The following is a 144,179-nucleotide window of genomic DNA, read 5'->3' as shown; positions in this document are numbered from 1 at the left end:
GATATCAGGAAATGAAGGCTGAAATTCTATGGACACATTCATAGACTCCCCTCTTCAAGGCTAACTCACAAAATTTTGACTTAAACTGCCAAACTGAAGAACATTCCACGGGTAGAACAAGTCAAATATGACCTGGAAATGTCACAGATAGGAACATCGGACATACTAGACATGAAAGTTTACCATCAGAAATAAATACATGGATAGTAAAGCCAGACCCTAAAAGATCAGGGGCCACGTGGTCAGAAGAAAGGAAGAAAGCACATAGCGAAAGAATGACAGCTCTATGGACTATTAGAAAAGTGAATCATAAATTTAATGCATGATCCAACAGCGTACATAAGCACATAATAATAATATATGTATACATGTAGTGAAATGATTTCTCTTACAACATACTTTTATACTTTATTTTTGCCGTTTCATATGCTTAGCTGAGATCTACAAGTTACACACTAAATCTGAGCTCTCTCTTTAGTATACTAGCTGAGCCTTTAGCCATTTTTAACAAATACACTTTACTACGTGATGTACATGCAGATTTTCAAAAAAATAAACTGAGTTAGTCAGCTGTAGTACAGCTGCATTTTTGTTCTGACTATTTACTGCAATGATAATTTCCATACGTTTAAAATACTAATGTCTTCTTTAAATTTCACACTTTTAGGATATATCATAGCCATTGACTGTCTCTTATAAATTTGAGATGGAAGATATTTTTGTGAAACTCGAACTAATTCTTTATAATGGAAGACCGTTGGTATTATTCATATTTGAAATTTTGAAAGCTTTGATGTAGGGACATTTTCAAATGGTGGAGGAACAGTTCTTGAAAGTCACATGTAAAGTGAAATATGAATTTGTACTTTTTATAATGATATTTGTGTTACCGGTATGAAAATTCTGTAATAATCATTCTTCAGTATGTTTGTGTAGAAATGAACGAATATCTGTGTGATCGTTTTATGCTATTTCGTAGAAGATTCTCTGTGCATGACTGAAAGAAAGGAGTACCAGGTTGTTTCCCCATTTTTTGGGTTTTACTCAATTTTGGAGAAAGTGTGATATAGAAATGTAGAGACAAGATATTGGTACAGCTATTACGTAACAAATGTTACATTTACTTGTCTCTCTGGACCAAAGATCATAGGTGACACATCTCCAACAAAGGTTCGCTAGTAGTCGGACTGTAGTCAGTTCATGGTAATACATACCAGCTGCGGTGTAGCCCCAGTGACATGAATACTATCATGGAGTATTTGCTTAAAATAATATTGTGACACCTAAATTAGAATATTTTTAGAGCGACAACCAAAACGGATTTAGAAAGCAAGGACTACCTCAAGCAACAATATGAGACGAGAGAGAGAGAGAGAGAGAGAGGGTGTGTGTGTGTGTGTGTGTGTGTGCATGTGTGTCTGTATGTTTTAAGTAGATAAGTATGTTGTCAGATCAATGTAGTGAGCATTTCCATGGACTGAAGATATAATTCCAATAACCACATTCATCATAGTATGTCTTGTGAGAAAGATACATTGTATAGAATAAGTCTGAGTCTGATTAACACATTGGCACATAGAAACATGGTCAGGAACATTATTATAGTGATACATGTACTACAAGAGTAAGTGTGTCTGTCTATAGAGAATCAGTGTGGAGTCTGAAGACAGTGAACCATAGATCGAGCAAAAGAATAGTAAAAGAGAATTATTGAATGACTGTACATCTTATAAACTTATCTAAGCAATTTTCAACAACGAACATTAAAGCAGAGATTATAAATACGCGAAAAGCATTTATAAAAATCTTTAAAAACCTATAATGAACATTTAATAATAAAATATACATCATCTGTAACCATTTTTTAAAAAGGGATTAATAATATACTTAATAGCACTCTGACTAATATAAACATACATACAAAACTGCAGTTTAGTAACTTATCCAAATGGTAATAATTTTCCACAATAACAATAGTTTGAGTGCCATAAAATCTGCTCTATATAAATGAAACTGTAGGTACTCTTTAGGGTGTTAGTTGATGTTTTGGAAAAAATACACTTAGTAAGTGCTAGTTAACAGATATTTTTCAACACTTAAAACTTTTTTTTTACTTCTCTACCAGGTGTCAAGCGTTTTGGTCCAATTGAATCACGTGATAGTGGGTCCACAAAATGGCAATAATGCATGAATTTCTGTTACTCTCCCTCAAAGATCCCTAGTATCTGTTGTATCAGGATAAAAGCAGCTTTGGCCTTAGCAATCATGTCTTCATCTGTTTCTTCAGAGGATTTCATACACCAATGTCTTGACATAACCCCAGAGAAAAAATGCAGAGGTTAGAGACTGAACAATCATGTTGGCCATGCGACAGGAACCCCCCCCCCCCCCCCCCCTTCGCAATGCAAAAATGCCTGTATATATTTTTCTGGTGTTCACAGACATTAATATAAAAGAGGGCTGATGCACTGTTGTGTTGAAACAACAGCCTTTCAATGCCAACAAGAACTGTGATAGTACATCTCGCAAAACATCAGGTAACGTGGACCAGTCAAAATAAGGTGCCATTCAGTGATACTAGACAATGCATGGCCATAAGCTGAAAGAGAACTGTTACTTGTGGCCACTGATGTTGGTGGCATGGGGATTGTCCTCACTCCAGAAATGGCTGTTGTGGGTGTTGAAAACACCATCATGGTTAAATTAGGCCTCATTCTTGAACAATATAAACTATATGAAGTTCAGCACTACAGCATCGTGGTGGATAATCCATTGACAGAAGTGAATATGGGGCTCAAAATCCATTGGTCATAGCACCTGCATACATTCTTTGTGACAGGGATGTGATACCTTTCCCAACAGTACTCTCCACACTGTAATCTTCGAAATGTATGTTTGACAGGCAAGTTGACAGATAGTTATTACATGGTGATTTGCCACATGATTCAACACCATCTCCTCAATATTTGGTGTTCGGATATATCTTTTGTGGGAACCTCAGCCAGCACTCAGTGGCTTGAATGGCACCATCTACCATAAGTTGGTATCTACAGTAAACATCTTCCAATTAGAATGATGTCTGTTTGGAAAGTATTCTCTGTACATACACACTGCTCTATGAACACCATATCCTGCCACACTGTAAGTTAAATGCATGTCTGCCCACTCTTGTGATGATTAACGTTACTAACTTGACATGTCATGCATTGTACACAATAACACATCCCACCATGGATACACCATGAGCTGTCTGGTGCAATAGATGACTGGCACGAGGGATAGTGGTGTGTGTGTGTGGCACAGGACAATGTGCCAAAGCAATGCATCTAGTCGTCACATGACTTGTGCTACGACCTAAGTTGTATACAGAATATATATCTGTTTGGTGGTCAGGAGTGTACACTGTTTATCATTTGCTGCCTGTTCTGGTCTACAACAGACACTTAGCATCTTTGGGAGAGCGCAGCTGAACTGTATGCCACATTCCGACACATACACTGAGGCTGGTGGTCATTGCTTCCAACAATTAAAATGAGCTACATTGCTGTTACAGGGTGTATGCTGTGTATGTCCACAACACAATAAATATGCATTTCCAACCACTGATTTCCTGTTTTAATATAATCGGTTGTGGATCCAGTATCACATGTTTCAATTTGACCCAAAATGTGGGACACACCCAGTGTAGGACAGGATAGCATTTTGAAACATTTGTATCATGCACATCAATTATAGAGTTACTATACATAATAAAAAATTAGCAAGGTACTTTAAGAGCTGTGCAATAGATTAAAGTACACAAATAAACCAAATATTCATTGCATATTACTGCATGGTTCCAAATGACTAACTTCAAGTAATGAGTTTGTATTCAATGCACTCAGTGGTGCCCGTAAAAGTCTTGTAGCATACGAAATCCATTCTACAAATCCTTACGTAAAATTACACATGTTTATGTGTGCACTTTCTACAGCACACACTTTCCTGTGGATATTAGGAAAATATTGTAGAATAAGCGAAGCTCTGCAACTGCCTGTATTGCAACTAACTCAGTGTCAAAAGATCTGCAAACCTCAGTTGTAGTTGTACTTGTATTTGTTTGGTTCTCCTCATTTAGACTGTCTGCGTTCTCTGTATCATATATGAGAACGTTTTCTAGGTCAATGATATGTGCCCTATCTCCCACATGTGCCCCATCTCCCACATGAAGTACAGCACAACTCTTTGAGTTTTTAAATGGCATGCAAACAAATATCACATTTGTTGCATTTGTGTAGTCACCTGTCTACAACAACTGATGTATGTGTCTTGACATCTCCAGATAGAAGGCAAAACATTCAACGAAATAGTATAGTCCTCCTCACCAGAATGTATGGTTACCAGCATGAGTAACTTAATTCCGTTAACATGACATGTTCACAGTTTTGCACTATTGTAGTTTCCCGCAGGATTGGTCAGTTCAGTAAACACACCAAGGGATTTCCCAAAATATGTTTTTGTGCTCTCTTACCAATTCGTTTGACTACACAACAAAGAGATGGTAACAAGGAGTAAAATAATGAACACCATCATATTAGTGTAGGCTCTGGCCAGTATTTATTACAGCTTTCTTGTTGAGGTTACGAAACAAGAACAGAGGATTTCCCACAGATATCACAATTCAGAAGCCTCTCTTTTGAATGTATTAAGTATTGCTGAGTAGTGAATTTCCAACGAATATCAGGTATATCACATTTGACTGGCCTTTCGTCTGTATCTATTATTATCGATGTCTTGAGGTGACGATGACTGGTAAACATAAAGGATTTTCTTTACTGTACGTTTTCATGTAAATATTAGTTTTTAACTTTTACCGCAGGTTGTGGTTTTCCTGATGTGATTTGTTTTACAGTTTGTCATCTGCAACCATATACAACTTAGTGTAGAGACAATTATTGAAGCAAAAATTACGATTTGGAGACTGTTATGGTTATACCTGAAATTAATTCTGTGTGGGAGGTTGTCACACACACACACACACACACACACACACACACACACACACACACAGCCATTTTTCACATTTATTTATCAATTAATTTAGTGGTCAGACGACCCAGTGGACAGCCTGTCAAGAACTGAATACAGATCAAGCATGAGAATAGGAAGGAGGTCTACTGGTCGCTCAAATAATACATACTGACGAAAGAGTAGACAAATATGATAGATCTGACATTCGTGGGAAATTCGCTACTCGGCCTTATACCATCCGAGTAATACATTAAGAAGAGTGGCTCCTCAATTGTGATATCTATGGGAAATCCTCTGCTCTTGTTTCGTAACGTCAAGAAGAACGCGTTAATAAATGCTGGCCACAGCCTACACTAATGTGATGGTATTCATTATTTTACCCATTGTTACCATTTGTTTGTTGTGCAGTCAAACGAATTGGTAAGAGAGCACAGAAAAATATTTTGGTAAATCCCTTGGTCAGTTTACTGAACTGACCAATCCTGCGGGAAACTACAATAGTGCAAAACTGTGAACATGTCATGTTTACGGAATTAAGCTACTCATGCTGGTAACCATACATTCTGGCGAGGAGAACTATACTATTTCGTTGAATGTTTTGCCTTCTATCTGGAGATGTCAAGACACATACATCAGTTGTTGTAGACAGGTGACTACACAAATGCAACAAATGTGATATTTGTTTGCATGCCATTTAAAAATCCAAAGAGTTGTGCTGTACTTCATGTGGGAGATGGGGCACATGTGGGAGATAGGGCACATATCATTGACCTAGAAAACGTTCTCATATATGATACAGAGAACGCAGACAGTCTAAATGAGGAGAACCAAACAAATACAAGTACAACTACAACTGAGGTTTGCAGATCTTTTGACACTGAGTTAGTTGCAATACAGGCAGTTGCAGAGCTTCGCTTATTCTACAATATTTTCCTAATATCCACAGGAAAGTGTGTGCTGTAGAAAGTGCACACATAAACATGTGTACTTTTACGTATGGATTTGTAGAATGGATTTCGTATGCTACATGACTTTTACGGGCACCACTGAGCGTATTGAATACAAACACATTACTGAAGTTAGTCCTTTGGAACCATGCAGTAATATGTAATGAATATTTGGTTTATTTGTGTACTTTAATCTATTGCACAGCTCTTAAAATACCTTGCTAATTTTTTATTATGTATAGTAACTCTATAATTGATGTGCATGGTACAAATGTTTCAAAATACTACCCTGTTCTACACTGGGTGTGTCCCACATTTTGGGTCAAATTGAAACATGTGATACTGGATGAACAACCGATTACATTGAAACCGGAAATCAGTGGTTGGAAATGCATATTTAATGTGTTGTTGACATGCACAGCATACACCCTGTAACAACATGGAGCTCATTGTAATTGCTGGAAGCAAATCGTCGTTAAGCAGTGTATGGTATGTATGTCCATAACACAATAAATGTGCACTTCTGACCATTGGTTCCTTGTCTTAATATAATCAGTTGTGGACCCACTATCATATGTTTCAATTTGACCATAAAGCTTGACACCCTGTAGAGAAGTAAAAAAAAAAAAAAAGATTTTTGGTGTTGAGAAATATCTGTTAACTAGCACTTACTAAGTGTATTTTTTCCAAAACATCAACTAACACCCTAAAGAGTACTTACAGTTTCATTTACAAAGTGGTATTAATTATATTATTAATCTCTTTTTAAAAAATGTTTACAGATGATGTATATTTTATTATTAAATGTTATAGGTTTTTAAAGATTTTAATAAATGCTTTTCACATATTTATAATCTCTGCTTTAATGTTCGTTGTTGAAAATTGCTTAGATAACTTTATAAGATGTACAGTCATTCAATAATTCTCTTTTCTATTCTTTTGCTCGATCTATGGTTCACTGTCTTTTGACTCAGAACCAGTTCTCTATAGACAGTCACACTTACTCTTGTAGTACATGTATCACTATAATAATGTTCCTGACCATGTTTCTATGTGCCAATGTATTTATCAGACTCAGACTTATTGGAATTATATCTTCAGTCCATGGAAATGCTCACTACATTGATCTGACAACATACTTATCTACTTAAAACAAACAGACGCACACACACACACTCACCCTCTCTCCCCCCCCCCTCTCTCTCTCTCTCTCTCTCTCTCGTCTCATATTGTCGCTTGAGGTAGTCCTTGCTTTCTAAATTCGTTTTGGTTGTCGCTCTAAAAATATTCTACTTCAGGTCTCACAATATTATTTTAAGCAAATACTTCATGATGGTATTCATGTCACTGGGGCTACACCACAGCTGGTCTGTATTAACACCATGAACTGACTACAGTCCGACTACTAGCGAACCTTTGTTGGAGATGTGTCACCTATGATCTTTGGTCCAGAGAGACAAGTAAATGTATTATTTGTTACGTAGTAACTGTACCAATGTCTTGCCTCTACATTTCTCCATTACACTTTCTCAAAAATTGTGTAAATCCCATAAAAATGAGGAAACAACCTGGTGCTCCTTTCTTTCAGTCACGCACAGAGAATCTTCTACAAAATAACATAAAACGGTCACACAGATATACATTCATTTGTACACAAAAAAACTGAAGAATGGTTATTACAGTAATTTCATAACACTTAATATCATTACAAAAATTTGAAATTCAAATTTCACTTTACATGTGACATTTCAAGAGCTGTTCCTCCACCATTTGAAAATGTCCCTATATCAAAAACTTTCAAAATCACAAATATGAATAATACCAAAAGTCTTCAATTATAAAGATTTAGTTGGAGTTTCCAAAAGTATCTTCCATCTCAAAATTATCAGGGACAGTCAATATATATAATAAATCCAAAAAGTGTGAAATTTAAAGAAGATATTAGTATTTTAAATATATGGAAATTATCGTTGCAGTAAGTAGTTGAAACAAAAATGCAGCTATACTAAAGCTGATCAACACTGTTAATTTTTTTGAAAATCTGCATGTACATCATGTAATAACGTGTATTTGTAAAAATGGCTAATGATTCAGCCAGTATACTTAAGAGAGAGCTCACATTTAGTGTTCAACTTGTACATCTCAGCTAAGCATATGAAACAAAAAAAATAAAGTATAAAAGTATGTTGTAAGAGAAATCACTTTGCTATGTGTATACATATACTTCTTATGGATTCTAAATAAAAAAATTAAATGCACAGGAATGTAATGTGACTTGCATTCACTCATTTACAAAGAGCAATGTACATTAAACGAATGTTTTCACAATGCTTCGATAAGGTGGAGTGTCTGCTATAAATGGTGTCTACATAAGCTCATCTGGCTCACCACCCATTTTCTATACTCAGTTAATCAGATGGGGTGGTCATTGCCCAGTGGTCCCCAAAATCCTCTCTGAAGCTCCTCACTCGACACACACCCCTTTTGGCTGCTCTGCACACTCATATTATATAGTTAACTTTTGTGCTATCAAGCCTGTGCATCTCAACCTGCTTGCTCTGTTGCCTTGCTCATAACGTGGAAAAAAATATCATGCTGTTCATGTTGTAAGTACACGTGATTTATTTATGGTATTTTGTGTACTATTCCTGTGAGCAACTTCGAAGTATGAACTGCTAAGTGGATTGTGCAATAGCTCTCACATTTATATGCCTTCTCGTCTTCAGGGTAGTATGGATGACAGTATTTCGAAAGTACAGAGATATGTCTACAGTCACACAAAGTCTATGTACTAACTGGAATAATCATTTGAGTATCAATTATCTCAATGATTTTAGAACTTCAAAAGGTTATCTATCAGCTTTGTGTACTTTGCAAGTTTTCTGAAGTACTTTCTAACTGGCTCAGTTTTAGACTCCCTACATTTTCCAAGACACAAATTAACACAAATATCTTCTGACATTATGTCAGTCGACAGTTAAATGCCCCCTTCCCTCCCATATGGAGGTCTTTGGTGTACTCTTTCCACCTATCTGCTCTATCTTAAACAAATTTAATGGAAAAATTCCTTATACGCTCTTAATGTTGACAACCTTCCCTTTAATTTCACTTAAATTTTCTGTGTGCTGAAACCATCCTTCTGATAACCTTTTCCTCTTCAGTTTCTTTAGATATTCCTGCAGCCTATTACTTGTTAGGTTCACTACAGTTTCTAGTTATTTAATTCATAAGTGACTTAAATTACTGTATTCCTTTGTTTTCCTAAAAATTTTCATATTTCCATCAGTCATTGAAGTATTTCTTCTGTTATCCAAGGTTTCTTTGCAGTTATCTCCAATGTCTCTATGTTTGTCAGTTTTCATTTGTGATAGATCCTTCTAGGAATGTTGATTCCCCTTCAACTAAACTGCTTGCTGTGTTATTGATTATTGCAGTATTTATAGCATTAGAGCTCTTCATCAACTGCACATTATCATTACACAGGGCCTCCATGTCCTACTTCTTTCCACATTAATTTTCCTATGCTTTGCCATTAGTAAATTGTACACCTGAGCTTACAGCTGTTCCTAGATATGCCTTATAATCAGATATCTAATTTTAGTCTTTTCTGTTCATTATGAAGTCCAGCTGGTGTATTCATGTGTCTACAGGCCAGTTCCACTTATACCTTCTCCTCTTGTGATTCTGTATTTGCTGTTACTAGCTGAAATTGATTGCTATGTTCAAGGAGTCTTTCTCCTATGCCATTCCTGCTACCATACATGTATCTCCAGTATCTGCCTTTCCTATAGTGTTCCATTCCCCATGATTATGAGATTTTCTTTTCCCCTCACAAACTGAGTTACTCACTCAGTGTCATCATACATTCTCTTTTCATCCTCTGTGGTGTTGGCATGTGTACATTAACTACCATTGTTGGCACTAGTTTGCTGCTGTTCCTCATGAGAATAATCCTGTCTTAATATTGCTCACACTTTTCCCTACTCTCCTATTCATAGCAGCTTCAATCCTGTTACAGTATTGATATCACCTTTTGTTCATCTTGCTAGTAAACTTTATCTTCTTACTACTTCACTTTATTATGCAGCAGCCTCCCCCAAGATCATTATGAACTGTCTGATACCACCTTTTTTTATATGCATCTGTGTATTTATCATACAATTCAGTGCTTCTTAGGGCCATTTCTTTTTATTTTTATAGTTATTGTTCAGTTCATTTTGCCCAAAAGCCTATTTTTCTTTGTAAATACATATAGAATATTCTGGAATGATGTACATTCTAGTGACTGTTAATAGATTGTTGTCATTAACAAAAATATGTACATATGCCACATTAAATATCAGATCATGAAATTGAGGTAATAAATGTTTAGCAAGAAATATTAACTGACTGTGGAAATGTTAGCAGAAATAACTAATGCCTCTACTTATCATAATTGCATTTTGTAAATTCGCTAACCTCATTATGATTCAAATGAAAATAACAATCATTGCCCAGTGATGTAATTTCATTTATTATTCATTTTTATGTAATTCATTGTAATTAATGTCACTTGTAAATTACACAGATATTTACCTCCCGTTAGTTACACCACCCAAATTTACGGAATTCCGGTATTTGAGAAAACATGTGTATTTAATTTATGTAATCTGATGAAGTACTATGAGTATACTTTGAACAAATGTTAGCAATACAATCCATAGAGTCACTAATTACGAAATTAAAGTAAAATCAAAATAATTGTTGAAATCAGACTGTGAATTAATGTTCACACATAAAACCAAGATCATGATAAAAATATTACGTTATTTGACATTATATTTTATTATCTGTACAAATGTAACAGCAATTAGTGTAGATGAAATTTTTTATAATTGTAAGTTACTTTTTGTAATAAATTAACAATGGTAGAGATTGATAAAATTGTGTAAAAAGCAATGCAGCGAGGCTGTGCAGGAGGCAGTCAGTCATGTTTTGTTTTCTTCAGGAGTCAGTGCAGTTCAGTTTGGTTTAGGTCAGTTTCATCAGTTGTTTTGAACTTATGTCAGTTCTGTCGATCAGCTGATGTCAATAAATAATTTGTCAAGCTTGAAATTTTCACGATGTTCTCATTATTCGCAGCATCCCCAACATCGATGAACCACAGGCCAATGCAAGTTAAGCAGAAATGTTTAAAGATTGTTACAACTTCTCTCACTCTTATTGTGTCTCCAATGAGCCTTTGTATTTCCCTTTCCCAACGTCATAACTAATCCACCCTACTGAGGCTTCCATCATTCCATACTCTGACTAGTAGAAGAGTACCCTTTTGTAAGTTTTTAATCTATTTTTCATGGTCACCTCCCCCTTGAAAGTAACTTCAGGCCAATTAATCTAATGTTCATGACATGACACTTTATAACTCTATGCATATGGAAGTTCTTCAATACAATGTACTGATTTCTATGGCAAGCATCACAGTTTTGGAAAAGGATACTCATTACGCAACCAATTACTATATTTTTGACAGGTGTTAGATTGTGCATCATTAGTGTGATATACTTTACAAAATAACTGACATGATACCTCATGTGGAACATGAGGATAAATGTTGGGATCCAAATGAGATTTACCTAGTAGATGAAATAGAGACAGTTTAATGATAGTGCTGGTAAACATAATGGAAAGGAATATTGGGCAAGTAGCCCTACCAGAATGGGAAATATTATGGGAGAGAAAGGCAAAATCATGATTATGTATTACTTCTGTACATTACTCTTTGTGTCAGTACATTAGTTAAATAATGTTTGTGTCATTTTTAAATGAAATGTTGTTATTGTTACTTTTTAAGTTGCACTCTAAAGTTGCTCATGGGATAGCATACCAGTCACAGTTATTAATAAACAAACTTTGTCAGTCCAGTACACAAGAATGTCAGATAACTGAATGTCTCACCTAGAAGAAAACTAACTGTTAGGCACAGATGTTATGCCTAACACCATGGTCTATTACCCAAAAGATGTATCAGCAATAAAATAAAGGCAGGCCATAAAAGCCTGAACTGTATAGAAATAGGAGGGTGAATATTGCCACTACTGCTTTTACTAACATCCTTTTAGAAAGCACTAACAGTTACATTGCTTTGTTATCTTGATTAACACTACCTCATGGCCAATGGCAGCCAGAGCAGAGCCTCACATTTGATGCAGTGTGCTCATTGCAGGCAACACTGCCTGACCCAAACAGACTAGTATGGGCTAGACCTGATCATGTTAACCAAAAGAAATTGGAAATCATATACAAATGAACTATTTTACCTCAACCTCATTTACATGTCCTTTACAGTCCACAATTTTGAAAAAAAATTAGGGATGCCTGCAGATACTACTCATCTAATTGTAACCTATTAAGTCCCTGCAGTATGAGGATAACCTGCTGGTGGTTAGATACCTCATAATGAGAATTACGAAAAAAGTAATTGTAAAAAACAAATAAACCATAAACAGAAAGAAATGGAATGACCATGTATCTGTCCTTACACAGATGAACATTATGAGGTGTTGTTACCTTCCTTACTTAAATTCCACAAGTTCTGATGAGTATTGGAAAGAACAGATAGCATTATTTAGATTTGAAAGATTAGGAGGAAAAAAAGAAAGACCAGGACTCAATGTCCTCTCAAGAAAGAGGTGGAGCATGACCTTGAACATGAAATAACATGAAATGAATGTTTTATATTACATTTATGATGTTTTCCTTGTTTTAAAACTGACTGCTTGTTGACAAGAAGCTTTGTAATGTAGTAAATTCACTGTGATGCTGTTGTCAGTAAGTCAAACTGTTTAAAGTGCTGTCTTCGAGACACTCTAAAGTCAGTGTCTCACATTATCCTTGTTACACAGTTTTTCCCAATGATCAATTACCTCAGAATGTGGTGCTATAAGCCAGTCATGAATGAACATGGGAAAAGTAAGTCAACTTATCATACATTTTGAGCTAAAAATTGTGGTGGAGCACTGGGATGTTTACAAGGATTTGTAATATTTGACTTCCACTTCTGAGTCTCATCTATATAAACACCTATGAATTTAGGACATTCTGTTTAATTTAGTCATTTACCTTCATATGGTCAGACCTTACATAGTGCCAAATTGTACGTGTTGTGTTCTATATAATGTCAGTGGCAGTAATTGCAGAGAAACAGTCATTAATGTTCTTGTGTTGAAGTTACTCCATTGTGCTTGATTTTAATACTTTTATTCCTAGCAAAGAGCAGTACTTCCACTTGTTGCATACATGGTGGTAAATCATATATATGCAAAGGGAAGAAGAGCAAATCCAATTTTGATCCCTGTGTTAAACCTGCAATGATTCTTCCCATTCTGTTTCAGTGCGTACACTTCCTTAGTTTCTTAATATAACACCATGCATCCTTTCAGTTACACAGGATGAAATGAAATATGCATGTGGCTGGCCACCTGATGCAAGTCTTTTCAACACCACTTCAGTGACTTGCCTTGTCTATGATGATGAGGGCAAAAAGAAAGGAAAATTCTCTCTCTGTCTTTGAATGCACTAAGGACATACTGCAAATGTATCTAAGGTGAGCAGTGATCTTTGCTGCAGTGTATAGCAGGGTTATGTAAAAGGCATGGAGTGAGGAAGAGCAGGGATAGCAGGGTAGTCATTGGGTAAGATGTTAGTGCTGCTTGTGGGAGCACAAAGGAATGTGGTGGGAATCAGAATACAGGCTGCTAGGTACAGGAAGCTGTTCTGTAATAAGGAGGTGGGGGAGGGGGACAAAGGGGAGAGGAGAGGGAAAGCACCATGCAGCTGTGCTGGCAGGATAGAAACTGTGTATAGCAAGAGTGGGAGCAGGGAGAGTGATAGGCAGTTGGAGGACAGAGACTGGCAAAGGCTGAGGCTAGGAGGTTTATATGAATGGAAGATATAATGCAAGAAGAGTTCCCTCCTGTACAATTCATAAAAGTTGGTACTGGTGGAAAGAATACAGATGGCACAGACTGTGAAGCAATTTGTGAAGATGAGCACATCAGTTTGGGGTAGCATGCTCAGCATTTGGGTGGTCTGACTGACTCTTGGTCAGAGTTTGCTGTCACTTGTTTGTGTGGATAAACAGATTGTTAAGCATGCAGATATGGAATGTCACAAAGTGGTTGTATTCTAGTTGCCTTCCACAGGTGTTCCCACCTTTAATGGGGCAGGAGATAATTATGATAGGACTGGCATAGGTGGAAATTGTAGGGTGTATGGGACAGGTCTTGCATCTACATCTACTGTAGGGATATGAGTCATGGTGCAAGGGGTTTGGAGCAGGGTTGCCATAGGGATGGGTGGATGGTAGAATACTACTGCTGGAAGGGGAGGGGAGATAGTAAGGAGGATTTTTCTCGTTTCAGGGAGTAACAAGAGGTAACTGAAACTTCACTCCTTGGTGGTACCTAGTCATGAGATGGGTGCTCCTTTGTGTACAGACAGTGGGCATGTAGGAGATGGTAGGTGATTGGGGAGACAAAGCACAGCAGATCTGTTCCTTGACAAGGTAAGGATGATAATTTTACACCATGAAAGCCTCAGTGAGATCCTTGGCATATTCAGGTATGGACTGCTTGTCACTACAGAAGTGACTACCATGGGTTGCTAGACTGGAAAAGATTTCTTGATGCGGGCTGTATGGTGTGTGGCAACTGTCATAGTGGAGGTATTGTTAGTGCTTGATAGGTTGGTTGGTTGATTTGTGGGAAGGGACCAAACAGTGATGTCATTGGTCCCATTGGATGAGGGAAGGAAATCAGCCGTGCCTTTTCAAAGGAACCATCCTGGCATCTGCCTGAAGTGATTTAGGGAAATCACAGAAAACCTATATCAGGGTGGCCAGACATGGGTTTGACCCATCACCCTCCTGACTGTGAGTCCAGTGTGCTAACCACTGCACCACATTGTACAGTTATTTGGTAGTTTTGAAGAGGTCACCATGTACACATCTTTCAGTGGAAGCCAATAAACGATGAAGGTTTCTTGTTGGTCTCAGAGGACCAGGTTAAGAGAATGGGAGAGAAGGTGTTGTGGTTCTGCAGAAATATAGATAGGATGTCATCAGCCATGGTCTTGATCATGAAGATGTCATCGATGAATCTGAACAATGACTTTGGGTGTCTGGGAGGTTAGGAAGGATTCCTCTTGACAATCCATGAATACGCTGGCATCAGGTGGTGCCATGTGTGTGCTCACTGCTGTACTGTGAGTTTATTTGATGGTGATTCCTTCATTGTAACAGTAATTGTGAATGTGGACACAGTTATTCATTGTAAGCAGAAAGGAGGTTGTAGCTTTGGAGTCAGTCAGGCACTGGGAAAGGAAGTGATGAATAGTGGCAAGGTCACAGAGATTACATAAGTTTGTGAAGAGGAACTGTCATTGACAGGGAAGAGCAAGGTGCCACGTGCTGAAGGAACGGAAACTGTGGAAATAAGATAGAAGAAACTGGCATTGAAATCGTTGGGGAAGGATGAGGAGTTAGTTGTGCTACCAGCCAACAAAGGGAATGCCACAATTATCCTAAATGCTACCGATTATCATAAGAAAGTGGCCCTGTTATTGTAAGATACCACATACTGGATTATTAAACGGGATCCCACAGCAGCACTTAGCAGGAAGACAGAGGAGCTACTGAAGAACTCTGGCCTCCCAGAAGAACTAGTCAAGAATCTACAACCAAGAGCAACAAGGCCACCCAGGTTATACAGTCTACCCAAGGTACATAAGGATGAGGTCCTGTTGAGATCTATTGTTAGTCCTATTGGGTCTCCTACATATCAGCTGGCATAATACTTAACCAAATTATTAGAACCTATAGTTGGCCAATGTAGCCATCATATTAATAACTCAAAAATGTTTGTTGACATCATAAAGCAGATGAGGATAGGTCCGAATGACATCATGAACAGCCTAGATGTGGTCTCTTTGTTTACAAACGTAGCAGTGGAAGATACGTTAAAACTGTTGGCTGCTCAATTCTCTCCTGAAATACTGAAGTTATTTCGACGCACTTTGATGACCACCTATTTTTTGTATGGTGCAAAATATTATGAAATGACTGATGGAACAGCCATGGGTTTGCCACTGTCACCAGTCATAGCTAACTTTTTCATGGAGGATTTCGAAAAATGAGCGTTGAACAGTGTTCCCTTATGTCCATCCTGCTTCTTCAGGTATGTTGATGATCATTTTTAATCTGGCCACATAGCAATGAGGCACTGCAGCAGTTTGTTGATCATTTCAATGGTATACACCAGAAAATAAGATTTTCAGTGGAGGTGGAGAAGGATGGGAAGTTACCCTTCCTAGAAGTGCTGGTAGAGCGAAAAGCAGATGGATGTCTTGGATGTTCTGTGTACAGAAAACCGATGCATACAGATTTATATCTAAATGCACATAGTTTTCACCACCCAGCTCAGAAGAGAGCTATGCTGAATACCTTGGTACACAGAGAAAGGACTATTTTGGACAAGGATCATCTCGGCTCCAACATTAACCATCTGACGACGTTATTCAGATAAAATGGATATTGTGATTATGATATCAGATCTACTCTGGCGAAGAAACCTAGGAAAGACACTGTTCAAACAGATCAATAGGACCAACACATCGCATGGCTACCATTCTGTGATGCAATGACCAGCAAGATCGGTGGGGTCCTGAGCTGGCAGGGAATCAGACCAGTCTTCCGGCCACCCAGGAAGATTAAGGAAATGTTGTGACCTGTGAAAGATAATCTCGGCCTGAGAGTATTGGGAATTTACAGCATTCCTTGCGAGTGTGGGAAAAATTATGTGGGCCAGTCTATAAGAACTGTTGCTGATTGCTGTGTGGAACATCAGCGTCATCTGAAATACAGGTATCTAGAAAAATCAGCGGTGGCTGAGCACAGTTTGTTAAATAAACATAAGATTCTATTTGATGAAGCAAGAATACTTGATCATGCTTCAAACCATTGGGACTCTTCCATAAGGGAAGTAGTTGAAATTAGACTATGTGAAAATAATTTCAACAGAGACTCCGGATATGCACTCAGCAATGCATGGAAGTGAGTAGTTGATAAAGAAAGAGTGCAGAAGAAGACTTCTTACATTCCTCACAGTTCTCCACCTGTTGCGATGGATGGCACTGCAAGAAACGCTGGATAAAGCCCGCAAACAAAATCTATGGACATAGAGGCTGCCACCTCTGTACGCACCATTTTCACTGTGATGTCATCCAACCAATGAGAAGCCATCCACTGCTCATAAAAGCGGAAGCATCACCGGTCCATGACAGTCAGTTTTACCCCTCACGAAGACGATGGAGATAGTCATCAAAACCTTGGGATTTTATCCAAATTTGACGTGGCAAGTAAACCGAAAACTTTTTATGCAAGGACTCCTTCGTGAAAGACTTCATAGTCATAAGATAGAAGTGGTGGTTGGGGTCTTTTATATATAAGAGTAGGCTACAAATAGATATTGACTCACAGGGCAGAAGGCAGATGGACATAGGTGAGAAGTTCTAGGACGGACATAGAGAACTGAGGAGAGATGGAGAAACTGCTGGATTTCTGTAATGGAGTGCTGTAGCAGAGCTTGTAGATGGACATATCTGACAGTTGGCAGAATCTCTGCCAAGTAATCCCTTGCAGGTCATATCAGCAGTGATGGAAATGTATTCAGCAGGTGGGATAATAAGGTGATGACCTGTTTCTAGGTATTGGATTGCAGTTCTTTCTGCAGATGTGAAGTTGGTTTCCATGATGATGGGCGTGGGGAAATATGGTGTGCATGGTTTGTGGCTATGAAATTCTGGAATGTTAACAGAGGAGTATTTGGAGCTGTGTGAAGAGGATCACAGTTAGATGGAGGAGTACACTGAGTAATATAGAGTTTAGTATTGGTTTTGGATAAAGTTTGATTGGTAGGGTTAGTTCCAAAAAAAGTTTCCACTGTAAGGACTGGGAGAAGGAGAGAAAGTCTTCAACAAGCAGAGCATGACTGATGTTGGGAGGTTAGGAAAGGTAAGCCCTTTGGAAAGGCTTAATTGTTTTATGGCATTGAGGCTTTTTCAAAGCAGATGCTGTGCTACTGGTGTCTTTGGGCTCTGGGTACTGTAGTCTGGCTGGTAGGGACTTATTGAGGGTATGGTAAATGTAGTATATCTGCAAGCATAGCTTGTTTTCTATAGTGGAATGTGGCAGAGGTTTGACTGAGGCTCTTGCAGTGGCAGTGGATAATGGTAGTCCAAGGTGGGAGTATGGGGTGAATAAACTGAAAAATGCCATATCAAAAAAGGTCCATATTCTACCCCTGCTCCACAACCCTTGCCTGATGGTTCACATACCTGCAGTAGACCTAATAGAAAGCCCTGTCCCATAAATCCTCCCACTGCCATGTACACAAGTCCTGTCACAGCCATCTTCTATCCCATCAAAGGCAAGGCTAGTGGTGAAAGCAACCACGTGATATCCCAACTTACCTACGACCACTGTGCTGCATTCTATGTGGATGTGAACACTAACAGGATGTTGTCCTAATGAGTGACCAGCAGCCAAGAGACAGGTAGACCACTTAGTTGTTGAGCATGCTGTCCAGTATGATGTGTTTGACTTCAACACCTGATACAAAGCCTGTGCCATCTGAATTCTTCCCACCTATACCAGCTTTTGTGAAATGCACATGTGGTATCTCTCCCTGCAAAATATGGTTTGTTCCTGTTAGGCCCTGGCATCAGTCTTCACTTTGTCCCTACCCACCATCTGCCTACCACCTTCACTGCTTCCATCCCAAACCTACAAACACCTTCTGATCTGTCAACACACCTGCACAGTCCTTTCCCCTTCTCTCCCACATGCACCCTACCCTCCCCCAGCATATACCTCTTGATGCTACTCCTAACAGCCCATTATCTTGTCGCAGCCACGTTCCTACACACTCCCACAAGCAGCTGCTATCCCTCCTTCCTATCCACCTGATACCTTTTCTATACCCCCAACTCACCCCAGCAAAGATCTCTGACAACCTCAGATACAACCGCAGTCCGGTCTTAATGCCCATAAATGACTAGAATGTGTGTGTGTTTTATTTGTTCTACATCTGATGAAGGGTTTAGTCTGATAGCTAATAATATATAGCAATCTTTCTCCATAGGCCTGTCTACCAATCAGTACTTATGCAGTTCATTAACGTTGTCCTTTTCTGTAACACTAACCCACCATTTGCCTTTAAGAATCAGTTAGATTCATGTTCCATGGATCACTGGCATGATAAATTGTAATGATATGGAATGAGTTATTGTATATTCACAGCATAATTATATTGTAAATAAGCAAACATGTTGACAATTTACTTTTTTTTTTTGTAGTAATTCTTACACATCACCTTTCCCACATTATAATCACAGAAGTTCTTCTATGGAATAGGGGTTGTAAAGGGGAAAGATTTTTGAAGTTATTTTAAAATTTACTTCGCTGACTGTGGAGCATTGTGCACCCCTTTTTGTGCGAAATACAACCTTAATGTGGAGTAACAAATGTCACTTGTTGTGATTCTTCTCTTGAAATTTTTGTCCTTGTACTTTCAACTAAATTTAAGATGTGATTATTAAATGTATTTGCTGCCTGTGTCTCATCATTTATAGCCCTTTCATTCATTTCAGTAGTGATGTTATCCTGTTCAGTGACTGGTTCTCCTGTCTCTCATTTCTCTACATTCTATATATAACTTAAGTCCATTGTCAGAATTACTGCTTTCTGACATTATATGAATGTTCCTTGATTTACTTAAGTTTTGTCAGTAATTTTGAGTAGTTTATGCAGTGAGCAACTATTGCACCATCTTATTTGTTCTAACCAACAAACACATATCCTTTTTTCTTTCACAACACACCTTAATCCCTCTAGTGATTCATCATTTTTTACATGGCTGTTTAATGTCCTATCCAATAAGCATAACTGAGAAACTGTTTTCATATAATGATATGAAATTATTGTGGAATAGTTTAAATTTGATGTTAGGATTTGGTTCATTATAAAGGTAATCCCATTTCATTTGTTGTAAAGGAATCTTAAAAACACTGGTCCAGTGTCATGAATTATTCTAACTAATTTCTAATTGATTTGATTTGATATGATTTATTTCGTGTTCCATAGGTCCAACTGTGTTGGATACACAAGGACATGGAACGAGTCAGCTTTTTACAAATACAATCTGATAATCTTATAGCATATACAGAAATTTGAGTACATAATTATATAAAAATATACCTAAAAACAAAGATGATATGACTTCCCAAATGAAAGTGCTGGCAGGTCGACAGACACACAAACAAACACAAACATACACACAAAATTCAAGCTTTTGCAACAAACTGTTGCCTCATCAGGAAAGAGGGAAGGAGAGGGAAAGACGAAAGGATGTGGGTTTTAAGGGAGAGGGTAAGGAGTCATTCCAGTCCCGGGAGCGGAAAGACTTACCTTAGGGGGAAAAAAGGACGGGTATACACTCGCACACACACACATATCCATCCACACATATACAGACACAAGCAGACATATTCTGTATGTGTCTGTATGTGCTTGTGTCTGTATATGTGTGGATGGATATGTGTGTGTGTGTGTGCGAGTGTATACCCGTCCTTTTTTCCCCCTAAGGTAAGTCTTTCCGCTCCCGGGACTGGAATGACTCCTTACCCTCTCCCTTAAAACCCACATCCTTTCGTCTTTCCCTCTCCTTCCCTCTTTCCTAATGTGGCAACAGTTTGTTGCGAAAGCTTGAATTTTGTGTGTATGTTTGTGTTCATTTGTGTGTCTGTCGACCTGCCAGCACTTTCATTTGGTAAGTCACATCATCTTTGTTTTTAGGTATATTTTTCCTTCGTGGAATGTTTCCTTCTATTATAACCATATAATTATATAAAAATTTATACAGTAAATTCTTTGGGCAGCAATAGAGAAAAAGAAAATACATATTTTCTTAGAATCATTAAAACACTACAGAAAACAGATACGGAGCACACACAGATGCAGAGCTCAAGTTAAATAACATTCATAGCGGTGTTATATCAACTTGTGCTATATAATACTAAAATTTTACAATTTATTTATTTAAAAATTCATCAGGACTGTAAAAAGCTTTTTCTAACAGAAATATTTTTAGTACTTTCTTAAACTTAATCTTGTTATGAATCTCTGTCTTTATTTCGGATGGAAGAGCATTGAAGAGTTTTGTTCCAGTGTAGTGGACACCCTTTTGCACCAAACTCAAATTTCTATGTTCACTGTGTATGTCATTCTTCCTCCGTGTGTTATGCTCATGATAATTACTGTTTGGTTGAAATATATCTATATTTTTACAAACAAAACACATGAGAGAAAAAATATATTGGCATGTAGTTGTGTATATTTTAAGATTACGAAAACTATTTCTACAAGAGTCTCTTGGGGGCAATCCACTTATAATTCTTAAAGCTCGCTTCTGTGCAATGAACACTTTCCTTGCTAATGGCTGGTTGCCCCAAAAAATAATTCCGTACTCAATGAGACAATGAAAATAGCCATAATATGCCACTTTTGCAGTGTTAGGTTCAACACATGTAGTGACAAGCCGTAAAGCATAGGTAGCAGAGCTAAGCCTCTTACAGAGATCAATAATATGTGAAGACCAGTTCATTTTCTTGTCAATGTGCACTCCAAGAAATTTTGTTGTTTCCATTCTAACTATTGGTTGATTACCACATGTCACACTTATCTCTCTCTCTTTTTCTGTTTTTGTACAGAATTGAATAAAGCTGGTCTTACTGGAATTTCATGAGAGACCATTCACCTTGAACCAATTAACCATATCTGAGAGTATGTGATTAGTGAGTTCCTCAAGAGTGTTGTCTGTTCTACTGCTCATAAAAATTGTGGTATCATCAGCAAATAATGTAAATTTACACGGCAGGCTTGTGCATGATGGTAGATCATTTATAAAAATCAGGAATAATAGTGGCCCAAGAATTGAGCCCTGGGGCACTCCACATGTAATGGAACTCCATTCAGAATCTGAGGAAGTGTCACATACTCCACCCGAGCTATTCAACACAACTTTTTGTTTTCTGTCTTGGAGGTACGACTGTAGCCAATTGCCTGCAACACCACTTATTCCTACTAATTTTGCTTTTTGCAAGAGAATCTGGCGATCAACACAGTCAAACACTTTGGATAAATCACAGACGACACCAAGTGCTAGCATTTTTTCATTAAGAGTTTCTAGGACTTCATTTGCAAGTGTGTAGACTGCATCTTCTGTTGAACGACCCTTTTGAAAGCCAAACTGGCTCTTAGTGAGAACTTCGTTCTTCATGAGATGATCAGTAATTCTTACATGTATTAGCTTTTCTAGAATTTTGGAGAAAGCTGTCAGCAAAGAGATAGGTCGATAGTTAGTTAGTTCAGATTTATCACACTTTTTGTACAGGGGCTTCACAATGGCATACTTGAGTCTACTGGGAACAACACCTTTCTGAAGGGAAGCATTGAAAATATGACAGAGAATGTCCCTTATCCACACACAAGAATATTTCAATAAATTACTAGATATATTATCAACCCCTGCAGAATTCGTACTTTTTAGAGACATGATGATTTTTTGAATTTCTTCTACAGTGACAGGATTAAAGTGCCTTTCTGAAATTGTGTTTGAATATACGTCTTGACAAAGAGTTACAGCTTCATCAACATCGGGCTTGCAACCAATCTGTTGAGCTACTGATAGGAAGTGTTTACTAAAAATCTCAGCCACCGTTTTGTGGTTATCTACTAGGATGCCTTCATATCTGATATTATATATATCTTCTTTACTTGTTGTATCTCTTCCTGTTTCTTTTTTTACAATGCTCCAAATTGCTTTTATTTTATTATTAGAATTATCTATTTTCTTCTCATAATAAAGGGCTTTTGATTTCTGTATTAGTTTCTTCAAAATTTTACAGTATATTCTATAGTGTTCCCATTTTTCTACATCTTTACAGAATCTTATTGCAGCATAAGTTTCCCTTTTGGTTTTACATGACTGTTTTATACCTTTTGTAATCCAAGGCTTGCTTACAGAATTGGAAGCCCTGTTTCTGACCCATTTCTTGGGAAATATTTCTTCAAAAACAGCACAGAATTCATTTATAAAACAGTTAAATTTAGTATCAACATCATCATGGCTATATACTAAAGACCAATCCATTTGCTGCAACCTGCGGTTGAAAGTTCCTTTCGCTTTTTCATTAATTACTCTTATGAATTTCCATCGAGGAAATTCTTTTTTGAACAGATTAACGTCATAAATAGTGAGAATTTGTCCATCATGATCTGAAAGCCCACTTATAACCTGCCTGACAATATAATTCTGATGTCTATTTACATCTAAAAAAATGTTGTCAATCATAGTTTGGCACTCGGATGTAATTCTTGTTGGGAAGTTTATTACTGATGTTAGATTGTGTAAGGTCATCACAATCTCAAAGTCTATTTTATTCTTATTTTCTGTCAAAAAGTTTATATTGAAATCACCTAACACTACAATATCCTTCGCTTTTGAAAGTAACCATGACAGTAGGAGTTCCATTGAATGCAGAAAAGTTTTTGTCACCTGAAGGAGCCCTGTAGACAGCCAACACTATTATTGGGTAGAATTTAGTTGTTATTTCTGTGGCACATGCCTCAAATTGTTGTTCCACACAATATTTCTTAATATCTATAGCTTTGTATGCTACACTATCCTTAACATAAATTGCTACTCCACCTTTATCTTTACTTTCCCTACAGTAGTATGTTACTAAAGTATAACTTACTATAGATGGCAAGGCACATTTATCAGTAACATGGTGCTCAGTTAGGCACAAAATCTGGGCATTATTTATACTGTCCTTTTCACTAATGTTAATAAGGAGTTGATCTGTTTTGTTTAAGAGGCCCCTTATGTTTTGATGAAAAAAAGAGATGCCTTCCTCTTGCTTTTTCATTCTATTAGTGCTGTTACCTGACTGACAACCCATTGGAGTCTGCCTTGAGACAAGAGAGAGGAGACACCTGACACTACCTATTGTTGACCCTTCTTTTTCTTCAGGCCCACACATAAAAAATCATTGAGATGAGAAGGAGGCTCAGCATTTCTTCTGTCCAACAGCCTTCTATTTGTTGTTGTTGATGGTGGTGCTGTTTCTGGCACTTCAAATGTTGGTGCTACCACTACTGCTGTGTTTCCTTGTGAACTTGGAGTCTTCTCGTTTTTGTTATTTTCGTCTAAAATAATACTTGGCTGATGAGGAACAGTAGTTCTTTTGTTGTTGAAATCGATGTCCACTGTTCTTTCTGTTAAAATTTGGTCTTTTTTTACATGTTTTGCTGCTGCTGATGAAGTTTCTAATGAATTTTTTTGAAGAGTTTTCGTTATGGAGTCAGGCGATGGCAATGCAATTATCATTTTGGTTTTTAATTTATTTTGATGGTTTTTTATTACCCTGGTTATCAGGCTTGTCAGATATTCTTTCCCCAAGCCATTCAGGTGAAGTCCGTGTTGCGTGTGGAATCTACGTCCAATACTGCTTATATCAACGCATTTCACATTTTTAAAATGTCTGCAGATTTTTGCAAACTGACTGTTGGCACTTTCTATTTCCCTGTTAACACATGACCATCTTACAAGATCATAGCGATGTGGAATATTGACAAGTATTACGTTAGTGTGAGTGAGGTTCCTCAGACACTGTTTAAGATCGCGCGTTGCACTCGCTGTTTCATTTTTGTAGACATCGCTTGCGCCTCCCATAAGTACAACGAAGTATTTATCATGCAGATTTTTTGCCTCTGCGGATTCGGTCATTTTTTTAAGTTCGCTAAGTGGGGCTCCCTGTTTCACTATACCACACGAAAATGTTTTAGTTGTTTCTTTTAGTTTAGTCAGAAGTCCACGACCATGGCTGTCTGCAAACACAAACAGTTTCCTGTTATTGGAGTTCACAATTTGCGAATCGTTTTGTATTGATTTACTACACACTTCGACACAATTTTTGGTCGGCACATTTATATTGACCTCCTTCACAGTTGTTTGCGTCAGTAAATTTTCTTCTCTTACCTTATTCCCCAAAGTGCCTTTTTGCTTTTCCCAACGTTCATGTGAACTGTAAGTTGCATTTTCACTATCGGCGATCGAAAGTATTTGAAATGTGTTTTCGTGCACAAAGCTTGCGTAACTTTCGCAGGTTTTCTGAATTTGCACTTTGTACTTGCTGTTCTTGCACTTTACATTAGACCACTTTTCCGTAACGGACGAACTATCTCGCACAAGTTTTAGCGTGTTCAGTTCACTATTTTCTTGTTGTATTTTCGAAATGTCCATTTTCAAACTGCCAATTATGAACTGTAAGCTCGTTATGCATTCATTCAGTTTCTTGATTTCGTCTTTACAATTTTCACACAATTTCTTTTTTACGGCAAAATTTAAGTTTTTCTGGGACACTTGCTTAACTTTTACTGTAGCTGCCATCTTAGTAGCAACAATGAGGAGTATCAATACTTATTTATCCTAACTAACTGTGTATCATGACCATAGAGAGCATTTGGTACTGGTTAAACAGTTATTTTCTTGTTCTGAGCTTAAAAAAAAAAAAAAAAAAAAAAAAAAAAAAAAAAAAAAAAAAAAAAAAAACGAGCATGGTCCTACTGTCCCTAACTGATCATGTTCGAAAGATAATTACTGAGATCAAACTGAAGGATCCAAATAAGGTTGTCATATCAGTTTTACTATCAGAATCCTTAAGGAAATCTACACTGAAGTCACCACTGACTATTAATTGCTTGCTGCTGCCTGACAGATAGCATAACACTGAATTAAGATTCCATATAAACTGTTCAAAATTTCCCAGTGAAGGTCTGTATAAAGGCACAATTCTTCAGTATTGATTCACAACCATAAATGTATATGTGTTGATCACAAAAAATCAGCTTATCTTGCCTGGCTGTTTTTGAGCTTGTATTCTGTCTTAATATGCGTAACAAGTCCTCCTATTCCCATATCAGTGCTGAATTTCTGAAGATGATATAGTGTAATATTTTATATGTAACTTATCTAACCCTGCGATTATGTGGTGCTCAGATAGGCACAGAATGTCTATCTTTTCAGAGCTTTCTAACTTTTCCAACAGACTAGAAGCTCTTCTAACTCATTACTCATTCCTATAATATTTTGTTGAAATTAGCTAATGCTACCTTTGTGTGCATTCTTAAGCATTTTGTGGGGCTCTTATATTATTTTGACTTCTATCAAAACAGGATTCCTGATTTCTCATTCTAACCTAACCTCTTTCTGAAACTTTTAAGCATAGGTTTTATGTAATGATGGTATCTCCATGCACTTTCTGCAAGAAGCTCAACCAAGCTATCTTTCCCTCTGCTATACAGCTAACTTCTCAGTTTTTTTTTTTATTGTGCACTTGTTGATATTGTCAGATAGATCAATGGTTTTTTTACACAAAATAAATATAAAATTAAAGCAATTTTTTGTTATGGGTGCTCCACCAAATTAAATTTAGTTTCTATTGCCATATAAAAGATCATGTATCACCATGTTGAAATTTATATAAAAATGCAGTGATCATCCTAGCATATCACCTGCTCAACCATGTTCACAAAGCTCACAACATTATTAACTCCAGGCTCATGCTGGTAATGCAGGACCTCCACAAACTCACACTTCTGTATGTAGTTGCTAGTCCTATTTCATCCAGGTAACCCCTGATGCTGTAATTTCTGGCTTTAGCCAGGCTGTTCCCTCTCCACCAACTATAATAAACTGATTTTTGTAAATCTCCTTGCACAAATTCCCTATGTTGTTTGTCTCCTGGCTAAGTCTAGCAGTTGGCATCAAAATGCTTGTGACCTGGTACTCTGTTTCCAATTTGTTCTGTACCATCTTACCTAGCAGTAAGACTTTCTTCTTCCTATTCTCTTTTGATACTGGCCTACAATTAGTTTCTTTGCAAGAAGTCTGCTGCACCCTGCTGTGACCTGCAGCTGTATGAGGCTCTTTCATGCCTACTTCAGGTAATAAATCAAACTTACTGGATACTGAAAGCTCAAATGTAGATGAAGTTGCAGAGCTGTTCACCTTCCACTCACTGCTTGTTACCTTTAGCCAGTTGCTACAATTTGTTGCCCCTTCAAACATCCTAGTTCTAATTTCATGTATTCTAATCCAGCCTGAAGGATACAAATCTTTATCTCATGTTCAGTGAATCCCTGCAATACCGTCAATTGACTTATTCACAGTACAATGTAACTTTTAGTGTAAGTTTAATTTATGTATTCCCTATTTGAACAAACTTTCTGGGTATATGAACTTAATACTGAATGGACATGTTCTACTTAAATTACTGGTAATGAAAACAGAACAATTAAATGGGATTTTCTACTTTATTGTAAGTTTACTGGACCAAAAAATAAACAAAACTATAACTACAACTCAACAAATGTTAATAATCCATTGTTTTCACTCAGTGTTCAGTCATAACATCAGTGATTTTCTGTCACTTTGTGCATTTAAGTGTAATCTCTTTAAGTGTTATTCAGGTGAAGGTAGTGACCATATGCTGTGTTTGTAATATTGTATTTTTGTTACATTTTGTCATACACCTTTGTAAGTAGACATGCACAAACTTACACACAACAGTTGCACAAGTCATATTCAGAAGTGAATCTCAGCCTAGACAACCCAAATTCAGAAAACATAACCAGAACAACATCTGTTATTGAAAATGAAAGACTGGATTATTTACTTGAAATTCAGAAAGAAAAACATAAATCTCAGCAATTAGTCAACCACATTTATTAAAACTCTTGTAGTCTGAATTATGTGCAACTATGAAGAAAGTAGAAGCTAATTTCAAATCTGAAATCACCACTTGTAACTGAAAGCTAGAGGCAAACTCAGTGAGAAACTAATTGGTAACATTAACTTGTAAATCACTGCCTTCAATAGATCATTTAAGACCTCTATCAATGAAATGATAGACAGCTACAGGGGACAAATATCAGTAAAAAAATTGAAGTTCATGCGATATTATTACAAGAGCACTCAGAGCAACTTAAATACCTAGCCAAGAGATGTACAGCAGCTATTACACACATTGCTGATAAATTATGAGTGTATACGGCATCTGTCAACTAATCTACTCAGGAACAAGTTGTCATGATGAGGTGTGATTTAAGGAAATCATCAAGACCTAAGCCTGAACGTCCTGACAGGGTCAGAAACCCACTAATTCTGAGTGAGTCCTATGTCTCTATCACTACATTTTTATATAATTGTCAACATAGTGATACATGATCTTTTATATGGCAATAGAAACCAAATTTGATTTTGTGCAGCATCAAATAACAAAAAAAAAAGTTTCAAATTTATGTGTATTTTGTGTAATACCTCATCAATAATCCTGACAATATCAAAAACTGCACAATAAAAAAAACTGGCAAAACAATCATTACTGATATGAGTCATCCTTAATATGCTATATGTGCACACATGAAAAAAATTATATATCAAAGAGAGAGAAACCTAGATTTTGTGCAAAACTTAAAACTGATATGAAACCTATCTATATGTTATTATGTTACAATATATTGACAAGAGTAATCAATTTCTGAAAAGGCAATTGGATAGGTAAAAAATCGACTCACCAAGTGGTGGCAGGAGAGCACATACACAGAGTTAAGGAAATCTGAACGCTGCTGAGGCCAGTGGCTCCTTCTTCTGGAAGACGGGATGAAGGGGAGGCAAGACAGATGAAGATAAAGGACTGGTGAGGTTTAGGAAATTGGAAGAGTTTGGAAAACTCTGGATCAGGGGAGTCTTGCCAGATAGGATGAGGAGAAAAGACTGATTGTTGGGGACTGCATCAGATGAGATTTGAAAATGTGAGAGCTTACAGGTGGAAGATAGGGTGATAAGCAAGACAGAGGAAATGCCATGCTGGATATAATAAGAGTGGGAAGTTAAGTGCATTATATGTGATAAAGGGGGTGGGGGTGGTGGGAACTCAGGTCAGAAAATAAAATATATGGAAAACTAAAAGGTAGTGAAGAAAGGAATATTTACTATGAAGAAATGTTGATAGCAAAGAAGCCAATGTAAATTAATGACAGGTGGGTGATGAGATACAAGGATGTACTGTAATGTCAGTTCCCAAATACAGAGTTGTGAGAAGCTAGTGTCTGGCAGAAGAATCCAGCTGGCACATGTGGTGAAACAGGCACTGAGGTGACAACTGTCATGTTGTAGAGCATGCTCTGCAATTGTATATTGTGCGTTGCCCATGCACACCCTCTATCTATGTCCAATCATATTGTATAATGTTGGTTACAGTCACACAAACAGTATTTTTATAATCGCTGGTATATGACGTTGTTTCACAGGTTGCTCTGCCTCTGATAATGTGTTTTGCCATTTACAGGGCTAGCATAGATGGTGGTTGGAGGGTGCATAGGGCAAATCTTGCAGTGGAGACAGTCATAGGGGTAAGGGCCATATGGTATGGAAATGGGTGACGAAGGAGCCATAGGGTCTGATTTGGATATTGCTGAAATTGGGGGCAGGGGGTGGATGGCAAGGGAAAGCTATTCTAGGTGTGATGGGCAAAATGTTATGTAGAATGGACTTGATTTCAGGGCATGATTTTCCAGTTACATTATATTTTACACAAGAAGTGAACTAACCTTGCATGGAACTTCACATAATACACCCCACCGGAGCATAACAGTGTACATGGAGGACATTGTTAAGGGGCTCTGGAACGCCCTATACTTGGAATGTTAAAATAATGCTTATAAATTACATCTTTCCTCACAAAGTATTTGAGGTAGGAAGTTGAACTTTTTACAGGTTATTTATTGGAATATGGGCTACAACTTAACACAGGGATTTTACAAAATTTTAGTTCAGTTATTAAAGGTGATTTTTTTTTCAATTGTAATGAAAATTCACAACTTTTTTTGCAATTTTTTATTTATATATTCAAAAATATACAGTTTTTTGGAAAAAGGCTGTGTTAAATTATGCAGAAGGTACTGTGTAACATTTACTGAAAGTTTGAAACAAATATTTTTGGAAGATCCTTAGAAAACATGTAATTAGTATGAGAAAATAAAAGTTTTGGTAATCGAGCGACAAAGATTGGATTAACTTTTTAGTGCATTCCAGGTCCATAGGATGGATTATCTTCATCCTCTGCAAACTCCTCCTCCAGCTTCCTCTTGTTCCTCCTCCTGTTTACTCTTGCTTGTATTTCTAGACTCTTTACAGCCCTGTCTGCAGCCCAAAGGCATTCCTTGTCTAAAGCAAGCATTGCTCGTACCATGTTAGAACCTATCTTCATTCCCATATTTCTAAATACCTTGCACCTTACAATGTTGCCATCATTGAAAGTCGCAAGGGCATCATAACTTTACTTTTACTCATTATTATACTTCAACAAAACAGAGCCTCAAGAAACAGAATTAATTACGAATATTTTCGAGATAACGACAGAGTAAATAAACATGAAACAATCGACAATCACACCAGCGATATATATTGAACCATCACAGGTTAGCTATAACACATATTTTATCTCACATCACTAAAATGTACCTGATGAACACGGACGTTAATAATAACACCATTTGACAGCAGTTTAACAGCGCCACAGTGGGTCACGCCCATGTAGAACACATTTAAAAAAAAATTTAAAAATAGTTGTAGTCTTCGGAATTGAATAAATTATATATCTATTAAAAGGTAATAGTCTGCAGATTCAGAAAACGCAAAAAAGTAAAAATTGAACTTTTCATGATTTTGAGCATTTCCGGAGCCCCTTAATAGTTATTGCATAATGATTCCAAATGGCATGTTTCTAGACGTCTTCTAGGCACAGTGTATACCAAAACAAGAACCTGTGTGAGATAATAATCAATAGTGTTTAAGGCATGTACCAAAAACCTAAAAGGAGTACCAATAATTTAACACCAATACTGCAGCCAAGTGTTTCAGAATTTCTTTTTTTCTGATGAGCTGTAACAGTCTACTGAAAAGAGTGGATGTTGACTTTGAGGTCATCCATATTTTTAGAAAAAACAGAAGTGACTAAACTCAGTTGTATACTGTTTTTCTGATAGTAATCCAACTGACAAAATCTATGGCTAAAATTATTTGTTTGTGAAGTTTATTTATAGGCATTGTTTCAAAATGTAATTACAAAAGACATCATAACTTGGCCATGCAATACGTAAAATCACAAGTGAAGCACATACAATGAATTAATTAACCATTGCAAAAACATATGCATACAATAACTAGTTCCTCTATGCCACAGCACATTGATTTATTTACAATTTTGTTTCTTGTCCTCATGACAGCAACTTCGTGATTAGATTAACTAACATTCTAAATCTTAACTATTCTTATTATAAATAAAAGTATCATAAGAATGTCAATGTAACTTCATCAGAGATTAGAGGCAAGGATATACATCCAGTACTCTAAAAATTGCCTTTTCTCCAAAACTATCATTTAAATTCATCTCTTTGAGAACTACAATTCTTGCAACAGAAATTGCTATAGTTACATTTGAATAAGCAACATTAATGACAATATTTCTGTAAGTAACACATTATGAAGAAACACTGTGTTGCTTAGTGATGACTTTCTTGTGATTCATATTGATGCAAACAGTTTAAGGTGAACAGTTTAGTTGAACAATCCTTTACTTGTGTAGTAGTTTCACTATTACCACACATTTGTTAACACATTTCTTTTGTGTGTGTCGTGCACAGAGTAAGTTGCAGTAGTTCAGATTGCTTAACAGTAGTATATGAAGATGACAAGAAAAAACACAAATATGATACTCTGAAATGCTATTGTAAAGTGTCATACATATTGTTAACAAGTGATAAATGTTAAGGCACATGAAATAATTCTGCAGGCTTATTGCATCGATATTCAGAATTTGTTATTTTGGTTATTTCCTATTTATTTTCACAGCTATGAAACTCTGAGTGCCCTATTTGATTATTCAGTAGAATATTTCTATTCATATAAAATAATCAATTCATAACAAAAGGCTTCATAATTATGTATGAAGTGCTTTCATTTTTTAATCTGTTTAAAATTTCTCCATATTTTGATTAGTACATTCATCTGCTCAGGCTAAGAGTATACTACTGCTGCTGCTATGTATACTCCCTAGGTATGCAACTGCACATCGCTGGCCTATAAGGTTTATCTAGTGCTTTGGAAAGGGACAGACTGTCTTGTGTAGATGTAGGAATATGATGATAACATATGTTTACACCTCAGAGAATAAAATAGATGGAGCCTGTAATAAGTCATTGACTGGAATGTATACAACATATAACTAAGGACAATGGAAGTAACTGCAACTCAGAGACAAAGATGTTGCCATGGAAGAGGCAGGCCAAATCAACCCGTTAGAAGACTTATGACAAAAGGTATACTGAGCAGAAGCAAGATATCATTCTATTACTAACCATGCAAATGTGGTAATCTTTGAAACACTGAGTGAAAATTCACTGCTGATATCTCCAGAAAACTGAATGTTTCTTATACTATAATGTTGGAGTAGATTTCTTGAACATCTCAAAATTTATGATATTACAATGCCTTCTGATACATCTTCCATTATACAGCAGATGGTTATCCATATTTGCAACTGTGAATGCATTTCATGTATGTCAACATTTTGTGCTTTATATACCACTTTAATTGTGAATGCACTGTTACACAAATAATTTACTAATCAGTTTACAGTTTCATTAATTAATACATATTTTCAGAGAAAATGTATAAATTAAATTACATACACTTTTCAAGAAGCCAGTCATATACTTTTGGGGGACTCGAAATGTGGCCAAATGTTCAAAAGTAATGCAACTATTAACAGCTTTTAATAATACTCTATGCCAATAATGAGAAGCACAATACAGGATAATGAACACTGAAAATATTTATAAGCATTCACTCACTGTATCTTCAAAGCCAAGACATGCCATGGGGCAAATAAAGGAATCTTTGTTACTATAGACATAAATTTATTTCACTTACATCAGTATACATTTTACTTAAATTGTACTGAAACAGTTAAACAAAAATACTTGTTCATTTTATGCTCAAACTTTATGAAATAATAAATAATTACAGATCTCCCTTATCAACAACAACAACAACAGAAAAACAACTATTTATAGCAACCTGCCTTGACAATTTGGCTCACCACATTTACAAATGATCTTTCTGTCTGGAACACTGTCCACATCATAACCATAGTTCCATGTTAGCTCTGTATTGGCTGGCACAAATGAATTGGTGAAGAAAGCCACCCATGGTAGTCGGAGATCATGTGTATCCACAAAGACATTCTGGGTAAACATGTTTGGATTACATGAATGCTGCAACATGGATAATACACAGAGCCTTGTTGATAATGATTCACTTATAAAAAACTTCAAAATTAATATTAATAGCATGATTATTACATTCAGCAAGAAGATAATGAACATCGGAAGCAGATACACATACAAATAATGGTGGTAGATTATCTTATGTTTTCATGGCAACACACTTACTAGCCCTTAGTGGCTTACTTAATACCTTTGTCTATGCAAACAGAAATACAGAACAAGATTGCTCTTCACTAAACTTCCATGCCAAACACAAACCCTGTAACATGCAATTTCATTTTACACATTCCTGTCAATTTTTACTTATTACTTATTTTTCTGAGGATACCCATCCTGCCATTACCTTTAATATTCAGTGTTAATATGTCAGAATAAATACACACAGTAAGAATAAAACTTAGACAATGTATCATTGGCATCTCATAAAGCAGGTTAGTGTGATTTACAGTCTTGTTTATAAAACTGTAACAGTAATTACCGTTATGTGTTCTCTCACTTTTAGGCTAAAATCAATACAAAAGTTATAACAGTTGTTTGTTACATGTCATCAAATTATACACATGGCGATGCATCATTCAACTTTCTGAGATCCGCAATTAGTGGTTGTAACTGATGAGAAGAACAGTTGGCTACTTACATTGATAAATTGACTACTTACATTGATAAATCGAGCTAAATTCCCACAGGTTTTAGCATCCAGGATATATCTTCCATTTCGGCCAAACAGAACTCTTGTAGATGGTGCCACAATTCTATACCTCTTGCCAGTTAACTTCCGAGAAATTGTGATTTGTTCTCTGTGTTTTGCTAATGAAGAACATATTATGTTGTGATATTATAACAAAAAAAGTAAGCTATGTCTTTCAACTAATTAAATTCTAAAAATATCAACAATTAACATTATTAACATTTTCTGCAGTATTCAAGCATGAACGAGCTGTAGATCAAGTGTGTTCTACATACAAAGATAATTTCTTAGAGACTGTTCACTTTTTAAATATTGGTGGACATTTTATGAGAACTAACCATGAAGCGAAATCCTTAGTAAGTACAGTTTTTATATATTACACTTGCATTGAAGGGGAGGCAAAAAACTGATTATGATTATACAGTTCATAGAAATAAATGAGGAGTTATATAGTATTTGCAGAAAACAATTTTGTTACATACTGCAGTAATCAACAGTCTGAGAACAGCATCATCATGAACAGTATAGAAAAATACCACATGGAAGATTAAAATATGTCTGGTAAGGTAAACCAAGTAATAAAATAATCTTTTAAGGAGAAACAACAGAAAAAACAAAACATGCAAAAAATATAACCCCCTCAGGAAGCAGTAATTGTTACATTGCACAAATTAATAGACAGCCTATAGAATTCATTTATCAAAACATCAAGTACAGGAGTGGAAGGGTGGATGGGTCAGGAATGGATTCATATAGATGCTATTCAAATATACTGGGTGATTATAATGAAACTTTCCCTACTTAACACATTGTAACAGAAACTAATTACTGTACAAGGACCAAACTTAGTAGCATTAATGTCAAGGACATGGGAAAGAGAGATAATGCAGAACCAATTCAATTGAAACACTTTTATGTGCTGCTGTGGTACATCATACCATTACATAACGGTACCATCATTGCACAAAAGGGACTCAATATGGCACCCATCAGTGTCCAGAAGAGTCTGAAAGTGCAGGATTGCATTCTGCACAGCAGAACAATGCATGTCCATAGGTATGATGGCTATGTCTCTTGATATGCTGTGCTACAGATCTGCACATGTGTGAATGTTAGCCTGGTAAAGCCTGTCTTTCAGGTAGACCCACAAACAGAAATCACAGAGAGTAAGATCAGGTGATCGTGCCGTCCAAGCATTTGGAAATGATCAGCTGATAATTTGATCATTTCCATACATGTTCCAGAGAAAAAGGTGAACTTCTTGAGTAATGTGTGGTGGGGCCCCCATCTTACATGAAAACTATCGAGTTCGATGTGTATCTCTCCTGTAGGGTGGGTATGACATTCTGGTGAAGCATATGGCTGTAATGCTGACCAGTCACACTGCACATCTCTGATCCTTGAGTGTCAACTTATTCAAAAAAGAATGGGCCAATGATGAATGTAGCTGTGAAGCCACATCATATGGTGACACAGTCTCCATACAGAGAAACTTAATGTACAGTGAATTCTTGTGAGAAAGTGGAGAGTGAAGTCAACATGTCTTTGTACATCCTGTGGTGCAAACTGCTGTATGACACAGATATTGTACAGATACCATTTGAGAATGGTTCAAAGCACCTTCTGAACAGTGGACCACAGGATGTTCAGCTGTCGTGACACAGCACGTGCACTACCTGACAATCATGAATTCTGTGCAGTGTTGTCTGCCATAGCAACAGCGACTTCATCAACCACCTGTGGTGCAACCGGTCATTGTGCTCTTCCTGGAGCAACACCCAGTTCTCCAGTTGATTGAAACTATTTCATCACGCTCTGCACAGCAGGTAGAGAAAGGGGACTCTTCTGTATCCTTTCAGCTGGAGATGTTCTTGAAGTGCAGCAGAAGCATTACTGTTCGTTCGATAGTAGAGCTTCACTAACAACACCCTGCTCCTTTTGTGCAAGCTCATATTGACACATCAAGAAGTGCACTGTGACTGGTCAGGTGTGTGAGACTATGAATCACGATGATTGATCATGGCACATGGTGGCCATAGTTGGAACTGGACAGTGGGACTGTAACACACGGAAATCATGCACCCCATACTCCAATCATTAATGCTAACTAGTTTGGTACTTGTACAGTAATTAGTTTCTGTGTTATAATGTGTAAAACAGGAATGAATATATTTGCTTGGAGTTTAGCATTGCAAAGAAGTGAAGTGTGAATAGCAGACAACTCAGACCAAAACAGAAAAGATGATTTTGAAACATAGTGCTACAGAATACTGTTGAAGATTAGATGGGAAGACTGACTAACAAATGAAGTGTTACTGAATCAAATTTAGTAAAAAGAAATTTATGGCAAAAGCTGACTAAAAGAAATGATTCATTTGGCAGTACATTGTGAGGCATCAAGGAATTGTAAATTTGGTGACGGTGTGTGTGTGTGTGTGTGTGTGTGTGTGTGTGGGTGGGTGTGTGAGCAGAGTTTAAAATTATTATCAAGTATACACACTGTTGAGAGCTCTATGTAAGGTTTCCATGTATATTTATTTGCTGATTATTTTTCTAACTGCAGGTAACTTTTTAATGTGTTTGATTTTCAAGCTTAATATATTTTCTGCAATGAAACTCAGTTAATAGCGAAGGCACTGGAGGAAGTGAAAATGGTGAAAAATGAGCTTTAGATGGTGCTCTAGTACCGGTCTCTGCCATGGTACACACAATACAACAATAATACACCAGACAATGCATGATGAAGCTCTAGGGCATAGCACTACATTAGAGTGATAATGAAAGTTCTTGTGTGAATATGAACAATCGAAGTTACCTATATAATGCTAGTCAGCCATGGACAGAAATGTTCATGATTTATACAATGTGGTGACAACAAATATGAGAACTAGACTATTATGTGGGAATACATGAGGTTGCCCTACAGCAGCTGCAAGTAATGTGGAAATGACTGTTTTATAGGTGATCAACAACAATTAAACTTAATGACAATGTTGTGACCAATAATTCACAAGTTTCACACACTTTTAGCAATGACTTTTTAAATGAAGCACCAAATATAGGATTAAATGGTTCAGTTGAAGAAACAAGAGAACATACTAAAAGTCATTCCACAAAATTTTAAACTACTAGAAGTAGTAAAAACACCCTTCACTGAAATTAATAGAGTTATCAAAACTATAAAACATGAAGATCATGTGAGGTTTATGGAATTTCAAAAAGAATTCTGAAAAGTTGTTGCAACTCAGTCCTTTCTGTACCTCAGGCATAGGTGATCTATAGAACTGATATAATTAAATTTTTCTCAAGACATTTGAGACTCATCCTAGTCTACAATAATGATGGAAGATGAAGAAATCAATTAAAATTTGTGCCGTGGCCAGGACTTGAATCTGGACCTCTTTGCTTACTAGGCAAGAATGCTAGCCATTACAACACCACATCTTCAGCTTATTTACTCAGCTTGTGTAACTATAGTAGATAAAAGATGAGGCTCAAATGACTTAAGGAAAATTTCATTATATCATATCTATAGATCACCTATGCCTAAGGTACAGGCAGGATTTTCCCATTACTCAATGCTGGGGTGATATTCAAATCTAAGAAGGGAAAATAAGCTGGATATGTGAATTGAAGTCTGTATTATGGAGGGCACTGGGCTAGTGTAATACATGCAGGAATTTTAGCTATAGTGTTGTGATGGTATAATTGCTAACATTCCTGCCTAGTAAGCAAGGAGACCTGGGTTCAAGTCCTGGCCATGGCAAAATTTTAATTCATTTCTTAAGCTTCCATCATTATCATATGCAAAGACAAGACTCAAATGTCTCAAAAATAATTTAATTATATCAGATGAATAAATATATTTTCACATACGTGCAGAGAACCAATGCATACTAAATATCAATTGGGCCAAATGCTATGGGCCTTATAAGCTATTCACAAGCATGGGTAGGAGGTTTATGTGCATAGACCATGGAGGTCTGTAGTTTCAAAGGAAGTAATTGCCTGTATGTTGATTGTTGTATTGTTGGTATTCATATTAGTTTGTTGATTTGTGGTATTTACTAGCTAATTGTAACTCCATTAAAAGTAACTGTGATGGGGGCTACAAGCTCCATGAGATCCTAGATATTCTGGTCCTTTCATTTGTGAGCAAAAGAGATTGAAAATTGCATGAAAGCCATACTTGACATAGAATAAGCTGCCAGTTTGTGGAAAATCTGCAAAGATTCATTTTTTGTGAAATATAAATGCGGCTGTATCTCTTTCTGAAAAACAATAATACTGATTACAGTAGCTATGATAAAACAAAAAATAGTAACTACACAAATAATATGCCAGAAATGTTAATATCTGATGGTACAGTTTTGTTTTAAATCATATTCAAATGCTGATTCCCGTGAAAAAAACTATCAGCACACACAAAGAATTCACTGCTTGATGAGTTGTTCTAGAAAACCATAAGCACCCAGAAAAATTACATCATGGAGTTGATGCATACTGTTAATGTGAAGAGAAGATGATGTAACAGTTATGACAATGCAGCTGCTAGTCACAGACTAACAAAAATAACCTGCAATGTTCCTGAATGTCGTCAATTTAATGAGCTTCCTACAAGCCAATCAGAAAGAAAGCAAAGCGAATGAAACCATAGCAAGGAAGAAGAAAATGGGAAATACACAGTATATAGTAGAGAGAGGGAGATCTGCTGTTAGTGAGTTTACTTGCACTGATCAGCAAATTGCCAAAGACTACAAACAACCCACTCCAAGAGCTATCAGCCATTAAACTAAAGTTGAGTCAGCGTAAATTGATCCCTGGCAGTTTCAGTGGGCTGGACATGGCAGCTTTGTGCACCTAACTAAACCAACACTGTAATGCAATTTTGTACCTGTCTCTATGGCAGTGCCACACAGTTGTCACAGCTTTATAGATTACTCTTCCTTTTGTCAGCAGCCACTTGTGCTTTGCTGCTGAAAGATGGCAACAGCACTGTGAGCTGTCAGAGATCTTCGCCATCTTAACTTTAGGTCAAGCATGAGTAAGCTATTTGATTGTTTCTAGTGCTAAATTATACTTCAAATCACAATGAGTTCCGAAGCTAAAGGAAATCTGGAACTGCATCTATGCAAACATGAATGAAGAACAGAAGTGATGCTTCCCAGTAACTAGGTAGTGATGTATGCTGTATCTCTATTGACTTAGAGCAAGTTCCATATGTGCCTACTCTAACACACAGTGAGAAGTTTCACAGAAGACAGATTTCTTGCCTCCACTTCTATAGTAACATAACTGATATCAGGCACTCACAAATGTATATATGGGATGAGTCTGTCACTGAAAGAGGAGGCAATGAAAGAGTCTCTTGCCTTTTATCTGTATTGAATGTTGGAGTCACTACAAGGAAGCAATTGAGTATCTGGAGTGTTGAGTGGATGGGTCAGAATAGTAAGTAGAATGCTAGTAATTATTCTAGTGTATGTTGTGTATCATGAGCTGTTTTAATCTGTTCAACATTATTTCTTTTTATCACAGGTCACAGTTGTCTCTTAAGTGACCAAGACTTAGGTGTTATAAAGAAACATGAGAGATTACAAAGACATACCTGATGGCTTACATCCACAGAACTTCCCAAGCCTTTTCAAGGAGTTAAAATGGAAGCCCATAATTACTCTAACATTAAAGTGGTAGCTGATGAACTGCTTTACTTGAAGCACACTCAGACCACTAAACTTGTGGCAATAAGGGTAGAAGCTGAAAAACCTGTAGTATCATGTATCAAGAAAACATTCAGTGGACTTGAGCCATGGTCAAAGTGAACATTATGAGATGTACAAAGACTATTCATGACACCATGGGCAGAGAGATCAAGGGAGGTATTGATGTCATCTTCAGGATAACACAAGGAAAATAGACTTACTGGCTTTGTAGATTATCTGCCAAGCAAAAACAACTTGAGTTTTATGGAAAACTTTATACTTAATTTGGTGTATTGATTTTTGGTCTACAATTTCATCTTCAGGATAACACAAGGAAAATAGACTTACTGGCTTTGTAGATTATCTGCCAAGCAAAAACAACTTGAGTTTTATGGAAAACTTTATACTTAATTTGGTGTATTGATTTTTGGTCTACAATTTCATAAGACAGATATGTTTGTAACAAAATATAAAGTGTGTGTTATAACTGAAGATTTTATATTATTTTAAACAACATAGTTGCAAGAGATAATCTATGACACTTAATCCTTTCAACGTAATTACTTTTAATATTGTCATAAAGGAAATTGCTCACTGGTTTTCATGACTATTGATGTTAATTTCCTTTGAATAGCCACACATTTATTTGTTTATTTATTTGTTTTTTTGTTGTTGTCCATGTGACAAACAGTTTTCATGTACTGTCATGGATTTTAGTTCACATATACAAAGGTTTAGTTAACATATGTAAGGGCACACATTTATATAAATAGTGAAGGTGAGAAAATATTATTTTTTGCTGCAAAAAACAAACTAATGCTACATACACTGTTTTACAAAGAGACATTACAACTTAAAATATAAATGTATACATTGATATACTGTGTTGAAGATCAGACATTATCATTTTTGTGTCACAAAAGCAAACTAACACTATGTACACTGATTTACGAAAGAATGTTACAACTTGAAATCTTCTTCTGAATTACAGCTTTTCTCTATTAATAAATGATTAAGTCTGTTGTAAAAGATGGTTCCTATTCTATGTGGGCTAGAGTCTGAAGCATTTGTTTTTTATTTACAATTCTCTGAAAGCTTTTCCTTCCCAGTGTATTGTACCTATGTACATTACTGTTTGTTACATTATATTCTGGATTTTGTTTCATAAACATTATTGCCTGCAGGATGTACATACAGTAGATGTTTAGTATTTTATATTTTCTAAAGATTTCCCTACAAAGGTCATTCCTGTTTACCTTAGCTACCACTCTTACTGTCCTTTTTTTTCTTTTTTTTTCCATCCCATATCTCAATACCATACTGAAGATGTGGATGTATCACTCCAAAGTATATTTGTCACACGCTATCATGGTCCAGGAAGGCTGTGACCCTTTTCAGTAGGTACACATTTCTACTGATCTTCTTACAAATGTGCTCTCTATGTTCTTCCATGACATGGGTTCATCAACAACTATACCCAAAATTTGTGTGTGTTTGTGTAGCTAAGCATCAATGGAGGTATAATAGAGTAATATTTATGTTCTGGTTATAGCTAAGCATAAATTGTATTGTCATGGTCTTCTCTTTAGTTATGAGTAGCTTATCTGCAAGAAGATAATCACATTTGATTTCATTGCAGTTTGTAGTAGTTTGCATATTACGGCTCTGGCTGACCGATGCTATGTCATTAGCACAGCTTATGACCTTGCAGTTTCGCAGTTCAATTAAATTATTAACGTACACAGGAAACAGAATGTACTTCCTTGGGCACACCACATTGAAGTCTCTCATGCACTGATTTGATTGCTACTAACTGCTCATTCCTTTTATATGTTACCTTGACACACTGTTTCCTGTCTTTCAGAGAGGAGGTAAGTGGTTATAAGGTTACCCCTCTCATCCCATATGCTTCTAATTTATGCAATAGACTTCTATGATTCACAGTATCAAAGGCTTTACTCAAATCCAGGAAGGACCTGTTACCTTGTCTCCTTTATGTAGCTTGTTTAGTATTTGGCTGCCAAGCTGGGGAAGAATGCCAATGTGCACTCTGTATGCATACCAGGTGGAGTCATTCCAGACATGGAGAAAGGGTCCTTATAGATGCCATGAAGAGCACAGGGTGCAGCCAACTGCAGGTGGTGCCTTACGCCAGTACCAATAATGTGTATCACTTTGGATTGGAAGAGATTCTCTGTGGCTTCTAGTGGCTAACAGAAGTGGTAAGTGCTGCCAGTCTTGCTTGCTAGATGGATGCAGAGTCGATCATTTGCAGCATAGTCAACAGGACTGATTGCAAGTGGAGGGTCTGAATAAGAGGTTCAGACAGTTCTGTGACCATGTAGGCTGCAGTTGCTCAACTTGTGCCATAGGGTGGTTGCATTTTGGGTTCCACTGAGTAAGTCAGGAGTCCACTACACATAGAAAGTAGCTACACAGGTAGCAGGGGCTGTGTGGCATCGACTGGGTGGCTTTTTAAGTTAGAGGATGTTGGCAAAACACAAAAATGTCTTCAGTCACAAAGGGTGCAGGTCAACCATAGGAAGAATGTAGATAGGAACCATCAGTGTAACAACTGTAAATTGTCATAGCTGGGTTGGAAAAGTACCAGAGCTCCAAGTGCTAATAAAAAATGTAAATGTCATGTGATCAGGATCTCCTGTCAGGTAGACCATCCACCGGGTGTAAGTCTTTCAATTTGACGCCATTTCGGTGACTTGCACATCAATGATGAAGATTAGGACAACACAACACCCAGTCCCTGGGTGGAGCAAATCACCGACCAAGCTGGGAATTGAACCCAGGCTCTTAGGATTGACAATCTGTCACACTGACCACTCGTACTGGGGGCAGACCAAGTGCTAATAGAAAGCACTGTTGCTCAAATTGTTAAAGGCACTGAAAGCTCGCTAAAGCTGAAGATAAGCTCAGCCAAAGTTTTTGCAAAAAACCTAATGGTGTTCCAAAAGGATAGTTTGAACACAGTTGGTGGTGGTGCATTTGTTGCTATTAGAAGTACTGTATCTTATTGCAAAATGGAAGCAGATAGTTCCTGTGAGTTAGTATAGGCAGATGTCATTCCTGGCAACCGGAATAGAATAATAATTGGATCCTTCTACCAACCTTCCAACTCAGATGATACAATTGCTGAAAGGTTCAAAGAAAACTTGAATTTCATATGTGTACCTGACTCATACAGTTTATAGTGTAAACCCCCCCCCCCCCCCCAAATTCTCCAAAAATAAATGAAAAATTTATTTATTTACATATACCAAATAAATTAACAAATGATGGAGCTGATCCCCCTAGGCACAAAAAAATGGTTTCAGAATAATGTTGCACAAGCATGCCAAATTCAAACAAACCCAAAATTTCCAAGACTGGCAATCTCTTACAGAAGCTCAAAATTTAGTGTAGACATCAATGTGAGATGCTTATAATTCTTTCCATAATGAAACTTTATCTAGAAACCTGGCAGAAAACCCGAAGAGACCCTGGTGGTATGTAAAGTATACTAGTGACAAGACACAGTCAGTGCCCTCTCTGCACAATAGCAATGGAGATACTACTCACATCAGTGCTGCAAAAGGAGAGTTATTAAACGCAGCCTTTGAAAATTTCTTCACCAAAGAAGACAATGTAAATATTCCAGAATTCGAATCAAGAAACCGCTGCCAACCTGAGTAACTTAGAAGTAATTATTGTTGGAGTATTGAGGCAGTTTAAGTTGGTTAATAAAAGCAAGTCTTCTGGTTCACACTGTATACCAATTAGGTTCCTTTCAGAGTATGCTGATGCATTAGCTCCATACTTAACAATCATATACAACCACTTGCTCGACGAAAGATTTGTACCATAGACTAGAAAGTTGCACAGGTCACACCAATAATCAAGAAAAGTAGCAGGAGTAATCTACTATTACAGGTTCCTATCATATGCAGCAGGATTCTGGAACATATTTTGTGTTTGAACATTATGAATTAGCTTGAAGAGAATGGTTTATTGACATACAGTCAACACAGATTTAGTAAAAACATAGTTCTTGTGAAACACAAGTAGCTCTTTACACACATGAACTGTTGAATGCTATTGATAAGGAATTTCAGACTGATTCTATATTCCTAGATTTCCAAAAGGCTTTTTACACTGTATCACACATGTGGTTTGGAATGAAATTGTGTGCTTATGGAATATCATCTCAGTTATGTGACTGGATTAGTGATTTCCTGTCAGAGAGGTCACAGTTAATAGTAATTGATAGAAAGTCATCAAGTAAAACAGAAGTGATATCAAGTGTTCCCCAAGGTAGTGTTATGGGATCTGTGTCATCCCTTATACATAAAAATGATTTTAGGAGACAATCTGAGCAGCCAGCATATGTTGTTTGCAGATAATGCTGTTGTTCATTGACTAGTAATGTCATCATAAGACTGAACAAATTGCAAAAGATTTAGAAAAGGTATCTGAATGGTATGAAAATTGGCAATTGACCCTAAACAATGAAAAGTGTGACGCCATCCACATGAGTGTTAAAAGGAATCAATTAAACATTGGTTACAAGATAAATCAATCTAATCTAAAGACCATAAATTCAAATAAATACCTAGGAAATACAATTACAAACAATTTAAATTGGAAAGAACCCACAGAAAATGTTGTGGGGAAGGCAAACCACAGACTGCATTTTATTGGAAAAACACTTAGAAAACATAACAAATCCATTAAGAGACTGCCTACACTATGCTTGTTCTTCCTCTTTTGGAGTGTTGATCCATGGTCTGGGAACCTTACCAGATAGGATTAACAGAGTACATTGAGAAAGTTGAAAGAAGAGCAACATGTTTTGTATTATTGAGAAATAGGGAAGAGAGTGTCACACGCATGATAAAGGATTTGGAACAGACACAATTAAGACAAAGGCATTTTTCATTGCAGTGGAATCTTTTCACAAAATTTCAATCATCAACTATCTCCTCTGAATGCAAAAATATTTTGTTGACATTGATCTACATAGGGAGAAATGATCATCATAATAAAAGGAAACATATAGGTGTTCATTTTTCTGCAGGCTGTTAGAGAATGGAATAACAGAGAATTATTGTGAAGGTGGTTTGATGAACCCTATGCCAGGCACTTATAGATGTAGATGTATAAAAATTTCTACTGATATTACAGTAGATCTTCCTTTCATAAAACCATGTTTTATATTGTTAAATATATTATGTTTGATGAAATGTGCCTCAAATTGATTTAAAATATTACTTTCTCTAGTAATTTCCCCAAGCTCTGAAGTTAATGATATTGCTCTATAATTTTTCATGTCAGTTTCTATTCCCTTCTTATACACCAGTAGGATTTCAGTGATTTTCCAAAAATCAGGGAATTCTCCATGGCAGAGGGAGATATTTATTAGATGTTTCAGAGGCTTCACTAATCCTCATCTGCATTCCTATAGCAGCTCCCAACCACAAGACATTTTAGCTTGAAGTTTTGAAATGACTCTTAGGACATCCCTCTCAGTAATTCTATGGATGAAAAAATGTATAGTGTGTCATTTACAAATAACACGCATAAAATGACTAACCAAACAGTTTTTCTGGAATAGCAAGATTTCTCATTTTTGATACCTAGCACTTTTGCTAATTTAAAGCTTCAAACATATTTTGAGAAAAAAATTGTGGGGCATTATTTACTGAATGGGGCTCATAAATAAGATGAGAGTTTGACAACTATATTTTGTACAGTAAGTGATCTCAGAGATCCATGTTTGATATTGCATCATGGCATTTTTGTGCAACCTAACTACATTATGGCACCACAGAAATACATATCAAACATGGTACATGAATATAAGACTGTTTAAAGTGCCTGCTTTAGTACTGGAGGACAGAAGGTTTTGCTATGATTCAGAATGTGTCAGTATTGGAGCTGCAGAGAAGTGGGATGGCCAAGTGAATACATTGCATTGATTTATATCATAGCCACTCACCAACTTACTTGCATATTGGAGAGCAATCAGTGTTAAAATAAGATGGATTTGTGTAGAATATAACGTACAGCATGATCCAATGGTCATGGAGAAAGTTCAAGGTGAGAGGGCACATTAAACAGCATTATGGGGACCTTATCTCATAAGATGCTGCATACTGTGACCTTAAATGGTTGCTTTTTAAACTCAGCAAATTCCCACAGACTCTCTCTCTCATGTAGAGGCATTGGATAGCTTGGAAAATGTGATGTCTTGTCTACTATGTGTGGATAAACAATCAGTGGTGATGTGTGCTCTGGTGTATGAATTTAAATTTATGTAACTGTTAACATGGCTAAAGTTAAAACTTTACTATTGTTGTGGAAAAAGACTAATATGGCCATACCATTTTCACAGACTGGAGCACCAACATGGTACATTATACATATTTCCAAGGAGCTCCAAGATACAGAAGACTCTACAGATATGGTTTCCAGCAATGGAATATCACTTCTGAGAGTCCAATCTGACATGATTGTGCCTTCCACACAAGGTTTACCTGGTGACCAAGTAACTACAATTTGCTGATTTGTGCATCTAGAACTGCCATCTTGTTTCCTGAACAGACTTGTAAACAATTAAATATGAATGGGAGAAACTAGATCAGTCTGTTTCAATGCTGCTCCATGTGCACAGGGCCCACAAGCATCTGTTAGCTTGCCCTTACACAGTCGGAGATACTATAGGCTACCCCTTATGTATTACTAGCACAATGCATTCTGTGCACATGTGAGTCACTTGGCCATCCCTGCATGAGAGTACTCAGCCAGGGCAGTGTCATCATACAGGTGTACGTCCATACGTCTGTCCATAATTGGGTACTCAAGCTGAAAGACCCTGGATTAGGTTGTAACACAATCATTTTACACCTAGAGGATGCTTGTTCAACAACTGGAGGCTTTAACATAATCCATGCTGGCTGACATGATCTACAGTACAGGGAACTATTGTATAAACTGTATTGGCATTAGGGATATGATGTGACGCACTTACATTCTTTGTGTCACTGACAGAGGGACATCACGCATGTTTAGTATTATCTATGGCCCACAGCCAATTTTTCAATATGCTTGTCAAGTTTCAAAATGTTGCCAGTTGTCTTTTAACACAAGCATTACAGTCAGGCCTCACTGTTTGCAGGTTTTTAAGATCTCTGAACTTATGGGCACAAGTGTACTATGGTTGAGCTATGGAACATCTGCTCTCATAGGGTCAAAGGGCATGGTATGAGGAAAGTACCTTGTGCACACATAAAATATCAGTAACAAAGTTCTTGTGGCAAACATCAGCACCTCACTGGTCCCATGGTTAGCCTGCCAGTGTAAACAGTACTTCTCTTGTGTAGGAATTATACAATGGAGGAACTAGTACAGAAATGAATTAACTAAGTCATGACAAAAATAAGAGCTTTTTGTTATAGTTGACACCCTTCTCTCAGGAGAGCCACTATTTTTAAAAGGAGTATTTTTATGAGTTCTATCCTAGTCATACTCTATACACTGTAATGACTATTTTGCTGGAACATATTATGAAAACTACTAATTCTTTGCATTTTTCAAAAAGTTTGCCTTTGAAAACAAATATTCTCTCTTATTCTTCTCCTTTGTTTGTGACTCATCATGTTAAAAAATAATTTTGGCAATCATTTACCTCCAATTAAAATGATGGTTCTTTTTTTAATTTTACTAATATATTTATTTTTACTCTTAAATATTGTATGACCTGTATTGACTATTCCCACTATAGGTTGAAACAATCTCTGAAACTTTTTCTTGCCTGAATCAGTATTTAGTACTTAATCTTTCAATTTTTTAACTGCTTTACCACTCTTCTCTTTGCATAGAGTGTACTTGTTATAAAGCACTGAATGATGTGAAAAAATAATATCTTTTTTCATAACTTTTCTTGTTAGGATTTTAGAGATGTGCTTTCCAGATTCAATACTTTAATTTACTGCATTATGTGCTTTTAGCTTAGGTGCTTATTATATAGTATCTGCAGAATTACTTACAGTTCTTCCTTTTGCCATAGTCCTCCTCTAATTCACTTTCATATGGATTCTCCTCATAGTTTTCCTTTACTTCTTCTGCATCTTCTATGTAATTCAAGTCTGCTTGATATTCATCGCCAGCTTCTTTTGCCAACTAGACAAACACAGCTTTTGTAAAAAGTATACTGCAGTAACTGTACACTAAACTATGAGAACATTCTCTTTCATTGTGGCAAAAAAACTAAAATCCCAAAGACAACACATTAGATCACTGTCACCGTAGTAGCCGGCCGGTGTGGCCATGTGGTTCTAGGCGCTTCAGTCTGGAACCGCGTGACTGCTACAGTCGCAGGTTCGAATCCTGCCTCGGGCATGGATGTGTGTGATGTCCTTAGGTTAGTTAGGTTTAAGTGGTTCTAAGTTCTAGGGGACTGATGACCACAGATGTTAAGTCCCATAGCGCTCAGAGCCATTTGAACCATTTGTCACCATAGTAGAAATGGGTACAGGGCCTATTGTAACAAGAAATGAGCGCAATCTGAAAAGTTTTCAGCTTGACAGTGAGAGATGGTCAAATTTTTTTCTAACATAGTACCTTTTCAGGTTAATCCATTTTGTCCAAAGTATGTGCACATGTGTGATGAGCATACTTTAAGGTCTATGAAATACTCACCTATGGCAGAAATAACTCTTCACTTGGGACTATATTTTTCCCGGGCACAAATTTCTGTACATGTGTGACTAAGTTGATGTTAGAGGGTGTCAGATTTGGTAAACAGGATGTATGTTGCAATAACTTGAACTTCAAATACTTTCATAATTGCAGAGTATTACACTACAGCCATATGAACAAAATATATTGAACATAAATGTTTTAAAAAGTAGCACAAATAAAACTACCCCTGAAAAAAATTGATGTTTGACATCTAGCATTGTGTTACAAGTACAAACACAAGGAAAGCAAAAGCTCACAGGAATCAATGCCATCTCTCTGTTGAGTGAACAACGAATGGTAAATGCTATGCTTAGAAGATAAACTAAAGGTAGGTGTAGGTCTGGATCATGATAACCATTTCATCATCAACTATGGCCAGAAAATGGTTCACTGAAGTGCCAAAACTGGTAGCTACACAAATAAATAACATCATAAGAACTGCTATAGGCGTTTCATTTTCTAACAATCCAGTCTTTGATGGTTCATATATATATGCCTGGTAGGTGCTCATATGAAATATCATGCATGATAACAGAGAATGACTGGCTGCCATCCAAAAACACACAGAGTATTTAGTGTGGCAGAAAAAGTTTCAAGATTCACAGCATGGTTTTTAATAGCTTGAAGATCACAAAGCTGTTGGCAATCATTGTGAAATTTGTGCTCTTTATGGGTCAAATGTGATGAGCAAACCTCTCGTGTGTCACTGTTGCCATTTGCTTTAGAGTGGTAGGGTAAATGTTCATGATGATAGAAAAAGTGCCTTTGCTTCTATAGTCAACAACAAACAGATACAGAAAATTGACAAAGAGTCTTGTGTTCTGACATTTCATGGTATCTTAACTCTCTGAAGATTTGTCTGTTTTAAATAAAATAACACTAGTCTAAGTTCAGTGTTGTTTGTGTTCCAAAACTTTGATCTGAAGATCACAAAATTCAAGAGATGAGGATAACCTGTGCAGTACATAAGTGTGCCTGGTGATGCACCATGACTTTCTATGCTAATGTAGAGATGAAACAGCAGTCAGTGGTGTGGAGTCATATACCACATCACCAAAAAATTAAAAAACAAAAAAAACAAGAAACATGCCAAATTCAGCCAGACCAATTAAGATTGTAATTATTAGGTTGTGAAAGAAGTCTTGTTTGTGTGTTTTATGGAATGTGGGAAACAATAAACTATAATGTACACTGTGATGCAGAAAACTGAGGAGAGTCATTCAAAACAAGTGTCACAGTTCTTTCATGACTGGTGTCATGTTTTATACAGAAATGGTCACAACATACTGCCCAGCAAACAACAGAATTAGCACGTCATTACTAGTACAACTTTTCGTACATCTGACTTACAACCTTGAAATGGCTCCAAATGCTTTTCACTCCTCTAAACACAAGAATAAGTGATTTGGCTCCCAGTGCTATCACTCTAGTTAAGAAACTCAACAAGGGCTCTTAGCAACCTCAAGTGGCAGTATTTTATAAAGAGGGAATTTTCCATCTAGTTAAAATGTAGGATACATGCTTAAACCTGAAAAGTGATTCTGTAGAGAAGTGATACTATTTTCTAGTTTTAAGATTTTGCTAATAAATTTGCCTTAAGTATTCAAGTACTACTTTTTACTGTCTAAAGTCCACTACTTTTCAAATAGTCTTTGATTAAATTCCACAAGGCAAACTGTTAAGAATATCCAGGTATCACAACAGAAGATAACAATGTACAATATTCCTTTGAATAACTGACAAATAAAGATCTGTGAGCTACCAAAGATTTAAAGTTTGTAAGTATCTCAACCAAGTAGGTGTTTTAAATTCTGCAAGGACATTTGGCTAAGAGGGAGCTTTGGCTACTGGGTCTATAGCCTATAAAATTTCAGGAGTTACTTCATTGAGGCAAACAGAATACTGCTACATTATTCTGTTTAGTTCCCACTTTCCACCATAAAAAAGGCCCTTTTCACTGCTTCCCCTGTTTCTTTCTTTCTATCTATCTATCTTTCTTTCTTTAACTGTTTTTAACACAATTGTGTCTTCAGACTTTTCCAACCTTTTTTTCCACATACACACATACTCACATGACTTACTTATACATGCTCACTGTAGTGAACGCAAACTACCAACAGTTTAGTTTTAAATGTAACCAATCTGATAGCCACACAAATTGGCATGTCACTTCTGTGATTCAGAGAGGTGTGCCAGCCCTGCACGGAATCCACCCAGTAGATTAACAAGGGGCTGGAGTGACAGCCATCCTGGATATGGAGTTTAGGCAGTTTCCCACATCTGATTAGGTGGCTTGTACTACATTCTTACATAATTTTCAAACATTTAAAAACTTTCTCAAACTTTCACATGGGATAACATTGGAAACAGACATACAGGGTGCACTAATTCCCTCTCAATTCATCTGGGAGAGGAGGCGTTAGCAGGAAAGGCATCTGACAGGATAGTCAGTCTGTGTTTACAAGGACATGAACATGAAAATACAATGTACAGGCTGGTTTACTCCTCATACTTAGCTCATTTTCTTTCTTTTTTGTGAAAACAGCTTCAAGTGGGATGCAAAGTGGCATATTGTTGCTATATAAAAAGTATTTACTCTAGACTGAAGTGTGATACAATTCTTCTTCCAGCAAAACAGTTTTGACATATTGGTTGCATTTCATATGCAGTAACATAACGTACACAAAATGTAAAGTATATAGTGACCACACTTTTCACTGGAAACTGTCCAAATTACACGTGGTAGGCCTTTTTAATTTCAAACATTTGTAACACACACACACACACACACACACTCTCTCTCTGTCTCTGTCTCTCTCTCTCTCTCTCTCTCTCTCTCTCTCTCTCTCTGTCTGTCTCTCTCTCTCTCTCTATTTCTACTCAGTCCACAATATGCTTTAGATTAGAGTTGAAAGTGATACCTATCCATACTTGAAAGCAAATTACTTACAGTGTCTCCCACTTTTTCTGGAAGTACAAGCCCAGCATATAAACAGATGAAACTGCCTTTTGGTGTGTCATGAAGAGTCCGTATTCCCCATCCATGGTCAGGAGTCATGAAAACCTGAATCTTACACTTCATGGGAAGTTGAACTAGCCTGTTAAGGCAAGTTGATGAGCACTTACATCTGAAAATGATAATAACAATAATATTAATGATAAAATAATGAACAATAAGATATTGTTACTGAAAGAACTGAATATCCAATGACTAGAAGATGGGGACTGAGGAGACAGTTTAGAACAAAGTGGAAAGAGGCACTTGCTAGTTTCAGTGGTTCTTGTTATCTAACTCTGCTTAATGCTTTCTTATGCAATAAAATGTTATTTAAACATAGTTAGCAGGAGAGAGACATTAAGAGTTAAATGTTTTGGTAAAGATAAAGCTTACTTTCAATGGTGCCTGTCTGCAATTTGATGTGTCTTCTTTACTGTAAGTAGCAATCTGTGTTTTCCTACATTGTTGAATTCCTACCTGAACTTTCCATTGTTTAAAGCTTACTTCTTTTAGTTATAAAACATTCCGAATTTCTCTCAGTTCTTACATATAGCATCCTTTTCAGGGTAACAAACGCACAAAATAGGAACACAATTTTCAAACTACAGGGAATAATAACCAGAAATAATTGTCAAGGTCATTGTAAAGATCTTTTAAAAACATGGGGGCATTTAACTGCACCATGTGAATATATTTACCAGTCAATTGTACACAATGGTAATTACTGCTCAAACACCTCTATCCATTTACCAAGAAAGAATAAATATGTAACTCAAGACACCATTTTCTTCCAAGGAATAAATCTGTACAATAAATTATCAAAGAAGATCAAAGAAATTACTAAAACAGACTTATTTTAAAAGGCAGTTAAAAGTACCTGTTAAATTACTTAGTTAACACTTTCACATGGGCTTGATAAAAATGTAATGCAAACAGTTAATAATAATGAGAATAAATAATCAAACATTCCACATAACACTTTCCTCCTATATTTCTTCTTTCTTCTTTTCTTTTCTGGAAAAACTTACTCCCAAAGCTATGCCATGAATAATACTAACACATTATCCTCTCTCTGAGCTCAATATGTCACTCATTATAGAGGGATACTAATTCAGTTTTTTTAGCTAGCAAATGAGGAATTGGAATGCACAAAATGGTCAGCTGATAGTGTTTGTAGTATTATGAGACAACGTGTGTCTGTAGTTAGCACGAATGAGAAATAAATGGAAAATGTTTATGGACAGTATTGCATTAGCCTTCTTCATTATTAAGTAACTTATTTGCAGACCAGTACTGTATGCTAGGTATAAACCAAATGAGGTAATACTGTTTTAAACAGAGTGGTCTTATATTCAAGAGGGTAGAGGTCATCATCCAACCATCCTGATTTAGATCTTCCATTGTTTTCCCAAATTATTTAAGCAAATGATGGAGATGGTTCCTACCATAAGGCCATGGTGAAATACCTATTCCATCCCTGTCATACTACACCTGATAAGTCTGTAAAAGTCTGCAAATAAGAATTTCTTTATTTGTGTTCTTCTTAAATTATAATACCAAGACATCTGCAATAGTCTTGTAAAAGGGATGTACAGATGTCTACTACTACCACCACCACCACCACCACCACCACCACCACCACCGCCAGACTTTCATATTACCTGGTAATGCCAAATGAATACTAAATGAATCAATTAGGCTGTTTACACAATAACAGGTATTACAGATGCGATATGGGTGGTTGTGATAATGGTGATGAATGGACGTATACTCATGTGTTATGAATATATCTGTGTTCAAGCAAAATAATGATATCTTCACACTTTTATGAAACTTTTGATTACCTAAAATACTTAAAATACCACTTGAAAGTAAGTTCCTTGAAGCCTACAATAAAAATCATCAGTCAAACAGATGGGACACCATCAGCAGAAATAAAGGTAACACAGAAATAGATATCAAGTATTATTGCAATTTTCCATAATCATATACTTATATCATTTATCAATGTTGTTTCTTTTGTACACAATATGTCACATATTACGTAAGCAAAATTAATGGCTGAGATACCATTTTCAAGATTTTGTTCACCACTAATGAACAAAAATACGCAAATAGTTTAAAGTTATTGTTATCATTGTAAAAAACTTTACTTTGAAAACATTTTTATAAATATATACAAGGTGCCATTTATTGAAAATCTATTTAATTAGCACGCACAACAGCTGTTGCAGTTGTTTAGATTCCTTACCAAGTGTGTTTATCACACTATTTCAGTCATACATGCCATATATTGACAAAATAATTTTACTATAGTACATAACAGCAGTTGGAGCTGTTTATTTCCTTAATCAAACACTGTGTACTGCAAGAATGAACTGAATCACATCATCTCAGATAAGTACTATTTACTTTAGTAATTTAATTTATTTTACTTTTAATTCATCATTATAGCATTTGCAACACAAAATTATACTTCTCATAACAAAACAGCAAGGCAACTTATGAGAAGCTAAACAAAGAACAGAAGGCATCAGGCAACGAAGTAAGAAATAACATTCTCAATTGCTACTTCATTGACAGAGCAGGAGGTTCTGGTAAAACATTTATTTACAGAACTTTGTGTTAGACAACGGAAAATCCAAGATGGAATCTCTGTATCACATTGTAAGAGGTGAAAATGAGATTGTTTTAACTGTTGCATGGGCAGGTACTGCTATCAGTATGCAACTAGAGGGACACATACCTTCAGTTTTCAGGTTACCTGTTCCCATCTTGAACACATCAGTTTCATACATCTGCACTAACAGCAAGGATGCACAACTTCTCTGTGATTCTGATCTCATCATTTGGGACAAAGCCTCAGGGGTTCCCAAAGACATGCTAAGTGTTGCTGATCAACTTTCAAGGGACATTGTGAATATTATTGTCCCTTATGGATGCAAAATAATTCTGTATTATGGAGATTTCTGTCAAATATTACCCATTACTAGACATGCATACAGAGAACCATAGTTGAAACTACAGTTAATCAATCACTCTTATGGCCTCATGTCAAAATTCACAAGTCGACACAAAATATGAGGGCAAATGTTGGACCTATTTTCACTGAGTGGTTACTTAAATTTGATAATGGTGATTTAGAAAATCAAACAGATTACTTCAATGAAGTAATCAGAATTCATAAGCAATCAGTTTTTGAACATTGTCATATATTTTACTTCACCTATACAATGGTTTAGTTAACATACATAAGTGTGCGTGTATGAATTGTGAAGGTGAGAAATTATTGTTTTTTGTTGCAAAAACAAACTTATGCTACATACTCTGGTTCACAAAGGGATATTAAAACTTAATATCTGCTAGTGAATAACAGCTTTCCTCTATTAATAAATGCTTAACTTTATTCTTTAAAGCCTTTAAAGTAGTTCTCTTGAGGTCAAATGGAAGTCTGTTATAAAAGATGGTTCCTATTTTATATGTATTATGGTCTGCTGCCTTTGTTTTTTATTTGGAATTCTCTGAAAGTTTTCCCTTCCCAGTGTATTGTACCTATGTACATTACTGCTTGTTACATCATATTCTGGATTTTGTTTTACAAATATTATTGCCTGCACGATGTACATAGAGTAGATGGTTAGTACAGTATATTTTCTCAAGATTTCTCTACAATGCTCACCTCTGTTTACCATAGCTACCACTCTTACTGTCTTTTGTTTGTAGTCTGAAGAGCCTGTCTGTATAGACAACTGGTGCTCCATCCCATATCTAAATAGCATACTGAAGATGTGGATGTATCACTCCGAAGTATATTTGTCTCATGCTATATTGGTCCAGGAAGGCTGAGGCCCGTTCAGTAGATACACATTTGTACTGATTTTCTTACAAATGTGCTCTCTGTGTTCTTTCCATGACAGGTGTTCATCAACAACTATATGCAAAAAATTGTGTTTGTTTGTGTAGCTAAGGAACAATGCAGGTCTAAACTATTTATGTTCTGATTACAGTTAAGCACAAATTGCATTGTCACTGTCTTCTCTTTAGTTATGAGTAACTCATCTGCAGTAAGACAACTGGACAGAATATTACAATTGATTTCATTATGGTTCATAGTAGTTTATCATGGTCACAGCTGACAAATGATACATCATCAGCATAGCTTAGAACCTTGCAGTTTTGGGGTTTAATTACATAGATAATGTACACAGGAAACAGAAAAGCCCTGAATACTCTTCCTTGGGGCACAAGACATTGCACTGAAGTATATTGTGGGTTGATTTGGTCGTTACCAACTGTTCATTCCTTTCATAAGTTAGTGTGACACACCGTTTCCTGTCTTTCAAATAGGAGGTTAGTAGTTATAAGGCTACCCCTCATAACTCATATGCTTCTAATTTATGCAATAAAGTTGTATGGTTATCAGTAACAAATCATTCACTTATTTCCAGGAAGGGCCTGTTACCTCCATCTCCTTCATCTAGTTTGTTTAATATTTGATGCATAAAAATTGCTACTGCTGAAACACAGTAGATCTTCCTTTCCTAAAACCATATTGTAGATTGTTAAATAGATTGTGTTTGATGAAATATGCCTGAAGTTGATTTAATATTACTTTCTCTAATAATTTTCCATGCTCTGAAGTTACTGAGATTGGCCTATATTTCTTCATGTTAGTTTTTACTCCCTTTTTATACACTGGTAGGATTTCAGTGATTTTCAAAAGATCACAGAATTCTTCATGACAGAGAGAGATACTTATTAGATGTGTCAGAGAATTCACTAATTCTCCTCTAGATTCCTGTAGCAGCTCAGGTGAAATATTATTCCAACTAAAAGACATTTTTATTACCACCACCATTCAATCCTACAGAAATCAATGAAGAAAATGTTTTGCAGTTGTATCTAACAGCGATTATATATCCACAAAATGTTGACTGTACAATAGTTCATAAAGGATATATCATTTCCAATTTGCTAGCTGGAGAGGCAAAGGCCTACCTCAGTTATGATTCTGTCCAAGTTGAAGAAATAAACAACATTCAGTTGCATGCAATACAATTCTTGAACTCTATAGATCCATTCAGTTTACCACCTCATCTAATGTCTTTACAAAAAAATGATATTAGAATGTTAATTAGAAATATTGATGCTAATCAGGGATTAATTAATTATGCAGGATTAGGTAACTTCTTAGGTGAGTATGTCATCACTGCTAAATTCATTGACTCCAATAAAACTGTGATCATGTCATGCATTAGCTTCACACTTTCTGATCCAACCATGTGCTTCCAAATATTTATTCATTTATTTATTTAGCATCCCATAGATCACACATGTGATAGGATTTGTCATTTGATTACATGTAACACATAACAACACATACGCATAATAAATGGACAAACATATACAAACAGCAAAACAAATTACATACATAAGTAGTGTACAAGAACTTATTACACAAAAACAAAAGTACGTGCTCATGATAAACAATTATAGATCATGAACTACGCCTTATACACAAGACGTATTACAGATATTTAACAGATTTTTCATAAGTACCATAATTACGAAGTTGGAAATGTAATTAAATTAGTTTGAATTTTTTTTAAAAAAAGTACAGGTTTCAATCCACAGTCTGAGACAGGTAGTCATTTACACTGTAGTAGCATTTTTTCATCAAGTATTTTTTTACTTCATGCTTGAAATTGTTTTTGCCTTTCAATTCTTTAATTTGAGGTGGAAGTGCATTTAAAAGCTTTACTCCTAAGTGGCTAACATGTTTCTGACTTCTAGTTTTTGCTACATAGGGAATGTGGAAGTCTTTATATTGCCTTGTATTGTGATCATGGTAGCTTGAGTTGGTTTGGAGATCACAGTTATTTTTACTGATCACTTCAAGGCATTTAAAAATATATATCGAAGGTATCGTCAGTTTCTTTAGTTACATTTCCCAATGATATTTGCCTTCAGGAGTGACCATTAATGAAGTACAAGGTCAGATGCTTCAAACAGCAGGATTGTATTTATCAGAACATGTTTCTTCACCTAGACAGTTATATGTGGTTTATTAATGAATCCACACATTCAGTAACATTTATGTTTGTGCTAAAGACACATTCAGCCAAAAAGGATAACATGATCATATTATAATTGCTAGTTTTCAAAGAAGTTTCCTAAAATAAACAAGTTTTGAACAATAAAATTAATGCGGCAAAGACTATACAGATTTTTTTTACAAGAGACAAACAATTGTTACTACTATTCAGAATATAATACTTTTAACAATAAATACTTGCATTCACTTATTTCTCAATTACTATACTATCTATCAGTGACTCATCACAATAATAGTGTGAACTATTCACATGGGTCAACTAATATCCCACATCCAATTTGTAGTATTTCTGGTGGCAATTGTTGTAACTTTACCTTCAACATTTTAATGAGACAGTTGGTACCCATAGCAGCTGCTCATATCTGCCACAGCTTTTACACCAGATAAACCACCTTACAGTATGTGACTGCATGTGTATTATACTTTCTTGTCATTCCTGCCCCCACCCCCCCTTCCTCCTCACCAGCCCCACCTTAACCCATCCTACTTTGTTTGTTTAATTTTACCACTTTAACAGGGCAGAGTGCAACAACACTTAATACTTGGACTTTCAGGTCAACTGATAATTTTTCTGTAACTAAAATATTAGACAGAAACACTGCTAAGAAATAAATTGCAATACTTTTCACGTACAAATTGTAGTATATCCTGGACGATGATTTTGAAAATGGATTACCATTAATGAGCTGTAATATTTGACACAGAACTAAAACTTTAAATTATAAATTAATCATTTTGTCATTTCAATAACGTAAAATAATACTTATGATTATTGTGTGTCTATTAAGAAAAAGTGACAGTGAGCACACAAATGCAGTCTTTGTAGAACCATACATTATTAGTTCAGTCTTTGCCATGTTCAGTTTTGATTTTTTAAGTCCTTACAATGTTTGTGAAGATGGTGTAATTTTGGTTTTTATCAATATATTGGACATCAAACTGGATGCCTTGCATACACGAATTTGTAGTTAGAGTTATACCTTCATGTTCCGATATGCAGAAAACATTCTCAGCTATGAAAGTTACATCTATGGCAGAGTATGAACAATGAGTTACCTCACAACATAAATGGACTAAACTAAAAGTTAAGTTAAATTCAAGTAAATCCAAAACTTATGTTGACTATTACTTTAAAAAGCTGCTAATTCCTTGTGTCAACTACAAATTGGCATATTTTGGTTAATTTGAGGCTATAAATTGTTATAACATGATGGTTGTTCAGTGAGATATATGGGAGAAAGTAGTATGTTTAACACTTTTTGAAACTTCAATTTTCAGAATTTTACGAGAAGACTCTGTGATGTAAAATGTCTCTATCCAGGTATGTGTGTCAGGAGTTGTCAAGTATCTCTGCAATACTTTAGCATTGGATAAATAAATTCTTGATGAAAATGTGTAGATCTTCATCAAATTTTTTCTAGTAACACTATCTGATAAGGGTCTGAGATTTATGAGCAATAATCATGTATCAACTGGGCAAGGACTTACCGTATTTACTCGAATCTAAGCCGCACTCGAATCTAACCTGCACCTGAAAAATGAGACTCGAAATCAAGGAAAAAAAAAAATTTCCCGAATCTAAGCCGCACCTGAAATTTGAGACTCGAAATTCAAGGGGAGAGAAAAGTTTTAGGCCACACCTCCAAATCGAAACAAAGTTGGTCCATTGTAATATGAGACACAATTTAGGTCGAATGAATGACAATACAGCTACAGTAGTTTGGTTCGAGTCGTAAGCTTAGCAGTTAAGCTTTACCACGTAGCCATTGCTATGCGTCAGGCGCTCCGTCCGTATTTATACGGGTACCCTTCCTTTTTCACGTGCTTCGTCTGGTTTGAATCGATTGCCTATTTTGCTTTGATCTGATAAGTGCCGTTTTCTTTGTTATAGGTGTTTGCATCACTCTTAAGCTGAAAATGCATTACTGCACTGTGTCATGCATTGTTTGTCGCATTCTGATAGTGCGTGTTTACGGCCTGTCGCGGCTCGCGGCATGGCTTGCTTTTGTGCGCGCTACCGCCGCGTACAATTAAAACAAAAAAAGAGAGGAATCATCTCATTAGTGAAACAATGGCAAGAGACTGCTATTTGTTGTTACTTACACTGCTGCTTTCTTTGATAATGATCAACAAGAACCAAATAATAGGCTGCGTATGATAGAACATGGTCTGAACGAGAGTTAGGCGAAAATTTTTCTCCGTTTGAAAATCTTTGCGGCCACTTCTTTATTACATCAAATTCTGCACAGAAATTACAGTCATCTTACATTTAAAAATCTAGTAACTTGCTGTGCTTCATTTCAGACTGTATCATTATTAGGCATAAGAATAATATGAATATAAACATGACACGATACGTATATTCTTCCGCGTTTGCTGTTGTCTCACTCTAGTTTCGTAGTTTATTAGGCAGACAGGATTTAAATGAGATAGCAGCAAACACGAAAGAATACATGGCAAAATGTTTATATTCGTATTATTCTTATGGTGAAGAGAATACTGTATGTGATTCAAATTTCATCAGGTTCCTATTAGCAACCATCTCTTCTCACAGATAGGAAAAAATTCAGAATGTGGAGTTGGCCATATTGACAAACATCCCAAAGTCTTGCCAGTCAGATTTTCGTAGTACACTGAAATTGTGCTACATTCGAAGATGAACAATACGGAATTTGTATTTACTTCGTTGGATAATGTATGAAAATGCAGTGGTCGAAACTCGCGGCAGAGAAAAAAAACTCATCTTCCACTTTTTTTTTAATTTATTTACTGACGCAGAGGTTTTGGCGCCAGTATTTATCTTTGTGCCTACAAAGCATGCCTGTGTCGCGCTACATATATTCGACGGCAGAAGTTAGTTGTGGCGGCACGTACCAACATTTTTCATAACTTCCGCTTGCTTTGTACTCGATTCTAAGCCGCAGGTGGTTTTTTGGATTACGAAAACCGGAAAAAAAGTGCGGCTTAGATTCGAGTAAATACGGTAGTAAGCAATCACACCACAGATGAATTATAGTCTCTTACAATTCTTTCAGTCACTTTAGTGTCTACCAATTAAATAAGTTTTGTGAGATCTTTAAACTATAAATCACTATGGGAGCATACTCACTAGATATTTAATAGTTGTGATTCACCACTAATAGTGAAACAAATTATGTTTGGGATCATATGTCACTCCCTATAACCAGTACATTATTGTTGAACATTTGTTTGCCTTTTACAACAGTATTTATTTATTTTTTAATTTTTTATTTATTTATTTATCCATCCATAGACAATAAATATTGTATGGATGTTGTCCAAAAGTACACGTAAATTTATGGGAAACAATTTATGGAAAATGAACATCCAACTTTTACATTAAATAGTCCAAAGATAACATATACAAAATAGTTCAAAAAAATGTTCAATGAATAATACTTGGTCATACAAGACACAGTAATACAACAGTCTGTTTGCTGTAAGGCTTTACTTTCATCTTCCATAAACTAGATTTTATCACACTCAACAGCTGTCCATCAGATATACAAAATTAACAGAAACTTTAGGGGATGAAAGACAGTATTTTCAGTTTTGCCTTAATACAAACATTATCACAATTAGTTATTGGCCTAAATAGTCATTTACCGAGTGAAATCATTCTTCAAGTAGAAATTCTTTAAATCCTATTTAAATCTGTTTTAATCTTTTAACTTTCTGGTGTTAGCTGGCAGTATGTTGTAGAGTTTTGTACCAATGGGGCTCACACACCTGTGTGTGTGTGGTTTTTTTAAATTTGTTTGCTGAGTATGGAGTGCTGTGCTATTTCGGGTATTGTAGTTATGCAAGTTAGCATTTGTCTGAAAATCTGCAAGGTTGGCCCTAACATATGAAACGCATTTGTATATATGTATAAGGAATGTATTGTTAGAACTTTAACTTGTTGAATACGGGTTTGCATTGTCTCTGTGGATGACTGTGTGTTGTTATTTGGATAGTCATCCTTTGTAACAGAAAGATTTGTTTTAGACGGCAAGTGGTGGAACCCCAAAATATTATTCCGTATGCTGCAAGAGACTGAAAATAGCCAAAATATGCCATCCTGGCACCCTCTGCAGTAGAAACATTTGTAATAATTCTAAGATCAAAACAGGCCGAGTTAAGTTTCTGCACAAATTTCATTATATGGTCATTAAAATTGAGGTTTTCATCTACATCAATCCTCAGAAATTTCGTTTATACCATTCTCTCAATGGCCTTGTCAACCAACAACAGATCAAGATTTACATTTTGACATATTTTCTCAAACTGCATATAATTTGCTTTATTTGTATTTAATGTCAATCGGATTGCATTGACCCAAGTGTGGGCATTCTCTACGACTTAATCAGTAGTTATTTGCAGCAATTACTTTGGTGCACCTGTTATCACACTAGTGTCATCTGTGAATAGTATGGCCTTTGCTGCTCCATCTGAGGTGCAAATTTCATTTATGTAGACAAGGAACAATAAGGTAGCTAGAATACTGCCTTGTGGCACTCCTATTTCCACTTTTTTCGGATCTGATATTAAATTTATTTTGTGGTTGGTGGAGTCCTACAATCTATGTTCAGTTTTGTAGGTATGATTCAAACCACTTTTTCCCTGTCCCATGAATACCTAATGCTTCCAGTTTTTTTCTAAAAGAATGCCACGATTTACAGTGTCAAATGCTTTGGAGAGATCTAAATTTAATCCTACTACACAATTGTCTTTTTCTAGATTTTTGACTACCGTATTTACTCGAATCTAAGCCGCACTCGAATCTAAGCCGCACCTGAAAAATGAGACTCAAAATAAAGGAAAAAAAAATTCCCAAATCTAAGCCGCACCTGAAATTTGAGACTCGAAATTCAAGGGGGGAGAGAAGTTTTAGGCCGCACCTCCAAATCGAAACGAAGTTGGTCCATTGTAATATGAGACACAATTTAGGTCGAATGAATGACGATACAGCTACAGTAGTTTGGTTCGAGTCGAAAGCTTAGCATTTAAGCTTTACCAGGTAGCCATTGCTATGCGTCAGGCGCTCCGTCCGTATTTATACGGATACCCTTCCTTTTTCACGTGCTTCGTCTGGTTTGAATCGATTGCTTATTTTGCTTTGATCTGATAAGTGCTGTTTTCTATGTTATAGGTGTTTAAGTCAGTCACTCAAAGCTGAAAATGCATTACTATACTGTGTCATGCATTGTTGTCACATTCTGATAGTGCGTGTTTACGGCCTGTTGCTGCTCGCGGCATGGCTTGCTTTTTGTGCGCGCTACCGCCGCCTATAATTTAAAAAAGAGAGGAATCGTCTCATTAGCGAAACAATGGCAAGAGACTGCTATTTGTTGTTACTTACACTGCCGCTTTCTTTGATAATGATCAACAAGAACCAAATAATAGACTGCGTATGATAGAACATGTTCTGAACGAGAGTTTGGCGAAAATTTTTCTCCGTTTGAAAATCTTGGTGGCCGCTTCTTTAGTACATCAAATTCTGCACAGAAATTAGTCATCTTAGATTTAAAAATCTAGTCAGTTGCCGTGCTTCATTTCTGACTGTATCACTATTAGGCATAAGAGTAATACGAATATAAACATGACACGATACGTATATTCTTCCGCGTTTGCTGTTGTCTCACTCTAGTTTCATAGTTTATTTGGCAGACAGGATGTAAATGAGATAGAAGCAAACACGAAAGAATACATGGCAAAATGTTTATATTCATATTATTCTTATGGTGAAGAGAATACTGTATGTGATTCACATTTCATCAGGTTCCTATTAGCAACCATCTCTTCTCACAGGTAGGAAAAAATTCGGAACGTAGAGTTGGCCATATTGACAAAAATCCCAGTATTACGAGTCGGATTTTCGTAGTACATTGAAATTCAAAGATGAACAATACGGAATTTGTATTTACTTCGTTGGATTATGTATGAAAAAGCAGTGGTCGAAACTCTGGCGGAGAAAAAAAGCTCGTCATCCAATTTTATTTTATTTACTGACGCAGAGGTTTTGGCGCCAGTATTTGTCTTTGTGCCTACAAAGCATGCCTGTGTAGCGCTACATATATTCGACGGCAGAAGTTAGTTGTGGCGGCACCTATCAACATTTTTCAGAACTTCCGCTTGCTTTGCACTCGATTCTAAGCCGCAGGCGGTTTTTTGGATTACAAAAACCGGAAAAAAAGTGCGGCTTAGATTCGAGTAAATACGGTATTTGTTCAGTGTAGCACATTAGTGCTGTCTCTGTATTTTTACCACCCTGAAAGCCATACTGATTTCTATTTAGTAACTTACAGTAATTTAGATATTTGCTGAAACTGTCCATCATTAATTTTTCTATTGTTTTGGAAAATGCTGGAAGGTGGGATACAGGCCAATAGTTTCCTACCTTATGCTTGTTCCTGATTTTGAAGAATGGCTTCGCTTTTGACATTTTCATCCTTTCCAGAACCACTCCTTCACTAAATGATAAGTTGGCTAAGTATGCCAAGGGCCTTGCAATTTGTGCAGCTGTCACTGTTATGACATAAGCCAGCACGTCATCCACTCCTGCTAATATTTTAGGTTTTAGGCTTTTTATTACTTTGAACACTTCATGTTCGTCTGCTGGATCTATCCTGATGCTACAAGCAGCTTTTGGAAATTCAGGTTTTTCTTGGTTTGTAAATTTTGAGATTAATGACATCGTTGCATTTATGAAATAATTGTTGATGTAATGTGGCAAATTTTGTTTTTTAATATTGACATTTTCTGTGTTTTTGAGATTGATATCCTGGTCTTCGCATCTCTTTCCTGTTTCAGTCTTCACAACAGCCCATATGGCTTTTGATTTGTTGTCAGACTGTCTTATTAAGTTGTGATTACTCAAAAATTTTGCCTTGGAAATTACTTTTTGATATACCCTCTTGTAATTCTTAACATATTCTATGAACTGTGGAATCAAATATGTCTTTAATTTTGAATTAATCTCTTTACAGTTCCACAAGAAGTTTTGATGCCAGCTGCGATGCAAGAACTTGGCTTTGTATTGTGGTGTGATTCTTGTCAGCTTCTTTGGAAAGCACATTTCGAAATATCCCATGAAAACTGAAGAAAAAGTGTTATATGTATCATTCGTATTTGTTAGGGACAGTACTTCGGCCCAGGACTATCTAGTTAGGGTATTTGTTAATTCTATACAGTTTTCAGTGGAAAATTTTCTTTTATACTTGAAGTACACTTACTTTTCTTGCAGTGGCATTGAAGGAATTTTGAGGAAAGAGCATTATGGTCTGATAATGCCAAATCAGCATTTGTTACTTCTAGTTCTGTAGATCGTAAATTTGAAAATGTATTGTCTATGAGACTTTTTGTATTATACATTATTCTTGTGGGTTCGTGTATGTGCAGAAACAGATTGAAACTACATAATAGATTTAGGAATTGATTTTTTAACTTACTTTCATTTATAAGATTTATGCTGAAATCCCCACAGACAAGTATAATGGCTCTTTCAGTAAAAAGAATGTTAAGCAATGTTTCTAATTGATTGATGAATATGTCTGTATCCCCAGTAGATGGTCAGTATATTGCTATGACTACAACTTTTCCCTGTATTTCATACAACTGTACAGCTGCTGCTTCAAAATGATTTTCCACTCTCAATTATTCAGCTTCACACTTTCTTTTGTACCTGATACTTGATTTAGTAAGGATACATACACCTCTGTTTTTGGCATTTTATCTACAATACTGACTTGCCAACTTATATGGATAAATATTAATGCTACTTAGTTCAAAACTTCTGCACCAATGCTCCATGGTGCACATGCAATCAATGTTTGCACAATTCATTGCTACCTCAAGTACTAGTGATTTATTTCTCAGGCACTGACTATTTAGGCTTAAAATCTGCAGGTGACTAGGATGAGAACTGGTTACAGTTTTATTTACATTCTGTGCTGTCATATTCATTCCTGTATCCTGGTGAGATACCAAAAATCCTCGAGGACAGGTTTCCTGCACCTCTCAAGTCGTACTGTGGAGAGTTGTTTGTTGCTATTGGTGCTGCTGATAATGTACCGAATACTGCCATTTCAGTTGTTCTACATCTACATCTATATGGTTACTCTGCAATTCACACTTAAGTGCCTGGCAGAGGGTTCATCGAACCATTTTCATACTACTTCTCTATCATTCCACTCTCGAATGGCACGTGGGGAAAAAGGAACACACAAATCTTTCCGTTTGAGCTGTGGTTTCTCTAATTTTATTGCGATGATCATTTCTCCCTACATAGGTAGGTGTCAACAAAATATTTATGCACTCAGAAGAGGAAGTTGGTGATTGAAATTTCGTAAATAGATCTCGCCGCAAAGAAAACCACCTTTGTTTCAGTGACTGCCATCCCAACTCACGTATCATATCAGTGGCACTCTCACCCCTATTGCGTGATAACACAGAACGAACTGCCCTCCTTTGCACTTTTTCTATGTCCTCTGTCTATCCTACCTAGTAAGGATCCCATACTGTGCAGCAATGTTCCAGCAGAGGACGGACAAGTGTGATGTAGTCTCTCTCTTTAGTGGGTTTGTTGCATCTTCTAAATGTTCTGTCAGCAAAGTTGTTTCACCTTCTTCACAATATTATCTGTGTGTCTTTCCAAATTAAGTTGCTTGTAATGGTAATTCCTAGGTATTTAGTCAAATTGACAGCCCTAAGATTTGTGTGATTTATCGTAAACCCAAATTTATTGGATTTCTTTTAGTAGCCATGTGGATGACCTCGTACTTTTCTTTGTTTAGTGCTAGTTGCCACTTTTTGCACAATACAGAAATTCTCTCTAGAGAATTGTTGTTGATGATGGTGATGCTGTTTCTGACACTTCAAATGCTGGTTCTGCCACTACTGGTGTGCCTTCTTGTGAACTTGGAGTCTTCCCGTTTTTGTCTAAAAAAATATTTGGATGGTCAGGAACTGTAGTTCTCTTGTTCAAATTGCTGTCCACTGTACTTTCTGTTAACACTATATCTTTTTTAGATGCTTTGCTTGTGCTGATGATTGTTCTGATGCTTTTAACTCTTTTTGAAGTGCTTTTGTTATAGAGTCTGGCAATGGTGATGCAATTATCATTTTGGTTTTGAATTTAATTTGATGGTTTTTTATTTCCTTGGTTATCAGGTTTGCCAGATTTGCTTTCCCCAAGCCATTGAGGTGAATTCCATGTTTTGTGTGGAATCTATGTCCAATATTGCTTATATAAACACATTTCAAGTTTTTAAAATGTCTGTAAATTTTTGCAAACTGATTGTTGGCACTTTTTTATTTCTGTATTAATACATGACCAACTTACAAGATCATAGCGATGTGGAATACTGACATAACTAATGTGTATGAGTGAGGATTCTCAGACAGTGTTTAAGATCACGTATAGCACTTGCTGTTTCAGTTTTGTATCTCTACTTTCCTCATATACAATGTAGATCACAAACAAATTTATGGAGTTTCCAGTGTTGTCCACCAAGCTCTTTACAAGACCACAATTTGAAGAATAGAACTCTTGTAACATTTATCCTTTTCTTCAGACTTCCTCCTCTTACCACATGAAATAAAATTTGCATTTTCCTCCTAATAATAAGGCTATGGCACAAACAGATTTCAAGAAGCAATATTCAAAGCTGTAATCTACCTTGTGGAACAATTTTGGAAAAATGTCACTACCTAAAAGGGAAAATAAGAACACAATCTTTCATTGCTAGGGACGGAGACACACACACACACACACACACACACACACACACACACACACCAGTCTGCAGTGGTTGAAGATGTTTGACTTTTCTGCTTGGAACAGCCCTGCAGAGCTTAACAAAGAACTGTGGATGTCAATTGAACTCCTAATGAGTGATTACTTATCACTACAAGTGTCAATTGAGCATCTGTTCAATCCTATAGAGGAGGAATTATAGGGCAATCTTCAAATGATCAATTTTTGAAGACAGAAGTAATATTTTTCCTCCCCTTTGTCACCCTCCATTTTGGTGCCATTATGATCAATGAACCACTGTTACCCAATAACCTTTTCTTGTTGTCATTGTTTAGCTTTTAAATATTTCACGAGGCACTCTATGTTGTAATTGTAATTTTTGTACATAGATGGTGAACGGCAGCTGATAATTCCCATTCATAACAACATTGTACACCAAATATCTGACTAAAGCATTTAGTTCAATATTATCTGGTATTTGCAATGAATCCATAACATACTGAGCACCAGAAATGCATGTCTGATACTAGCAGCGCAAGCAATTAGTAGCCAATTTCTTTTTGCACTCTCTAAGTAAAAAATGCTGCATCCACCTTAAGAGTCTCTGACACACTTCTTTACGTTAACTACAACAAAATGATATTGGTCTGTTTGCCTTGATTTACAGCTCTTCATCTGCAGTGCAACAATAACCAACAGCAGAGCATTCATATCTCAGACAAGATGCATCCACTAACATATCAAATGGTCAGCTCACCCTCTAAGGGAGGTGAATTTAATGTCACATTCCCTCCAGTTCCTGACCACTAACCTGGATAAGCCAGGGTGCAATTTCCATTTTAAGATAGATGGAGGTCTCTGGTATCCACATATCAAATGTCTCATTACAAACATGAACATTCTGCTACATCTCAAGTCCTACAGACTGTTTTCATACAGGTTAGGTTAGGTTAGGTTAGTGTGTTTTAATGTCCTGTTGACAACGAGGTCATTAGGGAAGGATGGGGAAGGAAATCGGCCATGCCCTTTCAAAGGAACCAAACCAGCATTTGCCTGAAATAATTTAGGGAAATCATGGAAAACCTAAATCAGGATGGCTGGAGACAGGATTGAACCGTCATCCTCCCGAATGTGAGTCCAGTGTGCTAACCACTGCGCCACCTCACTCGGTTCTTCATACAGGCAATGAGAAACACTTGACCTTTTACTTCAAAATATTTTATTAGTCTTTAATGGCTGAAAAATACCACAATTACAGGATACATCTACTAATTTGTATTTATTCCATAAACATGAACAGAAGTCTAATTAATTAAATAGCTCATACAACAATGTCTAGACAACAGAAAATAACTGTAAATTACATTATATATGTGACAGTAAATTACAGCAAAATACAGCATAATGAGCTCTCGTATTTAGCTGGGTGTAAGAAGAAAACCTCCAGAGACACTCACAAGAAATCACTTTTGTCTTACAATATTAATGGTTGCTACATGCTGCCAAGGTATGTCTGTTCATTTTCAGAAACTATAATCTTACACAGTGGTATATTATTCTCAGTTTAAGCTATCAAACACAGTTTATTGCCAGTGTTCAAAAACTTGTGTATTATTGTACATCATTCAGCATTAGTTGAATTTATGAGCTGAGTTGCATATCCTTCTAATTTTCAAATGCAAAATCATTATTGTAATGGTGCCATTCTTTTTTAATGGTACCACTGGGAAAAGTACTGGGCTGCTTATTGATTTTAGAAGTTCTGAAGTGTGCATGAAAACCACAGGAAAATTTATTTTATATCTGTTTATTAACTGTCATGATGAAGTGTTATTGGGACATTGATTTCAGTGTTCTAGTTGAGGTAAACTAGTCCTGCTATAGTCACTAATCCGGTTACTATGCAGTGTCGTAGCCTGGTATGAACTAAACCCATTCTGCTAGTGACTGACAGATGTCACACTGAGTGAGTGAGTGCGTGAGGCCCTCCAGTCAGCAGCAGAGGCCTAAATACTTGCAGGCGAGACAGCACTGGCAGTGTGTTGCTTGTGGATGCGTCTTTGGCCTCTCTTGCAACAGGCACACTTGATCCAGTGTCTACTAATTGATCTTCACACTTCACTTTGCCAACCGGTGTGCTGGTGACAGCTTTTGCCAGCACATACATCATGATACATTATCACAGAAAACATCTTAAATTTTCTAGATTATGACCATGACAATACTTTTCTATACTGTGCTGTAGTCTGTGATGCAAAACAGCTATTTTTAACTGTAAGTTGATAACTGTATAATTTTCAACCATATAAAATAATACTTTTAATTATTGTCAGGCTATTTAAGATGTATTGGTAGAGACAGTCCAGTAGTAGTTAACCATTGTCAAGTATATTTGAGGTTTTAAGTCTGCAGAAATTTTGTGAAGACTGGTATAATTTTACACTTTACTAACATCAAAGTGAAGGCTTTTGCATGCATCAGTTTTGTAGTTAGAGCATTTTTTTGAGATAAAAATGCTCTCTGCTAACACAATTACATCAGCAGTGAAGTAAATATGATGAGTTACAACCCACAAACTTTGGACAGAAGTGGAAGTTAAGTTAAATTCAAGTAAACATAAAACCTACATTGACTACTATTCTTAAAAAGCTGCTAAATCCTTATGTCAAAAACACATTGGCATAGTTCTGTAAATTAGAAAATACAACTCAGGATGGTTATATATGATGGAGTATGTTGGCTCCTACTGAAAATGGACTCTTCACTCTAAGAGGTCTTCTTAAGTTTAGTCACAAAGGACAAAGGATAACTACTTAAAAAAAAAATTCAATTCCACAGTATTGCGGTGCAGTGATTAGGTTGTGTGCAATTATTACATCAGTATGAACAAACAAGCACCAGTATTAAACAGTGGCATAGGAAATGAATTACAGTATAATACAAGCTTTAGTTGGTCAAATAAAAGTTGGAAGATAATGCCTAAGTGTTAAAAATTAGGGGAGAATTCATGCTCTGAACACTCAATTCAGAAAACAACAGGAATAAGGCAAGAAGAAATAAAAAATAGGAAGTTAGACAATGAAATAAAGAAACAGTCAAGAGTTTAAAAAAATGAACTAAGTAACGAGATGCACTGTACAATACATGTCTTCAACAGTAAACTACGTAACAGAACTGAACTTTTCAACAAAGAATTAAAAGGTGTACACTTATATAATGGTACTCACAATGCAGAGATAAAAGAGGATCTTAACAAACTTAAAGTCATCTATGAACTAGAGCAAATTATTTAATTGGATATATAGAAAAATCTACTCATCAAGTGGTGGAAGAACACACACATAATAGACAATTGTAACTGGCAATCTTTCAGAGCCAGTGGCTACTTCTTCAGACAGAAGAGTTGAAGGGGAAGGAAGAAGGGTGAAGGAAAAGGACTGGAGAGGTCTAGGAAAAGGGGTAAATTTCTAAAAGTCACCCAGAACTGTGGGCCAGGGGAGACTTCCCATACTGGATGAGAAGGAAAGACTGATTGTTGGGGACTGTCTCAGATGAGATTTGCAGATCTGAGAGCTTAATGGTGGAAAAAAGGGCAATATGCAGACAGAGATTATTGCTTAAACATCAAGCATGATTTAATAAGAGTGAAAAACTATGTGCACTGTACGTAACAGTGGTGGGAGGGGGGTGGTAAAAAATAGACAGTAAAGAACTAGAGCAGAAACATTTCTATTACTCTGTTGATGTAGTATAGACTAAAATTGTAGAAGTATGATTAAATCTCATAAATAAAGCTGATAAAACTGCAAAAAAGCGCTCACAATATTATGAGGCAGGAAAGTCAATTCTTGAAATTAGAAATAGCTTCTATGAAACAGAATCTCAAAGACAAACTTGAAACTTTCAAATGTACAGCAAATAATCAAATTTATGTCATTAATACCACGTTTTTGGAAGTACAAACTACAACTACAAATGTAGATGCACACAAAATTAAGGTGCATCACATTGGTAGAAAATTGTTGAATTACAAGACAATTTTGCTTTAAAAAGTTTTACAGTGGGTATGTGGACCAATGTACCTACTAAAAATGTTCCTGGAGACAATAATTTTGTTTCTGTTATGACTTACAGGATTAAAATAAAAATTGTCAAGAAGTTTTTGGATGGGGAAGGAATATTGTGGGCAAACCAAAACTATAATTCAGCCATGTCCTATAGTGAAATTGAAACAAGTTTTCTGAACCAATTCTGGTCACAGACCAGGCTACAGTTAAAAGAAATATGAATTAAAAACGATTTCAGTCATCTTTTTGTGTTTTATTAAGTACATGATGCATTTCAGACCCTGTCAGTCCATCATCAGGTGTAAATTTGCACATAATATCTGTGTTTGATTTACAAAATTCATAACCTAACATCAAACCTTTTCGTGACAGGAACATGCTTTTCACCTCATTCAAGAGAAAAAAATAAAGCATGTATTATGGTGTCACCGCCAGACACCACACTTGCTAGGTGGTAGCCTTTAAATTGGCTGCAGTTCGTTGGTATACGTCGGACTCGCGTGTCGCCACTATCAGTGATTGTAGACTGAGCGCCGCCACACGGCAGGTCTAGAGAGACTTCCTAGCACTCGCCCCAGTTGTATAACCGACTTTGCTAGCGATGGTTCACTGACAAAATACGCTCTCATTTGCAGAGAGGTTAGTTAGCATAGCCTTCAGTTACGTCATTTGCTACGACCTAGCAAGGCGCCATTACCAGTTACTATTGATACTGAATAATGTACCGTCAAGAGTGACGTTCACCATTAATGGATTAAAGTTAAGTATTCCACCAGCTACGTCCGTTTTTCTAAATTCTAATTTCCTTGTCCTGTTCCAGACCTCACGCCAGCCTGCGTGAGCTAAAACGCATGCCTTTCAGCTTCCTCTAGTAACACGGTGTTGGCTCTCCTGCCAACCCACAACATTGGCAATGAGGCAATACCACGTTCTTAACTATACTGCCTTGATTTACATGTGTAATGGCTTCACCACCATCTCCAGATGTACTGTCCGAATTTTATCGCTTACAGAATCAGCAGACGCTGTGGTAGATTCATTCAGTAATTTTCCTTTTGTTGTCCGGATGTCTTCCACGACGTCATCTGCCACCATCCAAGCTTATCTGCTATCTTTTGCATTGAAGGTCTTCCACAGACTATTGTTTCCGACAATGACCCACAATTCATGTCCGCAGAATTTCAATCATTCTGCAAGGCCAATGGTATTCAACATCTGATGTCCGCGCCATTTTCGCCACAGTCAACTGGTGCCGCTGAACAATTGGTCAGGACTTTCAAGTCACAGATGTTGAAGTTGAAAGAGTCGCATTCTCGGGAGGACGCAGGGTGCGGGTGGCACAGTCTCGCCTATAGTTAGGCAACCCACCTCGTCGCATACGTCAACATGGGGTCCTCCCCACGGCGGGTGGAAGATTTATGCCACAATCGTCTGCCGATTTGCGGGAGAGGAATTTGGTGACACCACCAGACACCACACTTGTTAGGTGGTAGCCTTTAAATCGGCTGTGGTCCATTAGTACACGTCGGACCCGCGTGTCGCCACTTTCAGTGATTGCAGACCGAGCGCTGCCACACGGCAGGTCTAGAGAGACTTCCTAGCACTCGCCCAGTTGGACAACCGAGTTTGTTAGCGATGGTTCACTGACAAATATGCTCTCATTTGCTGAGACGATAGCTAGTATAGCCTTCAGTTATGTCATTTGCTACGACCTAGCAAGGCGCCATTACCAGTTACTATTGATACTGAATAATGTACTGTCAAGAGTGACGTTCACCATTAATGGATTAAAGTTAAGTATTCCAACAGCTACGTCCGTTTTTCTAAATTCTAATTCCCTTGTCCTGTTCCAGACCTTACGCCAGCCTGCGTGAGCTAAAACGTGTGCCTTTCGGCTTCCTCTAGTAACACGGTGTTGGTTCTCCTGCCAACCCACAACATGTATTAAGTCAAATTACACCTGATGATGGACCCACAGGGTCTGAAATGCATTGTGTACTTAATATAACATGAAAAGTTGTGACTTAAGGCGTTTTTAATTCATACCTCCAGTGTACTGAATACAGTCACATTTGAAACTGTGAAATATGGGTAAAATTAATTTAAAAGAGAATTTTTAAATAAAGCAAACCATCCAGAGGGAAGTGTGAGCATGATGGAGTTTAGTGAAAAACGCCTTGAAAGACATTCATTTATACAGACCTTTTGATTTTTGATGAATAAACACAAATAGGTGCACTTCGTTGGAGATAATCAGGGTATGTGCACTCAGGTGGTTTTTGGGACTGATGAATCTACTGAAGGATTTATTTGTTTAATTTCATATGCTGATGATTGGTTGTATTTTTTAGATTCATTTGTTCTGTGTACAATCTTCAGTTCCAGTGTATTGCCTGTGCAGAAGCTACTTTTTCACATTATTACTATGAAATATGTCACATATTTATTGAGAAACATCTTTCATATATCACAGCATAAAATTTTTTATGCTTCTTTCTTTCCAGTTCTATTAATGTTATTTACTCATTTTCTTTTGCGCATTTGGCCCTAATTTTCTTTCCGTATATTTTACTGATTATTAGGAATGTAGCTGTTATTTGTATACAGATAAATTAGACAGCATGTCAGAGAGGAGTGAGAACCACAAATATTTTCCAGGGTGGCTATGGCATTATCAGTATGAGGGATGGAGCCAACATTATAATTGAGGAAACTGTGGGAGACAGAAACAGAAATGGTACTGGAGACTTAAAATAAAAACAGACCATGGAAAGGAAATCACAGGCCACATAATGACAGAAGACAAGGTCACATGGGGAACATTCAGGGAAACTGAGGGTCATTCCTGTTGGTTTGGGGGACAAATATTAATCAACACCAAGCTAATAACTACAGAAAAAGATTTATGGGAAAAGGAATGCAGGGTCATATATAAAGAATATATAAAGAATAACAGTGGAGGATACCAGGTGAATAAACTTTATTTTGATATGGAATTTTGGGAAGCAGTGAACATTAACGTGTGTAATGATAGAAAAACTAGTTATATTTGCAGTAATGAGGTAGAACTGGATGCCTAAGTATTCATGAATTTCATGGTCAGTCAGATAATGAAGCACTGGAGGGAGAAGAGGTAGCTGATAGTAATTCTGATGAGCTTGGAATAAATACTTTGATCAACAATGCGTGAGTAGAAGTCATGGGTAATGGTTCTGATGCTAATGATCATGATTTTAATAACAATGTATTAGGGATGAAGAAATTATTTCAGCTAGTTGTAATAGGATTATAGGATTAATGAATAAATTGAAAATGATGATGACGATGATGATGATGTGGTCTAGAGTTTGATAAATAATTAGATGGTATGATTTATGTTACTATTAAAGAGAAAACACTGGAATATTGTTGTTATAACTTCAAGTTGAACAAATATATTTCAAGGAAGACGCAATACATGAAAGTCGCAGATCAAGTAAACAGAGTAAGATGCGTGTACACTTTAACAGTCAAATCATAACTGAGTCCAAGTCTAGCAGCTGCTGGCTAGCTGGCTGGCCGCTTAGGTGGCGCTGCTGCTGCATGGCTTTTCCCCCCTTTGAATTTTTTGCACATGTCTCGATGGAGGTGGCCTGTAGATTGCTAAGATCCTTGGGTGTTGTTTGACTGGCCGTAAAGTCTCGAGGAGGAGGCTTCCCGTATGGACGGAAGTGTCCCCGATGATAACGAGTCGAGATGACAGGAGACGTGGGGGTCGAATCTGCTGGGGCCCCATGCACCAATCTGCCCATTGCAGCAAGTCCGGTTGTTATAACAGGAGACATGGGCGATGTGTCTGCGTCCGTAGGAGAAGGAGGTGAGTAGAGTTGCTCCAACAGATGGTGGTCATCTGGTTCCTGCATGGGCACGTCTCCTGGTGGCGTCAGTTCTTGTGCTGGCACGGATATGATGGTGAGAGGACTGCGTTGTGAGTAATGAGAGATTCCAGTATCCTGAGTCAGGTAGAGCCGAAGGTGGTGTAGTGGCATTCGGAACAGGAGTTGCCAGCACACGAGGCCAAAGCTGGTCCGAATGATGCACTGCAACACCCGTGTCCATCTGGATTCCATACAGGCATTGGCCACGGTGTTGTAAGATGCGGCCAGGACTCCATTTTGGCCGCCTGACATATCCCTGTACCCATACAAGGTCGTCGGTGGTGAACCGGCAAAGTGAAGGCTCCCGCGGCCATGACGTGGAAGGCCGCAGAAGATGAAGTAGCGTGCAGGACTGTCGGTCATGTAAGAGCTCAGCCGGGCTGTGGTCGCCCATGGGGGTGAAACGGTAAGAAGCCAGAAATTGGAGAAGCACATGATCAGCACAAGAAGTCAGGAGTTTCCTCATCTGAGCCTTAAATGTGTGGACCAGTCGCTCAGCCTCACCGTTTGACTGTGGATGGGATGGAGGGGCCATGACATGCATGACGCCATGACGGGCACAAAAATCCGCAAAATTGGAAGAGGCAAAATGCGGACCACTATCAGTAACAAGAGTAGAGGGAAGGCCTTCCAAAGAGAAAATGCGAGCTAGAGCATTGGTGGTTGCTGCGGTGGTAGGCGACGTGCAACGGACAATGAAAGGAAAGTTAGAGTAGGTGTCAATAACGAGAAGTCAATAAGTAACTAAAAAAGGTCCCGTGAAGTCAGCATGAATACGCTCCCAGGGCTTCTCATGCGAAGGCCACGGTGACAAAGATGACTTCAGGGTGGTGGCCTGTGACGCACAAGGGCCACAAGCAGCGACCACGTGTGCGATTTCAGAGTCGATACCGAGCCAGTACACATGACAGCGCACCAGAGATTTTGTGCGAGAGACACCCCAGTGCCCTTGGTGAAGGAGGAGCAAGACCGAAGCACGCAAAGATGCAGGTACCACAACATGCAGCAAAGCATTTTAGGTGGAAAGGAGGATAAAACCATCCCTAGCTGTGAGGCGGTAACGCAAAGCGTAGTAGTTCCGCAACGGATCAGAGGTCTTAGCGGATGGACGATCTGGCCAACCCTTTTGAATACAGCGTAAAACCCGGGACAGGGTAGGGTCAGAACCCGTAGCAGCCGCCAGCTGGTCCCCGGTGACGGGGAACCCGTCCACAACCCGCTGCTTGGCAACATCCAGGTGGAAACACAAAAGTTCGTCCCTATTGAATGCCAGATCAGGACCCATGGGAAAGCGAGATAGTGCATCAGCATTCACATGTTGAGCCATCAGCCCGAAATGAATCTCATAATTGAAATGAGACAAGTAAAGAGCCCAACGCTGGAGGCGGTGTGCAGCCTTGTCGGGAAGAGACGTTGATGGATGAAACAAGGGAACAAGCGGTTTGTGATCAGTAACAAGATGAAATTTGGATCCATAGAGGAAAACACCATACTTATGAATAGCATATATAATGGCCAAAGCTTCTTTTTCAGTGTGAGAATACTTTTGTTGGGCGTCCGTGAGCGTTTTGGAGGCATAAGCAATGGGTTGTTCAGAACCGTCAGAAAAATGGTGCACAAGGACTGCACCAACCCCACATTGAGAGGTGTCCATGTTAAGAACAAGATGTTGGCCAGGTCGATAAATAGCCAGGCACGGGGCCTGTTTCAGCATAGTCTTCAATTTCTGGAAAGCCGCATCACACGACGCGGACCAGTGAAAAGGCATGTTTTTATGCAACAAGTGATGCAACGGCTGAGCCACCGAAGCAGCAGATGGTAAACACTTGTGATAGTGTGCTATTTTCCCCAAGAAGGCCTGCAGTTCCTTAACAGATGTAGGGTGAGGTAGGGCATCGATAGCAGTGACAGTTTGCTGAAGCGGACGAATACCATCCCGAGAGAGTTGAAACCCCAAGTACGTGATAGATGCCTGCAAAAATTTTGATTCCTGATGATTACACTTAAGACCGGCAGCCTGTAAGACATGAAAAAGTGTGCGGAGATTTTGAAGGTGTTTGTCAGTGGTGGAGCCAGTGACAACAATTTCATCCTGGTAATTTATACACCCAGGGACAGTGAGCAATAATTGTTCCAAGAATCGTTGAAAGAGAGCAGGGGCGCTGGCAACCCCGAATGGCAATCATTGATATTGATAGAGGCTGAAAGGCGTGTTAAGGACCAGAAACTGCCGGGAAGCAGCATCAAGAGGAAGTTGATGATAAGCTTCTGACACGTCAAGTTTAGAAAAATACTGGCCTCCTGCAAGTTTAGTGAACAATTCTTCAGATCGAGGCATAGGATAAGTGTCGATAAGGCATTGAGCATTTAAAGTGGCTTTGAAATTGCCACAGAGACGAATATCGCCATTTGGCTTAGCAACGACAATGACAGGAGAGGACCACTCAATGGAAGTGACAGGAAGCAAGACCCCTGAAGAAGTGAGACGATCCAGCTCCCGTTTGACCTGATCGCGAAGGGCCACAGGAATGGGCCGAGCCCTAAAAAACTTAGGGCGAGCAGTGGGTTTGAGCATGATATGAGCTTCAAAGTCGTTTGCATCCAATTGAGCATAAGGAATAGCTTCAGAGATGATATTGAAAGAGTCATCTATGGAGAACCCAAAAATGCGAAAGGCATCGAAACCAAAAAGATTCTCCACGTTACTATGGTTGACCACAAATATGGGAACAGTGCGAACGACAGATTTGTAAGATACCTCAGCATCAAATTGTCCCAAGAGAGAAATCTGTTTATTGCAAGCTCGTAATTGCCTAGTGACAGGTGACAGGATTGGAGAACCCAATTGAAGATACGTCTGAAAACTGATGATAGTGGCAGCAAAACCAGTATCCACCTGCATGCAAACATCTCGACCAAGTATTTGGACAGTGAGGAATAACTTCCCTGAAAGGGAAGAAGTACAATTGACAGACAACACAGAATCAGAATCAGCGTCATGTTCATGAACATCATTTATGCAGTCGTATTTGCAAACGGATGACACATGACCCTTTTTTTTTGCATTTGTGACACACGGCCCAACGTTGGGGACAATCCTCCCGTGAATGTTTCGTAAAACACCGCGGACATGAAGGAAGTTGCCGGGGGTTTTGCTACAGTTTCTTAGAGGGTTGTTTACGGTTAGGCCGAGGCTGCGCTTGGCAACGTACTGCGGTCACGTCGGCTGGCGGGGACACGCCACACGCGTCGTCAACATTGCACAGAGGTTGTATTTCCCCGATGTCGCCCCATGCCTCTAATTGTGCTCCAGCGGCGCGAGAAATTTCAGAAGACTGAGCAATGGATAGGACTTCATCGAGAGTTGGATTTTCCAACTGAAGGGCATGTTGCCTAACTTCTTTATAAGGCACCGATCAGATAATAGCATCATGTACCATGGAATCGGCGTAGGATTCTTTGTGAACTTTTTATTCAAATTGACAACTTGGAAGGTAACTTTTTAATTGACACTAACAGTCCTATTCGTGGGATTTCTGAGAGACTGAGAGACAAAATGAAGCATGGGCAAACTTTGTGGACATGACTGTGGTAGGGGTTGGAAGAAGGGCGGGGGAGGGAAGGCTATCGGAAGACATAGTAAGGTTGTAAAGAAATGTGTTATTTTCATTTAATGTTGGTAATGTAGAAGTAACACAGAGGTGTCTAGTAATATCAAAAAAAAAAAAAAAAAAAAAAAAAAAAGTAAGAATGCTACTTTGGGGACGGGTTGGATTGTGATTTTCATTGACAAATAAAGAATTAATTTTGACTTGCCCAAAAAGTTGAATTTCTTCTCAAACAAAATTCATTATATTTCATTGTGTAGAGAGTAATAATCAAATTATGGGGGAAGGATACCTATGCAAATGATTCTGTTGGAAGCAGTGTCCATCTTCATTAAATTATGAGTCACATGAATTTCAGCTGCATGTTTGGAACTGCAGTCCCAAAATTTATTGGTATACTCAAGACTTTTGTTTACTGGTAATTAATTTTATGTCATTTTCAATTCAGTATTCTGTTACTGCAGACTTTTTAGGCCACACTAAGCGGATGTGGCACATATAGACACTGATCATCAACTGTGTCAATTGTTTGTTCAATATAAGTTTTTCAAAATTCATATGGAACTGAGTGTATCCTCACTTTTTTGAGAGCTAGGTTGTCATTCACTGTCACCATTAAAACTTGTATTTTGGCTCACAGGTGGAAAACTGGCATTATGTAGTGTTTTCACAATTGATTATTTTTGTGATACACTGCCAGCAAACAGTATGAAAGTGGTCTTCTTACCTTCTCCTTCTGGGTTTTCATCTTCCATGTCATTCTATGGCTTGTGTGTTTCAAATATATCTGAATCTGCCAGATGGTGTATCCATTCATTCACATGGAAGACACATTCCAGGTGGCACAAATCTCTGGTAAACTTTGTTCATCTGTTATGGAGTATGTCCTGTGTACTAGCGTGCTGAAGACATTCTTTATCTGCAAGGGATGGTGGCAGTTGGAGGCATGGAGGTATAAATCTGTATTCATTGGTTTACAGTACACACTGTGTGCAAACAAACTGTAGGGCCTACACTGAATTAGAGTTGAGAAAATGATACTTGTCGTCCTTTTCTGTTTCCACGGTAAACTATATACTTTCATCAATGGAAATCTGATGTTCTGTGAAATTCTGTAGCTTGGCAGGTTCAAGTGGCCAAATGACGAAAGTGTCATCATATCTAAGTATTTCTTTCAGATATGGTTTTCAGATTGTACCAATTGTTCCAGGACTTCTCTTATTTCTAATTTATGTAAATGACATCAACATTGCAATCAATGGTACTCTTATAATCATGTCCATTGGTGATGAAAATGTTGCTGTAACTGATACAAATCAAGAATTGCCAACATCTGAAACTAGAGTTTTGGAATGTTTACAAAATTGGTTTTAAAGGAACAAGCTGATCTTAAATATTTCAAAAAATAATTATATCCACTACAGAAAAACAAAGTCACAAAATGACCTGTAATTCAGAATAGAAAATAAAGAAGTTACGGGAGTAGCTGTCAGAAAATTTATAGGTGTCCATAGAGATTAAAATGTAAGTTAAAACCCCACATCCACTACCTCACTAACAAGTTCTGCTTGTTTTGCACTATGTGTACTTAGTGATGTGACTAGTAAACAATGTAACAGAATTGTCCACTTTGCTTACATTCACACTGCTATTATCTATGGCCTCAATTTCCATGGTCATAATAAAACAAATATAAAAACCATCTTTACACCACAAACATGATCTATTAGAATAATTACTGACAGTTTAAGCCTAACACCATCCAAGCAATTACTAAAACCAGCTAAATATTCTACCTTTACTATTCCTCTACATACAAAAATGTAGTTAATATGAAAAGGCACACTGACAATTTTGAAAACAACTCAGATCTGCAGTCACATAATACAAGAATGTGCAATGACATCCATGTAAAATGAGTAAATGGGGCTGTAGTGTAGGGGGAAAAAACCACATTCATGGTACTAAATTGTACAATGAACTTCCAACACAGATAAAAGAAATTACAAAATTTTTACATTTTTAAGGAATCAATATTCAAATTTCTAATGACAAACTGCTATTATAGTGGATGTACTATATGCCATGTCAATGTCAACAGCATTTTCAGTCAAATGTTTCCTATGATCCAAATTAGAATTTTGAACAGAAGTGTTACAACTATTATGCATTTTTATGTAAATCTAAACTAAGTATTCTGTGTGAAATATCTTTTCAATTCATTTATATAATTAATCAAACCTGTATGTGCAATTTTGAATGTGAGTTTGTGTATGGTTTGATGCATCCTTGTATTTGTAGGATCCTGCACATCCTTAAACATACATACGTACGTGTGTGTGTGTGTGTGTGTGTGTGTGTGTGTGTGTGTGTGTGTGTGTGTGTGTGTGTGTTGTTTGGGGGAAGAGATCAAACAGCAAGGTCATCGGTCTCATTAGATTAAGGAAGGATGGGGAAGGAAGTCAGCTGTGCCCTTTCAAAGGAACCATCCCGGAATTTGCCTGGAGTGATTTAGGGAAACAACTGCTAACCACTGTGCCACCTTGCACAGTCCTGTGTGTGTGTGTGTTTATGTTTGTATACTATGTTTTTTCTGATGAAATTCGTGCAATGTAAATTGTCTTTGGATGAATAAGCTGCTGCTACTACTACTACTACTACTACTACTACTACTACTAATGTACTGAAAGAAAGAAATTGGTGATGCTTGAGCAGTTCCCAGTGCTCTGTCCTCTAAATATTCCATGGCCAGATTTGTTGCAGCTGGTGAGAGAGGGCTACTCATGGCTATGACACCAGTTACTGGGCCCTCATGTTGTCAAGTGTACATGTCACATACAAAACTTGGGTGACTTCATCTGTCAGCTGACAGAGTTAAAAGGGCAGAAGTCTAAAATTATGGTCAGCTTCAATGTTGTCTTGCTTTTCAGTCATGTTCCTTTGGAAGACTCCATAAAACTAATCGGCCGGAAGTTCACTCTGAGTTGAAACCTTCTAGACATGATCTGACATTGACTTATTTTGTTTCCAATGGACTGATAGTGTAGCCATGGGCATGCCTCTCTTGCCAGTTTTAGAAATTTTGTTCGTGGAATTCTTTGAGGATATAGCACCAAAACCTGCTGAGCTAAAACCCTTTTTTCTTTTCTTTTTTGTAGTATGTTGACAACAATTGTCACTTAGCAATATGGATCCAAACAACTACAAAATTTCTTAGAATATCTGAATTCCAGCCATGAAAACATCCAGTTTACAATGGACGTAGAAAGAGATGACAAACTTCATTTTCTCAATGTTCTAGTTGAGCATAGGCCCAAAAGCTCATTTTCCCACAGTGTACATCATAAGCCGATGCATACACAAGCATATCTCCATGCTTCCAGCTGCCACCATCCCTTGCAGAAGAACAGCATTCTCAACACACTAATATACAAGGCATGTTCCATCTCAAATGAACAAAGTTTGAGGGTTGAGCTGTGGTACTTAGAATTTCTCTTCCACTAGAATCGGTGCAATAACCAACAGATTCAGATAGATCTGCAATGAAAAGTTCCAAGAATGGCATGAAAGATGAAAACACTGCTTTCGGATTGTTTGCTGGCTACGTGTCATCAAAAATTAGTAGACTACTGTGAAAACACTGCATTGACCAAGTTCTATAGGAATGCAAAAAAACTTATATAGGACAAACAATCCACACAACTGAAGATCAATATGTAAAAAATGAGTGCCCACCTGCTTACTGCAGCCCTAAAAGTCTGCAATAGCATTTAAAATGGACATAAAATGAATTATCAGCAAATGAAAGTCCTGGCTACCAGCGATAAATTTTAGGACTACATTGTCAAAAAGGCAATTGAAATTCATATGTCATATATTTAAACCACAATGACACTGGCTTCCAACTGAGTAAGGCATTGAAGCCAATAGTAAGCTCCGTAGAAGCAAAACAAGACATCCAGATGTAAGCTGTTACAGAGAAAGCAGGTGAAAGGCAACTGAAACTCTTCCCCCTACCATCACAGCCTCACACACACCCACCACTAAGCATGCTGCAGGGCCCGTGAGGTTTTAACTCTGGAAGGGCAGGTGTAAATACTGCAAGCCGACAGCAAACACTTCATACCATCAGCACCATCTAATGATGGCTGAATGGTTGTCCACAAACTTTTAATGACTGGATCTGGGAGTACAGTTGGGAATGATGGGAGCAAGTTTATTTTTACTTATCCTATTGTAACAAAGTGCACATGGCATACAAACTTAATTACAGTTATTTAAAACATAAATTCTCTGGTTGCACAGGTCCTCTTTTGCTTCATTTTGACTCACATTACAACATATTATACATCTAAAATCATGCTTAGTAATAAAAATATAAAAAATCATTCCACAGTACAGAAAACCAATGTTGGATCAACTCATTTATTTCATTTTACATGGATAATCTGATAGCTTTCTTTCAGGATGAGGTCCACATGAGCATAATTAATCTGTGATAGTGTGGTGCCCAAGATTTGCTTATGTGACTTGAAAATAGCTTTAGGGCTACTTGCACAGACAGGAAAGAAGACATCCATAAGTGAGGTGCCCAGTCAATAAATCTTGGAAAACAAAATATGGAAACAAAAAGTAATAAATAATAAAATGTTGACATAACTCCACCAAAGCAGGTCCCAAGCCCGGTTGAGAAAGAATGAGGGGGAGGAGTAACATCTCGTTAAAAAACCTTGGTTCACATGGCCCGGGTGATAGTACATCGTGAGGGCCCCTTGCCAGGGATATGGTGAAGACCTCAATGGCAGCAAAGACGGAGAAGATGGACTTTTATACAGTGGAAGTGGCGGAAGAGGCAGCCTCTCGTCCGAGGCCAAAATGGACAGAGGGCACAACGGTTCCACATGTTAGTGGCAGCACCCCGACAGCATCTGTTCCAGACGTTAGTGGCAGCTGAATAAGTAATATTCCAGGCTAACAACATGGTCTTACTTTTGGAATTCAGGGATGACTTTGGATTCCCTACTCTTTACAATTTACAGCTTCAAGTCCCAAAATGGAAAGTTCGCACAATGGATGCTCTACCCCAGGTGGTAACTCTGATGAGGAATCCACCATTACATCATGTAATGCAATGGGACCTAGGATTCTGGGGAGTCCCCCCAACATTTGCGGTGAAGAAGAGATGGACTATACTGAAAAGCCTTCCAAGTTCCAGTTCTAGAAGAAGTACTACTTTGGAACATTAAATGTAAATTCTCTTCTGAATATTTGGGAAACAAAAGGAATTAGTATTATTTCTGTAGAAGAACAATATACAAGTTATGTCAGTCCAGGAAACATGATTCTTAGATGAGAATGTACAACATTATAGAACTTATAAAGAGAAACCAGCAGTGAGAATAATGGAAAACATGCTCATGTTTGGAACAGCAATTTTTGTAAAAAAAAAAAAAAAAAAAAAAAAAAAAAAAAAAAAAAAAAAATCATAGACAGTGTAACAGAATTTAGATCGAATTCAGAAAGAATATCCATGTTAACAATAAAGTGCAAGAATAAAAGTTAAACCCTCATAAACTGCCATGCACCTATAAATGCTGACAACAGCAGAAGTCTGCAGAAAGTAAATCAATTCTGGGATCTTTTAGAATCTGAAATTTCTATCATACCTAAAAAGAATGTTAAAACACTTCTTGGTGACTTCAATGCACAAACTGGGAGGGAAAAGAAATTTAAGACTATTGTAGGTGAATATCCAGCACACTCAAGAACAAACAGAAATGGTGAAAGATTGATTAATATGTGTAAAATGTTCCAGTTAAAACTCACGTCCACACATTTCTGCAAACTACCAAGAAAAGCCAAAACTCGGAGACATCCAAATCCAAACCTATCAGAAATTTCAAATGGATCACGTAGCTATATCGAAAAGTTATATCACAAAAATTATGAATGTTAAAATAGTCAGAAATGGGGAATTCAATTCATAGCATTATCGCTCTGAGATTAAAATAAAATTCCTCCCATCTAAAACAAAAAAAGGCGACCAAGAAAGTGACCAGATACAACACCACTAGAGCTAATATTACAAAATAAAACACAGAAAAATTTAGATATGAAATTGAGACAAGTAAAGAAGGTGATTGGCATGAACTCCAGATGCAAATAACTGAAGCAGAAGAGAAAACTTTAGGATTGGCCAAGAATAAAAAGAAGACATGGTGGAATGACGAGTGTGAAGAAGCAGTAACACAAAGAGCTCAAAAATTGAGAAAATGGAAATGTTCGAAAAAAGAGGAAGACCTCAAACAATTCAGACAACAGAGAAAAGAAACATCAAAAATAAACCGGAAAATCAAAAGAAACTTTGAGATTTCTCAGCTTATTGAAATAGAAGAAAATTTCACCAAAAATAATACTAGAAATTTTTACCAAACTTTTAAACACATACTTGAAGGATATCAGGCACCAAGCGTTAGTTTCAAAGATGAAAATGGGATGAAAAAACAAAAAAATGATGAAGTTTTAGGAAAAATGTTTTGAAAAGCTGTTAAACTGTGCAGTTACAACAGATAAATTAGAATTTCCAGTGACACCTCAAAATCTAGAGGAAGATTTCCCACCTAGAGAGTTAGAAATTCATGAAGCCATAAAAAATAAAAAATAAATAAAAATAAAAAAGGCAGTGAAGACCACATTACAGCAAAATTATTGAAGTGGTCACAACCAAAAATCATAATGGATCTACAGCTGCTTTTTGAGAACATTTTGAAAAATAAAAAGATTCCAGTTGAATGGAAAAAAAGAGTTATTCTACTCGCTACATAAAAAGGGAGACAAGCAAAATGTCAATAATTACATAGGTGTGTCACTTCTGCCAGTGGCATACAAAATATTATCAAAAATTCTCCTGAACAGAGTGGTAGATACTTTAGACAAACAACTGGGAGAATATCAGGGTGGTTTTTGAAAGGGAAGAGCCTGTAGCAAATTTTTTACTTAAAGTCAACAATTTGCCATAGAATGTTAACCAGCAACCAAATAATAGTATCATTTATTGATTTCAAGAAAGCATTTGATTGTATAGACAGAGAGAAAATAGATAAGGTCATTAGAAAATTTGGTCTTAAATCAAAATTAGCAAATATAATTTGTGAAACACTAACAGGGTCAATATCTAAAGTCAAATTTATGAGAAAAGTATCTCAGCTATTTGAAATAAAAACTGGTGTTAGACAAGGTGATGGTTTATCACCTTTACTGTTCAATTGTGTTCTAGAAAAAATTGTAAGGATAAGGAATTCACAGCTAAAAAATCACAACACTGAACCAATAACTTTGGAAGTAAAACAAATGGAATTAAGATAAACTGCTTGGCTTTTGCAGATGATTTTGCTATACTTTCAGAAAACCTGACAGAAGCAGTTATTCAAATAAACCATCTGGAAAAAATAGCAAACACAACTGGTCTCAGCTGAAAAAACAAAATTCATGACAAATATAATGTGACAAAATTCATAGAAACACAAATAGGTAAATAGAGCAAGTAAATACATTTAAATATCTTGGAGAAACTATACAACAGACTGGGCTAGAAAAATCTGCAGTAGATTTAAGAATTAACAAAATGGAAAGAGCATGTGGTCTGACCAAAAATATTTACAACAAGAAATGTATATCTAGAAAAACAAAACTAAAACACTACACCACAGTAGTGTGACCAGAATGTTTATATGGAACTGAATGCCTAACAATGATCTATAAGATGGACAAACTAGAGGTATTGGAAAGAAGGATTATTAGAAAAATAATGGGTGCAATAAAAACTGCAGATGGTTGGAAAATAAGAAGTAATGAGAAGATCTACAAAAATATAGAGAAAATATCTGAACTAATGGCCAAAAGAAGATTAACCTTTTTCGGACAACTCTACCAAATGAATGGAAACAGACTAACAAAACAAATACTCCTATATTTCTGGAAGAAGAAATCGACAATAGAATGGATTACAGAAGTAAAGAAATAACTAGAAAGAAACAACATCAAAGAATCAAAAATAGCAGAAAGAAACCATTTTAAAAATAAAATACTAAATTCGGAAGGCTTTAAAAGCAGAAGAAATAAAAAATCAAGAACAATGTGGACAGAAGAAAGGAAAAACCTTCATGTGGAGAAAATGAGGGAATACTGGAAAAATAGTAAACAACACCAAAGGAAGAAGAGGAACTGAAGTTGTCAACGTGATCCTAGTTGGTCAATATGACTGTAAAAAAAAATATTTTTGACAAGTTGCAACATATGATAATCTCAAGAACACAAGAATATCTTCAGTTTTATTGGTAAATTGGATCAAAATTTACCATTACTCACTATGACCACAGCTTTCAGCATATAACTCTGAATAGATTTCTGGAATGCGTAACCTTGCGAACATTACAGAAAAATTACACCATTTTCATATATACACCATAAAAGGAAACAAGCCCTTGCATCACTACACTAGATGAAGTATACATTTACTGATTAATTTCTTATGAAGTATAAGTTCAGTTCATTAATACACATTCCAACTAAATTACTGGTGCATACGTTTCTACAGTGCCCATTTTATTTATTTGAAGAATCTTCACAAAAACACAGTAGAATTTCAGGGAAAAAATTAAAAAAAAAATTGAATTTGTAGGTCACAGATGATCTCCCCCCCCCCCCCCCCCCCCCCCCCCCCACACACACACACACATAGACTGATTACTGGGTAGTTATAGGAGACACTGTTAAGTATGGAAGCTAATATTCTTACCGTGAATTACATTCATAGATGCCTGTTATGAGTGGCTCATAGAGACGCTTGTAGTTGTAACCCTCTTGGCTGAACAGCGTATTTTCTGGGTTATATTTAGCTCCTTCCATTGTAAGCTGCCAGCAAGTACATTTTTTCTTGTCCTACAAAACAAAAGAGTTGTGAAACAATAATTATTAATGTACAGGAATGAATTTATTTACTAAAGAACAATATTTACAACAATTTATGAAATGGCAGTGTTATCACATAACAGTCTTGCACACTCCCTCACATACAGGTGGTGTAGTCATAACAGACCAGAGCACAACAACATATGGCAGAAAGTTTAAGGCTGTTGAGAATAATAACTCATAACAAACTGACCTTGTTATATTTAATTTAAACGTTTTTGTGAAATGTAAAATTACAAGGGGACAGAATGGCTACCCAGTACTTATCTCAGATGATGAATTTTTGAGTGCTGCCAATTACTTCACTTTTGGAACTGTTAATTTCTTCCTCATTGTGAAAAGAGGGACACATTGAGAAGATTCTGAGGGAGGGCCACATCATTAGGACCCTAAGTTGAGATGGTTTCACCTGTTGTGTGAACAATGAGAGAGCAAAATGAATGGTGGAGGTCAAAGAAAGCACTATGTCAGCTTCGGTCTGGAGACGACAGGGTATGACATAAATATGGATTAAAAGAGAGGAAATGCATAGAATTAAGAACCAGGATGCTAAAGTAAAAGTATACAGGAAAAACTAGGGGGGGGGGGGGGGGGGTAATTAAGAAGGTGAAACAGCAATATACTAAATAATGAAATTAACCAATTGGATAGAAATCATAGGGGTTAGTGTTAATGGAGGTTGAGTCAACACAGACAAGGCAGATAATATTCCTTTTGATTTTCTAAAATCTCTGTGGGAAATTGCATCCAGATGACTGAAGTTAGCGTCCATGATCTGTGACACAGGACACACACCACTGGACTTTAGGAAGAGCATCATTCATACAATCCTGAAGATATCAACAAATGGTTAACACAAGAGCTATTGCAGTGTCAGCTTGACAGCTCACCTATCCAACTTGCCAATGAGATATACGGAAGAAGGGAAAGGAAAATTGAGCATCTGCTAGATGAAGATCAGTTTGGCTTTATGAAAGATGAAAACAACAGAGAAGTACTCCTGTCGTAAAGCTCCAATATGGAAGCAACTGCTGGAAAAATTGAGACACTTTCACAGGATTTGTTAACCAAACAAACCATTTGATAAAGTAAGGGAATGAAGTGTTCAGATCAAAATGGGTGTAATGTAGGGATGCAGTCTGTCTTCTCTGTTCAATCTGTGTACTGGTGCAGCAATGAAGGAAAATAAAGGAAGGTTCAGAAGTGGAATTAAGTCAACTCTTATTACTCTTGCTATGGCAATTTTTCCCCTTCTCAAGGGACACCACCTTAGCATAGCACTGTCCGTGCAGGCAAGGAGGTTTGTGCTCTTAATCCGGAGGGCTATGCCGGCGGTAGCGGCAGGGTCACCCATGCCAGACAGGCCAAAGGGGAGGAGCCAGACGAAGTGTGTCCCACAATGACCACCATGCCTGTTGCCTGTCCTATCCTACCCTAAGCCTATCCTTTTTCCTTGTCATTTTCAATTTGCTACAACACAGGGCAGGGAGGGCTCTAGAGGCATGGTGAAGCCAGTCTCCCTAAGGGAGTAAACCCGATACAAATCCAGGTCCTCCAGGTTGGGGGTTGATCATGGGGCTAACAACACCATATCAGAAAAAAAAATCTCATTGTTCAGCAACCAATTCATAGAGAGAACCGGACTGTCCCAAACTTATGACAACCAAGGCATGTCAAACAGCAACTATTCTGGTATATCAGAACATGGAATGTAAGAAGTATCTTTCAGGCGGGAGCCAGTAGGAAACTCGAGGAAGAATTATTGAGGTACCAAATTGATGTTGCAGCATTGCAGGAAATAATATGGAACCAAATAGAGGTGGTCGATCTCCAGCATTATACCTTGATCAATAGCAGGGAAGAAGAAAATAGATTGGGAACAGGTTTTATGGTAAAGAAGTCCGTCAGTCACGTCACGGTAAAATATGAAATAATAAATCAGCAATTATGTCAATTGAGGCTGAAGCTAAATTCTCCAACTTGTCACTGATTAGTGTGCATGCACCAATGGAAGATGCAGCTGAAGAAGAGAAAGAAGAATTTTCTGAGAAATTGGAGCAAGTATATGATAACCTGACAAAGTGTGACGTCAAAATTATACTGGGGGACTGTAATGCTAAAGTAGGTAAAGGAATCAAATAACAATGGTTGGAAACTGATTGAATTTGCTTTTAGCAAAGGACTAGTGATTAAAAGCATGTTTCCACACAAAGACATTCATAAGGGGACTTGGATATCACCAGATGGGTTGACGAGAAATCAAATAGATCATATACTGTTAAATGGACAGCATGCATCTATTTTACATGTGATTAGCCGCCGAGGAGCGGATATTGACTCAGACCATATTTTGGTACAAATTGAAATCTTAGAAAGCATTGCAGTTAAAGCCAGAAGGAGAAATGTAAGGTCTACAATGTGGATATGCTCAAAGATCAGAAGAAGAAGGACGAGTATAGGAACAAAGAGCAAGAGAAATTGAAAAGATCAGCAGGATGGAGTGAAAGGATACTATGGGAGGAAACAAAGATAGCTTTAAATACAACAGCTGAAGAGGTACTTGGAGAAAGAGGAAAACAGAATAGAAACACATGGTTTGATGAGGAGATGTCAAAGGTGCTAGATGATAGAAATCAAGCTCAACAAAAAATTTTACAGAGACCTACACAAAATGATATGGCTTTGTTTAAAGAGAAGAGAAGGGTACCTAAGAATTTAGCGCAGATTAAAAAGAGACTACAGGAAAGACAAAAGATGGATGAAATACAGATGAACTTTGAAAATAAGCAGGGGAGGAAAATCTTTTATGGGGTGGAACAAATAAAGAGAGGATATCAACCAAGGGTGGACATGCTGAAAGATGAGACAGGCAGTTTGATAGATGGAAAGGGAAAAATAATGGAAACATGGGCACAGCATTTTGAAGTGTTACTGTCAAACACACACATCATAAATAAAGAAAGAAATGGAGGGGCTAGAGAAGAAACTGAAGAAGAACAAGAGGTGGATGGAGGAGATGATGCAGTGGACACAGAACCTACATTAATAGAAGAGCTGAGTAATTATAAAGCAACTTGGGAATAATAAACTTCCTGGACATGACCTGCTAATGGCAGAAATGATAAAACACGGATCTGAAATATTAGTATGGAGGACACACAAAATAATTACAATGGCCTGGGAAACAGAGAAAATGCCAGGGGACTGGACATTAGCAACCATCTGCCCTACACATAAGAAAGGATCACGCATGCAGTGTAAGAACTATCGGGAACATCTCTGCTTAGTATTGTCTATAAAATCCATTCTACGGCTAGAACAAAGATAGTAAGTAGAAGAGCAGGAAAGATTCTAGGCGAGTACCAGGTAGGTTTTAGAGCCGGGAGATCTACGGCTGACCATATCTTTACAGTACATGTGATGCTGGAGAAGACTTACGAATACAATGTAAGATTAGAACATCTCTTTATAGACTTTAAACAGGTCTATGACAGAGTTAAAAGATCAGCACTGTGGGAAACAATGAAGACATTCAAATTTCCTATGAAGCTAATAAAATTAACTAAGATGACCCTGGAAAACAGCAAAAGCTAGGTTAAAGTTCAGGGATGTCTGTCAAAATCATTCCCAACAGAAGAAGGACTAAGACAGGGAGACCCACTATCACCATTCCTATTCAAGCTGGTATTAGAAAATGCAGTAAGATCAATAACCACAAATGCAGTAGGCAATATTTACAGTAGACTTCTGTAAATCTTAGCCTATGCAGATGATGAGTAATAAGTGCGAGAAGTACGGGAGCCTCACATCAGCCTTCAAAGAGTTTGAAGCCACTGCCAAGAACCTTGGTTTAGAAATTAGTGAGGTGAAATCTGAGTTTATGATAACTGAGAGAGATAGAAGAAACACAGATGTTCTACAGCTAGAAGGGTACAACTTTGAAAGAGTAGATAGCTTTATTTACCTTGGCTCAGTAATAACACAGAAAACAAAGTGGAGGCAGATATAACAAATCGAATTAAGGCTGCCGACAGATCACATAAAGCACTATATACCATGCTCAAAAGTAAGAACCTAAGTAGGAAACTAAAGCTGACACTGTAAAAAACAGTGATGAAATCAGTTTTTATTTATGGTAGCGAGGCACGGGTACTGACGGAGGTTTTAGAGAAGAAACTAAATATATTGGAGAGGAAAGTGCTTAGAAAGATTTTTGGTCCTGTAAAAGAAGGTGAGATATGGAGAATTAAGACTAATGAAGAAGTAAGGGTTCTGTACAAAGAACCTGATTTGGTAATCTCAGTCAAAATGTGAAGGCTAAGATGGTTAGGACGTGTCCAGCATACGACAGAAGAAAGGCTCCCAAAGAAGATGATGATGGGACATCCTGGTGGTAGAAGAGGGAGAGGACAGCTGTGTGTGAGATGGTTGGAACATGTGAAAGCTGACCCGAGAGCAGTGGGAGTGAGGAGGTGGCACAGGCTTGCTGAAGGCCGAGACAATCTGTGATTGAGGAGGCCAAGGTCCTCAGAGGACCATAGTGTCATGGAGTCAGTCAGTCAGTCAATCATGGCAATATTTCCTCCCTCTCCATTTTTGTTTCTTCCTTGTCTTTTTTCTGCTCTCCTAGCTTCTAATTGCACTATTCATTTAACTTCTCATTTCTCTTCCTCTTAAACCATCTTTACTTCTCATTCTCTTCTCCTACCCTGTCAGGTATGGAGCTGGCACAGTGCTTACAACATGCTACCTTTGCCCTCCTACTCTCTCTTCCCCACTTGTCCTCACAATAAGTGGCTCTCTCTATCTGGTATCCCTTGTGTGGGTGAACCAGTCCACCTTCCAAACCTTCCCAAGATTCCCCCCTTTGCTACATGAGACAGGAACTAACAGTTCTAAAAGATAGGTGTTATTTCTACTGTTAGATGAGACTATTGCCACTACACTGACTTCCACTTGCACTGGCCAATCATTATGTTACTTTGTGACATTGCAGTTTTCTCAACTGAATTTTTCATTTGATAATATTTCATGTGTTACTCATGAAAAAGATACAATTTTTCAGTATCACATTGGGATGCCATATCTGCGGATGCCACCTCTCAGATGTTATTGGAAAGACTTCTGTAAGTCTGAATTTGTGTTGTTATGTAATCTGTCCTACAGCAGTTCAGTGATTATCTGAGCTCCTTCAAAATTTTCTTATGGGACTGACACTTCTACACTGATGTGTATGTGACTACTCTAAAACTCACACTCAATCGTTTGGCAGAGAGAGTATACACAACCACTTTCAGACTTTCTGGAGGATAAATTTGTAGATTAAAATTACATGAAAAGATCTTACTGAAATGAAAAATGCCCTTCTTTTAATAAGTGCCTTATATCTGTGATCCTCTCTCCTTTATTTTGTGATAATACAAAATAAACTGCCCTTCCTTGAACTCTTTTGATGTCTTTCATCAATCCTATCAGGTAGTGGTAGCATACTGTGCAGCAATACTCCAGAAGAGGATTGGCAACTATAGCATAGGTACTCCACTTACTTAATCTGTTGCACCTTCTAAGAGTTTTTCCTTCCCCATAACATTTTCTAGATTCCCACTTTCCTTAATCCCTAAATATTTAGTTAACTTGATAACAATTTAATTCATGTGATTTATTTTGCAACAACATTTTAATTTTTTTAATACTGATGTCAAGTGTGTACGAGTTTTTACTGTTTAGGGTCAATTGGTACTTTCTCCATCATGCAAACTTATATAGGCAAAATATCTGCAATTCATGACAATAACAGAAATTTTTGGATGGAGCAACAGGTAAAATAAGGAAAAGGCAACTGCTCACCTACAGTGCAGTGAAGCATAGAGACATATAACAGGAAACAACACTCAAACTAGCTTTTAAGCTCTTACTCTTTTTCTAACAAAAGTACACAACCTTGGGGAACCACAGATATAAATTTGGGTTCATGATATGACTTCTTGTTAACTGCTAGAGTTAATGACGTATGACAACTACATTCAATTTAAGTGAGGCAAAGTTTAGTTCTGTATGTACCCATTTCATCATCCATTTATGTTCTAAAACTTGCACCATGAGAGAAAACTCTTAGTAACAGTTATGTGTGCATAATATTTATTGTTCACAACATTAGTTACTATTCTAAATGAACATATACTTATTAACAACATTTTGGTGTTCCTCAGGTATCTTCTTTAGGCCCAGTCCTATTCAAATGCTATATAAATGATTTCCCAAGTTCTCTTGAGAATAAGCAATTGATCACTATGTATGCAGACAATACATCTTGGGTCTGCTATGCAGGTAATGAGCCCAGCCTACTTGAAGTGATACATAATTTTACTGAAAAGGCAAGAGCTCACTTTGAAAGAGAGAACCTAAAAGTAAACATAGAAAAAACTAATATTATTCATTTTAAACCAAATGGTCCAAACAGACAAAATACTGTGATTGATGAAATTCTACCAAAAACCTGTACAGATTGTAAATTCTTGAGTTTATGCTTAGATGATCGACTTTCGTGGAAGCAGCAAGCTGATTATGTATATAGAAAGATAACACCCAGTCTACATGTATTAAGAAGGTTATCACCATATCTTAATTCTGAAACACTATGAACTGGATGTTATCGATTAGTGTATCCTTTCTTGTCTTATGGAATAGTATTGTGGGGTGGGACATGCCAACCTAAATATGAAAAGAGTTACCATACTGCAGAAGTGAGCCTTGAGGATCATAGCAAAAGTAAAACCAGGGAGTTCTTGCAAACCCTTATTCATTATACACAATATTCTCACAATTTATGCCATGTATATACCAGAAACTATAATGCCAGTAAAAGAAGACACTAAGATCGCAAAAAGAAACATGGATGTTCACAACTATGAAACAAGGCATAGAAAAGATTTTTCATATGGTTAACAGAAGATTAACTTTAACAGAAAAAAGCCCCTCTGTAAAAAGGAGCTGTTTTTAATAACTTGTTCCATAATGAAGTTAAGATATTGGCAGGAGATACTTTTTAAAAGTGTGTTAAGCAGTGGCTTACCCAAAAATGCCCTTGTAACTTGAATTTCTCATGAATTACAATTTAATAAGAAATAATGTAAACTAAAAAAATTTAATTGTAAAAACTTTATACTTAGTTGAAAATGCACATGCATATAAAATTTTGTGTTAAGAGCAATAAATTAAATTGAAATTGAATAAGTTCTTTCCTACACCACTAGTCAGGTTCTGCAAACTTAAAATCCTAAAATTAAAATATACTGTACATGAAGTTGCAAATATGAGACTTGCTTTAGCTTTTGAAAAAAGAATTCTGGTTAGAACACTCCTTATGAGATCAAGGTGCTATATGACACTGGAAGACCAGGGATCAGAAATCATTAACTCATGGAAACACCACAGGAAGGAGTATATGCACATTTTGTATGAAGAATTCACTACAAGAAAGCTTTAAGAAATATATTTTTGTGGAGTGAAAGGCTGTTTACAATTTGTACAGAAACCAGATGGCATATAAGAGTCGAGGGGCATGAAAGGGAAGCATTGGTCAGGAAGGGAGTGAGACAGGGTTGTAGTCTCTCCCCAATATTATTCAATCTGTATATTGAGATAGCAGTAAAGGAAACAAAAGAAATATCCGGAGTAGGTATATGAACAAATAAATTATTTAGCTTGTAATACTGTTATCATTATTTTTCAAATGTGGAATTCTGATATATGAAAACAAGCACACTGTCTCTTCTGTGCTCCAGCTACAGAGTAAAGCGTAAGGCCTACACAATCTTCATTTTGACTGCAATATTGTATCAACTGCTCTGAGATCTTTCGCAAGGGGTAAGCTTTTATATAACCTTAATACCTTGCTGACTATTACATTATCCTTGCATGTATGAGCTGAATTAAAGTCCATAACTTATCAATATTTGCCTTAAAATGTTAGTGAGAAAGATTCTAATTAGGTTTCACATTTTAATGCTTGAGATCAAAGCATTCACCCTTTCTCAAAAGCACTTTAATTAATAGAATATCTTTAACTCTATACACTCAGAAGACTGAATGACTCAACTTGATAACAGCATGTGTGCCTTTATCACCACATTATGTAAGCCTCATGATACACTCAATGTGCTACAAAAAGTAGAGGGGTGGTCATAATATTCTGGTTGAACAGTATATAATCCGCACCAGCCAGCCTCTGACATTTCTAGGTTGCTCCAGTTTGAAAACTGTTGAAGATATGTTGCATAAAATAAAAGTAGAGCAAATCATTTATAGCACATACCAGGCAGTCATCAGTGCAGTCACAGCATGTGAGAAATTCTGGGTCTGTTTCAATGTATGTTCCATTTGTAGGCACATACTTGGTGACATACATAAATTTATCTGGTTTCCTTGAGTCAACTGTATTAATACAGGGAACAGGAACAGCCTCTACACCATTTGAGATATCCTATCACAAAGAAATCAGTCACTGTTGTTTATTAACTGCAGGAAAAGCAAATATTTTCTGAAAATCAATCTGTCATTAGTATTTGTCATGTCAACACAACTGGTACAGAAATAAGAAGCAGCATTCTAAGTGTTATATCAGTTTCCACATCATTATAATTTTGCAACAAAAACATAAGAAAAAGCTATACATTGACAGAGAAAATGCATATTGAAATGAGAAATTCTTCAGAACTTGACCAACCTATGGGTAAACAGTTTAGAGTTCTTAGTAAATTATTATGTATATCCCCAAATATTTCCTTAGATTATGGTCACAAGATTCAACTGTAATTCACAATTACAATATGATTACAATTACAATATGATTATTAGGGCCTGGGAAATAACCTGGGGGAGTCGCTGCTACAACCTTGTGACTGGCTAAAAATAGGGTTGAGATGTGAATATAAGAACTCAACAAGGGAGTTCTCTTAGCCTCTCTCACCTCAATTCTCCACAATCCTACCTACACGTAGTGCCCCTGTTAAGCTGAGCAACCCAGTGGAAGGCTGGGTAACCAACACCAGCAGGAAACTGGGTCAGTGAGCCGACAGGATGTGGAGGACAGTCAAAGGCAATGGGAAACCACCACTGGAATTACTTCCCTAGACATACATGGGATGGACCTTATAATGGTCGCCTACACGTAGATATTGCCATAATCACACTATTTCACTCCCATTTATGGAGCTTGTTAGCACTTGATGTTAGGTTGGTGCCATTAAAGTGCATTGTGGTAATCGCTGCTGCTTGCTGTATCACTGCTGTGTCTCGATGCTAATGCTGGCTCTAAATCTGATTGTCTAGGGGTAAAAAGATGAGGTCCCGTGATTTTGATGCACTTTTGATGATAAATAATGAGTGAAACCAACAAATATTTAAACATAAAATATTTATTACTCTGGTGGCCATCTTAATTCCACTGTCCACCAAAGACACAACACAAAGTAGCACTTCTTTTACATTTTCTTTGCTTTTTTTGTCCACCTCGAACAATAACATACATACACTTTACCAAAGTGACATCAGACTCCGCTCCCGACCCTTCTTGCTGCTTGTATTTATAACCTTGCCAAAGAACTACTAAAAAGATATATAGTTTATAAGTCACATGTACATCTGTTATCGTAATTTGTGCAGAAAAGTTATTAATTTATATCGAGTGACATAATTTAACAGGTTATTAAAATGACAAGACAGATTTGTTGACTTGACAGAATAATTCTTTGTTACAAAAAGGCCATTTTTAGAAGTTTGTCAATTGACTTCTCTAATTTGCATAAATAAGTAAATAACATGAATTTTTAAGAATTACATTGATTTTCGTCTATAATAGGATTGTTTACGTGAATACTGAGTGAAAACGGTCCTAGTGAACAAATAGGTTTCACTGGGTGATTTTTATTTAAGGAGATCCAAAATACATGAGGTGGCCACTATTTTTCGTACTTCATATTAATTATTTAAGATGAACTTAGTGTTTTTACATGATGACATTTGCTGTATCAGTGATCAAGTGATATTAACTTTTGTGTGGGTCAGTTATTCAGTATAATTTAATGGGTTGACTGTTTATGGACACATGCTATGCAATCATTGTTAACATACACAATAATTTTTCTATACTCATAAATACTCGTTAAACTGGTTTAATTTGGAGGGTATTGCATACTTTGGTAAAATAAAGCCTTTAATAGGTTCCGTTACAACCTCTATGTACAATATTCTGGAGGTAAAGCTTCCCCTCAACCAGATCTCTGGGAGAGGAATACAATGAGGCCTCCAGAGATTAGGGCAAATGGAAAAGGAAGGAAAGAGAAGAAAAAGGAAGTCTTGTTGAGGATTGGGACTTGGAATGTTTTAATCCTTCCTAGAGGAAGGGAAATTATAAAACGTCAAACATGAAATGACAAGAAACATATTGGATGTACTTGGAATGTGTGAGGTGAGATGGGGTGGTTGTGGAGAACTAGAATATGACAACTTCTGATTGTACTATTGAGGTGAAGATAAAAATGGAATGTATGGGGTTGGAACTTTGATAGGTAAAAGACTGAAGAACAAGGTTATCAAGGTTGAATATGTTAATGGAAGAATAATGATGATGAGACTGAAAGGGAAAAAGAAAGAGTTAGTTATCATCCAGATCTATATACCAACAAGTAATCATTCAGATGAAGAAGTAGAAGATGTTATGAGACAATAGAAAACTTAGCAGATAGAGAGAAAAGAAATGCACGTATTGTTGTAATGGGTGATTGGAACATGGTAGTTGGTGAAGGACCAGAAGGAACAGCTCTGGGAAAATCTGGACTAGGAGAAAGAAATGAGAGAGGGCAAAGATTGTTGGAATACTGCAATGAAAATTTCATGGTAGTTGGAAATAATCTATTTGATAACTACAAAAGATGGTGGTATAGTTGGATATCTCAATTTGACAACAAAAGATATCAAATTGATTACATAATGACACAACAAAATTACCGAAATTGCCTAAAGAGTGTTAAAAGCTATTCAGGAGCAGATATTTTTTCAGATCATATATCAGTAGTAGCTGAGGTTCTAGTTAAATTGAAAAGAACCTGGAAAGGCCAGAAGAGAGGGCACAGTAACTTTGAGAAACTGAAAGACAAAGGCAACTGTGAAAAATTAGAGAAAGCATATTGTGAAATCATGATGCAAGGACAGGAAGCAGAATGTACAGAAGGAAGATGGGGTCATTTTAAAAATGGGATCAAAAAGGCAGCTAATGAAATGCATGGAGTCAAGGAGAGGAAAAAAGTAAAGAAAGAATGGCTAACACCGGATATGATAATCAAGATGGATGATCACAGGAAATGGAAAACTGTAAACACAGAAGAAGGGAAGCATAACTACAGGAGGTTAAATAATGAATTAAGAAGGGAGACAGAAAAGGCAAAGGAAAAATGGCTGACAGAAAAGTGTGACAAGATAGAGAAATTAGAGAAAGAAGGAAAATATGATCTGATGTACAAAGAAGCAATGAATTTGACATTCAGGGAAAAGAGATATAACAATGGACTAAAGAAAGTAGAGGCAGCAGATGGTAAAATGGTGAGTGAACCCCAAGAAATAATGAGAAGATGGGAAGAATATATAGAATGGCTACACACTGCAGACAGTCAACCAAGTGAAGAAGACCTTGAGATAGAAGAAGAAGAAAAAGATAAAGTTGCAGATGATGACAAAGGAAATGCAATACTAACTAGTGAGATTGAATAATCTATGAAGGAGATGAAAAATGGAAAGGCAATGGGAATTGATGAGATTCCTGCTGAACTGTTAAAGTCACTGGAGAAAGAAGGGAAAAGGGAGTTGATTGAATTGTGTAATCAAATATACATGACAGGAAAATGGCCAAAGGACTTTACAGAAAGTATCTTAATACCTATAGAAAAGAAAAAGAACAACAAAAAGTGTGAGGATCATAGAACAGTGAGCCTGATATTGCATGCAGCCAACGTCTTGCTGAGGACACTCAACTATATGGAAAGCTGAATTGCATAATAGGAGATGAACAATTTGGTTTCAGGTGAGGAGTGGGAACTAGAGATGCCATTGGGCTAATGAGAGTGATAGGGGAGAGGTACATGGAGAAGAAAAGGAAGGTGTATGTTGTGTTCATTGATCTTGAGAAGGCTATTGACTGTGTCAGATGGGACTACCTGATGGAAATCCCAAGGAAACATGGAGTTGACTGGAGGGATAGATGGCTAATTAGAAATTTATATTTGAACAAGATAGCAAGAGTAAGCATAGGACGTGTGATGAGTGAAGAAATAGAACTGGGAAGAGGTGTAAGACAAGGTGGTTGTTTATCACCAACACTGTTCATTATATATCTGGAGGAAATTATCAGTGAAAGTTTTGATGGAAGGAGAGGAGTTAATATAGCGGGTTGGAGGGTGGAGTGAGTAAGATTTGCAGATGACATGGTTGTGATGGCAGAGAGTGCAAGAGAGATGGAACAAGTGTTAGATAATCTAAACACAAAATTAGAAGAATATGGACTGAAGATTAACAAGAAGAAAATGAAAAACATGGTAACTGGAGGAAAGGGGAGAAAATGCCGTATGAAAATAGAAGGAGAGGAAATAGAGCAAGTGAATAATTTCAATTACTTGGGAAGTGTAATAATGGATTGTATGTATTGCTCAACAGAATTAGGAAAAGAATTGCAATGGCATAAAAAGGATTCAAGAGGAAACAGAAATTACTTTGTGGACCACTAAACAAAGATCTGAGGAAAAGACTTGCCAAATTTTACATCTCGAGCATTGCACTATATGGTGCGGAGATCTGGGCATTGAGGAAGGATGATGAAAGGAGATTGGAGGCACTAGAGATGTGTATATGGAGAAGAATGGAAGAAGTGAAATGAGAAGACCAAGTAAGGAATGAAGTAGTAGTAAGAAGAGTTGGAGAAGAAAGAAACATGCTGAAAGTCATCAGAAAGAGAAAACGGAACTGGATTGGAAATTATTTGAGGAGGGACTGTTTATTGAAGGAAGGAATAGAAGAAATGGTGGAGATAAAAAGGGGAAGAGGAAAAAGAAGATATCAAATGCTGGACAATATAAAAGGAGACAAATATTCAGAAATGACAAGACTGGCTATGGACAGACAAAAGTGGAAGGGTTTAACCCATGACAATACCTGCCATAAGGCAGAATACCATACTGCTACTACTATGATTATTAAAATATACAAACTTATCAAATTACATGTTAATATAATCAATTGCTTTATGTTCATCAGATGTACCACAGAAAACAATCTTGTCCTTTGGTTGGGCTTCTGAATGTCAAAGAACCATGGCCCTGAGTTGTCAGCAATTAGACAAAAATAAACTGAGCCAGGCATCTACGGTTTATTGAAAATTATATCGTATTTCCAGTGCTTCAAGTAATTTGGGAAAAAAAATACAGAGCAGTTACCAGCCCTTTACAGACACCAACAATGTCTTTCTTTCTGACACAAACTTCTATTCAATTACACAAGGCATTTAAGTGTTTGCTATATAATAAGTTGACTGGTAAAACAACTAAACCAAAAACTCGACTGCACAGTCTGGCTCCAACTGCCAGAGACTGAGATCATGTGCGTATAAGTTGCATTTTCATTGTGTGTGTGTGTGTGTGTGTGTGTGTGTGTGTGTGTGTGTGTGTGTGTGTGTGTGTGTGTGTGGTCTATTTTCGACTAAGGCCTTGTTAGCCAAAAGCTCATTTTGTGACAGTCTTTTTGTTGTGCCTATCTGTGACTCAGCATCTCAACTTTACAGTATAAGTTTGGCTCCAGAAATCCACATGGTATCAGATTAAGCTAAGGTTGTTTATTACTTGCTATGTTCTTTCTCCTCTGTTGTACTGACTTGCTACCATTCTCCTGATTCAGGCTGCTGGGAGATCATCCTAATTCCTGAATACAGTTGTTTCCTTGAACCCTTGTTTTTTTGTGTAAAATAAATGAACCAATGGTTCTGGAAAGTAGTTTCATCATGTAGATATTTAAACAAACAATTACTATCATAACAAAACTTCTTATTGATGTTTTGATTTGATGTACAAAAATTTCCACATGTCACCTTCTTGGCACAAATTGTTTGATTATATGAATAAACAGTTACCTACACAAGATTTTTCTGAATGTCTAAATGTTTTCACTTTACTTTCCCATCACCAATTCTTGAGTTCACTACATGAAGGATGAGTAAGTTATAAGAGATAGAGTACAAACTCAGACTGGGAAGAGAGATCAGCCATGTCCTTTTGAAATCTATTCTCTCGGGATTTGTTGTAAGCAATTTAGGGAAACCATAGAAAAATTAAATCTGAATACCTGGACTGGCAGTTGGACCATGGTTCTCAAAATGAGAGTCCACTGGCTTAACCACTATGCCATTTTTCTCTGTTACAGTATATGACACTGTTTAAAAAAGGGGTTAACACATTTATTGCACATATGTAAATTATTAATCAAACCCAAAGTCAACAAACATTTTATAGATATCGTATTGGGTGGAATGCATTACTAAATTCATGCCCAAGTCATAAATGGATACTATTATCACTCAACATAACTACAGTAAAATCAAAGTTAATACTTCAATGTAGCATGCATCTCAAACAGTTATGGGATTATGGTATAATCATAAGAGAATGAATGAAAACTCAGCGTACATTACAGAAGAAAGTGCCCATACTACATCTGAAGAATTGCAACTCAATTTCCTCAATTACTACTAAGAAAATTTAATGAAATCAACAGACACCATAGGACAGTGAGTGACTCCCTACAATTCACAGTTCCTGGAAATGTGAAAGTGTCTTGGCATTGTAGGCATAAAAATTGTGGAATATCTCAGCCCCTGTGAATGTAAGAGTATGTTGTTACAATGAGGCATCTGAAATGGGACACAGAATCTTTGTTTTTGCTCTCCATAAACCATTGATTGCATACTGAATCCCCTGTGATGCTTATATAAAGCAATGTAAAGAAAGGAGAGAAGCAACAGAAAAATGCAAAGAAGTGCACAGCAGCCTTGTCAAATGATGACTTCACATCCACATCTACATCCATACTCTATCAAACACTGTTAAGGGTATGGTAGAGGTTACTTCCAATGTACCACATACTGAGCTTTCTTCCCATTTACTTCAACTTACAGAGTGTGGGAAGAAAGACTTCTTAATTGTGTTGGTGTGCTATGTAATTAGTGTCAACTTGTCAACATGGTTCCTAATGCAGTAATACATAGGAGGCTGTAGTTTGCTAATAAACTTCTCACTTAATAGTGGTTCTTATAAGCATGTTGTAAGCAAGTTTTCACAGTATGGTCAAGGATGTCAAGAACATTGGATGGTAGTATTGTGCATCACTTCTGTGACTCCTCTTCTACATGGATGTGATCTATGTTTTCTTCAAACTAATGGGCACATTGTTTTGTTCAAGGAATTTAAAATACATTATAGTTAAGAGGAGCTAATTGCCTTGTAGAATCTGACAGATATTTCACTGGACCTAGAGGGCCTTGTTCAGTTTTAGCAGTTTCAACTGTTTCACTGACACAAATCTATTTTGCTTATATTGCTTGTAGTGGTATGAGAATTAACTAGAGCAGTACTCCTGTACCTTCCATCATAAATGTAAAATAACATTTGAAAATGGAGTCCACCATTTCTGTCTTTCCTTTCATGAACTCAGTTTTGGTTCCTGTGCCATCCACCAGTATCTGGACACTAATTTTTATGCCGCTGTTAACCTTTGCACATGACCAGTATGCCTTTGGATTTTGTGAAAGATTCTTTGATAAGTCTCATTAAAGGTCTCGTGCATTGCTCACCTTTCAGCTAAATGCATTTAATTCGAAGTATCTCTGTCTATAGCATTATGCTTTGTTTTATGACTATTGTGTGGTAGCTGCCCTCTTTAGGAGATTTTTACTAAGACTGCATACCACAGAGTGAATTATCCTGATAAGAACACGTCTGCCCTGAACATGATCACTATTTTTCTAAACTTGAGTTACAGTTCCACTACATCACATGCTCAGGACTGAAAGTTTAGAATTTTTCTTGATAGGTGGCACTATTGCCTCTTATTTAGTTTACTGAACATGTAAATGCTGTTACTTGTTTCAGCTGCCCTTTGTATTTTAGTAATCTTAGTTCTGCAAGTGCTTCATGGTTACTGATATCTATATCATTATGGACATTCTTAAAGAGTTTGGGTTTATTTGTTACCATTACATCTAACATACTTCCATCAGAAGTGGTCTTCCAAATTATTTGTTCTAGGTTGTTTTCAAAGAAAGCAAATACTATTGTTTAGCAGTTTGTTTGTTATGATCACCACTTACAAAACTATAACTCTCCCAATCAATTGTTGTATGATTAAAGACTCCTCCACTTGTGACAGTACGTTTGTGGAAAATATATATTAGTGAGATACATTTCGTGTTTGCTATCAGTTGATGGTACTTTAAACCTGTTTATGTAGCAGTATTTGAGGAAATAGTTAACATTAACACGAATGATGTAGGTATAGCTGTTGTGTAGGAGAGATAAATGAACTGTGTCTTAGCACATATGACTGTAGCCAAATCAGTGAAACCATCAACTTAGAGCCCTATGACTTCAAAGTCGCAGAGCCACCATGTCAAGGGCACCTCTATTTGAGGAAATACTTCTCTGCCAGCATCAACTCCTATGAATAAGAATGTGCTGATGACAGAGGCTGCCATGAATAGAGGAATGAAAATGCCCTACAGGCTACCAATAATTAATAATGATCAGCTTCTATTTCTCTGTTTCTCCATGCTTGCAGAATAATACACCAATGATGAGTGGAAGACACTATTCTTATAAGACAGAGACAAAATACCTAATCATTAGAGCAGTACCACCTTCAGTTCACTTTTATTTTGTCAGTTAAATACAAATATCAGAAGTAGTTATGTAAGGCTATTTGAAGAGAAAATAATTTCCAATTAGTAGATTATTTTCATGGTCTTGATACTATTTTTAAACTATTGCTCTATGGTGCACTCTACATTATTTAATGAGATTTTATAGAATATCCAAATTACAAAAACAGGCAATTTCTTAAGATGATACAATAGAACAAAATTATGCCAGGTGGATAATAATAATATAGTCTGTCTTAAAAGCTGGTTGTCTGCCACTAATCATTAATTTAATTAATAATTATGAAATGCAGTGACACATCATGTTTGCAATGCATACATGAACTCTTATAGGCAAATGTATAGCTAAATCTGAAATGTTGATTAGCTAGAATTATCTGCAAGGCCACTTAAGATGCAAAGTACTTGAGAATAAAAGTTGAATATTACAAATATTACATAATATTAGTGTATAATGGACTGAAGATATTTCTTGATAGTCCTGAAAGGTAAGATTTTTTTTTTTTTAGTCTGTTGTGTAAGAGTCTTATCTTCTTAAATGGTCACAATAAAAGGCAACATACAAATAGGAACAGCCAAAGACTTGTTGAACTCTGAAGACAGCACAACCTCATCTCCAAAGCCACAAACTTCAAAAAGAGATCAAAAAAACTTAAAACATGGAAACATCTTTGAGAAATCGGGAATGTCAGCTGGAATAAACATCCATGGGCAAATAATTTCTCAGAGATATCTATATACAATGTTAAAGTACTAAATGGAATAGATCTGGATTCAGGCTACAACAAAGTCAAAATCACAATTAAACTTACACCTCTACAAATAAAGAAACTGAAAACCAACAGATAAATGAGGATTTATGGTCTAGAACAATTAATCAGAAATTACATTTACCACAAAATCAATTCCAGAAACTGTTATAAAACTTTTGGAATACAGCTGTAAAATACAGACTCCCAACCCTCCCCTACATTAATTCTGAAAGGTAGAGGTAGAATAATGGTGTACAGACCTAATAAAAGCCCTGAATTCATTGCAAAAGTATTCAATAAACTTTGGAAATGTGAAGGACCATAAGAATATTTAAAGATTAATACAAACAGAATGAGAAAATATGCTGGTGATACGGTTGGAACATCTCTACTCATGGCTCTACTAAAAGTTTAGAAATCAGGAAAATGCCTGAACATTTGCTAAGGGCTGTAATCCACTCACTCCACAAAAACATTATAAGATGTACCCAGATAACTAGCAAGGTAGATCTCTCTTGGACAGACCATTTAAGGTTTTCTGCAGAGATTTGTGTAATAAGATTAGTTGGTTGTTTATTCTGGGAAGGGGACCAACCATTAAGATCATTAGTCCCATCAGATTAGGGAAGGATGTGGGAGGAAGTCAGCTATGATCTTTCATAGGAACCATCCCAATATTTATCTGAGGTGGTTTAGGGAAATCACGGAAAACCTAAATCAGGGTGGCTGGAAGAGGGTTTGAACAATTGTCCTCCCAAATGTGAGTCCAGTGTGCTAACCGCTGTGCCACCTCAGAGGATAATTTCCTCAAAACCAAGTAACTACTAATTCATTCTTCTGTGTTTTATCTTTGGAAATGAAAATGAAGTCCCATGCTTCTTTACAGAGCATAGGGGAACGATGCGTGAGACCCGCACCGCCTTACTAGGCAAGGTCCTAATGGAAGTGGTTTGCCGTTGCCTTCCTCCGACCGTAATGGGGATGAATGATGATGATGAAGAAGACACAACAACACCCAGTCATCTCGAGGCAGGAAAAATCCCTGACCCCGCCGGGAATCGAACCCGGGACCCCGTGCTTGGGAAGCGAGAACGCTACCGCGAGACCACGAGGACAGGAGTACAAAATCAGTGGTTGTAATACAAAACATCTCAGTGTAATTTTTTGTTACACACAGCTAAACTATGTCCTTAACTATTATAATACATTCTTTCAAGTTATATAAACTGAAAACTCTAGGTTCTGTTACAATTAATTTGTCTTCCTAAGTTACTTTGACCTTGAGTATGAAATGTGGGAGCTGTCACAGAATAGTGAGTAGAGGGATCTGCTGCCAATCTTAAAAAAAAAAACCATTTCACTGGGAGATGAAACACTGGGAAAATGGAAGAGGCTCTCTCCTGGAAATGCAACATACACTGCTGGAACATTTTTATTGATAATCAGGAAGGAGTAGCCTGTGCCCTTCAGCACAGTTGGAGAAATCAAGGAAGAACTGAAAAAGGACAGGAGAGAAAAGAGAATGAAAACTGGTAGTTTCATCATAAACATCCAGAACAAATATCAAACACTGTCAGAGTTAAATGGAGGAGGGCCTCAGGTGGGATTCATCTTTAAGTCTGAGGGTCTTTTGTCTGTCTCACATATCTTGCACCAGGTGGAACAGTTTTGTTATGGTTCTACATCTACTTCTAAATACACGCTATGCAAACCACCATACAGCACATAACAGAGGTTACCATGTACCACTAGTACTCAGTTCCTTTCCTGTTCCACTTGCAAATACAGTGAGGGAAAATGACTGTCTACATGCATCCATTTGAGTCCTAATTTCTTGTATCTTATCTCTGTGGTCTTTATGCACAATGTATGTTGGTAGCAGTAGAATTGTTCTGTAGTCAGCTTCAAATACCAGTTCTCTAAATTTTCTTGATAGTGTTAATCAAACACAATATCGCCTCCCATCCAGGGAATCCCATTTCAGCTCCTGAAGCATGTCCATGATACATATGTGTTGTTTGTACCTACCAGTAGCACTCAAGCAGTACTCAAGATAGGTCACACTAGCATCATCCTACATGCAGTCTCCTTTATAGATGGACCACACTTTAAAAGAATTCTCCCTATAAACTGAAGACAACCATTTGTCTTCCCTACCATAATCCTCACATGCTCAGTCCATTTCATATCACTTTGAAACATTACACCCAGACAGATAAATAGCGTTACTGTGTCAAGCAGGACACCATTAATAATGTTTGTTTTATTTGTTTTTGGGTGCAAAAACAACTAATGTCATAACCACCCATGTCATAACCTTAGCATATCAGGCAGTAAAAGAACTTAAAAACAATGATATATTAAGCCCAGTTGATGGAAGAAAATTGAGCTGAGAACAAGGGTTTTCTCAAGTAGAAAGGTCCACAAAAGACAATGCTGAGACAGTGGATGTCTAGAACCAAAGATTAAATTTTCTTTCTCATACTGCTGCAATGGAGAGAAAGTAAAACAAGGCCAACAGCCTGCACATCACTGACCTGTAACTCAGACAGCAAACATAGATGAGAATGTAAGTGGTTAAATAAAGGCATTTGGTCAGGAAATAGCAAACCGTCAATGGTTGATGTCAAAGAGCACAAAGTGGCGGAGGAACACTGCTTAACAAATGGCAATGGCTAAAATGACAATGCACAATACACAACTTAACTAAAATGATCTCTTCTTGGCAATACGGTCAAGATGAGGCTGGCCAAGCCATTGGGAGGGGTTTAATTCCCTGGAGCCTGTTCCCATGATGACAAGACCAGCCTTGACAGCAGTCAGTAGCCTCAATTCCTGTCAGACCATTGTGACCAGGAGCCAACATGAACATCACAATGGCTACCTCAACAAAGAGATAATGGAAGCTTTCTTTGACCCATTGCAATAAGGGATGGGCTGTGTACAGCACATAGGGAACTGAGAGAATTGGAGCATATGACACAATTAAATAACCTGAGTTGCCAGATGTACTGGGTGGCCTGATAGAAGGCGAAAAGCTCTGCTGTAAATATTGGGCAGTGATCTGGTAGAAACAGACTACAGACCATGGTCAACAGACAGACAATGAGAAGGATGCTTTCATAAAAAAAGAAGTAGTTGTCCAACAGAATGAAGAAGTACTGGGCCAAATGGAAACTGGGAAACCACTTGTATAAAACTGACTAAAGTGAAATGCAAAGAAATGTGTATAAAATATGAAAAAAAGGCAGTGTGATGTGAGAGTGGTCCCCAATACAAACAACTAAATGTACTCCATCAGGAAGCCATTTCAGTCTTCAGCAAACTTTATCATCATTTGCTTTTCTATTTGCCCATTACAAATGGCACAGGAAGAAGTAAGCACAAATAGCACTGAAATCAGACAGTAACCATATATAACTATGGAGCAAAAATGTATATTCATTTAAATATCACTATGAAATGACAAAGTACTGCACTTGGTGTGGTTCCATTGGAGGTGCTATGTCCTTGTTGTCCTCCAATTTGTATAATAAGCTACTCAACCAGTTATGTAGAGAATTATTGTTTATTGTGAGCCATGAACTATGGTGTGTGTATGTTAGTATTTTCACGATGAAAAGCCACTGTGAAAGTATAATGCACTACTTTACCACTAAACACAAAACTTTTCTCCTTGACAAGAAAAACTATTTGTTGAGGCAAATTAGTGAGCTAATCCTTTTTGACCAGGAACTCTATGCTTAAGGTATATCAGATTTGAACAAAACTGATAAACTCACTGACAGTGGTTGAACAGTTTACCAAAGGTGTTTTCTTGTACTTCACCAGTAAATGTCAGTTTTCAAGACCTGATACAAAAGAAACCTGACTTAAACTGCAATATCATGTACTTAATAAGTATGTCCCCCCCATGAATCATGGACCTTGCTGTTGGTGGGGAGGCTTGCATGCCTCAGCGATACAGATAGCCGTACCGTAGGTGCAACCACAATGGAGGGGTATCTGTCGAGAGGCCAGACAAACGTGTGGTTCCTGAAGAGGGGCAGCAGCCTTTTCAGTAGTTTCAGGGGCAACAGTCTGGATGATTGACTGATCTGGCCTTGTAACGCTAACCAAAATGGCCTTGCTGCGCTGGTACTGCGAACGGTTGAAAGCAAGGGGAAACTACAGCCGTAATTTTTCCCGAGGGCATACAGCTTTACTGTATGGTTAATGATGATGGTGTCCTCTTGGGTAAAATATTCCGGAGGTAAAATATGGATTGGGGGTAAGAAATGAAAGAGGAAGCCGCCTGGTGGAATTTTGCACAGAGCACAACTTAATCATAGCTAACACTTGGTTCAAGAATCATAAAAGAAGGTTGTATACATTGAAGAAGCCTGGAGATACTAAAAGGTATCAGATAGATTATATAATGGTAAGACAGAGATTTAGGAACCAGGTTTTAAATTGTAAGACATTTCCAGGGGCAGATGTGGACTCTGACCACAATCTATTGGTTATGAACTGTAGATGAAAACTGAAGAAACTGCAAAAAGGTGGGAATTTAAGGAGATGGGACCTGGATAAACTGACTAAACCAGAGGTTGTACAGAGTTTCAGGGAGAGCATAAGGAAACAATTGACAGGAATGGGGGAAAGAAATACAGTAGAAGAAGAATGGGTAGCTCTGAGAGATGAAATAATGAAGGTAGCAGAGGATCAAGTAGGTAAAAAGATGAGGGCTAGTAGAAATCCTTGGGTAACAGAAGAAATATCAAATTTAATTGATGAAAGGAGAAAATACAAAAATGCAGTAAGTGAAGCAGGCAAAAAGGAATACAAACATCTCAAAAATGCGATCGACAGGAAGTGCAAAATGGCTAAGCAGGAATGGCTAGAGGACAAATGTAAGGATGTGGAGGCTTATCTCACTAGGGGTAAGATAGATACTGCCTACAGGAAAATTAAAGAGACCTTTGGAGAAAAGAGAACCACTTGCATGAATATCAAGAGCTCAGATGGAAACCCAGTTCTAAGCAAAGAAGGGAAAGCAGAAAGGTGGAAGGAGTATATAGAGGGTCTATACAAGGGCAATGTACTTGAGGACAATATTATGGAAATGCAAGAGGATGTAGATGAAGATGAAATGGGAGATATGATACTGTGTGAAGAGTTTGACAGAGCAATGAAAGACCTGAGTAGAAACAAGGCCCCGGGAGTAGACAACATTCCATTAGAACTACTGATGGCTTTGGGAGAGCCAGTCCTGACAAAACTCTACCATCTGGTGAGCAAGATGTATGAGACAGGCAAAATTCCCTCAGACTTCAAGAAGAATATAGTAATTCCAATCCCAAAGAAAGCAGTTGTTGACAGATTTGAAACTTACCGAACTATCAGTTTAATAAGTCACAGCTGCAAAATACTAACGCAAATTCTTTACAGATGAATGGAAAAACTGGTAGAAGCCGACCTCAGGGAAGATCAGTTTGGATTCCTGCTCCATTGCATTCATTTAATTGACAGGGTATTTCAAATCAAAAATTCATTATGGTATGTCTAAAATTGCTTATCCCATTGCTCCCTCTGCAAGGCTGTTACAATGAAGGTGTGCACGAGCCACTTGTTCTGCCTTCCATCAGACAGCAAGAAAAGATCTGTAAACTGCAAATCCACTGACACTGTATTGATCAATAATGGCAAAACTTTTCATAATGCAAGACACAGTTCATGTGCAAATAATAAACAGTTACTAAAGCACCACAAATTAACTTTAATACAAGCAGTCTGGCTCCTTTTGTGATGCAGCAGATGATTATAGTTGCCCATCAATGCTGACATCATTAAAAGATAACAGACCATATCCTTTTAAAGGTAACCAGCACAGCATTTACCTTCACATATTTAAGGCAGTGAGAACCAGGATAGAGTGGAGATTTGAATCCAATCCTTTGGGATGTGCCAGATTTCACCATTTGGCCATGTCAGGTACCAGAATGAATGTGCATGGATTTACCTTTACAACTGGCTAAATTCTGCAATCATCCTAGTATCTCTTTTTCTGCTTTTAAGTATTTTATTTCTTCTCTCTGTCAGAAATTTCTATGGCTAAATATGTTTCTTTGCTTCTACTTTTATATGTCATTATTTTTCCAGTTGCTTCTCACTGTAGATCATTACCCTCTCATAATATTTCATTGTTACAAAAGTTAGAGGAGTTTCAAGTTAGGCACTTTCTAGCTCCTCTGCCTTTTCAAATTCTTCAGATCTCCATCCTCTCATTTCAGAATTATGCTTCCACAGTTTTCTCCACAATGCTTTGTCACTATAATATCATTATAGGTCAAGCTGCTCCAGTGATTCCCCACACAGCAAGGGCATCCACGCCCATCCATCATTGCACCCATGGGCACACGCAGATAGTGTAAGCTATCCACCAAATGGCCCTATTGCACACATTTGTGCACGTGAGAGCTGCTCGACAACCCCCACCTGCACACACTCAAGCAGTTGAGTACAATCAGGTAACTGTGGCCTGGCTACGAGACACCCACACATCAGCCATTTGTCCACCCCTCCCTACCCAGCTGTACCCCAGCTAGGAACCCAAGTGTAAACAGTGTCTTGTAGACCATAGTTACTCCTCTCGACAACTCAAAAAGTATGTTTTAATATATCATGGCAGGATACAATTATAAAATTTCAAACTTGAACGTAATTTTCCATTTACTTCTCCCTGCAGACTGAAAAAAGAAAATATTTCCATGATATGCTGTTGCTGTTGATTATGGATTTAAAGAGACTAAACATCTAAAGTCACCAGTTTCCCACCAAGGCAAGCAATTCCCAATTCCATGCAGTTCCCACTACTACTATTATTTTTACTTCTAGATTTCATATACACATCTTTGACTTAATTAGCAGCATCGATTAGAAACAAGCTGCACCATACCTCAATTTTTATGAAGTACTTCTCATTAGTCCCTTCTGTGAAGCACCTCACCCAATGATCGAAGTCGAACTGGGCAACAGTCATTTTGGATTTAGTTTTCAACAGGTATTTATGCAGCTCCTCAATATTACGTAACCTGCGCTTGCAGGGAGTTCTGTAGTACACAGAGACATAATCTGAATGTTTCACCTTCTCCCTGTATGAAAGAAACAACAGTGATAATTTCCCTGGAAAAACTACAAGGAGAACGTAAATCTCAATTTGGAAGTTCTGAACTAAAATGTCTCATAGAATCAAGTGTTTGTTTCATAGTATACAAGAGAGAGAGAGAGAGAGAGGGGAGGGGGGAGAGAGAGAGAGAGAGAGAGAGAGAGAGAGAGAGAGAGAGAGAGAGAGAGAGAGAGAGAGAGAGAGAGATAAATGTGAAAAATAATATGCAAAAAGACTTCTACCTATTCCTACAATTATAAACAAATAGTTCAGAAAACATTCAGTTGCCACTTTATGAAACTTTCAGTGGAATGGTTCAGTAATGCAGTTCACAAACATTTACCAAATGAAGAATGACTAACTTCTTGAAATGTCTTTCACTGAAATATTAGCCGAAGACAGACTTACTGGAAAATATTAATGATGCAACCTATTAGCTCATCCTATCAACTAATTCATCATTTGGATTTGCAGCTCCTTCTGTTTACCATGTTTGCAGTTAAAATTGTGGGAGGTAAGGTCCGCCAGTTGTGCAAACCACTGTTTTTTCCATGTTCTCAAACATGTTTCAGCACCTCTGTGCCATCATCAGTGGGTTTCTGTTTCATTTAATCTTTCACTTGGTTTGCATGGTTTTTCAGGACCACTTGTGTATTATTTATTACAGGTAGCTTGTCCTGTAATTACCATGTGTTTCGGTGAAGAGCAAAGTGCTTTTATGACCACACTTGTGAAAATATGTGTTGTATTTATGTGTGCTTCACAACTCATCAGGATGCTGAGAGAAAAGGGCTTGCCACACAAAAACGTGACTAACTACCTGTAATAAATAATACAGAAGTGGTACTGAAAAACCATGCAAACCGAGTGTAAAGATTAAATAAAATAGAAACCCACTGATGATGGCACAGAGATGCTGAAACATGTTTGGGAACTTGAAAAAAACTGTGTTTTGCATAACTGGTGTGCCTTTCATCCAGCAATACTATGAACTAATGTTAAACAGTCTCAGACTTGCTATATCTCACAAGCAAAGGAATAGGAGAAATGCAGCAAATCTGCTCCCCACCCCCTGCCTGCAACCCTACCTCCTCTTCAGCTCTTTCCATTTACTAGCTTCTAAGGTCATACAATTATTTTTATCTCACTTCTTACTTTCCTTTTCCCTAAGCTGTAAATCAGAGCAAATGATTTATCTCAATTAAAAGAAAGTAAACCTGTCTTTGATCCAAAGGCTATTGATCTTTTATACAAGAAAAAGGGGAAGGGGCAAGAGGAGAAACCACAGTTATTACTGACCTCGTCCAGCCTTGTAACATTGGTTCTGAAAGATGACTGAGGAGGTTCCGAAATCTGGCACAATCTTTTCCAGTACTTGCAACCAGACATGAAGGCTGACACTTGTGCATTTTATAGGTAACCTGAGAACAGCATGGGTAAAATATCTGTAAATGTAAAAAATAGAATTGATAAGCATTATATTTATGCATTAAAATGTCATTTAGAGTCAAGAAGGTGAGAGGACTGGCATAACTGTTAAAATTATGTCTGAAAATATACACTGAGAACCAACATTAAATGGCATAATTTACTTATTTTTATAATATTGTGATAATTACTTCTTAAGTTTTATTGTTACAAAAACCAATCTTCAGAAAAAAATTTTCCTTCAAAGAGGAATAAAAAAGTTACTACAATAGTAAGTAGGTTGGCATTATTACAACTCTACATTCTCAAGTCAATTAATTATTTCTTTTATGATTTAAAAACATGTAACATTTTGTTTTGACAATATTATGAAAAGGATATATTATTACTCACCATATAGTGGTGATATTGAGTTTCAGATAGGTACATCAAAAAGACTATCAAACAAGTAAGCCTTCAACCAAAAAGGCCTTCTCCAAATTACACACACACACACACACACACACACACACACACACACGACGACCACTGTCTCTGGCTGCCGAGGTAACGGGATACCAACTGGTGATGGCCCAGTTCGATAGCAGCTTCAATATTACTCACTTCAATATCACCTTCGACGACGGCCACTTGGATAACAGATTCTAGATTAGCCACTTCAATAGCTATTCAGAACAGACTTTTCTCAGTTAGTGATCAGCAGTCACTACAAAGATTATTTTGTATGTTACCCTTTGCTTGCGGCACATCTGTGTAGCTGCCGAAATTAAGTATTGTTTTGATTAATTGTAATAAAACTCATTAATACAAGTTGTTTGATTTTTTGTCTAGTGAACTGAGTACACAGGCTTCCTAGACACAAAAGATTGATGCCGAGGATGGACAAATAACATCATGAGGTGAATAAATACCAGAGTGACAATCTGTTACCAGAATCAGCTGCCACAGATTTTGTTTCGTCGTGGCCCCCCCCCCCCCCCCCTTTTTTTTTCTTTTTTTTTTTTTCTTTTTTCTTTTGCTGGTGAATTGATTCTGGCTTGTCGTTTCTTTGCATGGTGTGTTTAAATGATTTAATAGTATCTTATTGTGTCTTTTCCATTCACTATTTTCAGGTGAGGATTGCAGAAATTTCCTTTGCTTGAGTGCTTCTTTTTATTGCTTGAATTTTCTGTTTATTGCATTAGCCTCTTTCAAAATGAGCAACCCACCTCTCCCAACCCTGCTCAGGCACTTGAGTGGCAAGTGACAGATGCAACACAGATGTTTCAGTTTCAGACGCAGCAGATTGCAACTCTTCTAAATACGGTACAGCAATTATTGGCGAACCAAACAACTAACGCAGCCTAACATGCAACAGCTCTAGCTCTGAGTGCCATATCACCTTTTTGCCAGTGTAACGAAAAAGAAGAGGAATGGCTTGAGTGGTTGCAACAGTATGAAGCTCACATCATTGCTCACCAAGCATCAGGTACTGTGAAACAACATTACTTTTTGGCAATGGTAGAAAGTGCAGTTTTTCACCTCATTCTGAAGTTGTTCCCTAACACCACTCCGAGTGAACTTCCTTACGATTAGTTCTCTAACTAACTATTATGACCAGCTAGGTACCATTTATTTCATTGCAAGAAAAGGTCAGAACAAAACTTATCGTGAATGGGTAATAGATTTGCAGGGTATGACGCGCAAATGCAAATTCAAATGTGCTTGTGGTTTTTTTATATTCAGATGTTATATTGAGAGATGTGATCATGTACAATGTAATTAATATCACACTTGGAGAATAGATTTTGAAACTGCAGATCCATCATTTCAGCACATAGTGAAAATTCTCGATCAGTATGATTCAGTGCCATAGCAGCCAATAAATTTGAGCAGCCACCAATTTCTCAGGTTGAGTTGTCCCTTGCTCATAACCGGCTCAGTAGGCAGCTGCATAAACAGTTCTCTGAACAGGTGGCTACATCAGTGAATACAATTAAGTCATGTCCTTGGTGCTATTCATGGCACAAATGTGAAGACTGCCTGTCCAGATGAGCACAGTGTTACGTTTGTGACAAGAAAGGTCACATCCAATCCTAATGTTTCCAACACAACAAACATAAGAATTCTGCCCACTCACAAAAATCTAGTCACAAGGCCCATGCAATCACTGCAGAATGTTCAAAGCCTGCTGCAGGCATTAGCAAAACTAGCAAGCAAACAGTTTCTTCATGCTACGCCAGTCTAACAAACATTTTGTTCAGATGCATATTAGTGGAAAATGTATGAAATTTCAGTTGGACACTGGTGCCCCTGTTACAATGCTGGATCGCAACACATATGAATGGTTAGGATTCCCACATCTGTCTAGAACTAGCATGCACCTGACAGCTTATAGTGGACATGACATTCCTGTTCTCAGAAAATGTACTTTGCTTACCAAGTATCACTTGCATACACGAACTGTGACTTTCACTGTGCTACAATCACATGATTGTGAGAAGTTATTTGGCCTTGATTTGTTTGGCTTTCAATTTCAGGACAATGTGTTCTCAGTGACTGCACTCAATGCCAAAGTCAGTGTAGCTAGCTTGCTGAAAGCATTCCCTGAACCCTTTTTTCAAGGTTTAGGCAAGGCTAATAATTTTATTGTACATATTGCTAAGAAAGTCAATGCTCAGCTGAAATTTTGCTGGGCCAGAACTGTTCCCACTGCATTTTGAGACAAAGTGGCTGCTGAACTGAAAGAGTTGCAAGATAGTGGAGCTATTGCACCAAATACAAGCTAGTCAATGGGCAAGTCCACTGCTTTTGCTCCTCAAACCTTCAGGTCACATTTGCCTTTGTGTACAGTCAACCCACAAAATGTGATTGATACTTATCCATTGCCATGCCCATAGGATCTCACAGACAGATTACGTGCTGATCGCTACTTTTCAAAAATTGATTTGCGGGATGCAAACCTTCAAATACCACTAGATGAAGAATCTCAAACTGTGTGTGTTGCGAATACTCATTTGGGCTAGTTTAAATATTTGTGTTTGCCTTTTGGCAGAGCTTCTTCACCGATGATTTTCCAATGGTATTTGGAACAGCTGACTGCTCAAGTACCAAACTGCTCCAACTGTTTGGACGATATTGTCATAGCAAGTCATGCACCTGAAGAACATATTGCAAATATGCGTGCTTTGTTTCATGTGTTATCTGATGCAGGACTGGGCAAGTGTGATTTTTCTAGACCTGAGTTGCAGTGTCTTGGTCATGTCAGAAACAGACAAGGTGTACATCCTCTTCAGTCAAATTTGTGAACCATACGTGCCCTGCCAGTTTCTAGCAATGTCACAGAATTGCAGTCAGTCTTAGGAAAAATGAACTATTATATTCAGTTCGCACCAAATGCTGCACAAATTGCAGCTCCATTGCATGGGTTGTGTTGCAAGAATGTCCCCTTTCTTTGGACAGATGAGTGCCAAGTAGCTTATCAAAAACTTAAAGATGCATTGCTCAGTGCTGTATGTTTGGTTCACTTTGATCTTGACAAAACCGTTGTGTTCCAAGCTGAGGATTCCTCTTATGAAATCAGTGCAATGCTTTTGCACAGATCTGGTGATAAAGACAGCCCTATTGCTTTTGCATCAAATGTGTTGTCCAAAGATTGGAGTAACTATTCACAAATACAGAAGGCAGCATTGGCTATTGTGTATGGTGGCATCAAATTCCAGCAGAAAATTCTATTTACTAACAGATCACTGCAGTCCTTTTTTCATCCATTGAAGCCGGTCCCTGTTTGAACAGTCCAAAAATTGCAAAGATGGGCTTTGTTGTTGTCTCAATACCAGTAGGAGATTTGAGTATTGTCCGACAGCTCAACATGGTAATGCAGACGTACTGTCATGTCTTCAGATTGGCCCCGATACAGTCTTTGATACTTCTGCTGCATCTTGTTGTCACATTGATGCTCTGGACTCTGAATTGCTTCAATCCTTTCCTCTGAACTATAGGAAAAGTGCAGAGGCCATGGAAGCTGATTTAGATTTGAACATTTTGCTAAAATACATTCACACATCTTGGCCTGCAAGTGCGATTTTTGTTCAATATGACACTGGACAGTCACATGTGTTGATCCCCAAAGCTTTGCAAAAATAAGTGTTGCAGTTACTTCACCTATGACACTGCAAGATTGTTTGTATGAAACAGCTAGTGCATCGACATATAGATGATGTCACAGTGTCACGCATGTGCAGAAGATCAGTCCGCTCTGCCACAAAAATTCTCTGCTTGGCTTAAGTCACAATCACCATGCAACGTGTTCACACAGACTCTGTGGGACATTTTTTGGAACACTCGTTGGTTGATTGTGGTAGACTCTTATAGCAAGTTTCCTTTTGATGTGCCAATGAACTCAACATCACGTAGCACGGTTCAGGTGTTGTCTTCTATTTTTGGCCTCTAAGGTTTGCCTGAAGTCACAGTGTTGGACAACAGCGCTCAGTTCATGTCAAATGAATTTGAAACATTCTTGAATGCAATTGCTTACAGCATCTAAGTAGTGCACCATTACATCTAAAATCCAATGGCAAAGCAGATGTTTTGTCAAAACCTTCAAGGAGTAGAAGGCCAAAATTTGCACAGCACACAACTGTTTCTCACCTCCTATCGTTTGCATCCATGAGATGGACCATCGTCAGCAGAATTGCTTCACGGCCGCCACCATCAGACACTGCTCCACCCTCCTCAGCATCTGGCACTGATGTATCACTTTGCGCCACAATATTGTGTGTTTCAGGGTTTTTAGCGGCAGCAGATGGTGGGCGCAAGGTGAGATCCTTTGTTGACTTGGCGCATGCACATATCTGATTTCAGGCCCAGACATGTATTATGCAGATTCTTTTCTCACTTCATTGTTATGTGATAGTTTTCTTTTTGCTGACTTCTAAAGTCTCCTATTTGTAATAGTCCTAAGTAATAGTAAGTGGGGACATTGCAAGTGACTGCCCCCAATACGAATTTTTATATGAAATGTTAATATATCATGTTTTTTGTGTGGGTTTATAATATCTTTGTAATCAATAAGTTTTTGAGCATATAAAACTCTGCATGCCTTCAGTGCAAATGCACTATTGTAAGTAGTCATTTATGATCTCACAGAGTGTGGAAATTGTTGTGATGCGAACATGGCACATACACTCGAAAATTAATGCTTTTATGAAGTCTGTGTTGTTAATGCTATTTGTGGTGCATAATTTTGTGTTAACACAAGGTGAACAACAAATAATTTGAGCTGAAATTTAAAGTTTGTGCTTGATTATTCAAAGTTTTGGGGAGTGCACTGTGAAGGACAAGCAGTGGAATAATATTTTAATGGCAATAAGATACCTAGCATATAAACAGGCTACTTTACAAATGAAAGTTGACATTAATGAGAAATTAACTACTGATCATTGATCTTGGGAGCCAAGATCTGGCAGGAGAGGTAGGAGGAGCCTCTCAGGTAATTATCAAGCGAGATCTGCCTCAAACCATGATGAAGATGGTATCATGGCAGCTAGCTCCAAATGTGGAAAAATGTAGTTTAATGCTGATGAGTAGGACAAACAAACCTGTAATGTTCTAGTAGACTATTACTAGTGTCCTGCTTGATACAGTCAAGTCATTTAAATATCTGGGTGTAATGTTGCAAAGCAATATGAAATGGAATGAGCATGTGAGAACTGTGGTAGGGAAGGTGAATGGTCAACTTCAATTTATTGGGAGAACGTTAGGAAAGAGAGGTTGACTTGTAAAGAAGACCACACACAGGATGCTGCTGTGGCATATTCTTGAGTACTGCTCAAGTGTTTGGGATCTGTACCAGTTCAGTTGGTGGAAGACATCAAAGCAATTCAAGTGTAGCCTGCTAGATTTGTTACCAGCAGGTTTGAACAACATGTTAACTGTAACAGAAATGCTTTGGGAACTCAAGTAGGAGTCCCTGTAGGGGAAAGCAATGTTCTTTTTGAGAAAAAATATTGAGAAAATTTAGAGAACCAGCATTTGAAACTGACTCTTGAACAATTCCACTGCCGCCAATGTACATTTCACGTAAGGACCATGGAGATAAAATACTGTATGAGAAATTAGAGCTTATGTGGAAGCATAAGACAGTCATTTTTCCCTTACTCTATTTACAAGTGGAACATGAAACCAAATGACTAGTAGTGGTACAGGGTATCCCCCGTCACACACTGTACAGTGACTTGTGGAGTATCTGTGTGGATATGGATGTGGATGTAGAATGTGGAATGCTATTGAAAGTGACAAAACTGCATGAAGAAAATACCAGATGAGGAAGAATGAGATAGATATATAAGTTCTACTTGAGAAATGATGGGAAGGAAATGGGGATTTCTACAGCACCGAGTTTACAGTAATTTGTTGTGGTGGTGAGAAGAGAGCAAAGCATGCAGTGGCAGTTGTAATAAGAAGAAAATCATCAAATAATATTTGCAGAACTTAGTATGTCAGCAAATAATTAATTATGGCAGAAAAAATAGTACATCTGTGGACTTGGTAATAATTCATACATATTTCCCAACATTGTCTCATAACTCAGATGAAATTGAGACTATGTATACTGAAGAATCATCAAAACTGACTAAATAAAAAGATAATGTTGCAATAATGTGTGATTTTAATGCCACAGTAGGTCCCATATAGGCAATAAGACAGTAGGAAATTTTGCGATGTATTTTTGCATTTCCAAAAGGGTTCAGTCATACTGATATCTTGGGTTTGTAAGTTAATAAATTACTTTATTAACATATATGAAGAGGAAACATCACACATTTCATGTTCCCTTGCTATTTATTCCATAAGTCTCTTTTAAGCATGGATGGAGAGACAAGTCTATTTGTAATACTCAAGAAGTAAATCTCAGTAAGTCATTCAACAGGATGTTCAGTCTGCTATGGTCAAAGAAAAATAATTGGCAATATAGTTTCACCAAAATCAACAGATATTCACCTACGGAATGTAACAAGATTTCTTGGTCTACTTAACTACACTTTCCTATATTACAAAAATTTATTTTTAAGGATCTTTGCCAATTTCAGGTGCATGGTTAGTTGCAAGTGGTATCTTAACCCATGAAGTTTTTATGGATGCACTTCCACATGTGATCAATTTGATGTCCATAGAATGTCCAAGTAATACTCAATTTCTCTCAATGTCTTTGCCAGTCTCTCCTCTGTCACTACCTCCATAGCCTCTCCTATTCATTCTGCAAGAGCTGGCACATCAGAAACTGGCAAACTGAACAACTTATCCTTAATATAATTCTGCATACAGGTGAGTGTGTTGTCCAAAATGTTGGACTGTCTCTATTGAGCGATCTGTGTGGGAAGGTTTCACATGACAATTGGCAAACAAATAAACCAAAGTGTGGCAGTGCATCATATTACTGAAACACTGTCCATGGCTGGAAGTCTAAGGTGATATTACTTTACTGGTGTACATTAACAGGGACAGTAGAACACAAAGAACAACAAGCACTCCAGCAGTGACAGCATTGCTCTGGCTCATGCTAACTAGTACCACCACATGGCAGTGCAGCTCAATCACTGCTTGATTACTGTTTAATCTTCATGTTACATGTAAGAATAAAACTGGCCCAGAAAGTGCATGTATGTGCACATGCTCATGCATGCACATACATGTACACACGCACACATGAAAAACAAACAATGTCAACAGTTATGATTAACTGTCAAATAATCTCAAAGTTTATTCCTGTTATTACTAAATACAATAATATTTATTTCACCCTAACTTAACTAAATTATTATTTTCAAATGTAGAATCATACTAACAATATCGGATTTTGGGTCTGCCTAACATTACTTATCATACACTAAAAATTAAGGAAGACATAAAAAGCCATTTCTCAGATGCTATCAAGCATATGCACAAGAAATTACAAAGTAGCAAAGTCATCCAAAACTTTGCAATTTTATAGGGTTCTTAATCATATACTGCACATTTGTAATTCACACTACTGTGACAGTAAAGTAAATTTTAAAGCACTATAATTTAATTATAGTGAACAACTGGAGTATAATTCATTACACTAGTGTGTAAAGGGATACCGTACTCACCCTTTTAGGAGCTTTTACTACAGATGGTAAATGTGGATACCAGGCTTTTAGCTGAGATGATGTGCTCGTTTGAGCTGAGGAATGATGCACTGGCTCAAATTTATCTATGGCTGCTACATGTTCTGTAATTAATTTTAAGAAACAGATCATATTCAGATGGAAGGAAGTTACTAAATGTTCAAATTTCATTTTCATTAATGCTTATATTATTTCTTGTTGCAGTGTTAGCATTACACTACTAACAAGCAGGGAGGAGCCTCTCCTGTCAACAGAGTATTCTGTGAGTTATCTGTCTCTCTATCTGTCATCTGCCTACCCGTCTACACTCCTACACAAGCTGCGAGTGCTGGCAAAACTACACTTTCAAGCAAGAAAAATTACACCCACATTTTTTACTTTCTTGTACTGCTTTTATAGTGAAATGGAAAATCTGTGTCCAACAGCATTTCTGGGAATTTGCTTTTCTGCACAGGCTGATAGAAAACCAGGTAAAAGTATTACATATGCTTTCCCCTGGTTTTGCTGAATACAGCTATTGCAGCACAGAGGCAAGGCAAGTATGCAAAGATTGTGTTGTAACCAGTCCTGGTGTGTGTCATTCCAAAGCACCAGTGCTTAAAAGGATGGTTTTCACATGCAACAATTCAAGAAACAGGCACACTGGTTCCAGAAGCTTCTTCATAGAAAACACCTGACAGAGTTCAAAGTTGAGCTGACAGATATTAGCCACACTTAAGAGAATCTCATAATTCTTAGAGCAGCCTTGATGATTTGGTGATTGATGAGTACATATATACAATATTTTTAGAAGTGTTATGAACCAACTAGTCATTGAGTAGTGGAAGGACTTTCAAGTCAGGATGTATGGTAGAAAGCTATTGCAAGTGTTATAGGAATCATAGTGTACCATTTAAAGTAACAATTTAGGATAATCAGTGCATTGATATGTACGAAAATAAAATCCTCAGTAATTATCTACACATATATGAAATGAATTTGGCATCGGAAAGGCAATCATTAAGATGGTACACACACACAAAAAAAAATTATTTTAGCTCCAAAAACTCCAGTTAACAGATAACACATGCACGAATAACCTCAAAGAAATGGACATAAGCATGAAGTAAAGTAGCATAAAAAATTTGGAGATATCATTTAAGTTTGAAATGCTGAATAAGTTAAGATGCCTGAAAGTGTGTTGCTTGGTTCATTACAAATGCAAATAGTGGAGATATAAACAATTAATAAAAAATACATTTGTAGCAATAGTTGCAAAATTCATGAAAAAGATTTTCAATGGGAAGAAGTAGTTTGAAAATGTGTAAACGTTCTACTATCTACATCTATATCTTCACTGTACAAACTACCGTGAAGTACATGGCAGAGGGTACATCATGTTCTACTCATTATTATGGTTTTTTCCTATTCCATCCACATACGGAGCACAGGGAGAGCAGTTGTTTAAATCCCTCAATGCATGCAGTAATTAATTTAATCTTGTTCTCATAATCCCTGTGGGATTGCAGCATATTCCTAGAGTAATAATTTCGAGCCAGTTCTTGAAACTCTGTAAGTGGGTTTTCTTTAGTATAGTTTATGTCTGTCTTCAAGAATCTGTTAGTTCAATTTCTTCAGCATTTCTGCCACTCTCTCCCATGGATTAAATGAACCTATGATCATTAATGCTGCCCTTCTCTGTACAGTTCAATAACCCAGTTAGTCCTATCTGGTACAGGTACCACACACTTGAGAAATATTCTAGGACAGATCACACGAGTGATTTGTAAACAATCTCCTCTGTATACTGACTGCATTTCCCCAGTATTCAACCATTAAACTGAATTCAGTCACCTGCTTTACCCACGATTGACCCTATGTGACCATTACATTTCATGTCCCTACTAAGCGTTACAGGCAGTTGCATGAGCTGGCTAATTCCAGCTATGACTCATTGATATGACAGCCATATGATGGAAACCCAGTTTTAAGCAAAGAAGGGAAAGCAGAAAAGTGGAAGGAGTATATAGAGGGTCTATACAGGGGCGATGTTCTTGAGGACAATATTATGGAAATGGAAGAGTAGGTAGATGAAGATGAAAATGGAGATACGATACTACGTGAAGAGTTTGCCAGAGCACTGAAACACCTAAGTCGAAACAAGGCCACAGGAGTAGACAACATTCCATTAGAACTACTGACAGCCTAACAAAACTCAACCATCTGGTGAGCAAGATGTATGAGACAGGCGAAATTCCCTCAGACTTCAAGAAGAATATAGTAATTCCAATCCCAAAGAAAGCAGGTGTTGATAGATGTGAAAATTACCGAACTATTAGTTTAATAAGTAACAGCTGCAAAATACTAATGCGAATTCTTTACAGACGAATGGAAAAACTGGTAGAAGCTGACCTCGGGGAAGATCAGTTTGGATTCCGTAGAAATGTTGGAACACATGAGGCAATACTGACCCTACGGCTTATCTTATAAGAAAGATTAAGGAAAGGCAAACCTATATTTCTAGCATTTGTAGACTTAGAGAAAGCTTTTGACAATGTTGACTGGAATACTCTCTTTCAAATTCTGAAAGTTGCAAGGGTAAAATACAGGGAGCGAAAGGCTATTTACAATTTGTACAGAAACCAGATAGCAGTTATGAGTCGAGGGACATGAAAGGGAAGCAGTGGTTGGGAAGGGAGTCAGACAGGGTTGTGGCCTCTCCCCGATGCTATTCAATCTGTATATTGAGCAAGCAGTAAAGGAAACAAAAGAAAAGTTCGGAGTAGGTATTAAAATCCATGGAGAAGAAATAAAAACTTTGAGGTTTGCCGATGACACTGTAATTCTGTCAGAGACAGCAAAGGACTTGGAAGAGCAGTTGAACGGAATGGACAGCATCTTGAAAGGAGGGTATAAGATGAACATCAACAAAAGCAAAACGAGGATAATCGAATGTAGTCGAATTAAGTCGGGTGATGCTGAGGGAATTAGATTAGGAAATGAGACACTTAAAGTAGTAAACGAGTTTTGCTATTTGGGGAGCAAAACAACTGAAGATGGTTGAAGTAGAGAGGATATAAAATGTAGACTGGCAATGGTAAGGAAAGCATTTCTGAAGAAGAGAAATTTGCTAACATCGAGTATTAATTTAAGTGTCAGGAAGTCATTTCTGAAAGTATTTGTATGGAGTGTAGCCATGTATGGAAGTGAAACTTGGACGATAAATAGTTTAGACAAGAAGAGAATAGAAGCTTTTGAAATATGGTGCTACAGAAGAATGCTGAAGATTAGATGGGTAGATCACATAACTAATGAGGAAGTATTGAATAGAATTGGGGAGAAGAGAAGTTTGTGGCATAACTTGACCAGAAGAAGGGATCGGTTGGTAGGACATGTTCTGAGGCATCAAGGGATCACCAATTTAGCATTGGAGGGCAGCGTGGAGGGTAAAAATCATAGAGGGAGACCAAGAGATGAATACACTAAGCAGATTCAGAAAGATGTAGGCTGCAGTAGGTGCTGGGAGATGAAGAAGCTTGCACAGGATAGAGTAGCATGGAGAGATGCATCAAACCAGTCTCAGGACTGAAGACCACAACAACAACAGGATACTACATTTTTTTTTCTTTTAGTGAAGAACACAATATCACATTTGTGTATATTTAAAACACTAACAGCTTTTACGTAAGACCAGAATTGTTAGGGTATTTGTCTTTGCACCATTTTCAAATCTTATCAAGATCTGATGGAACATTTACACAGCTTCTTTCAGACAGTATTTCATCGCAGATAACTGCACCATCTGCAAAAAAATATGAGGTTACTATTAATATTGTCTGGGTGTTCATTAATACACAACATAAACAGCAAGGATCCCAACATACAGTGTTACTTCTACATCTGTAGATGACTCTCCATTCGAGATAAGTTGCTGCATTGCCCTCTCAGAAAAACCTCAGTCCAATCAAAAATTTTACTTATAAATCATATGATTATACTTCTGATACTACATGTAAATATGGTAATGAGTTGGATATTTTTTGGATTTCAAGACTGTCTTGATCCACAGTTTTCAATATGTCCTGTGAGAAAAGTACATGATCAGTGTTTCCAGAATCTATGTTGTTTCGCATGGAGGATATCTGGTCACTTGATTATATTTGAACTCAGAATATGTTAAGATTCTAGAACAAATTTATGTCAAGGATATCAGGTAGCAATTTTGTGGATCATTTCTACTACATTTCTTGTGGACAGATATGAATTTCTTTCAGTTGCTAGGCACGGGTTTTTGTTCAATGGATCCACAATAGACTGCAGTTAAAAGAGGCGATAACTCAGTCGCTAATTCAGTGTATAATCTGACAGGGCGTCCATTGGGCCCTGGAGCTTTGTTCAGTTTTAATGATTTCAGCTGTTTCTCAATGCCATGAGAGGAACATTTGACAACATAGTTTAATATTTATGTTTTTGTTTTGCTACCCTCAATTTCAGTTCCCATCTCATACACAAGTGGCTGGATGCTAACTTTAGTGCCACTAACAGCCTTCACATATGACCAGAATTTTTTGTGGTTTTGTGAAAGATTATCTGACAGTGTATTCTGCTATGGTAATTATTGAAGGCTTCACAGATTGTTCTCTTGTCAGCTAATCATGTTTCATTCAACAGGTCTCTACCTGTAGTCCTATGCTTTGTTTTACACTTATAATGCAGTAGTCTCTGTTTTTTTTATTTTTTTACAAGTTTGCCCATCGTGGCTGTACCCTATAGTGGGTCCCTCCCATCATGACCTGTTCTCCTGGGTACATACCTATCCAAAGCAGGGTCAACTTGAGCCATAGTTCCTCCACATGATTCTGTCCTGTGGTAAAAGTTTCTGTTCCCTCACTGAGATATGACACTGTTGTTCTTTTATCTAGTTTAGTAAACAAACAAATCTTTCTACTTGTTTTAGTTGTTCTGGTACTTTGATAAACAGTATTGCCACAACTGCCTTGTGGTCACTGTCCCAGTTTTGATGTGGACTCCTCAAAGAAATCAGGTAAATTTGTTGCCATTAGATGTAATATATTCCCCCTCATGAGCACAGTTCCGAATCTGTTCTACATAGTTTACAGAGAAGGCAATTACAGTATGAGGGGGAACTTACACATTAGTGAACTCAGGTTTTCTCTAAAGTTTTCGGTTACATCAGGTGGTGAGTCTCATGATCAACCTAGTCTTGCCTCCAACAACCTTGTTGTTGTTGTGGTCTTCAGTCCACAGATTGGGTTGATGCAGCTCCCCCTGCTACTCTATTCTATGCAAGCTTCTTCACCTCCCGGTACCTACTGCAAACTACATCCTACTGAATTTTCATAGCGTATTTATCTCTTGGTCTCCCTCTACAATTTTTACCCTCCACACTGCCCTCCAATTCTAAATCGGTGATCCCTTGATGCCTCAGAACATGTCCTACCAAGCGATCCTTTCTTTTAGTCAAGTTGTGCCACAAATTTCTCTTCTCCCCAATCCTGTTTAGTACTTCCTCATTAGTTACATGATCTACTCATCTAATCTTCAGCATTCTTCTGTAGCACCACATTTTGAAAGCTTCTATTCTCTTCTTGTCTAAACTATTTAACATCCATGTTTCACTTGCATACATGGCTACACTCCATACAAATACTTTCAGAAAAGATTTCCTGACATTTAAATCTATACTTGATGTTAACAAACGTCTCTTCTTCAGAAATGCTTTCCTTACCATTGCCAGTCTACATTTTATATCCTCTCTACTTCAACCATCTTCAGTTGTTTTGCTTCCCAAATAGCAAAACTGTTTTGCTATTTTAAGTGTCTCATTTCCTAATCTAATTCCTTCAGCATCACCTGATTTAATTCACTTACATTTCATTATACTCCTTTTGCTTTTGTTGATGCTCATCTCATATCCTCCTTTCAAGACACTTTCCATCCCTGCTTAGCCATTTTGCACTTCCTGTTGATCTCATTTTTGAGAGGTTTGCATTCCCTTTCACCAGCTTCATTTACTGCATTTTTATATTTTCTCCTTTCATCAGTTAAATTCAATATCTCTTCTGTTATCCAAGGATTTTTACTAGCCCTCATCTTTTTACCTACTTGATCTTCTGCTGCCTTCACGATTTCATCTCTCAAAGCTACACATTCTTCTTCTACTGTATTTCTTTCCTTATTCTTGTCAACTGTTCCCTAATGCTCTCTCTGAAACCCTCTACAACCTCTGGTTCTTTAGTTTATCTAGGTCCTATCTTCTTAGATCCCCGCCCCCTTTTTGCAGTTTCTTTGGTTTTAATCTACAGTTCATAAACAACAGATTGTGGTCAGAGTCCACATCTGCCCCTGGAAATGTCTTACAATCTTGTAATGTCTTATCTTGTATGCAGCTTTAAACTCTGGCACTTTGCTGCAAATCCATCAGCAGTTATCTATTAGGATTTTAATACTGTTGTCTATGGAAGGGTGGGGTTATTTGTATGGATCTTGCAGTAATGCCACTAGGTCTCCTATGGCTTTGTTATCTGGACTGGATGGACAGCTGCCTAACCTAAAAAAATCCTTGTGTGCAGCCCACACACAGTCAGCTATTGGGTAACAGCCTCTTAATTGTAGTGCATACCTGACTCATTTAGAGAGGCCCTACAGTTCTCAACCCTATGGTGCAAGTGCAGGAAATCTCAGCCTAGCTTGTCACAGAACACGAAGTCTCTGGTCCCGTCCTTCCACTTGAATCAGAACCTGGTGGCCACAACTGATTCTGGGGATAATGCTGGAAACTGTGAGTCTCTTTGAAACTCACAACCTTCTCTGCCAGTCACTGGAATTATCCAAATGTGATCTTGGAGCCCAGTTGACAGACATTGTTTGTTCCTGCACGCACCACACTCTGCAGGTTTTTGCACCCTGTTCCCTCAATGGCTGCCAGAATAGCCCCTTAAACAAGCTGAATGAGGCCTCGAGGCATACACACTTGAGAGCACCGAGTGTTTCTTCCTGTCACTTGCTGCCGTTTCCCGAAGTGGCACCATTGCTCAGTGTAAATTTTAACTGTTGACAGTCAATTGACCCTTGCCCTTTTGTACTTGCCTCCTCTTTACAGAGGACACTACAGCTTTCCTACAAGGTGAAAGAGTGTCCCACTGGCTCAGTTTCAGTTTCAGTGAAAGGTATGATTCAGTCCTTGTTTATAGGTGATAGTCACAACTTAAATTTGTCATAAGAATGGAACATCATAAGCTGGAAAGCTTCCTTGGATTTTTCTGTTCAGTATGTATTGATAAAGGAAAGGTTCAGCAAGGGGCAGACTGATTCAACTGAATGTCAACAGTGATCAGAAGAGTGTGAGACAGACTTCAGCAGGCCATGGCTTGGTTCTGATCCTGGGCGTATGCAGAAGATTGCAAGTGCACACCCGTGTTACACAGAAACCTAAAGTCCATATAAGCATGAAAACCAGGATGATTACCTCCATACATTTTTAAAATCAGGTAAATGCAAATGGGAGGGAGAGCGGGCTATTAGATATCCCAAAGGGCCTGGCTATGTTGCAAGTTTATGAGTGTTGGGTGAAATATTCTCTAAGTAATGTTACCAATTAATGCAGGGGTGCTGATGAACACTCCTCAAAAACACAAAGAAACATCTTGCAGGTAGATGAATGAAGATGGCTGGCTCAGGTTTACTTCAACACCTATATTAGACATGTAGACAAAGGGCTTGAAATGCTAGTAGTGTGAATTTTTCAAATTTGTATACCAGACGATGTAGACTACTTTCAAAAGATATTCAAAGAATAACCACTCTGTTACTGTATTTTGTATCAACATAAATATGCAAAGGCAAGTTGTATTTTGTGTCTCTGCCAAATTATCTGCTGCTGCACAGTGAAAGTGAGAGCATAACAGATGCAGTAACTATGAACTGCTTGTTGGCAATGAGGGACAATATTTTGCTAGTTGTTAATGGTCATGACCATGAAATTACTACGGCCATTCACTTTACATACTGGTTTGCACAACAGATGGTAAATAGTATTCCCATAGTGCTCATTGTACAACTTAATGAAAAGGTACGTATGGACACTTAGCTTTGCAAATTGTACCATTTTAAGAGCTTTTTATCACCCCCACATTTAACTTAAGTATGGTCATCTTTCCTTGCAATATGTAGCCAAGGCTGCATTCACCCACGATATAGAAACAATCTCAGGAATTTTGTCCAGAACTGCATACACATTAGTATTCTATTTCCATCAGACATTGTTATGCTAAAGTTAATAATAATGTCACAACTGTAGAAAGGAATATGCCACCAAATAACATAAATATAATGGAGTAAACTTAATGAAGTGAGTAGTATACTGACATTTTCTTACTTTTGTGTGTATGAAAAAGGTTAGGTATACCTTTTATCTCTCTGTCCAATTGTTCTTCCTCTTCCAGGGTGTACTGAATATAAGGATCACCTCGCTAAACAAAAAAATATTATAGAAAATGATCAAAGGATGTTAAATAATATATAGCACCTTTCTCTTACAAACACCTTATAAGTTTAAGCTTGATAATAATTAATGGCTACATATGGCAACATACAATTAATCATCTTCTGTATTACTACAATGACTGTAACACCTCAAATTTAGCATATTTACAATATTTAGGATCTGAAAGATAAACAGAAGTAGGAAGAATACACTTCCTACCTTTCTTGTAAACAATTTTGAGCGTGCAAACTGCTCCTTAGAAGTCCTATTATGTGCCTCAAAAAGTGGATAAAAGCGGGCAGATCCCCTGTAGATCCATTCTACATGTTTCCCACTAGGTGGGAAAGACATTTGAGCAAGAGAGGCATTTACTGCTAAAACTTTTGCATTGTACCAACTCCCTGAAATTTTTAAAATACACATTCATGAAAATATAAAGCTTAAAATACACATTCATGAAAATATAAAGCATAAAATATTACAATTTATTCACATTTAAAACAGCACATTCATATTAAAATTTGTTGATAAAACAACAAATGCTGTTTTGCAGCAAAACATTGATTTGAAACATGAAAAAAGTATGATGATAGTGGAAGAATATGTCAAAACCATCAAAGTACAACAAACACCACTACTGAACTCAACCAAAGAAGCTTCTAAAAGACAAATTACGCCCTTCAAAGATAATTAATACACCTATACATATAAAACACCATTAAAAATACTGTACTTTCAGACTCTCCCATAATGTATTACATATACAATGAAATCAACAAAATACCAAGCTCCTTTGTCATCCGTATCTTTGCATCTACACAAAAGATTTGAAAGCTACATTTGAAGCCATATACTATGCCTCCATTAAAGAAAGAGCTTTAATTGGCTTGTCCAAATAACTGGATCTCCATGATGCTTGACTAGAATGTCACTGGGTCTGAACAGGTCTTCCATAAATTCTATTCAGTAAGAAACTGAACAAGGCATTCACCCAGTATTTTGATGCTTGCTTTAAACCATACATATTCTGGAGTAATTTACATACACATCTTGTATTAACTTTAAAACATTCTGATACATGCAGATTACATCCTTCAAAATACCACTAACAAAGGCTGCTCTTACATCAATTTTCCATATACATCCGTCATGTTGAATTGCAACATTGAACACGGCCCTCATCACCTCGAGCTTGCTGCAGACCTAAATGTGTGAACATGATATATTCCAAAATGATGGGTATATCCTTTCGCTACCAACCAAGCCTTATACAGAACCATTTAATTTTGTGGCAAAAGCCCATCAATCTTTAATCACCTTTTTTGTTTTAGTTTTGTAACTTAGTTTCCATGTTTTCTTTTTCTTCAGAGCGTTTCTCCATTGCTTTCTATCATTCTTCAGAATTTTCTGTCTGCACTGATCCTTTACAATTCTTTAATGTTTCATAAATAAGCTTCATTCTTGCTCAAAAGGCTTCACTTTCTCTCAGTTTCATACAAATGGTTGCTAACCCTTTTGTCACTCATGGTTACATTTTAATTCATACAGTTCCACTGACTATCCTCTCCAAAAATGACATTTTCATGTTCAGTCGAGTTCTTCCATTCACATGTAGGAATCCAAGCATAGCATTCCATTTTAAATATCACAAAATTATAAAATGACCTCTTTTCTTGAAAATATTTCAATTGAAGTTTTACCTTTAATTTTCATGTGACCAGTGTGATTCAGAGTGTATACTTTAATTAAAATAGCTCACCCCACAGTACTTTTGGTAGGTATTCAGCAGAGCAGAGTTGATAATGTGCCATCTCATGTAGGATTCCTGTTCAGTAGCTCCAGTCTGTTCAGAAGTGTTGGTGCAGTAATTGGGCATTTCAGTCCAACTGAGTCAGCAAACTAACATACATTTTCATTATGGAAATCGTTGCCAGCATCTTGAGACATGCCATCTCACTGCATACACTCCTCTCAGAGCTCATAAGGTGGTGGATTAAAACAACGACTAAGAGAAGGAAGCAGGTGGAAAGCTATGTATATGGATGCGGATTTTTATTAAAGTAAACCTGGTGAAAATCATATGATCCAAGTTTGGATTCACAAGATACTTGACTTTTGATCAAGCTTTATAATCCAAATTCTTGGTAAGTGGCAGCAGTCACAAGAAGCCACTGTCATGGAGGAGAGTATAGGCATGCACAAAAAATGCAATTCAGCATGGCGGGTGTTTGGAGTGTGATGTCAGGTGTGGACCTCTGGCATAAAAATATAAGCAGGGCAAAAAATAAAGATACCCTTTAGTTTGCAGGGATGGACATCCCCTTAGCTATGATCTGCCAGAATTGTCCAAGGCAGTGCAGATGGGAAAGGAAAAATAGTCCATCATAAAATTACACATTGTCATGGTTTGGAGGTAGGAGAAACTGTATCACATATTATTCTGAGTGTGTCCCCACTGAAGTCATTGTGTTAGTCCACTATATTATGAGAAGTGTTATAGACTTAAAGTGGATTGCAGACTGAAAATGTTAGCACAGTGGGGGTGGCCTGCCATTGCTTGAGAGAACATGCTGGATGTGAGACTTGTGACAAATGGCACCGCGATCTCTATGACAGAATAAGCTTTGTTTCTGGTTGTGCTGAGTTAACAACATTTAATCAAAGGCAGTGAATTTCATTGGTGGTGTTTAAGCATATTTTGATTCGTGACAATCAACAGAGACTTAGACAATAGTATTTAATGGAGAAAGGTTAGGCTGTGCAATATGCCCTAACTACATCTCATGTTGATATGTGGGAAGATGTGGCCTCTCTAGTTGCTTACTGCATCAGTGTGGTGACTATTCTGTAGCTGATGATTCTTGGTCCCAATGGTGGGTTCAGATTATTTTTGTGTGAAACTTCCTGGCAGATTAAAACTGTGTGCCGGCCAAGACTCAAACTCAGCCTTTCGCGGGCATGTGCTCTACCAACGGAGCTACCCAAGCACGACTCACGCCCCATCCTAACAGCTTTACTTCCGCCAGTACCTCGCCTCCTACCTTCCAAACTTTACAGATGAAGGTTCGCAGGAGAGCTTCTGTAAAGTTTGGAAGGTAGGAGGCGAGGTACTGGCAGAAGTAAAGCTGTGAGGACAGAGCGTGAGTCGTGCTTGGGTAGCTCAGTTGGTAGAGCACTTGCCCGCGAAAGGCAAAGGTCCCGAGTTCGAGTCTCGGTCCTGCACACAGTTTTAATCTGCCAGGAAGTTTCATATCAGCGCACACTCTGCTGTAGAGTGAAAATTTCATTCTAGAAACATCCCCCAGGCCGTGGCTAAGCCATGTCTCGGCAATAGCCTTTCTTCCAGGAGTGCTAGTTCTGCAAGGTTCGCAGGAGAGCTTCTGTGAAGTTTGGAAGGTAGGAGACGAGGTACTGGTGGAATTAAAGCTGTGAGGACGCGGCGTGAGTTGTGCTTGGGTAGCCCAGTCGGTAGAGCACTTGCCCGCGAAAGGCAAAGGTCCCGAGTTCGAGTCTCGGTCCGGCACACAGTTTTAATCTGCCAGGAAGTTTCATATCAGCGCACACTCCACTGCAGAGTGAAAATTTCATTCAATTTTTGTGTGTCTTGGATGATAGTGTGTTAATTATTACCAGCAGATCCTAAATTATTGTCTTGAGTCCCATGAGGCAGAGAGCATAAATCATATGCCATACCGTACAGCAAGGTTGTGGCAGGGTAGGATTGTAAACTCATACATGCATAACTGTTTCATTCAGAGCAGCAGTGCACTGTTGATTGGAAGAAGATATCGTCATGTGTCCTCCAAGAATTCTGATGAATGTACTTGTAATTTTGCACAATTGACGTAATAAATATACACCTACCAACTTGGAGGGCACAGGGACTCAACAATACATTAATATTTTACCAGATTTGTTTGCTCTTCATTTATCGGTGTAGCAACCTCTCCCAGGGTTGTGGTGCATTAGCAGGGCAGATAATTTTAAGAGGTCAGGTATGTGTGGATAGACACTGAAGACACAGTTTTAACAGATAGGCATGCACTGTAATTGAGTTATGCACCACTGTTAGGCCTACTTGGGCAGTTATTTTCTCTCAATGTACGGTGATGTATTTTCTTCTGATTAGCACCAAAAATCTAAATTCAGTTAATTCAAACACATGAGGAATTAATGATTTTCCAGTCTATACACAATTATTTCACAATAATTTCAACTTGAGTCTTTATTATTTTAATAAACAGTGATTACTTTTCATTAATTTCATCTTTGTGTTGCAAATGGTACATTTCCGGAAACAGGAAAAATTATTCTTAATAAACCCAAAGTACCACTGGTCTGCAAACATCTGCATAAACTAATTCTCTATCTTTACTAGGTTTCTGCATTCTTACACCTAATGCCAGCCAATGATGTTTACCATAGAGGTACCCCTCACAAAAATTGCTATTAGCCATCACCTTCATACCATGATCCTTTAGAAACTGGTTCACATACCATTTATTTTGATGACCCATTTTGTCATGCCCTTCCTGTTAGGTATTTGCAGTTTCAGCAACAACAACTTGATGATTGCCACTGGATGCAGCAATAACAATTGCAATATTGTTTTTGAAAAATACCCATGACTTACCATCATTTTCAATTATTTAACTTATTCCTTTTTGTTCAGCATTCTTAACAGAAAATAAGTTGCAGGATTCATTTGGGCAAAACAAACATCTTCAAACGATCACACTTTACATTTCTGACTACTGAATACTTCTGTATCAATTCAACCTGTACCAAATGCTCCAATTTGTACACCACTTTTTGGCACCATCCATTCTCTTGACGTTCCAAATGGTTGATATGTAGTGTAGCAATCTTAATGATTTGTTTTGTGACGTGTCACACCACTGTCAATGAACCACTCATCACAAACCATTTTGTTTATATCCACAGGAAAATTATTGGATCTCATGATTAAAACTTTTTCTCAATTTCTGGAGTATCTGTGCGGCTACAACTTCTTGAACTTTGCACTAGTTGATAACATAGCAAAGTCTTTTGATTCAGCTCTCCTAGAACACTCATTTGATTAATGACCCTTCTTCTTATACTTAAAACAAACCAAACTCATTTGACAATGTTTTGATAAGTAACCTACTTTCTTTGATGAGAGGCATTTTGTGTTTACATTCCTTCAGATGAAGTTCAATTGTGTCTTTGTTGCTGTTCGTTAACCTTCATTTTTGACATAATTTCTGTATCAACACTTTTATCATGGTGATTGTTTTTCTCAGTTCATAATTGATACACTGTTTTCGTAACTCATTCCACATTTTCTCTTCAGCACATAAATCACGCACCGCAATATAAATGTAATCACAATCTTTGGGCAGTGTTTACAAAATTGTGCACAAAGGTCACCATCACTGATAAGCTTTCCTAACACAGAAAGTTGAGTTTGTACTTTACCAAATTTGGCTTGATGGCCTTGTATATTCAACCCGATACTTCTCACAGGATGTTATCAAATCTTTGTCTATGCATGTCGGTGCTTTTAGGTGAGTGAACATCATAAATCTTATATAGCTTACCCCAAATCTCTTTGGCAGTGTTTGATTCAGCAATGCAAAGCAATGGCATGGGGTCAAGTGATAAAATTAGCCATTTCCTTACTTTTCCATTGCCCATGGTGTATTTAGTCCATTGATTTCATAATTTTATGCACTTTCTTCTGCTTAACCAATCACCATTTATGACATCGAAGATTTGATCATATTCTGAAATAGTTCTTATTATTTGAATTAAAAACGTCTTGGTAACAGTTTATTCTTTAATTAACAAGTTCTGCCTTCATGGAGCATCTCCAGATTATCTTACAATTTTGCATCTACAACATACTAAAAAACCATAAAATGGTTCATACTAGACTGAAGGATGCATTGAATAAAATGAGCCAGAAGAAACCTTTTCCTTTTTGGTCATTTTAAAAATGATAAAATTGTTCTGTGCTAGATTGAAGCATTTGTCGAATCTGATTAATCTGCAGATTTGAGCTGTGCCTCAACCTACAATGACAGTATTACAACTGTGAATGTTTTACTGTATCAAGTCAAGAAACAGCCACAGTATATTGCTTTCCACTGAGGTGGAAGTGTCACAAGACTGTTACTTATTTGTGAATAACAATGCTCTTCCATATTCTGATGTATGGAACTATATTCACCACAATGAAACAATTTAATTAGATGCTTCCTACAATCTCCTCATTCTAATCATGCTTGGTACCCTTCATATAATAAAACATTAGTGTAATATGTACTCAAGTGTTTTGAAAAAAAAAAAAAAAAGTTTATTTCAAAAACTACAATGTTCTCAACCCTCATTACAATTCTGGAACATATATAACTGTAACAAAAATAAATAATAATAATAAGTGTTGGAAGTTATGACTTATGTATAGAGCAAGTGAGAGTGTCAACAGCACAAGATGTTAGCTGGAAGTTAGATAAGAAAGATTATACATTTGTTCAAAAATAAAGGTACAAGTGTGGATTAAAAAAATAACAAAATAATAAAATAGGTAACTGGATGCAGCTTGTTGACTATTACTTGCACACTGTCCGTGCAAAAGTTCCGAGAATGACTCGATTCCTCACATATATGCAACATCTGTGCAGAAACTACAGTGTCAGTTTGAACTAATAACCATAAAACACAAATGTGCATTGTATCAGTCAGTTGTGAGCAAATAGTGTTAAGTAGTGGATGTGTGGCTTTAGTGAGTCAGCAATGTTGTGTCAAAAACCACAATGGAACAATGAACTGAGCATTTCTAAATAAAGTGGTTAAGAAATTCTCCAGAATGTTTTGAAGAACAGCAGAGTGTGTGCATGATTTGTCTTGCACATCCTGTCTTCTGAACAAAAATGGTGCATGAACTTCTGCTGCAACTTGATTGAAATTAAAAATATGGGAAATTCTTTTCTGGAAAAAAACCCTAGCAGGTGATAAGACTTGGTGCTATCAATACAAAGATGTGACTGTGATGTGTGGGAGGATCATCATCCCAAAGATTGACTTTTCTGACAGCTCCTTTCCCATGGTTATATGAACATGCTGTGTATAGCACTCAAATGTGGGAGGAGGAGGAGGAGATTAGTGTTTAACATCCCATCAACAACAGGCCATCAGAGACAGAGCACAAGATCGGATTAAGGAAGGATGGAGGAGGAGTAAGTTCACAGAAATGTGACTGGCTCGAAGACTTCTTAAGTAACAGAACCCAGTAAATTGTCCTTGATGGTAAGAGCTCATCAGAGACAATGGCATCACCAGGAGGGCCTCAGGCAAGTGTGTCAGGAGTGCTGTTGTTCTCTATATACATAAATGCTTTGGTGGACAGGGCAGACTGCAATCTGCTGTCATATATGGTAAGGCGTGAAAGTTGAGCGACTGTAGGTAGATATAAGATGACTTAGACAAAACTTCTAGTTGGTGTGATGAATAGTTGCTAGTTCTAAACGTGGGAAAATGTAAATTAATGTGGATGGGTATGATGAACAAACCTGTAATGTTTGGATACAGTATTAGCAGCATCCAGTTTGGCACAGTTGTAATGTTGCAAAGCAGTACAAAATGGAACAATCATGTGAGAACTACAGTAGGGAAGGTGCACGGTCGGCTTTGGTTTATTGGGAGTATTTTAGGAAAGAGTGGTTCACCTGTAAGAGAGACTGCATATAGGGCAATGGTGCAACCTACTCTTGAGTACTATCTGAGTGTTTGGGATCCTTACCATCCCTGGAGGAAAGATGACATTCTTTTTGGGGAACACTATTGAGAAGCTTTAGAGAACTAGCATTTGAAGCTGACTGATGAACAATTCTACTACCACCAACATACCCTGTGTGTGAGGACTGTGAAAATAAGATACATGAAATTAGAGCTCCTACGGAGGCATACATACATTCAATTTTTCCTCACTCTATTTGCAAGTGGAACATGGAACAGGGGAGGTAATGACTAGTAGTACATGGTACCCGCTGCCACACACTGTAAGGTGTGCTTACAGAATATATGTGTGGATGCAGAAGAAAGTGGCCATGTTCTTTTGATGGAACCATCCATGTATTTGGGTTCAGTGATTCAAGGAAATCACAGAAAATGTGAGTGAAGATGGGCAGATGTGAGAACAGTGTGCCAACCACTGCTCTACCCCACTTGGTCTCAAAAGTGGAGGAGACTGTGTAGAACATCTGAAGCATTACTACTTATTTGTTTTTTATTAACCCAATCTCAAAGCTTTCTGGACTTATAGGGTATGTTAGGGTCACGTCTTTTAGTTGTTAGAAGTAATGGTGGTGGTGGTGGTGGTGGTGGTGGTGGTGGTGGTGGTAGCAGTAGCAGTAGTAGTAGTAGTAGTAGTAGTAACAACAATAATAACAACATCAAGAGATAAAAATATTGCTGACCTCAGGATTACTTACCATTCCACTCAGTACTGACATACTGTCCTCCTTGCACCTTAAGCAAAGCTCTCTCTGGGTACTTCTCCAGATAATTCTTAACAAAATATCGAATCTCCATATGAACATCTTCCCACACACTTGGAGAACTTTCCACAACAAGACGTATATCTTCATGTTTCACATACAGACAGCCACCATTATCAAAAAATATTAGATACCTGTAAATTGATACAATTAAACAAGACAGCTTCTATGACAATACATCTGCGTCATCAGGTCATCAATAAGAGCATTTTTGAAATTTTTTTCCAAATCTATACAAACTTTGCTATTTCCCACTAACCAGTAGCTAAAATGGATGTAAATTACAATATTTCATTTAATCCACACTCTAAACTTATAATAATTTTGTCTCATTGTGATAAATTTCTTTCATCTTCAGATTCTCACATTTTTTTCTTTCAACACAAAACAAGTAGAGGCAGGGGGTGGAGAGTGTTGGACAGAACAGAAAAAGGTGCTTCATGGTCTGCTTCAGAAATGTGCAAAGATTTTATATTGCAGACAGTTTAAACAAACTGCTGACAACTTGTTCAACATTGCCACGCCATATCTTTGATACAGTTCACATGGTATTTTTGGCTCACAGTAATTAATTATGAAGCAGATAAAATGATAGTATTGCAGTGTGTTTTTATGTGCACTTTGTTACCAAAGAGTAGAAAATTTGGCATATACGTCAATGTACGTGAATTTATTTGAGAATATTGCACATCAGCAAATGTGTGCACCAATATTTCCTATTTATATGATCTCATGTGAAATACTGTGTTTCAAACTGATTTATTGAACATAAAATGTTACATAATGTTTTTGTGAGCAAGAGATGAGGGAGAAAAATAGGTGTCATTGAACTGTGGGCACTCTTACGTGCTTCTCACAGTGAAAATAAACTAAATCCCCACAAATCTGATGGACATTCACACCTCATATGTTGGTAAATCTGCACATCAGTTGAGAATGAGATGAAGGAAGTAAACACAATACGTAGTCTCCAACAGAAGAATTGACAATGTTTTTCAATAATAATCACAAAGGATGAATTTTGTGTTCACCACTACAACCCAGAAATGAAAGGCACAAACAATGGAGACACACAGGTTCCCTACACCAAACAAGGCAAAGCTGCAGTCCCTTTTCAGGAAGCTGATGGTGTCTTTATAAGCTGCTGAAGTATCATTCCGATTCACCATGTAAGAAAGGGACAGGCCATTAACGTGAAGTATTACTAAAATCTAACAAAACCTGTGCCCTGTAATCAAACAGAAGAGGAGGAATGACTGCAAAAAACTCATGTAACTCCAACATGACAATATTTCTAAACACATTGTTCAAAGCACTCAGGCTGCTTGCTCACATCCCGACTGCAAAACCTTGCCAACCAAGTTTTAATTCTCTCTCTCTAACCAAGTTTTAATTCTCTCTCTCTCTCTCTCTCTCTCTCTCTCTCTCTCTCTCTCTCTCTCTCACACACACACACACACACACACACACACACACACACACACACACACACAGTTTTGCAATACTCACACACACACACACACACACACACACACACACACACACACACACACACACACACACACACACACAGTTTTGCAATACTGTTTAATTAGTCCACATCTGATGTGCTGCTTTTCACCATTACCACGAGTCCACCATGGAAGAGCAGGTGAATGTACCACACAGCACGGCATGCTACTGCCTCCAAAAGCTTGCAACCATGGGACTGTGCATGTTTAGAGGAGCTGTCCATCTGGATGACAGAAAATCTGGACACAACCATTCATCTGGTGTAACAAGAAACATGATTCATTCTACCAGATGATATATTTCCTTTGATCCACAGACCAATCTCGATGACCCTGTGTCCACTGTAATCTTAATTGATGATGTCACAGCAACACACAGGGGCCATCTGTTGTGGAGCCCAGCATTCGACACTATGGACATAATAGTACGCTCTAAAGCACTTGTTACTGTGCTAGCATTGTACTGTCATCAGGTCTGCAACAGAAGGCCGCTGCTCTACAGAGTGGGCCAGCCTCTGGCTCCCACATTCTGCTATGAGATGTGGACATCCATCACCTTGTCTTTCAACAACTTTCCATACAAACTCATGGCAGTAGTGTGTAAGCAGCCAACCAGTTTTGCCATGACTGAGATGCTCATTCCCAGGTACTGACCCATTACAATCTGTCATTCAGCGAACAATGGAAAATATGGAACAGAATAAGAATAGCAATATGAATTAAGTAAGACAGACAGCTCCTCATCACATAGGGGATGTGCTGAGCAGCACTTAGGCACAGCTGAACACCTTACAGTCTACTTTTAAATGTACCTGGATGCCCTTAAACACCAACTCTATGCCCTGAGGAGCTACCTGTCTTAATTCAAATTGTTATTGCCCGTACTCAGTGCACTGCCCTGTTTTCACACTGTATCATCATTGTAATGATTCCCACTTTGTCTCTGCTGCACTTATACATTTTCTTCACAGTGCCTACAATGCCATCGGCTGCATTCAGTCTCATGGTGGCTCATCAGTGTATAAAAAAAAGCAAGACATCACAGAAAAATATGTATGAAAGGCAAAGTATATAAATATGGCTACAAGTTCTTAGTATTGTGTGGTGACATGAGCAATGCTCATAAAACTGAGATATGCAACAGGCAGGAAAATTATTCTAGGCTTAGAGAAGATAATAATACTAATACTGGTTGATGGCAGAAATCTATCAGCCACCCATAATTTTTTTTGTCTCAAGAGGAAATACAGTGTGAAAGGTGAGTGTTTTCATTAAAAGAAAAGAAATAAAAAGACAGAACAAAGAAAAATACATTTATACTGTTCAGGCTAGAAATTCTACATAGAGTAAGAATTGTGAAAGAAAGATAGGAGTTTCTTTGAACAGTATTTTATCTAATTTTGTTAGGAAATACCTAAATAAAAAATTAGTGTATGATAGGAAACAAAAGAAGCATAATGAAGTTCCTTCCACTTATCGTGTGTGTGTGTGTGTGTGTGTGTGTGTGTGTGTGTGCATGCGTTTTATGAATACTTCACAAGTCAAGATTGCTAAAAAGAAAAGTGCATTTTACTGGATGACTTGTTTTGACTGAACGATGTTGTTATCATTGGATCTTGCATTTTTGAATTTATACAATATGTTTTTCATCAATGTAACAAATTGCTTCACACTGCATATGTACAGCCCAGTACCAGGAAGATCACTACACATATAGTACAATATATATAATGTAAAAATATCATGCTTAGTCAAGAACATAACATACTGCTTGTCAGCCTTGGATCTGTAGTAGATAGGATTGATACAGGAAGTACAGAAGATTCAACACATTTGTTAGAGGTTCATTTAGTAAGCACAAAAGTGTCTTAGTGATACTTCAAGACAGACAATGGCATGATTTACTGTTAAAGTTCCAAGAGTGTATGTTCCTCAATGAATCAACTGATACATTGCTTCCTCCTGTGTACATCTTGCAAAAAAAAAAAAAAAAAAAAAAAAAAAAAAAAAAAAAAAAAAAAAAAAAAAAAAATGGAGGTAAAATTTGAGAGATTTGAGCTCACATAGAGGCTACCAACAAACATTCTTTGAGTGACCCATTCACTACTGGAACAGGAAAAGGAGGAGGACACAAAATGCCATCTACCATTCACTGTGATTTGTGGGATATAGGTGTAGATGCAGAAAGAAATTTTTGCTTAACTTGTCTAGGTGCTCATGCCACCTCAGTTTGTCATGCATCTGAATGCTCTAAGGATTTTATACACTTTTTAGTATCTGACCATTAATAACTACTTTTGGCACCTATAAGTTCTTTTCATTTTTTTAATGTGTGTATTTGAAGCATTAAGAGATAAGTGCTTATAAGATAAGCTATTAAGTGTAGTTGTGGAAGGTGTGTATTACAAAGGTACCTCATGGAACTCCAACGAAAAAGACCTACAAAAGAGAAGATACATATTATTTTCCATCTTGTATTTTAAACTACTGATATTGTACACACATGAATATACAACACCTTCCACTGTTAAGAAACATTTTATCCATAAACCTCTCTTGTCTTTTTAAAATTTGAGGCACAATTAATAAAAATCACAAATTGATTCTGCCATGAAATAATCTTACACTCATTAATCAATGAAACTCACCTGTAACTATTTATGGACTTTGGTGGTTCTGCAATCACACCAGGATAATACTCTTCATCTGAAATTCCATCCCGGAAAATAGAGATAATGCGATGACCAACAGAAAAACGAAAATCTTGCACCTTGGTATAAGCTAGCTGAAAGCTTGAAACTTTTTTTATTTTCTTCGTGTTGTTTTTAGAATTCAGGAACTCCACTGTGTACAATGTCTAAAACAAAACATACTATCACATGTAGCAAGCATGACAGTATACAGCCTTAATAAAATCACTGTGAAATAGCCTAACCATCACTTCTGATAATGACAAACAAGAGTTACATAAGCATATCATAGACATTCCCTTAAAAGTATTAGCCTCAGGAGTGTCCTGGGTTTAGTCAATGACAGCACCATATTTTTACAACAAATATCTATTTACTGGCATAAAATTTGGAGACTTCAACAGCACAGAGTGATATTTCCATTGTTTACTTTCACTTGCATTTTTAAAAATAAGATGGATTAAGGTAAAGATGAATTTACTACGTAAAAGTGCACCGTGCGACTGGT

The 144,179-nt window shown here is 37.3% G+C and overlaps 1 protein-coding gene across 1 annotated transcript; it reads right to left on the bottom strand.

The window, feature by feature from the left end:
* Nucleotides 1-31,269: 31,269 nt before the first annotated feature.
* Nucleotides 31,270-143,967, bottom strand: LOC126108377 (histone-lysine N-methyltransferase eggless-like). The gene is made up of 14 exons (XM_049913590.1): nucleotides 143,917-143,967; nucleotides 143,630-143,838; nucleotides 139,405-139,604; nucleotides 131,147-131,328; nucleotides 130,850-130,913; nucleotides 122,425-122,546; nucleotides 114,185-114,330; nucleotides 112,676-112,871; nucleotides 96,332-96,499; nucleotides 87,845-87,987; nucleotides 51,536-51,713; nucleotides 47,892-48,024; nucleotides 34,121-34,269; nucleotides 31,270-33,450 (listed from the first exon to the last, which is right to left on the bottom strand). Exons 1-14 carry the CDS (start codon nucleotides 143,965-143,967, stop codon nucleotides 33,244-33,246), a joined length of 2,148 nt encoding a protein of 715 aa, XP_049769547.1. The 3' UTR covers nucleotides 31,270-33,243.
* Nucleotides 143,968-144,179: the final 212 nt, after the last annotated feature.

The sequence above is a fragment of the Schistocerca cancellata genome, chromosome 11 (assembly GCF_023864275.1).
Source record: "Schistocerca cancellata isolate TAMUIC-IGC-003103 chromosome 11, iqSchCanc2.1, whole genome shotgun sequence".
Taxonomy (NCBI): domain Eukaryota; kingdom Metazoa; phylum Arthropoda; class Insecta; order Orthoptera; family Acrididae; genus Schistocerca; species Schistocerca cancellata.
This window is presented reverse-complemented; position numbering and strand designations above follow the sequence as displayed.

What these genes read in the sequence shown, in the direction of transcription:
- LOC126108377 (XM_049913590.1), bottom strand. Translation starts at nt 143,967, where the DNA reads ATGTCTATGATATGCTTATGTAACTCTTGTTTGTCATTATCAGAAGTG. An exon ending in CAGAAAAAGTGGGAGACACT is followed by an intron (nt 48,025 to 51,535) that starts GTAAGTAATTTG and finishes GTGTTTGTCTAG; the next exon opens with TTGGCAAAAGAAGCTGGCGA. An exon ending in CTATGGCAAAAGGAAGAACT is followed by an intron (nt 34,270 to 47,891) that starts GTAAGTAATTCT and finishes GTTCTTCATTAG; the next exon opens with CAAAACACAGAGAACAAATC.